Below are 144,179 nucleotides of genomic sequence, written 5' to 3'. Positions count from 1 at the left end.
AACCTGCATCGTGTTCACAGGGAAACTGCAAGAAAGGGAAAGCTGTCAAATGAAAATAAAATATTGCTTTAGGATTCAATATAGAATGTGTACTGCTTAGGCTGGTAAAAAAGAAGTACTCTTATAAGTTTGGCTACAGAGTTTAGGGCTCAATTCCACGTCTTTCTGTTAAAAAGAAAGTGCATTAAAGTATAATGCAGCTCAGCACTCTGGTCTCAGACAGGATCTGTGGTCGGACGACTCCTCCCTCTCTTATTGCTCTTATTGCATTAAGGTTCCTGGAGATAAAGCCGCGATCGATCAACCGCCCATCCTGCCATTTCCCCTTCTACCCATTTCTTTGACCTGTGCTGCTCCAGTATGCTCCCTCCCTCCTCAACTTGCCCGCAAACTCTTCAACGCATCATTTATTTGTTCCATTAGCCAACGCGGAGCTGCTGGCTCATTGTCACGAGTGCGTCTCAGGATCAGCTCCGAGCAGAACACCATGTTTTCAGATGACACAATTAGCTGCGAGGTTTCCTCAGTAGTTTTCTGATTGCTCCGGCTGCTGGGTGAACACCTCTATCTGCAGAAAGAATGAGTGACTGTCAAATGAAGTAATGAAGTAACATGCTGGGGCTGATTGTCACTTTAAGAACCATTGTGACTAATGCATCGTTTGACAGCTACATTTATTGTGCATTTTGCATTGACAAAGTAAACCCGTAAACATGTATGTACTGTATGCAAATATGCATCCATCCAGTCATGAGCGTGGATCTTTTTGTTTAGGGCTGCATCCATATTATAGCGTGGGGCTGTGGCACAGAAGGAGGGAAATACAGACAGTTTGCCAGGACTCTTAGCACTCTTCAGAAAATTATTAATTCATGTAGGTGCAGCAGTTGGCAGCGTTTTCCTTCATGGGGTGGAGGGTGGGGGCTGACTCTGGTCAGTGCAATGTATCTCTGGAGGTCTGGTGTGAGCACAAGAATAAATCCTGCTCAGCATTATTTCAGGAGAAAGCGTGATGATGAAAATGCTATATTTATATATATTTTTTTTTTCAAAGAGCGAGCCAGCAGCTTATTATAGATAAAACTGAACAGCCATCTTCTCCAGGGTTTGAGTGAATGATGACACGACTTCCCTGAGAATAAAACTTTTCTTGCGGCCTCTGCTGCAGCTCCCACAGCACGTTATTTTCCAGCGCCCATTTGAGATGCCAGCTTTTGACTTCTTTGTTGACACTGGAACATGCACTTCATTCCTGTGGTAGTCGGAGGCTCGAGTCTGCAGCGGCTCCTTTCAGATGGGTTACTTTGAACTAGGATGCCAGCGTCTGCTGGTTTACTTAGCCAAATGCTTCCTGTGCAGGCATAAATTTTCAGTGTCTGTTATGGTGGGGCATTCGAGGGACACGTCCCCCTAGTGGTCATCGATTCTCCCCCTTCCACAGGCCATGGCGTGGCCAAAAAATGATCCCTTTTAGTTATTCTAATGAATGTGCATGCATGCAGGTTAGGCTACGAGGCTGTGTGAGTGTGTAAACTGTGCATACATAGTAAGTAGAGAGAGATCATTGGCTTTCATGCATATCGATTTCCCTTATCGATACTTTTCATGCATAATCTTTACATCCCAGTCCAGTTGGAGGCGGTAATGCACCTAAAGGTTGTTTTGCCAACTGCCACAAAACAGAAGAGGAATTTTTACATCGTCATGCACATCATGTGACGACAGCACAGACTGAAGGAACTGTAGCACAACATGCTACTTATGCAGCACCGTGATTTCAAGCAAGGGCTGCGACATTTAAATATCGTTCAACAATCTCCGGTCAACGAGTGCAGCTATCGCTAAGTCCCAGCAGAGCAGAGCTAGTAAGGATCCAGTGACAAGTTTGTTTTCTCACACAACCTCTTATCTCCCATTCAGAAACTCAATAAATTTGCTGTTCTTTACACAAAACCGTGGACACCTACTTTACTCTAGACCAAAGATTCCCAGGAGGACTTGATGAGGGAATCAATAAGCAGAATCGATAATGGCATCAGTATCAATAAAATGTTATCAATGCCCATCCCTACTCATAAGTGATGTTGCAATATTTCTCAAACGGCACATTCATTCCTGAAACAGTAATCCAGGTTTTAGTTCCTTTGACTCATGAAAAATATCTGTTATTGACCTTAAGGATAAGCTGCTGTATCAGCCAACATTCATATCTGGTACCGTCCCTCAGACGCTCAGAACGTCCTCAGGCCTGTGATGAAGTCAGAGTCGCTTCTTTGAGGTTTCTCACGTTTCCATCACAAATCGCATCCAGATTTAGGGTTTGTGCAAGGAGTCATTTCTGTGGCTGTTGATTTCTGATTCTCCAAACTGTCTGTTGAGCACCTCGGGTCTGGAATCTAGAATTTCTTCCTCAGTCTCATCTCCTTGTCCCACACTTCCTGCTTCCTTAGTCAAATGCATCTGTGAAGGTTTCAGTTCCTTCTGCAAAGACATTTCAGTCCATAGTGGATATCCATATATATGTTCATAGTTACAACATTTCTGAAACTCCAGTGCTCTGCTCTGGTGTGAATTTTGTATGTCGTTGTCACTAAAATGCACGAGCTATTATTCCTTGATTTTCAGATGGTTGTGTGTCTGTGCTGACTTTCATTCTTCTTTCCTCTAGTGGATGAACATTTCATTGCTTTGGGTTGTTTAGCATTGGCGTTGATGTGCAAACTGCAACATATGAACTCTGGGGCAGCTCTCTGGGGACACTGGTCTTTCATGCATGTCTAATTTTTTCCCTACTTCAGCTCAAAGAGTGAATAACAAGTGTTTGTGATGGATTTGATTTTTTTTAATTGCCTTACAGGATTTCAGTTTGCGTTTTTTTCTGAAGCTGTAAAAAGCAGAAACAGCAGCTGTGATGAATATCGCCACATGACGCATCACCACTCTAAGTGGCTGGAACATTTCTGCCTGAAAAGCTGCTTAACATGTATGAATAATTATCAATTACAAGAAGAAAAATCGGACTATTCTGAAAGTTCTCATTCTTCTCACTTCACCGTTCTTATTGTGTCACCAGTGCTTTGGTTTCCTTTCAGACGTGTGCGTCAGTGTGAGTTTCCCCGGGTGCGGTGATGGATAGGATTCAGGTTGTGTGTCGGCGTCGGTGCTTTTCAAAGCTGAACTCCCTCATTACACCGGTTCACTAAATGATTTCGATGCGTTCAGACTTTAAACGTGCGTGGAGGATAAAAGTAAAATAAAATAAAAGGTCTCCGCTCGTCTCTTCTCACCCCCTAATGGGCTGATCTTTTGTGTTCTAAGTCGGAGCATTGTTTATCCAATTAAGGGGAGCACACAGTGATGGAAAGTGTCTCCATCACTGTAATATCAAAGGTTTCGTTGCATAATGGGAGAGGTTTCTGCATTTAATCAGAGAATGACTCATAATAAGAAAGGTGTTAAATTATTTAGCTTCCTCAACTTTGTGAGGCATGGCTGCGTTCTGGTTGTGACTTTAATTGTATCATGGATCATTCAGACTTGGCTGGGTTGGGAGGCTTCAGACTTCCCCTCGGAGCGGTTTAAGAAAAGAAACATTTAAACATTGAAACTTTCTTTGCAAAAATGTATGACTGAAACGAAATGAGGACTGATTGACTCCGACTGAAGATGTGATGGACGTTTTCCGTGCAGAAGCAACGATAGCGTAGATACTGGAGGTGCAGGACAGAAACATGGAGAAGTTTGATGTGAACCTCAGCTGCAGCATCACATCCTTGGTGTGACCTCTAACCTCTCTACCTACTGAGACACAGTCGCCTCTGTTGTCTCCCACAAGAACCAAGTCATCACAGTCATGTTCTGTCCCTTCAAGTCAGAATAAATCTCCTCTATTAGCTGCATTTAATGCAAACATCAACCAAATCTGCAGATACATCCACAATTATTATAATGGCTAATTAAAGAATACTTATTTATACACTTGCATATCCTAAATTAGAAGTATAACTAAAAAAAGAGAAATTTTTACACCTATTTTGAATTTTATTCAAATACAGAAAATGCCAGATGGTTTGCACGCCCCTCATTTGTACCAACTGCTCCACTTCTTTTTTCTTTTTCTTTGTTTTTGGTATTGTGCATTTCATTTTTGATGCATGACGTTCAGTGAGAGGAGGATTACCTCATCAAACACAGGAGGAAGAGAATTTCAAGCTCCTTCTTCTAAGGTCATGGTATTAGAACCACGTATTTCCCTGAAACAATCCTACGGATGCAAGAAAAACTGTTGTCTAGAAAGGAGGCGATGGGGTCTCCTTAGTGTAAAAAGATACTACATCTACTTTTAAACTGATAAATGTTGTTGTCATCGATGTTATATCTTTTACTGAATGAAACGTCTGTGTATTAAACGCATGGACTGAAACTCGCACAAATCCAACACACATTTTATTACTTTAACACCAAATTATTATTTTATTTTTTTTTCTGATGCTTATTTTCTCCATAATCTGAGGCGAGCTGCTTTTCGTTCAGCTGATGTGGACTTTGCTGATGTGGTGTTTGTATGTTTGATGTAGACTCTTCATTAAAAACACCTAAAGTCTCATTCCTAAGTCAGGGGTAATTTGCAGATGAGTCTACTGTTCTCTGTGTCAACAGGAAGCTAATTGTTTGTTTTTTCTCTCCTCCCTGCAGGGCCTCGCCGGTGTTGGGGTGTGTGTGATGTGGTGAGGGTTTGTTATTATTGTCTTCACTAACTGGAAATGAATTAAACCACAGCTGGACTGTACCACCGGAGGCTGAATGTAGGGGGCAGCATGCAGACAAGACGGACCCAGTTCAGTTACTATGGAAAGTTTCACTTTGAGTAAATACACACCTCGGGAAATGTGCAAAATTTGATAAGGGCCCTGTTGTTAAAGATATATTTTATGTGCGCAGCCTCTCCCAGACATACACTATGTGCCTCCTGTTCATTACAGTTGGAGAATGTGCAGTAATGCATAGAGATGTGACGGCTTGACATTTTTATACGTACAGGGTGCAAATATGTCTACAAACTGCCAATACTCCGGCACGCCGAGACATCATTACCCGGGTTGTTTTAGCTGCGAGTCTGACATTTCAGATTTTCCATATCTTCTGCATCCATTCGAGTCTGGATAGAAACTAAATGACCGCGTTTTGTTTCTTGGCTAAGAGTCGGCGCACAACAGCAGGAACACAACGTACAGAGACCCATGCATTCACAGTTAAAGAGAGAAAGTCAGGACAAGGTCAACAAGACTCAGGAACAATAACCACACATGCTTTTAGAAGAAAAATGCAAATATAATTAAGATTAACTGCACATGCATCTGGAAGTGGAACAGTTTCTGATTTGATTCATTTACTGCATCAACCAATGAGTCAAACTTAGAAGCTGCTCCATGTTTTCGTGTCTGTGTTTGCATGCAGCTCTTTGTGTTGTCGGCTCACATTCTGATATCTGTGATGAGCGCAATGAAACGATGACGGTGCAGAAAAAAAAACTAACTTGTTACCTCTTCATGAACTTTTGCACTTTTTCTCATCTGTGCTGAAAGTGTATAGTGGTTAAGGCTGCATGATGGGTAAAAGTGATGGTTATTTGACATATTTACGAGAATAAACTCTCTGTGAGCTCTGTGTGAAAATCAGGGTTTATCGTATTTACTGTTTTTTATTTAGTGATTTTTCAGGTTTTAATGGTTCGTAGTGTGATGGTGCTTCTGTACCAAAGACCTCAAGGGAAACAAGGGTGGGTTGTGCGTTTGATGCCCTCCCTCTTACCTTCCTTTGCACTAATAAGCCGCCGTGGGCTTGAGGCATCAGACAGCCGACTAAAATGCACACGTCCGTCTGCACAGATGCGATGGCGTGTACATTTCCGTGGAATGCGGAGAGTCAATCAGTCAAACAGTCGGACTGTCAGTTATGAAGGGCCCCAGTGGAATGGATATTCAATTACATGATCGAGTAGCTGTGAGGTGAGACCGATGGCTGCTGCATGCGCCGAAGGTATGTGCCATAGTTAATTTAGCTTTCATAATGAGATTGCACGGAGGAGGAGGAGGAGGAGGAAATTGTGGGGGCGCTGCGTTATAGAGGGATGAAGTGGAGTTAATATTGCAAATGTGGCTTAAGTGGACAGAGGAGTAACACAGGTATTTGCAACATTTTCTCTAAAATGCTTATTTGAATTATTAAATGTGTGAAGAGGAGAACAAATAAAGCAGCAATTTATAGGAGGAAGGAGGTGACGATGAATAACAATTTGATGCTGAAGTTCTCAAATGCTTCTCTGCTTTCCTAATGTCAGCACCAGCTTAAGAGTGAGCTGAATGTCTATTCTTCCCTGGAAAAAATAAATAAATCAACATACGGTATTTAAATCGCGTTAAGTCTCCACTTCACCTTGAAGCATTAGAAAGACTGAACCCACAGAGACAGAAGCAGAAGGAAACGCTGGCATGAAGTAAAGGCCTGTGGACTTTCTGCAGGCGCTGCTACCGTCCTCTGAATGTCAGAGACGATTCAGACGGTGGCCATATTTACTCTGCTAAAAAACAATGGAGACGAAGAGACAGAACTGTGTTTGTTCCCGAAGGCGCTCATTATCCGTTTGTGTTTCGTAGCGGTAAACTCTTCTTTGTTGACCCTGCAGGTTAACTACCTCTCACCTCTCGGCAGGTTGACATTAACCATAATCCTCTCTACCTACATGTGTTAGACTGATTATTGCAAAATAAAGCGGATGACAAAGTTTATATCAGACGTCTTTAAATTTTTCAGGCCAAGGACCCAAACTGACGGACAGATTAAGTACAGACCCCCCTACCTACTATATGTGTTCTATATTAAACCTGTTTATCAAGGTTGTAGGTTTAGGTGAGGACCCAGGTGCAGGACAATACGGATGAGGAGGCAGGGAATCCAGGGAAATTGGGTTTTTAATAATTAACAAAAAGCGGTGCGCAAGGCAGGAAAATACAAAATCCAAAAATCTAAAGAAATCAACAACATGGCATGGAAACATGGAACAAGGAAACATGGCATGAAGACATTAAAACAACACAACAAGGAACAAAGGGAAGGCAGGACTATAAATACACAAGAGGACTCAGGGAAGACAAGGCACAGGTGAGACACATGAGGGCAATCAACCAGGTGAAATCAATTAACAAATCAAGGGACACACAAGACAGGAAATCCAGAACTTAACAAAATAAAACAGGAAACACAGAACATTGACTCACAAAATAAAAGACAGATACAGACCATGACATTGTTCTATGTATAAATATATATCATTATTATCATTTTGCATTTAATATTAAGCTTATCCCTTCACTAAAATATGTTGGATTCATGTTAATGTGTATTTAAAGACATTTCAATATAAAATATATATATAAAAAAATGTCCAATCAACCAAAGTCACCCTGCACTACCTCCCTATTGAAGACCTATAGTCTAGAGAGGACACACTCACACACACACAGAAGCCTCTTCCTGTTCATCGTCTTTGTCTCGTTTAAACATAAATATTTTATCAGTGACATGAGCACGTGGAAGAAATAACTGTAGGAGTCAGTATTCATCAGTATTTACCTTCCCACCGTGGTCTTTGCTTCTGATACCCTTGACACTCGATACAGACCCACTCCACATTCAACCCGGTGCGCACACAAGTGACGCTGGAGTTTATTTTGTCGATGCATTTTTCATCTTTCTGTTTGACTTCTCCTTGTTTCCTTTTTAAACCCCACTGGGAAGTAAAGCTGAGGGTTGTGTAGTTTGACAACTAATAACTAATGCTCTTTCTCTCTTTTGGTTATCTTCAGGGAGCAAATGCTTTTTTAGGGATCAAAGAGAGACTTAGGTGTAACATCTTTATCTCGTCCGCCTCTTTCCCTCCCGCTCCCAGATCCTCTATTGTACCTGAAGCTACTGTATGAAAGCGTTTGGTTTGACATAATGTTGGCTGGCCCCTCAGGCGCGGTTATCTCGGGGGTGACTGAGCCAGGTGTGTGTAATCAATGAGTCTAATTAGGAGGTTGTTTACCAAACTGCTGATAAGCACTGGCCTTTTCACATTGTTTTTCTGGGGCAGGGCGGACCCGTATGGGGATGAAGGCAGGCTGCATAATCTCGGCTAAAAAAAAAAGGAAAGCGTATAACCTATAAGACTAGCACCACATCAAGGATAAGTAAAATGCAAAAGCTTTATAAGGAGGTTTCACATTGATTAATGAGAAGTCAAACTGTGGTCGTGCACGGCTACCTTTGAAGGGGTCTGTGGAGCCCAGGGACTCGGTAGAAGTTATAAAAATGGCGACAACTTCAAACTCAAACCCATAAAAAGGGATACTTTTGAAAAAAAAGCTCTCAAAATAAACCCTGTTGTTTATAAGGAGTTCAGTGGTAACGTCATCCTCTAGCTGAGTTTAATAGCGTTGCTGCTGTGTTGACCTATGTGACCGTGGCTCCGAGTCCTGTGTGCAGGATTCAACCAAGGAAGTGCTGATTATTATTCTCTCTATTGTTAGAAAGAAAAAACAGATGGATGACGGCAAGAGACGGACAGAAAAGAAAAAATCAATGAGAGAATCAGAGCAGACCTTCGTTCACCTTGCAGACATTGTCTTTTGTCTTTTTGTTGTAGATTTATTCAACAAGAGAAGGAGGAGGAGGAGGAGAAAAAAGAAGTAGTAGAGTAAGTGGCAAAGGAGAGGAGCACCAGGTCCCCTGGGACTGAACAAAGCTATGTTAGTTCCTCATGGTGGAAGCTGGAGGTGGCCTCGTAAGTCAGCAGAGAAGAGCAGTCTTTCTTTACAAGTGTGTGAACTATGTGCGGAGTATTGAAGTCGATCAGGCCACTGTGTGTGGAGGCGGTTAGACATGAAATATACAATACAAGATGGCACCTGATTGCGAAGCCCTGCCCCGTATCTCTGTCATTCATGCCAGTAAAGTTGATTTAATTTGACTGAGAAGCACATGGAGAGACCATTTGAACGTTCAGTGCCGCGTTTGCAGCTGAGCAAACAGAATTAGTACAGAAGTAATTGAAGTACCGCTTAATTAGTATTAGTAGCAGTAGAAGTGGTCGCAGAGGGGGAGACAGATCTGCCAGGATATCTGGGACTCCAGCTGAGTGTCTGTGTGTCTAATTAAAACTGCTCAGTCACATTTAGTGACTTCATTTCATTACTAAATGCAAGAAATGCAGCCATCTCTCAAGAATAGCGAACGTACACTCTCCGGGCCACTTTATTAGGTACACCTCGCTAGTAAAAAGTTGGACCCCCTTTTGTTTTCAGAACTGCCTTAATTCTTGGTGTCATACTTTCAACAAGGTGTTGGAAACATTCCTCAGAGGTTTTGGTCCATATTGACCTGATAGCATCACACAGTTGCTGCAGATTTGTCGGCTGCACATCTATGATGAGAATCTCCTGTTCCACCACATCCCAAAGGTTCCTCTATTGGACTGAGATCTGGTGACTGTGGAGACCATTGGAGCACAGTGAACTTATTGTCATGTTCCAGAAACCAGTGTGAGATGATATGAGCTTTGTGACATGGTGCATTATCCTGCTGGAAGTAGCCGTCAGAAGATGGTCCACTGTGGTCATAAAGGGATGCACATGGTCAGCAACAATACTCAGGGAGGCTGTGGCATTTAAACCATGACCCCCCCACCATCACCACCAGCCTGAACCGTTGAAGGCAGAATGGATCCATGCTTTCATGTTGTTTATTCCAGATTCTGACCCTGACATCTGAATGTAGCAGCTGAAATCGAGACTCGTCAGACCAGGAAACGTTTTTCCAGTCTTCTATTGTCCAGTGTTGTTGAGTCTGTGTGAACTGTAGTCTCAGTTTCCTGTTCTTAGCTGACAGGAGTGGCCCCCGGTGTGGTCTTCTGCTGCTGTAGCCCATCTTCTTCAAGGTAGGACGTGTTATGTGTTCAGAGATGGTATTCTGCATTCCTTGGTTGGAACCAGTGGTTATTTGAGTTACTGTTGCCTTTCTATCATCTCCAACCAGTCTGCCCATTCTCCTCTGACCTCTCACCTCTCAGCTGCTCATTGGATTATTTTTTTCCTTTTTCGGACCATTCTCTGTTAAACCCTAGAGATGGTTGCGAGTTAAAATCCCAGTAAATCAGCAGTTTCTGAAATACTCAGACCAACAACCAGACCACGTTCAAAGTCTCTTAAATCCCCTTTCTTCCACATTCTGATGCTCAGTTTGAACTACAGCAAGTTGTCTTGATCTTGATTTTTAGATTCACACAGGAAGTGAATAGTTGACTCAGTGAATCGTGGTCTTTAAGTAAAAGACTCTATCTATCCATCTGGTATCTACTCTGCAAGTTATCACAAATGCTATTTTCCAGTATGAATGTCTGTATCTGTATTTATAGTAGAGGAATGTGCTTATTTCTCAGTAGAACATGCAACAGTTGCTGTCTTTCTTATTATAGCTTTTAATTCTGGGGAAGATAACGGTGATCAATGCAGTGAATCATATCTGCAGAACTTGCTTGGAGCCTCATACTGTGACTTACTGGTCTATTTTGATGCTCTTTGGCTATAAGTGTGTTTTTGTAAGAAAATGTTAATGGAAAGTGCTGCTCCTTTTCTCTGCAAAAATGATTTGATGTTATTTTGCAGGAATAGTGGATAATGGAATATCTCCCCCTCTCTGATCTTTCTCTTGCTCAGTCACATTGCTACGACTACTTCCTTACTTTTTATTTGAGTTTTATTAGCTATCAAGTCAAATTCATACATATTTCCTGCTTCAGAAGAGGCAAAGAATCCATATGAAAGCGTGAGACAGGGAGGAAGATGGTGAATTCTACTGGTGGCTGCACTGAGAGAAAATGATCAAGTAAATTGCATCACAAATGATGGTGTTTTACAGATTTACCACAGAGGAGAAGTATAGAGCGGATGATAAAATCAGATGGCATTTATATACGACAGCGTGCTTTATTTGTAAGTGGTGAGACAGAGAAACACCTTAGCCTCTAAACTCTGGTCCTTCTGCACAATAGTTTTAATGTATTGTAAAATTTAGCCCAGCTGACATGTGGTATTTATGATGTACTGAGGCTTTTAATAGCCAGTATTTTTACCCTCCTGGGATGTGCACTGAAAGCATCAGAGTATGAGCCTGTGAGTTTTGAATGCAACTTGGGTTCTATGAATCAATTCGTCTCTAGTTTTCACAATCAATGAGACAAAATCTAGGAAGTGTCAAACTTTCAGACATTCAGGTAAAGATTTTGGCTTCTGTCGCTTTGTGTGCCAAAGTGTCTAACTGACTGTAGACTGTAGAAGCCTTTTCATGACGACGACAAATAGCATATGATCAGGCTTTCTACTAATTAGAGCAACACTGCAGCCTCAGTAATTAAAGAACAGTGAAACTCTCTCTGAACGACCTGAAAATGCCATAATGTAATTATCCTGCTATGCCGACAATGATAACAAATAGGTTTATTATGTCAAATGCTCATTTTAGTCCAATAAAGGGTTGTACTGTATAATTAGCAGACTGGTACAAACTATCTAATTAATACCTTAAAACTTATGGACTCAGATCTCAGACATACATCTATTACTGAAATAAATCTTTAGGAACGTAACACACTCATTCAGTTTAAATACTTATACAAGAATTGCTTGATTTTTAATCCATTTTCCTCAATGTCTCTGAAGGAAAAGTTGGAAGTTAAGAGACTGGGATCACATCAGAAAAAACGATGTTCAAATAACGACAATATCTTAAGTTCTGTGTTCCTTGGTCTGAAAGAAAGGGCTGGCTAGTGGAAAGTGTAGCCAAGGATTCACGTTTGTGTTGTCTGTGATTAGCTTTTGGAGCGCAAGTCACATTGAGTAAAAAGCTGATTCAGCGTTGTGAGTTGTACGGTTAAATTGTAGAATGGACGGTGGCTCTAGCTGACCATGGGAGGTGGTGGTTTAAAAACACATGTAATTTTAGAAGGAAGATCTTGAAGGTGATGCAGTAGTGAATGGGTAGAAAGTGAGGTGGGTTTGGAGGAGAGGTAGAGTTGGGTGTCGTCGGCATAGCATTGAAAGCTGATATTGTATTTTCTGTGGATGTGGCCAAGGATGGAAAGATGTTATATAGCAGATATTTTATAGATATAACTGTGCACACTATAGGCAAGCTACAGGGTTCAATCAGTCAATCAGACTTTATTTGTAAAGCACATTTCATACAAAAGTAGCACAAAGTGTTGTGTAAAATAATCCTGCACGTATCCCTCAACCCCTCCTCCAACACAGACACTGAGTGTGTGTCTGCCCAGATGGACACACAAAGCAGAAACGCTATCATAGGTGAGGTAACACCAGAGGCTAGTAGTACAGTAAATGAGTAAATAAATAGAAAAGATTCAATTGAAAGTCTTCACATGGAGGATTTGAATCTCTGCAGGTCTGACACAGGCAAAGCTTGACCGGTGTTTTAATTTTGATTTTACCAAGTATTTTGTACCTGGAAAGAACTCCACGCAGACACAGGCGGAACATGCAAACTTTCAATCGGAAGGATTAAGTTCAAGGTATCAACACGGCCGAGGAATCCGACATGTGGCAACAGAATGAATGAGCAAGAGTGGCTGAATACTTAAATACCAGAAGCATCTGGAGAGTAATTAAGGAGATACGGAGCAGCTGGGCCAGTTTAAAATGCATAAAACTCAGTAACACTCGGCAAGATGAAAAATCCTCCACGCTGCAGTTTCATTTGTTTCTTTCTATCCACACGACCTCTGAACTCTGGGAAAACAAGCGGCAACTGAAATGCTTCTCTCTACGCGTGATGTGAATCATCTAGATGAGCTGTGGTGACACAGCTTCTCGCTTCAGGCGGAAATCTTTCACATCTGACAAAGCAAAAAAAGAAAAAACAGATGCTCATACAGAAGATGATGAACATATGGAAATGTGATGATAGACAAAAAGCGAATACTGAATATACAAAGATCAGTTGGAAAAAGAGCAGGAAGAAATATAAACTTATTAACTCACACCCCCCTCATCAGTCTATGATTCATTGCAATATTGCAACTCCCTATTTATAATGAATGGACTTAATATGCAGAATGTAGTGATATATAATCAATCAACAGCACCGATACACAGTATACAATTACACTATATACATCATCAATCAGTCAACCTCATTATAATTCATATAATGCCAATAACTAATCATTACATATACTGTATATTAATAATCAATGGATTTAATAATAATTTGACGATGATTCAAACCCCATCAAGAGTATGCCCTCTGTGATACTCACTTCATACACTGACACTGCAACAACAGCTCCCACTGATGGACTGCAGATGGTAATAGAGGTAACGCGCTGGTCTTTTTGCTGCACACGCAGTTAAAGCAAATGTTTGAGCATACATATACACATCATTTACATATGTAACATATGCCGCAATGTGCAGAGAAGAGTGTGGAAGCCAAAGACAATACAGCCTCTTTTCTTTTTTTGATGCATTCATTGTTTTTCATCCTGCTCCTCTTGAAGCCGTATTCTGTGCCACTTTTATAGATGCATCTTTCTTATTTCAGGGGCTACACTCGCGTGATTTAAGAATTATGCCCATCAATACTGCAGAACAGAAAATGTACTGGCACTCTTGTCTGTAAATGGAGAGAGGCATCAATCACCTGGAGTCCAGAATAAAGGGCAGCAATGGGAGTAATTATCTGTGGTAAAAGACAATGATGTGTGACTCTGTGTAGAAGAAGATCCACTGTGAGCGTGCACAAAAATAAGTCCTGTCTAGTGTTAGGGAAACTTTAGTGGAAATTAAATTGCTTTTTTTTTTTTTTTTTTTTTTTTTTTAAAATCACATACAACTTGAATCTTGCCACTTTCATACAAAATACCGGCTCTATGCAACTCAAAATTAATTCAAGAAAAATGCACGTACAGGTGAATAGGGTTAAATTTTTAACCGATAGATATCACCATGAAACTTTTCCAGTTGATTACTTACATAAATACAAAATTTTTTTGTATTACAACTTTTCTGTGAATTAATATTTAAATATGCAAACAAGGAGTTATCTACTTAAATATGCGCTAATTTGCATACATTTCCAGCACAGAAATCTGAATAGTGGCTGAAGTGAGGTTCAAAATTCTCGTTTCATTTTGTTAATGTATTAGATTTCAAGCTATTTACAGAGGGAATTTTGTTTTTTTATCGCTTCATTAATCACAAAATGCTTTTGCCATATTTTTAGGGGTAAAATGTTGTATAAATCAGGCTCTGAATAACATAGGAAAAATTCCCTCTGTCACCCCCATGCTGTTGCAGCATAAACCGTATGTAGGCTTTTTTAAAATTATGCAGCGGAACTTCTTACTTCAACAGCTGGAGTCGGATGTGGAGGAGGTGAGTTGGCACGGAATAAATGGGCCACCTGCACGTTATTGTTTACACGTCCTGAAAACATGCTGCATACGTAAAGGATCTCTGATGGGAGAGTGATAGAAAAGACAGAAGGAGAGAGTGTTAAAGGCGAGCAAAGAGAGAAGACAGAGGAGAAGAGGAGGAGCTTGATGTGTGTGTGTGGCAGAAGTATTCCATGCAATTAGGTCATTTGGAATAATTTGCAGCCGGAAGTTCTCATTAAAACCATCTCATGTTGGAGGCCTTTGATCAGCAGCACGGACTGAATGTAAATAGTTCAGTGAACAGAATGCAAAGGGACGTTGACTGGAGGCATCCTCTGCTCTATGGTCTGGAGCCATGTCATTATTGACTTAACAGTCTGTTCAGAGAGGAAGAGATAAACGCTCCATAGTCGCTGCTGTCGTCACTTCAATCATTTTTAATGCAGAGTTCAGAAAGTCTTTTAGATATACTGACACTGCTGCTTTGAGCCACTCATGCCTACGTCATACGTTGTGTTTCAATCCTGCAGACCAATTTGAGAGTGTATATGGGCGGCTGCCATAGGTTTTATTATTTACTGAAAGCAAACATAGCAGGTTTTATGTTTAATGCAGCAAGGCCTACTTTATTTATTATTTTAAAAACATAACTGCTAACCACATTAAAATGAATACAGATTATTATGACTGGTGTTTCTTTAACCTCCTGAGACTCAAGCTTTTATTTGGTCTGCGTTTTTAATTTGTTTTAGGTTGTTGGGTTTTAAGGGGTTGAGTAAGGCCTTCAGCCGATGTATAACACTGGGAAAGAATTCCACTATCTCACCATATAAGGAGTTGTTTCTGCTTTGTTGCAGCTTGCTCACAGACTAGGATACATCACACCCCAATATTTCACATACTGGAAACCAGGTAAAGCCAATTGGCTACACAAAATTCAGTGACATATGAGAGGCAGCGCTCCTCCCTCCTCTAGGGGTGGAGCCTAGGTAGAACAAGGCCAGTGTGTCTGCTTGCATGGGGCTCCAGTTTTTTCTACCCGTAAGGTGAATAGGCTGAAGTCGGCGCTGAATCCATACCCATTCTCTGTGTACCAAATAAATAACATAAACGTGAGGAATTGTCGTGTGATTTGTGCATAGATGGACTATCCTTTCCAAAAGGTATAAATGTATAATGAAAATGAATCAGAATAAGCTGTAATAACAGAGAGTAAAATAAAACTGTGTTCTCCATGCTTTGTGAAACTGAAATGACCTATCTTAGCAGCACAATGGCAATGCAAGAGATTCTCCAAACATCCTCGGGTTCTCTGATCTCAAAACAACATGATACCTGTGCAAGTATTTGGAGTATTAACGAGTTGTGTTGGTATTCTGCTCTGTTAGTGCTCGATAGGAGTTATTATGACGTTATCGTGTACAGGACAACAAACTGATGGAGAGATTAAATCTGTATTAAACTCGGCCTAGTGCTATTTATAAATATACATTATTATTATCATCATTTTGCATTTAATATTAAGCTATCTCTTTACTAAAATATGTTGGATTCATGTTAATGTGTATTTAAAGACATTTAAATTTGTGGAGGAAAATTAAAAAGAATATATATAAAATGTCTAATCAACCAAAAATTACCTGCAGTACCTCTGCAAACCCATAGCGGTCGCGGACCTACGGTGTACGGTATAGATGGCCTTAACAGAAGGTCCGTATGAAAACCTTCTCTTGTACATTGATGCTGCTTTACAGTGCAGAATCCAAACTGGAAGCGCAAACAAACCCGTAAAGCTGAATTATTAAAATTTATACAGCCTGTTTATTCAGCAGTTATAAAATACAAGAACTCTCCCTGCTGAAGTTAAATCATAATCACCCTTCTTAATCTGGTCTCTAAAGCTTCATGATGGAATACATAGATTTAATCTGTTTTAATAAATACTGAAAGATGAATGGTTAAAATGTCACGTAGCCATAAACCAGACAGTTCGCTTTAATGTCTTAAAGAGGACGTAATCCTTGTTGCCTTTTCAAAATGAAATAATAAGAATAATGGCATAACTTGGAGCCGTGGATGGAGCTGTAATGTTGACAAACATCTTCACAGAAAAGAATTGTCTTGGGGTTGGGAAATTAAGTCTCATTTACTTGGTTTAGAAAATGTGTTGCCACCGACAATATTTCCTCTTTCTGTATCTCGACGTCTCTCTTATTGAGAGGAGGCACACAGAGTTGGTAGAAAGATGTTATTATATTAAAACACTAATTAATAGGCTGCTCAGAGGCCTAATTGATGGAGGAGGAACATTTTTTGTGTTTTCTTTTTTAAAGAGGCGCTGCTACTGACCTGTCTGTGTTTGTCTTCGTTTCCTACTTTGCATTCAACAAAATATCCTCTCTCCTAAATGTCGCCTGATTAACTCTTCACTTCACCAAATGTCAAAAGCTCCTTATCTGCACCTTTTTTCTCACATTTCCAGCCGTGGATGAGCATCATTCCACTGCCAACGCATATATAGAGGTGTATATATAGGACATACACCGATCAGCCACAACATTACGACCCAAGACATTACGACACAAGAAGTGAATGACATTAAAACAATTTTGTAGGAAAACTTTGGACCTGGTATTCATGCATGTGGATGTTACTTAGACATGTAGACATGTAGACATGATGCAGCCTGACACAGACACACAAAAACGCTAGGAACAACTCGAGGTGGTGACCTGGCCTCCAAATTCACTAGATCCCAAACTGATCAAGTATCTCTGAGATGATCCACAGAGGTCCCTACCTCCCCCCGCCTCCACTAACAACATTGTTTGAAGGCGCAATGCAAGGCAGCTTTATTTATATAGCACATTTCATACACAAGGCAACTCAATGTGCTTTATATTAAAAAAAGAAAATAATATGAGCAATAAAAAGACACTGGGGGAAAAGTAGGGCATTAAGTAAGAGTGCAGAATGATTCCAAATCAAAATGCTAAACTGCATTAAAATAACTCACCGATAAGCACTTGTAAAGAGAAATGTTTTAAGCCTGGATTTTTTTTTCCTTTTAAAAAACATTCACACTTGGAGCTGATTTCACTTCTGTTGGTAGTTTGTTCCATCTGTGAACTCTGGGCTCGACTATCTGACCTGTCATCATGTCAGTGATGTATTCTGGACTTAAACCATTCAGTTTGATTAGTAGACCAGTCCAAGAACTTTGAAATGAGGAGACCTACACAATATTAGGAAGGTGGTCATAATTTTATGCGTGACTGACGTGCTGTAATGAGTCCTATAATTTCCTTTACCGATTTATAACAACTAGGCTAGTTGTATAATTTCATCCTCCTCGTCTTTTCTCACAGTGGGGTGTTGTGTATGTTTTCCAAACACTGGTACCATATTCGTCTTTGGAGCTCACAGCCACCAGGTCTCCTTAGGGAACCAGTCCTTTGAAGACTGTTCTAATAAATGAAAGCTTCAGTGTGCTCGTCCTCTCCCTTCTCGCTCTTTATGCCTCCCCCTTATTTCTTTTTTTGCCTGTCTTTAAAAATGCAAAAATTGTATATAGCTACCGTAGTTTTATATATTTTTCCTTTGTATCTATAAGTTTCTTTACTTATTTCTTCATTTGGCACATTAAACGTGATTTTTGTCTTTGCCTGAGACTGGTCCCAAAGCCCCTCTGATGAAGACAACAATGACTGGGAGCAAACATCCCAAAGAGTTCAGAGTTGGTCAATAGACCAGAAAACCTTTACATCTTTATGTTCTAAGAGTTGATATGGGTAGAGGTAGGTTGGAAGCTCCGCCCCTGCCTCATCCACCTGGATTGAGTGCACCTGCGCTCGTTGCACAGCTGCAGCCGATCAGCCTGTTTGGGTTAGCAAAAGCAGACTGGGTCCAGCAGCTCAGATGTGTGTGTGATACCAGAGGGTAAACACCTTCAGTTTGCTCTCTTGGTTGTGTGTTGTGTTGTGTGTGTTGGTGTGGCATCTTTATTTTGTGAAGAAGTTTATTTTCTCCTAACATCAGAACAGAAATCCCTCCTCACAGTCACTCCTTGTTTTTGGTTTTTAGGCCTTTCTTTGTTCATCTGTCCTTTTGATAGATTTAGTGGGCGTTTGAGTTTGACTTCATCGCCTTTTACACCCAAAAGACCCAGTTCTGTTTCTTCTTAGTTTTCCCACTGCGACCTCAGTTTGTGATTTTGTTTGGGAGGAAAACGTAACGGAGTCCTTCAGATGCCATTCATTGAGTGTGGCTTCCTTTTAGTTGGACCTTCCAAAACATGTTTTCCATAGTCACAAATTACCTTACCAGGTTCTTGAACAACTCCCTGACCAGACCAAAGTCTTGCTCACGGTTTAGCCAAAGAATCCTCCTGGTTTTACCAAACGTATTCTGTTCCACAGTTTAGGAGGGCACAATGCTACATGAGCAAAGCTCAAGAACCAGAGATGGGGGCTTGAGTCACAGCGATTTGAACTTAGGTCGATTCAAGTCGCTGTTTTGATGATTTGACGCAATGACTTGATCATGTTTTCAGTATATGAAATGTAAAATAAATATCTCTAGCCTGTAATATTACCTGGTATGCGAGTGCACGTGGGGAACGGTATTGTACAACATGTCTTTGCTTTTGGCTTTAAAAATACACATGTGAAAGGAACTGCAGAATGCAAAATGTGCAAAATAAAGATTTCGGACAGTTCGTTTATAATGTCAAACTTTATCTGGCATTTGAAGAACCATTCTGCAGAGCTTAGACTTTTATCATTCAGCAAATGGAGCAGACATGCGATTTAACTAAAACACACACTAACAGAATGTTAATGCTGGAATTACTTAAAAGTAGAAGCTTGATATCAGCATGGATGCAACATTTTCAGAACTAAACATAGTTTTAAAAGGCAGTAAATTGATATGTGCTGTGGCGTTAGAGGTTGGGAAACACTGAGTTAAATATAGTTTTAAAACAAACTTGGTAATAAAACAGAATAAATTACAGAGATTTGGTTATGAGTAAGTTGCCAAAAAGAGACTTACCTGAGACTTGGATTTAGTTGACGTGATCCCATCTGCCTTAAACCTTACCACAGTTTTACTGTGGAGCTACAAATGTTATGTTCAGTTTGTCACACATGGACTCCAGTCAAATTTCATCATTAACAATCAACACAAGTTTGTAGATTATGACCACAATGGAGAAAAAGGGCAAATAATCATTACTGGAAATAAATGGTCTTTAAGAAAACTCCAGTAGCTCTTGTTTTTGGAGATCTATATATACATATTGTGTCTGCACAGAAGATGCTGAATGATGAAGGGCCTGAATGTATGTTTTACCATTTTACATGTGTTAAACTATTTCACCATTCTTGGTCTCCTTCATTTATTCGTCCACATTGAGAATAAATCACTCAACACTTGTTATGCCCTTCAACTGCAACTCCAAGTTGATCCAGAATATGCAATAGTGAAAGGCATTTATAATCACACACGTACAAATATACAGGAGAAAAACTGCTGCATGCAATTAAACGGTCAATATGTAGCGGTAAATGTTTCTCAGCTATTGAGGTTGAGGTTTTGATTTGTTTACGTTCCCTCTTTAATTACATTGCTTTTTTTTTGTCCCAAAGCAAAGATGTGGACACATTAAGCAGCTTTATTGACTGAGCAAGCGCCTGTACGACATCGATGTTTGTGTTGTCGATGATGGATGTGTAGAAAGGCCAATTACAGTTATAACAAAAGGAGCGAAAAAATAAAAACCCTTTAAATCCTCTGGCTCTAAAACCTTTTGATTATATGAAAATAACATAAACGTGGTTAAGTCGAGAGCGATGGGACTCCAGAGAGGCTGATGTCCAGCTCAAACTCGCTCCCTGAGATCTGACGTCGTAGAAACAGATGGCGTAAAGGTGCCTTGGTAACAGCTGAGGCACCAACACGTTTACCAGCCGCACTAACACCTCCTCTGTAACAAAACGTGTAAGAATATTAAGGCATGAGAAAATGCAAATGTTTCACTATGTAGATCAAAGCGTGGATTTATTTATTTTCCCATTCGCATTCTGACATTCAGTCAGTGACTGTGGAAAAGCTTTAGTTCAGTAACAATTTATTTTTAATTTTACTTGCAATTATCTTTGATTATTATAATTATTACTGAACAATTGAAATGCAGCGTAAAAGCAATTTCTTTCCCAAGCCTAGCGTAGTTAGAAGGACATTTACATGAGCATGAATCACCATGAATTCAGTAATTTGGCACCTGACGACGCTAGGTTTGGTTCAGATTTATTATCATGAAGGAAATTAATTTCCACAGACAATCGGACACAGTGGACAAAGACCGATGACATTAACAGAACACAATAACCACAATAGAAGTAATAAAAATACTATTAATAAAAACGTGACACATTATCGTTCAAGGTAGAAGTGCAAACAATGCATGAAGTGGATAGTACTGGGACATGAGAAGTAAAAATGAATAAGTGCAGAGCATGAAAGAGGTAGCATGGGGAGTGCAGACAAACCTAGCCCAGAAAGTTATCTATGGCGACAGGGATGGCACGCCATGTGTTAGGGCCACCTGTGAGGAAAAAAATAAGAGGAGGCAGATTTATTTTTCATCACGCACTTTGAGGAAAAAGTCGAAATTTCGAGAGAAAAGTAGAACTTTAAACTAGCAGTACTGAATGCGTATGGTACCACCCGTACTAATACTATTTTTGCTGATATTATATTGGACTGTAACTGAAAACAGAATCACAATAAAATTTAATATTCTTTTCAAATTCAATTAAGTCCCAATACTCTGCAGTATCAGCAGTACCATATGCATACGGTACTGCCAGTTTAAAGGTCTATATTCTACTTTTGACTCGTTCTCAAAATGTAGACTTCTCAAAGTGCATGATTTAAACAATTTAAAAAAAGTTGGGTTTGCTGCTCTCCTATCACCTTACTTGGAAACCAAACCAGGCCACACAGCAGTAGGTACGGACTGACTCAATGAAGCACTGATAACACGAAGTCATTAAAACACTGCAAACTTTAAATGAACAGTTTTCTTAAGTAAAAGCTGCTGGACCTTTTCTGTTATGGCATCAGTGTTGGAGTCAAAGCTCAGCTAGTGTTACTTCAGCAGACCGGCCGGTCTTATGTCGATACAGGGATTTCTGTGAGAGCCCAACACGGTGTCCTATGTACTGTACATGGAAGCGCATAAATCTGAGCCGTGTTGCGAGATGAATCTTAATTACTGTTTAAACTGCAGTCCTGTGTCATCACGTCTGCATTCTGGAAAACCACGTGAAGATTTTTTTTGTTAAACTTCTCCGGCTTTGCAAGAGAAGCTGAACTTTTTCTCCTGCATACGTCCATCAACGACTGACTATGAAGCTAATTAGTGACATCGCCTGGGGTAACGTGTCCTTTGAATTCAACCTCAGGTAATTACAGAGAGTGCCTTGTCAACACTTCCCCAAAGCGAGCGCTGCCCCGAGACATCGAGGGGTAAAGGAAACAATGCACGACACAGAATCCTCACAGCCGAGATATTAATTAAGCCACACCAACGTTTGTTCCACCCTTTTTCTGTCATTATACATCATGGGTTCCTACGGTTAGAATATTTCCCACAGTGAATTTTGGGGCTTTCATTCTTTTGTCTCCTGAGTGTCCATCTTGGCTCATTTCACCTTTCAACTCTGAAGCTGGGAGCTATGGAGAAGTGGTTAGATGCTGGTTTGCCACGGCTCAGGTGCCCTGCTCTGACTCAACACACTGTGAACAAATGTGTGTGTATTTAAAAAAATAAATAAATGTGGGATCAGTAATGGAATTATTATTACTAACGTCAGCTTGTGTGTATGATTTCAAATGAGATCCAGGAGCAAAATCAACCAAGAGGTTCAGAATCCAATGGGTGACGTCACGATGACATGACATCAAAAGCTACAAAAGAGCCATCACTTGATACAACCTGTCAAACTTGATTCCAATTTCCAATACATAAGGACCAAGACTAATACTAAAATGTGACTGAAACTAATGAGCATTTTCACCTAAAGGACTATGATTGATTCAAAAATGGCTGCTAAATCAACACTAATGAATGCTCATTCAACAAAATACAATGCGGTCCTTAAGCTGACGGTAATATCAGGTGAGACCCTGGAGACTTTGTAACAGCATTCTGTTTCTAACAAGTAGCAGAAGGATCAATCTGTTTCCTTGCTCGCCAATAAAGCCGTGCACACAATATAAATAAAGCACCTGCTCTCTTGGCTCCCCCTTTGGGAGCACGCTCATCAGAAATCGATGGCTCCCTACGAGGAGCTTGGCGCGAGCAGTTTGCTTCAGTTCAGTTTGTTTGAGTCTGCAGAGAGCAGCTTACACGCATCCCACAGAGATCTGCAAGGTTCCTCCCACAGCAGCTCGAATAAAGATGGAGGTTAATGAGCTGTGGGTGCGTCTCACTGACGGCTGTTTAACTCTACATTTTTGTCCTTCACCCCACCAGCAAATGTATTCACGACTAGATGGTTTGAAAAATAAACCAAAGCGAGATCGCACCATGATATCAGATCATTTCTTCTTGGTCTTCCACCTTTGCTTTCAGCCCAGTTCCCTCAAACTGTTCATCATGAAAACATTAAATCTAGCACGTCTTCATGCACACTGGTGTGTGTGTGTGTATCGTATATGTCAGCTGAATCAATGCATCCATTTAGATAAACTGTTTTACAGGATCATTTGTACTCCTGTCACTTTTTTTTTCTCATTTAATTACCTAATTTTGTATTAACATAATTATTCCACACGTTCTGCTGTAAATATCCCTACAGTATACTGAACTCCCGACTAATGATGTTTCCTTTTTCATTTTAATTGTTTTGGTGAATAAGGGAACGGCATATCTGAGGATAATTTGTTAACCATGTGGCTTTTCCGAACGGAGAGGGGCTTTTGTGCAAATCTTGGCAGAGCTCGTACTCTTCCACCCCTGAGAATAATTCTGCAGAGGCAATCGAGTGTTCCTTTGTAGATAATCTTTCTTTTCAGCTTTGAGCTATCTCCATTAACCAAGTGTTTTGACTCAACCACCGTCTTTCACTTGCCGATGAACCAGTCGCTCGTGTGAAAATCCGACCATTTCCACAAATTTAATTCCCTGTCACATCAGTGACATGACAAAGAGTCAAACGGTGTGATTGTGTATGTGGTTGGAACATGCCTCATATTCAGCAATAAATTAATTTTTTAAGCTCCTGAGACCCATAATTCAATAGGCCCTCAAACTTTATTATGAATAATTGTCATACAGGGATTCATAATTTACCCAATTTGCCAAATTGACCGTGAAGCACAATCCACACACTGTGGTCAGTTTCTAGCCCCGACCCATCTGTCACGCAAACCTGTCAATACACAACCCAATTGAAGCAGTGAGGGGAAAGACAGCTGTTTTTTGGACAGTCCAGTTAAATGGTGAATAAATCACCTGGCTACTCAGCTGATCAGGTCAGGAGGTTGTTCACCCCTGAAAAATCCATATGCATCTACATTTTAAGTTGAAGTTTTTAAGTTTCACCAGGATAGCGGTGACCAAGGGACAGAAAGTTGCAGAGAATCCGTCTAGACGCACTCACGATCAATGGATATCGATTTTCAGTGGCTGGTCAGAGCTGCAACATGTACAACATACATGCTCCCATCACATTTGCATTTTAGATTGACTTGTACTCTATTTCATTCCTATACTTGTACATCTTGATGTCACCTCTCAATTGGACCCAGAAAACCTGGACGGGGTCAAGTCCGGGAGGAATCTTGATCAGACTGTTGAACCAAACCAACAGGGTCCTTCTCATAGGACTGGACAAATGATTAATCAAACACTCTTTCAAACTTACAAAAGCACATTGGAGGAAAGAAGTTTTGCATTTGGAAATTTCATTAAGAATCATCCTTAAGTATCGTCCTCAAGTGCAATTTCTTTTATTCCAGTCACAGACAAAACACTAAACAAATTCTAAAAGCAGCCACTAAAAACTTCAAATTGATCGGAACCAAAATGACCCAATACTCAAACTTTCTTATGGAACCGGTGATCCAGTAATGAAGGTCGTGCTTTTTATTGAAAGACTCAATTTTCTGTTGCTTTGACCCTATATAAAGTCAGTACATTTAAAAGTTCTTCAGATACAAAAATGGCTAAAACAAAGAACCAAGTCTGAAGATACAGATTCTCAGTCAGGAAGGGTTCAGCTGCCTCCAGATCACTAGGAAGTGCAGATATAGTCCTTCATCAATTGGATCCACTCTGCAGAAATACAGACAAACCAACAGCTTGGAAGACAAACCAAGATCTGGGCGTCCAAGAAATTACCTCATCCCTGATCCACATGTGCAGGGAAAACCACTGAATGACATCACAGCAGCTCTAACAGCCGTGGTTGGGCACAAGAACACAACAACTGGACAGTCAGGAACTGGAAGAAGATTCTGTTTCCAGCTTTATCTCCCTCCTGCTAATGTGAGGCTACACAGAAAACCAGGCCAACCATTATCTCTAGCATGTAGCATGTGGAGGCAGCATCATGGTTTGGATGCATGAGTCTCTGCTGGTGTTGGTCATCTCACTGTTGAACTTGAACCAAATGTTGGGCCATTCTCCAAACCCACATGCTCCCTTCTGCACATGCTCTGTTCCATCAAGGTCCAAACTGGATGTTTCAGCCAGATAATGCCCCTCACCAGTGTCGCCACACATCCAGAGCCTTTAGAATTTGGCTGCAGGAGCACAGTATCCAGGTCTGAGAGTGGCCCCTCAATCCACATGGGCCCCTTTGAAAATCTGTGGTGGATTATCTAAAGGTCTAATATTCATTTGATGTGATGGTTTATTTAGTTTTTGTTCAGTTTTAGACACATTATTTGTTGAAGATGATGCCGACCACATTGACTGGACAAAGGATTAATCAAACACTCTTTAACATTTACAAAAGTAGATGAGTGTAAAATGCTAGTGAGGTTCTCCCAATTCGGAAGACGCCGTTTTATCATTGCCTCACAGTTAGTTGTACTGCCCCTCGGTGCTGCCACTGTGCAATCATCAGCATGCGGCGTTCATACCTGCAGGACCACAGCGTCAGCAAAGCGTTGTGAAGTCACAAAATGCTGAGGAGAGGACAAACTGCAGCCCCTTGGTGGTGCCTGGAGAATCTGTGCTTTTTAGGGAAAAAAAAAATCACCAACACATCCAGTAACAAGATTTAAGTCTTCACACATTCAGAGCCAAGCTGTACAGAGACAATCAGACAAAACTGTGAGATTTTAAGTCTTTTCATGATGACAGACACAACAGCACGCTGTCGTTCCTTCTTTCCTGAGTCATCTTATCCGTGGCCTCTTCGACATGCTCTCCTCTAATCCCACAAAATCTGTAGTCTCTCCACTTTGCTGGATCCTGAGCCATGTATCAGACAAACCTTTTTTTTTTTTTTTTTGGCAAAAGAGGCTTTACGATGGGCCCACTTGGCTGTTGCATTTAGGCGTATACCACTGCAAATCTCACCATTTTATTTCAGGACACATAGATCCTTTCAGAGGCGATGAAGAAATCCTCAGCTATACCGTATTATATCCTAAATAGAATTTTATAGTCCTCTTTATCCAGCCATCCGGATATACTTTTTAATTAGGTTGAATAAATCACTCTCTGGGGTGATTGTGGAGGCAGACTAAAGGCGTGTGAAAAATGGGAGACTGAACTCGGAAAGCACCACAACACAATCAGCCATCTCACTCCAAGCCACGCGGTTCCTCTCAAACAGGATCAATTTATACCCTCCAGTGTGACCCCTATCAAATTGTGTCTTCAGGGTGGATACCTCCCTCTTTGCAGTCCTTAATGCTGAGTGATACCTAAATGACCATTACCGAGACATTCATCTCAATTCAATTGCCTCCCAGGGAGTGTAGCTCAGTAATAAGTTTGGGGAAATGACCACTTTTACCAGCTAATGGTAATTCACTGTGTATGCAGGCTGTTCAAATACATGGGTTGGGGGGTATTTGATCAAAGCATATGAAAGGTTTGAGTTTAGCAAAGATAAATGGAGGAGAATGTAATAGATGTTTAGAGTGAGATGAAGGTCAGAGGATGGAGAGGATCATATAGATACAGATTAGTTTCCAGAGATGCATAAAATACCAAAGTGCCAAACAGAATATTTAAATTTCTAATTTCTTCCTTAAGAAACATAGTTAAACTTCAATATTCTGTACAAACGAAGTGACGAGACTTGAGGGCAGAGGGGAAGAAGTTCATATCTAGATGAGGAAAATTATGCACTTTAAAATGTGCCAGAGTTGCTTAATTAACACCTAACTCTGGACCCCCCAGGTAAGACCAGAATCAGAATTACTGATCCCAAGGGGAACTTACTTTTCCTTACAGCAGCTCCTACTCAAAGTGTACAGATGTTCAGAAGAAATGTAGTTAATAAAAATGTATAGAAAAAGTAGGAAATTATAATTAGAATACACGCATCAATGTAAAAAATGTATACAAAAATATATGTACAAATGAATACGTGTTCTGATCGAATATGGGTTATTGCACAGCAGGAAATTATTGCACATGGTGAGTCCAGAGTCCAACAAATATATAAAATACTGGTGTATTTATACGAGTGAACTAGAACAGAATCAACAAAATTTCTAGGAATGTACATACTGACGAATTAACAAAGACATAATCTAAATACATTCGCTTATTTTTTTAAATTACAATATTTCTGTCCTCTAGTTGCTCTCCTATACTTGTATCAGTCTCTATTGTGATGTTATATGGTGTAATACATATCGTAGTTATCTCCAGAAATTACAGATTTTACAAAAGACAGAGTCGAATGCGCCCTCTGATTCTCTCTTCTATACATACAAACTGATTTTTCATAATACCTGTGTAACATATAATGTAGTTATTTAGACTCAATGACAGACTGTCATTTCATCCCAATCCTTCACCCACTCATGAACACAACACCACGGGGAAACAACTTCTAAAGGGAAAGAAACAGAAAGAGGTCCACAGACTTGGAACGAGTTGAATGAGAAAAAAATAAAAGCGTCTGCATCCCTGACTATTTTTAAAAATAAATTAAAACAAAAATCACTATTGAAATATGTTTGATCCGAATTTGGGTCGAGGTATTTTTATTTATTGTATTAAAAGTACTATACTGTGTATCTATGGAATTACCTTAGATTGTTTTAGGGTTGGGTTTGAATTGAGGTAGAATGGACTGAGTGATGTGTTGGGAACGAGAAGACGCCAGGTTGTTGGATGGAAAAGGAAATTATGAACCTACACTGGTCTGAATTCAAACAGCTCGGCCCCTTTATCTGAATTTTCATTGTTGCCCCTCTAGTGCACCTGTTAATTTAACACCAAAGCAACTGGAGCTGATTAACTACCCCCTCTGCTACTTAACCGAGCAGATCAATATCCCAGAGGTTTAATAGACTTCATACTATACTCTAATTAAAAAAAGTGGTCCTTGAAATCTAGAAAACAGGTGGTTTTGTGCTTATATCTCTAAAATTATTATAATTATCAGCCACCATCACTGAACATGAGAAAAATAGAATAGAAAAATACTTGGGGGAATTTTGAGTTTGTACAAAAACATAACGTAACATAGCACAGTATAATGTAACATATTTTAACATAGCATAAGATAGATGCTTTATTAATCCCAAACCGGGGAATTTCACTGTTGCAGCAGAAAAGTACAGGCACTCAACACCACACATACTATATAACAGGAAAGACACAATCTACTATATACACATTATTTACAGAATTATAAAAATAAATGAATTGAAACAAATGGTGTATACAAGGAGAGAAAGAAATAATGTAGAGTCTTATCTGTTGCAGATGAGGAGTTAAACACAGCAAAGATTTCCTGTAGCGTTCTTTGTCTGAGTCTCTTGGAGAAGGAGCTCTGATGTCTATCGTCTGGTGGAGAGAGAGGTCAGGATTATCCATGATTGATAACAGTGTCTTAAGTGTCCTCCTCTCCACCACCACCTCTAAAGTTTCCAGCCGATGACAGAGCCAACCTTCCTGATCAGTTTATTCAGTGTGTTGCTGCAGACCACAGCAGAGAAAAGGGTTCTGGCCACAACAGGCTGGTAGAAGATCTCCAGCATCTTACTGCCCACGCTGAAGGATCTCAGCTTCCTCAGGAAGTAGAGTCTCTGCAGGCCTTCTTGTACGTATAACATAACACAGCATAGAATAACATGACATAGCATAGCTTAACATAATATAGCCTAACATAACAAAGCATAACGTAGCACAGCAAAGCATGGCATAGTATAACATAGCATACCCCTGCAGAGCCTGTAGCCTGACGTGCACCTCCCCAGAAATGTAATTACATGTCACAGCGAAGCGAAGAGCTGTGATTGGTCCCCTCTGTAGTAACGTGTTTCCGCTGTAGGATTTCCAGTTGCTTGTTCAATTATGCAACTTTTGAATTTATTGTTTTATATCAATGAAGATGTAACACAGGAACAGTTTGAAGATGCAAACATTTGCATGACTCGTCTTCAGTCGCCATGGTTGAAAGTGAAACAGGAAGTGGAAAAAAAATTAACCTGAGTGGCAAAAAAGACACAGCACTGACTAGTGTTCGGGTGGTGTGGTTACAGAGGGAGCAGGAAGTATAAATGGCTCACGCCAGTGTAGGTTACTCCATCTATGTCCTGCAGAGGCATAAACCACATTGAAGGTTTAATTAGTGCCCTGTAACCTAACCCCTGAAAAGCACATGAGTTTGGACCTGTCAGCATGTCAAGATGAACGTCATCACTGTGTCACATGCAGGAAATTCTGTTTGCACAAATCTGTTCCTCCTCAACCCCCTGTATAAAAAAAACAAAATACTTAGACAATAATGTTGACAGTGAAAGCTGTTGCCTCCCCCCCTTCCTGCTCCAAGTTTTCTGCTGCAGTGAAGAAGAAAATCTATAAATATAATCTCCAAGGCCGTACAGCACAATTAACAGTCTGACAACAGAGCTGTCTGAACTCCTGCAGGTCTCAGCCTCTTTTCCTCTGCACGTCCATTTCACGTTGACAACTCGATACTCTGACTGCAATATTTAAATGCAGCGACCCCTGGATTATTTGTCTTGTGGCTTCTTTCCACTGCACCATAAATACTGTTCATCTAAAGATAACATTTCTAGAGCTGCGCTGCACCACGTAGTCCCCATTTGACTGCACTGCAGGGCCTTTGGTATCAGGTTTGAAGCTTGTTTATTTGTGTCTGCAGTTGAAAATCTGACTCATTTTTCCGTTTCTGAAAGTCTTATTAGATTTAATCCTATTTTAAGAATGTTGGAAGGTCATGTGATACAGAAGACACCTACGGTTTTAAAAACATGCAACACGCCAAAAGAACACATTGCTGGTCGGTTTAGTTCGTTTTGGTGCATTCATGGTTATTTGCCTCCAGTACGCCTGTAGCATTTGCATGTGGTGTTTGTTTGTTTTTTGGAGTGACTTCTTCTCTTTAGTGCCATACGAAGCAGCTGACAGGAAATGACTCAGATGTGACGCATCTGATTCTTGGTGGATTTTTGTGCTTTGCATACTCTTGTTTTGGATTTCAGGATGGAGCAGAAGCTTGTTTAAAGTCCACTGGTTTTCTACAGACACTGAAACCAGCCCTGTGCCTCACCGTCCAAAGAAACTTATTGATGCATCTAGAACAGCTGCTTGCATTTTAAATGTGTTAGCGTTCCCTCTTTGTATTTCTAAAGGTTAACAGGGTTGACGCATCACCCAGATACTATTTACCATCTCCAGGAGAAAAACTGAACGTATAAGTATTTCATATCCCCACTGGCAAAATTCAGTGTCACAGAAGCTACTGTGATACTGCATGCTCACAAAATCATGAGAACATGTGATGGGGAGATAATTTAATAAGATGGACAGCACCGTGATGGATTGTTAGAGTAAGGTTATTTGACAGTTTTTAAGAAGGGCATCGTCCATGAACCAAAAAAAGTAAGACAGAGTAGAGTAAAACAGAGGGACATCTGGCTCAGGAAATTAATCAACACAGGAAATGGAAAACAAAGCGAGAAGGCCTCCAGTGGTCAAATTAATGAGGGCTGTGAGAGGTCAAGTAAACAGCATTTGGGCTCCACACCTCTCCAAATGGTAATTAGGGGGTCCTGGGCACAGTTTTAGTTATTTTGCCTTCACATGGAATATTTTACAAGGGAAAAAAGCAGGAAAAATACAACAGTTGTGTTTGGTTTTCCAAATCTGTAGACAAATAAATTCATTAACATTATTAGGTACAGCTTGCTAGTAAAAGGTTGGACCCCCTTTTGCCTTCAGAACTGCCTTAATTCTTGGTGTCACACTTTCAACAAGGAGATTTTGCTCCATATTGAGATAATGGCATCACACAGTTGCTGCAGATTTGTCGGCTGCACATCTGTGATGAGAATATAGCAGCTGAAATCGAGACTCGTCAGACCAGGCAACGTTTTTCCAATCTTCTATTGTCCAGTGTTGGTGAGCCTGTGTGAACTGTAGTTGTGCGTTCAGAGACGGTATTCTGCATTCCTTGGTTGGAACCAGTGGTTATTTCTGGTCTAGGTGGGTGCTACATGTCGACATGAAGGTCCAAAAAGTTTCCCATCAGAACATTGAATTGTCACAAGATGGCCAATTTTATTTATTTCTCCAATCATAATGTTGTGGCTGATCGGTGTATATACACAATTATTCAGCAGCCACGGCACAATTACTCTAAAAGTGAACTTTCCTGTGTTGCTTTTCTCAATGTCAATGTCCCAAGAAGAACAGACCACGGTGACGCGCCATGACTCTATCACATCATGAAGTATTCAATAACAACTCCTGGAGGAGACTATTAAATACTGTATTTGTGCTGCTGGTTCAGGTACTCTCAGGATAAAATGTAATAACGAATAATTTAATCTCAATTTATTCTCTCCGTGAAATTCCATTCTCCAGTCATATTAAATGAACCTGGTCACATCCACCAGAATTAAAGACTAAGTATATGAGGCCTTGAGTTATTATAGAACCTTCTGCGTCCCAATCAAGGAGGAATGAATTCCAAAAAGGGATAATCATATGTGAAAATAATTCCTGAACTTTCTGATTCTGCTGCAGGTGAAATTCTAATGATTTTCTTTTTCTTTAAGACTTTTCTTCTGCAAAACGATGTCGTTTCAAACTGCAGAGCAGCTTAAATCTGTGGTGAGTCGAGAACATTGCATTCATATCTTTGACATCAGTGACACCAGTGAACGATGCCAACAATAACTGACCCCCAGTGACATGTCTACGCTGCATTTCTTGCTTAATATTATAAATATATATGCAAAATTCCTCAGGGATGGAAACCCTGAGTTGCTCCGTCAACCTTTTTGATCCACACTAAAATATTCACTAGCTGTTGGACAGGTTGCCATTTAATCCTGCAAAGACTATCATGGTGGTATCATGGTATCATGTTGACTTAACTTTAACCACAGACAGACACATGCCTGCAATGATCCTCAGTCATCATCCAGGTCATGGTATGTTATTTAAAAAAAAAAACAAGGCAGGTGGACTAGGTTTCTTGAAGATGTTTCATTCATTCATCCATGCAGCTTCTTCAGTTCTAAATTACTGGTGGGGAGTTGGGGTTTATATTCTCTTAATCAGGCATGAAGAATTGAAGGTATTTCAGTGGCCAGACATCTTCAAGAAACCCAACAGGTCCAGTTGCCTTTGATTCAGCTTTGTTTGCCGTATGTTACCCCCTGACCTTTCCTCTCCTGACTCATGCATTCATCACTTAGGCTGTAACTCAACTACATGTCAACATCAACCAGCAACTTCCAGGTCCAAGTGCAAAAAGCTGCAGTACATCGAGTGGCCACTAGAGGCTTTACAGAACTTCAGTCAATGGTCAATATGTATCAGCTAGTACGGCTTAGGTTTGTAGTCTTGACCTGCACAATAAAGTCCAGTTGTGTTTTGGCTAATGCTAATCAAGCTGCAGCTGCACACTCATAACCTTAGAAGTTTTAATGACTTTACTTTTTATAACATGTGCTCACCTTGAATTCTCAGCAGATGTTGAATAGATCTTTCTTTTGCAGCTGAATGTGCAGGAATATTGAGGTGAATGTGATTTACATTTGGCACAATGCAGCTCTTACAGGAAGATAGACAGACTGCATGGTTCCCTTGAGCAGGACACCAGTGGAAGACATCTATTGGATATAAAATGTTGTCTTGTAGTGTCTCACATTATTTAAGATACACTTCATAGACGGATGGATAAATATATATTATGGAGCGATACAATCTCTCAAACACCTAATGTATACTTGGTGCCGCTTCCACTGGAGCCTTTGTTCTACAATAAGCAACACAAACTTGCATATTTTCTCTTCTCTGTGTGTGTGTCTCTCTCCTGAGAGTGTCAGCGTTGACTTTGGCAGATCACTTTCTCCTGACGAAAAAATAATGGATTTACAGGGAGATGGAAATAAACAGAGTTGTTTTTATTTCCCTCAGTGGAGTGGATCTGTAAGTGATATTTCAGAAGACTGGAGAAAGTTTAAGCAGGGTGAGAACGACTGGGCCAAAAGTGATTAATCTAATCATTCACGGTGGAAGGTTATTAAGATTCAGACTAATCATGACATGATCCTAGCGCTGCCAGGATTCAAAAATAACACTGGGAGGAAAGGATGAGAAACTAGATCAGTAACTCCACAAGAGACAAAGTGCTTATTCATGCCGGCCTGGTCACATATCTGGGGTGACTTTGGACAATTTATGCAGACGACACAAAAGGACATTATAATCCAGGTCACAACACGGTTACACTTTCACTCTGTTTCCACAAAGTGCTTTCTGGCTCTGAGTCACAGCTAACTCGACTAATCAAAGGAGGCACGGAAGTGTCGCTCCTTTTGAACCGCAGTCATTAGCAGCAGAAACCTCGGGGGACTTCTTGCTATAGCTAACGGTGGCCTGCCTCATCACAGGGATAACGGCTTTGCACAAATCAACACAAGTCTGGAAGAAGTCGTGTGAACTTTTACACTGAAGTTTCGGCGCGCGGCTCTGCGCGTTGGAAAATTCAGCCTTTTACACTTCAGCTACGGTGACAAGAGTGTGGGGATGAGTTTCAAGGCTGCCAGACGGATTAAAACAACAGGCCTTTGTTCTTCTGGTTCATATGTGAACAAGTTTAAAACGTAGGGTGTGTGAAATTAAGACCCGAAATATAATTATCTGAAGTTTAGATTCACTTTTAAGGAGACAGCTGGCATTGAACTCCCATATGTTGTATATCTGAATATTTAATGAAAAATTATAATAATCATGTATTTAGTTTAATATAGGAAAAATATAAATTGATGGCAAGTTCAGTTCAGTTATTAATTAGTGATCAGTAATTTCATAATTGCATTTAAAAAATATGAATGTCCTACATGATTAGAATTTAACGTTTGTAATATTTATTATTTACACAGTATTCATAGTATTTTAGAAAACCGTGGATCCTTTCACATGTATTTTTTTAAGCATCTCTTTATTGTATTTTCAAGATACACTGACAAACATAATGGACAAGACAATAATAAATAATGGGTAAAAGGGAAAAAACACAAACAGCCATTTGCACTCAGTTCAGTTCGTCGTTCCAAGCATCAGTTTGTATCTTATTCTGTTCCAAATCCACCTTAAATCCGTGTTTAATTGTGACTCCTGTCCAGTTAGTTACTAACGATGTCTGTGTGTTTCGCTTTTATTATCAGTCCTTGAGATGGAAATGAAATGATCTCCTGGCTGTGAGATGTGATGACACATCATTTTCACCAGGTCACATGAGTTCCTGTAATTATGTAAATGACTGTGGTAGAGAGTGGGAGTTCACGGTGGTCAGGAGGGTTGAGAGGGGGATCACAGGGACCGCTGAGGTTCAAGGTGCTGTCATTGGCAAAGGATACACTCCATTATCCTGCTGTAAGTGATGCAGTACAGTAGTAGTAAAACATCTGTCTTAGATCAGCGGTGGTCGGCCACTAAATCTCAAGTTTGAGGCAACGACCTCATGTGCAATAACCAAACGTTGTTGCCACCAACCTGACCATGGGGACAGCATCATCAGAGAGCAAAGAATGCAATAAGAGCCAGTTCATGGCGATCCATTATGTATGATATGAAAAAACTTGTGTGAACTAAGAGAAAAGTGTGTTAACTATCACTGTTGAAGAGTCGGGTAGCTCTGTACTAGGGCTGTCACGATATCAGATTTTCAAAAAATGTCACTATGTTATCACAAGATCATCTAAAATGTAAATAATAATAAAATCCAGGGTATGCATCTTTAACCTGATGGATAGATAGTTCCCAAACTGGGAAATCACACCCAGTCATTTTTAATCTCTTTTGGGGGATGAGTTACACTCAAAATAACAGTAGAATGGAGGAAAACAGGGACATATGTAAAACACACACTCATTTACACCCAGGTGCCCAGATTCTTCCCATGGAGGATCAAAACTGAAAGCAGGGGAGGGTCATGAGTCAATAAGTTAAATATGGGAATATTGTAGCATGCCTGTGCAAAATAAACATTATCACAAATTAATTTTGAAAAATGAATGACACTGGGTTATTGTGCTTCACATTTATGTTCAAAAAAATGACTGAACATCTATTTGACTTCTTTAAATAAGAAAAATAAATGAAGAATAAGTGAAGACAGACATGGATCATTACTAGGCCTTGGTCCTACATCTTCAAATACAAAGACATTAAGTGCAATAGGTACTAACGTGAGACAAAACATGCATTAAATGAAATCAGTGCTGTAATTAGCCGACTAGTGCAATAAACAGACAAAACATGCCCCAATTAATGAGAGAGAGAGAGAGACTTCAGTCATACAACATTCACTGTGGTGGAATCAACGTCAGTAAAAGGATAATGGAGCCAAAGGATACGTCAGGACTGAAATCATGGGGTGGAACTAAGAAGTCTACTGCAAAGTGTTTTTTGCATTTTTCATAATTTAAGTTCATTTTGATGAAACACTTTTGCAGGATGAAAATACCATTGAGGTGGCTCTTAAAAGCCCAAACACCGCTGCAGCATGAGATGTAAGGATAGAACATGGTGCAATGAAGATTGACGAGGATTTTCCTTGATGAGAGATGTCGTACTCTGATAACGCCAATATTTTTTTTGCAATATGATTTTTCCAAGTGATATTTTCATCAATGAGAATGCCTAGAAATGTAATTACTGTAAACGTTTCCAGAATGTTACGAATGTTACGAAACATTCATAGCTTGTTTATGAATATGTTTCTATATGTTAATATCATGTATGAACTTTTATGAATATTAAGAGATAACTTAATGACTATATTTCACTTTCTTTTTGTGGCATTTACAGTAAAAGTCTGGAACCTTGTCATTTGTCTGATTAAACCTCCGTCTTTTACCACTTTACGAGAGTTTCCCGCTGACTTCCAACATCCCACGCCACCAAAAAAAGTCTGAGGGTAATGAAGATAACTTAAACTTGCTTCACACCCAAACAATCCCGTCCCCATTCCTCTGATAAGGGTCATTACAATGAAGTGTGAAGCTGCAGCGGCGTGAGCAAGAAAGCGTATTTTTAAACCAGAGCAGCTGTAGTTTAAGCCTCACTTAAGAGTGGGATATGAAATAAATATTGCAGCGGATGGGGACTTGCTGACCTTTTCTTCACCCTGCAATAATGCTGAAGGTTCCCCGAAGGAAAGCCCCTGTCTAAATGTCAGAGGATGTATGAGATCTATTTTTAATGTATGCTGTAATTTTCATGGTATTTGGCTTTTAGAAAGTGCTTTACATCTCACTCCACCAGTCATGGTTTAAATGTATTTATATATAGACGTGTGTGTATTTAAAATAACAACTATGTGCCATTTAATAGGTCTGGTTGCTCGAAATATGAAATACTGTGATTTTTGTCGACCCTTGAAACAAAAGCCTTCACACATTTTACCCTGTGGCGCTGACCCAGAAAAATATTCTCTCAGTGATGTGTTTTACCCTTTATTATAGGGTTATGGATCAGTGACCAATTCACCGCTATTCAAGATTATAGGAAATTATAAGGTTCTCCTCCTTGCAGCACAACTATTAGCCATCCATTGTGTTGTTCCCATCTGTATCCCCGCAGAGAATAAAGGACAGCCGGTGTTTTCCTCCCCCTCTACCTGTCGCACACATGTTCTTCTGCATGTTTCTTTTAACAATGAATTTCCTGCATTTTGCTTTCCAGCTTCGAGGAAACTGTAATTATTTCTGGTGCACCTGCACATGGGTTGGCCATTTTCCCTCCTCCTAATCATCCCGTTCTCGGCAGAGAATGACAGATGAGATCTCATAAACCGGAGGTAATGTGGGAGCAGCATTATAGATACCTCTGTAACTAAAACATAAAGAAGGCAGTAGGTTAGAGACTGGGCCCATTAACTTCATACCAGGTTTTAAATATCTGAGGTGGTAATAATTCTCAAGGAAAAAAAAAAGAGTAATGACTGAATTTAGCATTGACAGGTAGAGAAAATGGAGGGAAGGAAAGAAAAACTATAAGGAGAACGAGGGACAGACGGGAGCAGTGATTGATGGAATGAATGAGATAGGGAGGGAGGGAGGTGTCCAACTGAATGTTAGTATGGATTCCTCTATGTAACAGAATACCTTGTCATGTCTTGCCTGTCCAAGGGCTAAAATCAATTAGATCTATAATCTATCATCAGCTGCAAAAATGACAGTCAGTACTCCTGCAGCTGGTGGCAGTGGCTTAATTAAAACTCCTTGTGTTGTTGTCGGTTGAATGCCACATCGAATCAAAACTAAAATTGTGCGGAACCATCGTGTATTAGTCTCTTTACGTGATGCACGGCTGAAAACGGCAACGTGCAAAGCTGAATTCTGCAGACTCATGAGTCATATCGACCATTCACATCCATTAACGTTCTCTATCATCTGTTCCAAAAACGGTTGCGATCTCTCATCCCAAACATAACCTGGACTCCACTGTGATCCAAGGTGTGAAAGACGGAGGTGTCTGTGTCAGGGCGATATGACCAGCCTCTTAAAGGACCTAATTAGAGCTGAGATAAATGGCCAGTGGGGAACGAACCAAGGTTAGACCCCATCTGGACGTTTTTCACACTGATTTCAACTGCAATAGGCCTTTGGTCTCACCCAAAGATAGCTATGACCTACGTATGTCCTCAAAATCTAGTCTTTACCCCTCGTCACACACACACACAAAATAACATTTCTTTGCTTTGTGGTGGTGATGCATTGCTTGCTTCTTTGTTACCAGGTTGTATAAGAGCCACCGTGGCTATAGTTCTTCTGGCTCCAACCTAAGACAACAGTAGTTAACCATATATTGTACATTAAACGTCAGTAAAAAGAATGAGGCAAAGCCTCTGAAATAAAAGCTGCATGCTCTCGTTTTTTAGTTTGAGGAGACAGAGAAGCTTCATGATCTGCTTGGACAATTGCACAATTCCAGGCACTACTTTCTCCTCTGAATTTAAATATCCCCGGTTAAACAAAGACCTTCCACTTTCGAAACAGCAGAGACGTTGCTTTTTATCTGAAAATTACAGTGGTTTCCTATAAAGGCTTGTTGATGAGTATCCAGAGCGGCTATTTGACTGACTGACTGGCAGCTGGAATAAAGGCGCACACAAACTCACTGAGACCGTCTCTAAGTGACCATGACAAATAGACAATCTGTAAAACAAGGAGTGTGGAGGTTTTTACTGTGGGTGTTTGAGCGGGGAGGGTGAAAAACACATTTGTGTTTCTGCCAGCAGAGACTGGAGTTCTTTCCCAGCCAGATGGCCGGTGCTGGTGCTGTCTTGATTCGCCTATCTGGGGCAGCTAAAATAGATAATTACACACCTTGGTGCCAGAAACTGACTGCTTCACGTCACTTGAAGTGGATGAGTGTGACTGCTGCACGCCAGCAGCCCTCTAAATGAGATATCCAGCAGAATGTGGTTAGCAACACTCAGCTAAGTGTTTTCTAAAGCCCTTTTCACACATGCACTGCAGTACTGATGTTTTCCAGACATCACCCAGAGGAGCTGTATGTGAGAACACGAATGTCCGACTTAGTCAGTCTGGACATCGACCTGATTTGGTTCTCTGTAGTACAAAGTCTGTGTAATGTCTATTGATGCTGTGAATAGAGCAGGTAATTGTCAGTGGTCTTGTTGAATTGACAGAGTGTACATGCTTCTTAGCATATACGCTCTAACCTCCAACCAACACAAATATTAACACTCTGTTCTTCGTGGGCTGTGACTCCAGGAGACAGGTCAGTAAAATGACACCAAAAAACTGGCTGCTGTTGGTGTTACCAACGAACATACCGAGACGTTCTGCCCTTACCAACACGACTAAAGGCCAGAGAGATTCATCCACCGCTCCATGAAATTTAACAGCGCTCCTTAAAGTGGCAGATTTGTAATGGAGTACCATGAGTGTGACTGGAAATCACACGGGTAATAATGGAGTTCATTGCAAAAGATAAAATGGTATGTCTCAGCACGGTGACCAAAGGTCACAAATGTTTGGCAATTTAATAAAAATACCTTTTAATCTAATTCCAATACATAGGCCCAGCCTATGGGAAAGAAGATTCTATGATATACATGTGTCTAATTTTGTGTTATTATATTATATTTTGAAATCATTCATTAGAATTTGGTAGAAAAGAGGATAAAATATTTTTTAATCTTAAAAAACATAATAAGAATAAACATAAGTTATTTCCAGTAGATGAGGATACATCAAGACAAAGACGACTTTATTTCAGTAGTGGGGGAAAAAAAAAAAGAACAATACTGTACCTTCAATACAGCATATTCATATGGAAACCATTTCCACTGCATTGCCTCAGGCTGAGCTGTCAGACAGCACATTATGGCACGTACACTATACCAGTGATAAACATGGCTATTAGAGGAAAGCTCTTATTTTGTCTTCCAACAACAAAGGATTTGAGCTGTTTTCCATATTAAGCATGTTTACTTGAGCTCCATATTTCTTCCACCGCTACGCTGTTGGTGGCCCATATGTATACTGGTATGCTCCACTATACTAAGCTAGGCTGCAGGTCAGAGAGTTTTCTCTAGGTCTCACTATTGAGACAACAGAGACTAATAAATGGGCCGCCAGCTATGCTCACCATCTCGTTTAAGGCTCTTTGCATCCTTGGCTCCTTTTCAGAGCAGAGAACCCATTGAGTCAAAATGAGGCGCAGGTCAGGAGATGCTGAGCGTGCTTTCCCAATGGGAGACAACACAGAACTTAATAAAGGGCTTGTTAACGGAGGAGGGAGAACGGTGAGAGAAAAAAGCCCAGGAGTTTACCAGAGAATCGGTACAAACATCAGCAGGTCTGACGGCTAACATTTCCTGTGTGGACGGCTAATAAATGAGCAGCCTGTGAACAAATAGGCTGGCTGTATTTTGGCAATTTTATTATCCAAAAAGCTCTTAGTCTGTTGCTGGGCATAAAAACAGGGGATTTAAACCCTAATGCTGCATACAAAAATAAAATAAAAATGAATGCGCATTGAATGGAGTTGAACCAATCATCTTTTCCATTTCAGGAAGTATTTTACCAAGAGAAGCTAAAACAAACACGCCTTTCACATCAAAAATACTGGGTTGACACAGGATTGACCCTCCTGTGGTGCGCTTTCACTTTGCCAGCAGTTTGTTGTCAGAGCTGCATGCCTATTTTTTTCCTGCCTCTCATATGTCATCATTGTGCACCGAATCTCCTCTTCTCCATGGATGCAGAGCAGCTTTTGGATCTCACGGCCGAGTCGAGGGGTTGTTTGACCCGGCTCGAAACTGACCCTTTCGCATCAACCCAGGTTTTTTGTTCGATGTGAAAGAGAATGCATCAGTCTTCAGCTCGACAGTATGCAAAGGTTGAAATTGGAAATTGGAAATTTCCGAGTTCTGAGTTGGAAAGTTGTCAGTATTTTTCCACATATATACGTTAAAATGGTGTTATGGTGTATATCTAATATGGGAACTACAAGCCCATGTCGTGCTAACAACGGTAATTTCATTCTGCACTCAAAAAAAAAAATAATGTAAATATTGAACACACAAAGTTATATTTGAACTATGCACGAGCTTTCAAGGATGCGGCCATCTAGTTTTTCTGAATTCTGTAACTGGAACGCCGATATTTCCGGTGTGATGTCATTCCCAGCTCTGACTTCCCCACTCTGAGCTAAGTGGAAAGCACCATAACGTTCCCGTCTCTCAGTGTTTCAAAATAGTGACCAATCACTAGCCAACCCCACCGCTCCGTCTCCATAATGTCTGTGAGGTCAGGTTACCAGAAGGAAGCCAGAGCCACACATCTGTTGGGCCAGGTGTGACTCTTAATACCTCTTTAATTTGAGGCTCAGAGGAAATAACAGCTAATTGATAAGGCCTTGGAGTTCAAGCACTTCTTATATCTCACTGGGCTTATGTATGAGTATAGAAGCATTTTACCTGTTAGAAGAGTGGGCAAGCATTGCAAGCACGCTATTAATTAAAGCCCCGAGTCAGTGAATGTACAGATGATGTATTACTGCGTACGCTTGACCACAGGCTGTGAGTTACATTTTGATTAATAATCTTCCAGAGACGCATAATTATAACTTCATACTGCATCTGAATTGCAGTTTTGTGCCAGTACTTAACTGGGAACTCAGCTTTGAGTTGCAGTGCTTATGGATAATATAAATTATAAAAGGTAATTTCATTGGAGCTGGAATTTCCAGTCTCCCATAAAACTGATCTACTTCCATTTCACAGGAACCTTTTCTCTGGTTCTTATGTGACAAAACAATGCTACTTCCAAGTCTGTAGTTGAGACAACACTAATCTACACTCGCTAGTAAACACCTTGCTAGTAAAAGGTTGTGCCCCCTTTCACCTTCAGAACTGCCTTAATTCTTGGTGTCATACTTTCAACAAGGTGTTGGAAACATTCCTCAGAGATTTTGGTCCATATTGACATGATAACATCACACAGTTGCTGCAGATTTGTCGGCTGCACATCTATGATGAGAATCTCCCATTCCACCACATCCCAAAGGTTCCTCTATTGGACTGAGATCTGGTGACTGTGGAGGCCATTGGAGCACAGTGAACTCATTGTCATGTTCCAGAAACCAGTTTGAGATGATATGAGCTTTGTGACATGGTGCATTATCCTGCTGGAAGTAGCCGTCAGGAGATGGTCCACTGTGGTCATAAAGGGATGAACATGGTCAGCAACAATACTCAGGGAGGCTGTGGCATTTAAACCATGGCCCCCCCCACCATTACACCACCACCACCAGCCTGAACCATTGATACAAGGCAGGATGAATCCATGCTTTCATGTTGTTTACTCCAGATTCTGACCCTGACATCTGAATGTAGCAGCTGAAATCGAGACTCGTCAGACCAGGCAACGTTTTTTCAGTCTTCTATTGTCCAGTGTTGGTGAGTCTGTGTGAACTGTAGTCTCAGTTTCCTGGTCTTAGCTGACAGGAGTGGCCCCCGGTGTGGTCTTCTGCTGCTGTAGCCCATCTTCTTCAAGGTTGGACGTGTTGTGCGTTCAGAGATGGTATTCTGCATTCCTTGGTTGGAACCAGTGGTTGTTTGAGTTACTGTTGCCTTTCTATCATCTCCAACCAGTCTGCCCATTCTCCTCTGACCTTTCACCTCTCCACTGGTCATTGGATATTTTCTCTTTTTCAGACCATTCTCTGTAAACCCTAGAGATGGTTGTGAATGAAAAACCCAGTAGATCAGCAGTTTCTGAAATACTCAGACCAACAACCATACCACATTCAAAGTCTCTAAATCTAAATCTTTCTTCCTCATTCTGATGCTTAGTTTGAACTTCAGCAAGTTGTCTTGATCACCTCAACATGAATAAATGCATTGAACTGCAGCCATGTGATTGGCTGATTAGCTATTTGTGTTAAAAAGAAATTGAACAGGTGTCCCTAATAAAGTGGCAAGTGAGTGTATTTTCTATACAAAACAAAAACATATTCTAGCACAAGCCCTTGCTTTCTATAAGAGGGGTGTCCTAGTATTGCTCTTGATGGATGGTTATCCAGCTGTTTTCATTACACATGACACAAGTCCAGTCAATGATGTTAAATCCCTCAGGGCAACATTTCTTTTTACGCAGGAATGAATTGAGGAGCACGCTGCAGCAGACCCCGCTCTGCTTTTTCCTTTTCTTTTTTCCATTTTCCAAAACTTATCGGTGACATTTCTAATTCATGTTCCTCACCGACGTCTCCCTCAGGACATCTCTCTTTCTCTCTGTTATTGATATTTATGGTGTGACACTGTGTCTCAGTGTGGGGACTGTGACAGCTCACTCTCCGAAGCAGCACTTGGATTGTTTGCTGCTGCGTGCGAAGCAATAATGTATTTGTCACCCACTGCCAAGCACCATACACTCCACCGTTCATCTTTCCGTGTTCCATTTTCTGTACAACAAAGCAAAAAATATGTCCCACTTTGCTGTGGCAGGTGAGGAAATATATGATCTGGGATTGGAAATATTTGGTAAAACTGCAACCCATTATTACAGGAATGATGGGCTCAGAGTTTCCATTCATTTTAGGAATTGAAAGCACATTATGGTTTCAATATTACATGAGACGCTTGGAAAAAAAAAGGGGGAACAGTGCGCTTTCCATCTGCACATACTTTAATGCCTGCTTATTTTCATTGTTTTTGGCTGTCACAGGCCATTTTTGTGGGTAATAATACAGTTAGAATTTAACATGCTGTTTAAATCAAACCCATGTTTAGCCAGTGCTATTGTGTCAAGCTTGACAAAAACGAGAGCCAAGGATTAATAAAAATGTAGAAAGTATTTATCAGGCTGAATTCATATTTATCATTGCTCCTCCTATACCTAACCACCGAGGAGATGTGGACCTCTGAAACTGTCTGAATTCATTCACTGTGAGTGCGCTGCCTTTCACAGCCTTTTTATTGTATTCTATCTGGTCTGAAGCAGATCTTTCTGGGCGAAATCTATGAAATCTGGGATAGATTAAGTGGAAGGCTATTTATAGAGAGCTCTATTAGAGGGACCTATTCTCTGCGTGGCATGGTGCATTGGTCTCTAACAAAAGTTAAATGGAGTGCATTTGCTGGAGCAGAAAGACCGGGACTTCCTCTTTGATGGCTTGAAATGGAATCAGAGCCGGGGTGGGGATTGGTCGAGATTGGTGGGGTTGAGCCTTGTTAGCATGTTTCGCTGGTAAAAGTGAAGCCTTGCCAACGGAAATGTCTGTTCCATTCGTTCTTGTCACTTTAGGGTATGGGCTTAATCACTGAATTTATTAAACGTGATTGGCTGGAGTTTGTGAAGATGCATCGGACCTATGGCACTAATGACTGAGACAGTTTAATTGGATAGATTGGAAAATAGAAGCAATGCTACAGTGTCCTATTAATAGTTAGCTCTATTATGGCTGACGCCAAAAGTATATAGACTGGTGTTGTTTGAAAGCTGAGGCAGCATGACACTGTAATCTCTAATCACTCAGTGGAAGAAGCTTAATTGGTGAGGCTGAGGGCTTAATTTAATTTTCAGATGGAAAGTTATTTTTTAACTTTTTGAAAGGACTCAGGAAACACTTATAGTAGTTTCCATGTTTTGTTTTTGTTTTGTTTTGTTTCCATTTTTTTTTTTAAATTATTTAGATTGTGGTAAAAAATTAGTGCCCCAACAACAATGTTTTTCCTTCCACCTGATACCAGAAAGTTTTTCCATTTTCAGTTCCATTTGTTTCTTTCTTTTCAGTTTTGTGATTTCATGGGGCTTTTTACAGACAGGATGTTGAATGGAGAGTGCCTCTTTGCCATTCTGCTGTGGCGTTGTTGCCTGGTAATACTTTCCAGGTGCTGAAAGGATTTGACTGACATCTTCAAGTAATCCTACTGCAGCACTCTGTCCTGTAAGAACAAAAGCACAGGAGAAGATACATGCGTCTTGTTTGTTTGAAATATAAGGCCTGCAGAATTATATGCAGACCATAAATGGTCAGTTACATTTAATCACATTCATGTTTTCATTTTTAAGTTGTTCGGCTTCATTCGTTCTTTATTTATTTGCCTTAACGGTTTCCTATGGTATATAGAAACACTTAGTGCCATATGTCCCAGACACTAACGTATAATTCAAGCCCATTTCAAAGCCATATTCTGGATTTTATGATGAATGGATTTTTTTTACAGTGTAATGCACACAATATAGCATGTGAATTAGGGACGCATTTGACAGTTTACGATTCCATTTCCATTTTTATTTCAAACCATAAAAAAAAATATGTTTTCAAATTCACAATATTTAAAGTTGAGGCAAAGGGGAAATGAAGGCAGAAGCCAAATGCATAAATTAAGAAATGCTATTGTGGGAGCCATGCTGAAATGTCCAGACCGAGATTATCTGAAAGACCGATCTGTAAGGTCGGGACGACATTTATTTTGAAAGGGAGAGTGTGGGACCCATGCTGAAACCACTGACTGTATATGCTACGGATAAACCCATTGTGATGTCACTCCCTGGATTCTGAACCTCGAAAATGAAGTCCGAAGTAGGCGAAACCATGAGCCATGTTGGATAAGCTATACTCCAACCACACCCGGATCCTCCAGATATGGGGCTCGTGTCGGACAGTGGGTGGGGAAGCCTTTAATTAGTGTCCCAATATGTTAATCATTGTCCTGTCCTTTGTTCTCCACTGTGTATATTGTGCTGCAACCTGTAAATCTGAAGTAAATAATAAAAAAACAATTGGATACATATCCTTGGTCAGGTTGGCTTGTAGAAGTTTAATCAACTTTAAAGTTATTAAAATCGTTGCATTTCTTTTGTGATCTAAGTGCAGAGCCTGCACTGTGAATTTATGACTAAAGGGAGGAAATTACTGGTCTATTTTTATAATATTAATGTTGTATCTCCAAGAGAGTTTTACAGTAGTTCAGGAACGATTAGCATTTCAATCACTGTCACTAACTGATTCAAATATATTTTAGTCGAGTATTTCCTCTCAACGTACGTCTGTAACTTGCTGAAAAGGATTAAAGTAGATTTGTCAGAAACATCACATTACATTCCTGAGCTACAAGGCAGCGAAGTGATTTCCAGAATGGAAATATCATTTTGTACTGTATTAGATATGCTAAACAGTGCATGGTGAGTTGGAAAAAAGATAAAGCCCTTGAATATTCTATAGTTGTGCGTGCGTGTGTGTGTATATGTGTGTATGTGTATATATATATATATATATATATATATATATATATATATATACACACACACACACATAATGGTTCCTACTGGTCCCTTTAAAGTCTTTGATTTAAATCATATGGTAGAGAAAGTGCACTCATTCTGCGAATACAATTTGTAAGGACATAATTTTGCATTTCATACCATATTACAGGTTAGCAAACCAGCTTGACTAATGAGCTCTATGCATGAAAAACCAACTCATTTGTCTGCTCGCACCTGTCTGCCCTGAGCTGCTGACCCTGGTTTGATGCTTAGGGAGTTGAGCCTCTCTTAATCTCAACAGCGCTCACCTTGCCAACCTTACACAGACCCCACATGATCTCCACAGAGCCACACTTGGCTTTCAGGATTTATACATGATGATATCTGGGCTGCAGTGTTGGCAGGCTCTAGTGTTCTCCACCATCAAACTCACTTGTGGCCTCGTTGGCAGCAGTTAACAGGTATCCATACGAAGAACATGCTGTTTCCAGGATACTCTAGTCAGACTCTCTATACCGCTGCTTTATTTTTTTTGTTGTGAATGCGAGGTTTGCACAGGTTTGTAAGGGGTTTGTAATTTATCAGTAAGACCTCTGGCCAGAGCTTTTTAATTCTTTTGTTGCATTCTCTACAACTGGAAGCTGTGCAAACTGTGCAAGCCTAAAGTTGGATCCTACAATGAAAACAATTTTTATGTTGACACTTATTATTTTCACAGACAGAAAATGTGGATTCAAACCAAATATAAACATTTGCATTTCTAACCAACAGGCTATCAAATTTCCAGTTGAGAAGCGAAGCCTTCCTTCTAGTGTGTCCAACACACCGTTACACAAAATATATCTGTATTATTAGCTAGGTCACTATGAGACTTTTCACACCGACCAAGAGGACACAGTACGATGGGGGAGCTGTGTTTTTGCGCTCGTTGATTATGGGACGATGCAAAACAAGATGCACTGCGTATTGCGTTGCTTCCTGATTTTGGTCCGGTGTGTTCTCCGTTGAGCATTCACGCTGCCTACAAACCACACCAGAGTTCAGTTGAGTTTTCACACCTACCCAAACAAAGCAGACTATCAGAGGAACAAACTCTGACCTTTTTAAAGCAGCCAAACAGCTCTAGTAGAAAAGTAACCTTAGTTAGACTGCATGACAATAACATATATTGTTCTTATTCTATTACCTAAAGTTTTCTGCATACTTCCAGTGAGATGTATAATTTTATGTGGGTACGACATCTCCCAACGATTGGATAAAATCTTGGATTTGACTCATAGTGATTAAGCAGTTTAAATCATATCTACAAGAAAAGGCTCAGTCCGGCCATATGCAGATGACAAAGTCCTTTATTACTCAGTGAAAATTACCGAGTGGTGTCAGAAGAAGAGGGAATGGCTTTGTCTTGGTCAAGAGTTAACGATATTTTACCAAAATACTTAAAAATCCTGGAGTTTTCTTAAACTCTTTCAGGTATATTGAGTCAGTATAACTGAATGTGGGCTGTTTAAGCATGTAGACGACTCTTTGTCTTTACTAATCTCCATCACAGCAGGGTATCCTGAATCCATGCACTATTTAAATGCAACAAAATGGAGCTAGAACTGATTCAGCAAGTGAAACAGCCAGTAGTGGATATCCACTACGATAAGGGCTGTATCTCAACATTGGTTTGATGTTAGTCACGTGTGTAACGGCTGCATTTAAACTAAGTCACCACACTGTTTCTCTGCCAGACACATCTACAAGGAAACACATTACTCTGCAGGATTATGAATGTAAACTTCATTGCGTTGCTTTCGAGGTGTGATTAAATGCGTTTTGAAGGGAAACAGGACCACCAGAAATTAAAAGTAAACACCGGTGAACCTGTGACAGTACAGATCTAACATGATTTGTTTCGCAAGACTACCCTTAATTTGTGTGTTTCTGTATTTGTGTTCCAGCCATGCCATGCATAGCACAATTTAATTACAGTGCTTGTATTAATGAACATCCTCTATTAATCCAACAAAGGGTTGCAGAAATAGCCGCAGCCCCGTAGCGTAGCTAATGGGGTCCGATCTCAACGTATAAAACAAACACTAAATTTATCATACAATAATGCGCACACACATGACTGGAAGTATGCACAGACCTTGATGAATTGTAGATGAAGCATGCTAGATTATGTTCCCACAGGGCATTTTAATTAATGTGTTAAATATTACAACATGTTGCAATATTAAAGACTCACACGTAATGCTGCCCCCCCTCTATCCTGTTTCTTAGTGCATGCAAAAAGACCAGGACAGTGTGTGTTTATATGCATAAAATATATCTATCTATATGTAGGTTCAGACTGTGCAAAGATGCCCCTGAGACATTCCAGCACATATTAGCAGGGTGTAAGATGCTAGCCGGGTCAGCGTACATGGAGAGGCACAACCAAGTGGCTGGAATAGTGTACAGGAACATCTGTACCCAGTATGGAACAGAAGAACCCAAGTCCCAATGGGCCACACCACAGAAGATGATTGAAAACAACAGAGCCAAGGTTCTCTCAAAAAATACGATAACAAAACAATTAAAAGCAATTCAGAAAAATACAAAGAGAAGATTATCCACGACACTCACACACACAGTCAGATAGTGATTACGGGGCTGAGAAGCTTTCAGCAGGTTTTTTTTTTTAGGTTGGATTAGAAAGTGCTAAGAGAGGTGCAGCTCCTCACATCGTCAGTCAGGGTGTTCCATTGATTAGTAGCTTTTACAGAAAAAGCAGATTGCCCAGTTACAGTGCAGCGGGTACAGTCTCTTGTAGATGACAATCTCAGGGACCAAATAGAATTTGAGCAAGTACACACAAAATCATACAACGCAGGAGGGGCCAAGCCATTTAAAATTTTATAAACAACACATAAATTAGGAGATAGAAGATATTTTTCCTATATCCTACAGTGATGGTAATGTGCTGGCTTTTTGTCCAGGGTTTTTAAGACTTTGTTTGTACAGGGTCTTAAAACAGTAAAATCATGGCATGCATAAATGCCTTGCATCCAGTGAGACATAATAGCCCTATTTGTGCGGGATTAGTTTTACCTGGGGACGTCCTGTGATTCAAATATTACCTCCTACGTCTGTGTTTCATGCGTTTCATTCACACGGGATAAACAAATTCTGTGTTTTACTTAAATGTATGATCTGCTGTTGTGGCTCTGCTACTTTCCATCTCACTCCACTTTGTGTCAGAGACGGTTAATTACTTTGCAAATTATAACTGATAACGAAAACACATTTTGATACTACTTATCCCAGGGAAGTAATTACCCACGACCTGTCAGTATTTAAATCAGACCCACCTTTGCCTATGAACACATTAATGATTGATTTAGTGGTTTCAGCCGTCTATTAACGGGCAAATTCAGTTCAGTGACACCTCAACTTTGCACTCTAACATCTGTCGAAACTTTGAATTATAGCACATCCTTCATGACTCTTAAGAGACAAGGGACAGAAAAACACTGCAAATCAAACAAAAGCCTAAAAAAAAAAGTAAAAACTCACCCCTAAATCATAGAGATGTCAATTTGCACTGATTAGTTTTATCAGAGGACCTCTGTGTTGCAAGAATTATGGTTCAGGTAAATTGGGGTGTAATTTTTACTTTACAAATCACAGGCATGGACCATTCACACAGGATTAAGATCACAGACGACCTCCGTGATTACCAGAGGTCCCCAGGTCAAACTAATTCCATGTGAATAGAGCTATAGTCTAATGTGTTCAAGGTTGTATTTTATGACTCTAAACATATCTTTAATATATTTCTTAAAATGCAATTTCAGATCCAGCATCACGTCAAGATATTTAAATTCAGTGACCATATCAATCCTTTTACCTTTAATTTGAACATCAGTATTAGAAGACTGTACCATAGTTTTGGGTAAAAAAAACAAAACAAACAAAAAATACCTTTTTTCCTCTTTACATTTAAATTCATACATTGTTGACCAAATCAATAGTTCTTTTCATAGTTTTAATCTCCAGAAAACTGCCAAAAAAGCAGTGTAGAAATAGCAGTAGATTTTTGCTTTTTTAATTTTGTTTTGACACTTGTGAAACTTGGGATTCTGTGTTGGGGCTCAGTGTTAGATGCTCTTGGAACACATTCTACAGTCCAATATCCAAGACCTTCAAACCGCTCTAATTGAGCCGTCGTAAGCAGATTGGTTTCATTGCTCTTGTATCAGCCACAAAGACATGCAAGCTGTCAACGACAAAGGCAGCCAAATATTATGAGTCAACATATCTAAAAATATATCAGGTCATCACTGAGATAAAAAATAGGCTGGAATAAGAGCCCCTTGTTTCTCTGTATCCTTGATAAACACATTTATTTAGTGTTTACAATTTAAACACTACCATTCTGAGTACTATTACTTTCTCCACTAATAGCAACAGAGGCTCAGAATATCCTACATAATACAGAACACAACCAGCTTTCCATGTGCTGGCAGATACACATGGCCTCTCTGAACACTTGTGTTCTTGTGCTTAATTTGAAAGTGGTAATGAATGTCATTAAGCAAATTAACTCAAGTGCTATAATTAAGGCTGCACTGTATTTTAAAGTTACATGTGCAGTTCAGAGAAAAATTGAACTTTTTTTTTTACTTTGCTTAGTGCTTCATTTATTTATTGGTTAATGTATAAAGATTTAACATACACAAGATATGATCAGCCACAACATTATGGCCACTGACAGGAGAAGTGAATAACATTTAACCCATCTTGTAACAATTCAGTGTTCTGCAAGGAAACTTTTGGACCTGGCATTCATTCATGTGGATGTTACTTAGACATGTAGCCCCCACCTAGACCAGACCAGACACCCCCACCCCACAGCAGTGACACTCCTTGACGGCAGCAGCCATCCCCAGCAGGATGCAACAAAAACACTTTAGGAACTCAAAAAAACATTAAGAACAGAACAAGGTGTTGACCTGGCCTCCAAATTCACTAGATCCCAAACCAATCAAGTACCTGTGGGATGACCCACAGAGGCCCCTCCCCTCAAAGACCCCCCCCTCATGTGGATGTTACTTAGACATGTAGCCCCCACCTAGACCAGACCAGACACCCCCACCCCACAGCAGTGACACTCCTTGACGGCAGCAGCCATCCCCAGCAGGATGCAACAAAAACACTTTAGGAACTCAAAAAAACATTAAGAACAGAACAAGGTGTTGACCTGGCCTCCAAATTCACTAGATCCCAAACCGATCAAGTACCTGTGGGATGACCCACAGAGGCCCCTCCCCTCAAAGACCCCCCCCTCATGTGGATGTTACTTAGACATGTAGCCCCCACCTAGACCAGACCAGACACCCCCACCCCACAGCAGTGACACTCCTTGACGGCAGCAGCCATCCCCAGCAGGATGCAACAAAAACACTTTAGGAACTCAAAAAAACATTAAGAACAGAACAAGGTGTTGACCTGGCCTCCAAATTCACTAGATCCCAAACCGATCAAGTACCTGTGGGATGACCCACAGAGGCCCCTCCCCTCAAAGACCCCCCCCCCCCCCCCCCCCCCCCCCCCCACACTAACAACATACTCAGTACGTTTACATGCAAGTGCCTTAATCCAACTTTAACTGGACAGCTCAAGAGCATGTAAACACGTTAGTCTGACTAAAATTGAGAGTTCTCACCTAGATGATGCAACTTGAAATCGATTTTCTCCAGCATGTAAACGCCTTAATTTAACTAGACAACGCGTGTGCACATGCTCCACAACCGCTGGTGTAAAACCCCGAAAACATCCAAGAAAGCCGGTCACAAAAGAAGAAGTTAGACGGAGCAGGAAGAAGAACCACCAGAGGGATAGTGGCATCTTATCTGCACCATAAGTAGCATGAATTTTACATACATACATATTTACAAGAATATATAAAATAGTTTAAAGAAGATTAATTTTGAACAACTGCAACAGTAAAATGCTGCCTTGACATTAAGTCATCAGGAGTAATAATAAAATAGTAGAACCCAGAGGAGCAATAATAAAAAAGATGTTCTACGTTAATGTCGCAGTGCAGAACTTTGCTTTTACTTTTAGGTGACTTTATAAAGAGTTTATTTATTCATTCGAGTATTTTGTAACACAATAAATAATGAATGATGTCAGTTAGCAGCAGGGAAGAAAAGTGATGGTGTGTCTGAAGCTAGAGGACTAAGTTCCAGTGACTTTCAGTAGAGCTAGGGATGAATAGTACACGATACATAATTAATCAGTGGATGCACCACCAATCGAGCATGACACAAATCAGTGATTATGTGCGACCAAGAGCCATGCTGCAATGCTTGTTGTGGACATGGTGCGTGCAAATTTACCTAATAACTAACAATTATATGGGTCTAAACTGATTGTTGTTGCAGCTAGTGACGCTGTTAATCTGATCATTCTCTGTAGGTGTAGCTGTGGATATTTATCGCTGCATGAACCAGATAAAGACATCCATCTATTAAAGGAACGGCCCATTACAGATGTTAAGTTCATGAGGGAATCATGTGTCATTAGCCCAGTGACCTCATCAAAGAAATGTTTGTCCAAAACAAATGGATCCAGCTACAAACCCAAAATGCAGCAGTTCATACTGTTATTATGAAAAACATTTTGCCAAATTAATTTTCTGTGTTGATATCAGCTTTTATATCCAGGAGGTCAAAGGTCAGCGTCACTTTGAGCTGCGCAAGCACGTCTGTAAAGTTCTGTCAGAGTAAAACAGGATTAAATGAATGTGAACAGATGTAAACTTGAATGGGTGGAGAGATGATGAAGAGAAGCTTTGTCTCTCAGCGTTCACTATAGAAGAGACAACAACACCAAAAAAAAATTAAAAAAAACAACATTTTCTCATTTACACAACCATAATAATAGTAATAATAATACTGCAGGTACATTTAACAGTCAGGCGCTTCGCCCTATAATTTGCACATCGGTCTGAATAACAGCGGGCTAATGGACTGAGGTTGTGACTCTAATGGTAATAGCATTCTCTTCATTTGCACCAGCATGATATGCAAACAGTTACGACAACCATTAACCAAGTATTGACCATTTAAAGGCAAATCATTAAAAATACTTTGGATTAATTGATTAGTCACATCAGTAAATGAAGATACGAGCACTGATCTCAAATCTCTAAATGTAGGTTTCAAGATTTTATGTCTGAGTATGGAACATGCCAGTAGAATAAAATATTTTGATAGTTTATGTATCTTGTATTAAACGACCAGGCAAAGCTTAATGACTTTTAAATTACTTCCTTAATATTTATACTTTCAATTAATTTAAAGATGTGTGTTTAAAGAGTCTGGCCAAATCAAATCATGGCGCCATGTTTGCTACATCAGAGGTTAGATTCTACAGTGTAACTCTATGGGGAGGATGTGCTACATTGAAATAAATGTCTTATTTCCACCATTAACGTTCCTATAAATGTTATTAATATGTAAAAGGTCCTCACTTAAATATCCCAGCATCTACTTACTTTAAATATCTTAAATGAGCTGTAAAATGCTTTGTAGCCCAATCACCTCATCAGTCATGGAGTCTCCTCAGACTCAAGGTTGAGATTATTCAGAAAAATTAGAAATACTATTAAACTTGTCTCACTGTTATTTAGTATTATCATTGGGTAACAGCGCGTCCAGTGTTTAGACGAGGTGTAGCACCAGTAATACATAGCATAATAAACTACGTCCCAACAGCAACCATTAAATTCTAACAAAGATTACTTACCTCATAGATTTGTGGCTTTACTAAATATTCAAAAACATACTTGGTATACTGTTTGTTTGCTACCCAGCCTCCAAGGTACCATAAGCATTTTTCTCTGGTTTAAGTTTGACTGTTCAGTCACGAACGCAAGGAACTCCTCAATGCATCAGTCCATCCATCAATTCTTTATCTGTCTCGTGCCTTATCCTAGCGAGTGTCATAGAGGGCCGAAGCCTATCCCAGCCGACAGCGGGTGTGAGGCGACCGGTCGTCTTTATATCTGCCATCAGAAGGAGACATATGTTGTCCCTCTGGCAACTGTCTGTCTTTTAGTTTGTGACCATTAATTTACAACAGGACACTGACCTCACTGCTTAAATGGGATTACATGGAAAACTAATACTTTATATACCTACAGTGGATGAGAAGAATGCAGATTTTATTTATTTATTTCAAGTTTGAGGACACAAGCTGTGATTTTCTGGGCAGAAAAATATCATGCAGTTTAATACCAGTTTCACTAAACATAAAAAGAAACGGCAGATAAATAACTCGGCAGGTCTTGCTGATCCCTCTGTGTTGTAATTGCTGCTGTTAGCCCTTCAATGCCATGCCGGCTCCACTCTGCTTTATATTAGCTTTCTGTACCTATTGTGTGACAAGAAATGTTTAGCTTCGCTTCACAGAGGAAAAAGCGATAAGGCATTAAATGTCCTTTTACTAATCTTGTCAATGTGATTGTGGCTCCGGGACACAGCTGAAACTGGATCAGCCTTTTGTGCACGGAGGCTTGTACCATTGTTTGCTCCACAATCCCTGGCAGCGTGCATCATTCAGCTGTGTTGCTGAGAAAATCATCCCGGCTAGTGGCAACAATGGCGATACACGCGGCTGATCTGATTGCAGTGCAGGAGCAGCCGCTTTCATCTGCAACGCTGGGAAACAGATCATGTAGCTGGAGCTCTTATCTTGGAGATGGATGTTGACAGCTAACGCAGGCTCTGTGCTCTTTCTCCTGTTCTTTTTTTTTTTCTTTTCTGCTGCCTCTTGATCTTTGATTTGCTCTTATGCACCTCCCTTCTCTTCTTTAATTTCCTCTTCCACATGTTGTCTTTATTCCCTTTCTCCCCATACTTTCCTTATTCACATTTTCCTGACTTTTATTTTTGCTTCTCATATTTTCCATCCTCGATACCTGTTCTTCTTTCATCACTTTTTGCCACCTTTGCCTACGCACCACTCCTTACTTTATCTGTCTCTTCATCGCGGCTCTAAAGAAGTCGCATGCAGACCACATTCCCTGATCTTGAGAAGATAGCTGATCCCACTGATGCTATTTTAAGGCCGCCATGCATACTCTCCCTCCTTCTCCCTACCGCGAAGAGCTGGCAGTCACAAAGGGAGACATGAAACATGCATTCTTCCCTCACAACCAGACTTTCTCTTCCAGATTTTGACTTTGAAATCTGTATAATTAGCCGTATTGTCCGGGGACGAGCTCGTCTGGCAGATTTCTCTCCATATGCCGTCGCAAAATAGACGATTTAATTGTGTTGAAGTTTTGTCAGAGGGCTTGGAGTAGGTAGAAGGAGAGCTTTTTATAGCTCATGTGTTGTTGTTCTTTTTCCAACTCTGTGCATCTGCGTCATTCCTTTTGTGGAAAAAGACCATTGTGATGCATGCTTCACTCTCATCCCCTATAACTGATTTATCCCCCGGTCCCACTGGTGACGTGAAGGACTGAATCTTCACAGATGGGTACAGACATCATCTATATGATCAGTCAAAGTGCCCAAAGTGGAATAGGTTACTTTATGAAGGTTGGGACATTGTCCATAGCAATTATTTATCTAGGAAAGTGACTCATAGTTCATAGTGTTTTGCTCTGTAATACTGTCACACATACTATCTACTGGACCTTACCCCAGCCAAGTGTGAATTTCTGCAGCATTGCAGACTAACACATCACATGTGGGAAAAAAAAGCTCTGAAATACAATAAAAACTGATGATTTTCGAGTTCTGATCCTATTTGGACTTAGGAACATTGGACAGGCCCTCTGTGTACTATCCCACCTGACACACAGAAACCTATTTGAATTTGTGAATAGATATTTTATAAAATTGCTCCATGCCTTTGCTTTCTCATTGTACACTAACCCCTGTTTAATCGCCATCCGTTGGCTGGATTTCCTGTTAGTAAATAACTACAGAAGCTGCTTTGGGTTTTAATAGGTGCACTGTGAGCTTTGAAGTATAAGAACACAGAGCTTCAAATCCTACCCTGTTCGCCTGCCCAGCACTCGGCATTGTCCAGTTTCCTTCATCCGTTCACCTGCGCAGCCGTATCCTCATTAGCCTCATACAGTGGAGCCGTTTACCTCTGTTGTCTGTCAAGCGTGCCTCTACTACTTCAGCTCCTCACTGATTACCTGATCTTACCTTAGCTTCTACGATACCATCTGTCAGCCTTTGATTTGTTTGTTCTTCTTTACCGTCAAACCTGGATGCACCTGACCTTTAGGCTCAGAGCCGTGTTGAGACAACAGTTTGTTTCAACTTTTGCTGCAATTTGTGCCAAATCAGAGCTCTGTGATAAATACTGTCATTTATAAAGAAGCTCCTGATCGACCAATATTGAATCCATCACTGCTCACCAGAGAGTGCCTTACTCTACAGTAAAGATTTGTGCATCATCGTTGGATCTAAGGCCATGGTCGCTAGGGTTGGTTGGAGAAAGACAGTGATTATATGTACAAGGTGCACTGCACCGCCTGCAAGTCTATAGACCATCTCAATAATGAAACGTCTTGCTCTTAAATAGTCTTTTAAAACCGTGACAGCTGCTCCTGGGTTCAAATCCCTGTGGTGGAGTTATAGGCTACCCCAAGGCTCAGCTATGAAAATGTGCTGCAGTTTTTTTTTTGCACAGAAATGAAAGAAAATCACACTTTTTAAAACTACATCATTTTGTCTATTGTATGTGTTTTGCCAGTGCAGCCATGTGCCTCTTTGCATAAGAATCCAATAATTCTAGGCATCTACGTAAAGTAAAAAAGGTGGCTAAAGACAAGGTAGGCTACAATGAAAGAAAATCACACTTTTTAAAATGATATTTTGTTCATTGCCAGTGTTCTGCCAATGCAGCTCAGATAATCCAAGACAAAGACATGACTAAAAGAAAAGATTGGAGTGAGACATCATCATCAACAACACTTGTAGCGCATATTTGAAATCAAGTAAGAATAATATCTAGTACATAATCAGTTTCAGCCTGGATAATGTTATGGGTTAGGCTAAAGTGTGACTGAAATAACATTAAGTTAATCATTATTTGGAGGATTCTTGTTACATGCTAATGCTAGGTAACACAACATTAGTTGTATGTTTCAGGGTTGTCCAAGCAGAAGTTGTATTTACTACGTTACCCGCCACAGTGGATCCACTTTCTTCTTGTAATATCTTTGTTGGAGAGACTTCACTTGATAAAGACAGACCAAACTTTGTCCCCCTTCGTCCCAGCAGACAGAGTCAACTTTTCACAATAACAATCACAGTCTAAGGGAGTGAGTGTATTAGTATGTTCTCTAAAATTCTCTAAAATATGTGTTTCACATATTCTGTCCATCATTGTCAAAAACAGTCAGTTGAAATATGCTAGCTTCACAGGCTATAGTGTTTAAGATGTTTTGCCTCCAGTTAAGCCCCGCCCCTCAAAAAATGTCTCACTTTTTCCAAACTGTGAAGGGGTCTATAGCCTACTATTGAATGTGCTTTTCCTTGTGCAGTAACTTGATAGTTTTATTTCTCATTCCACCATGCAGATTTTTGAAACAAAAACACAGAAAAACCCTGATACGTGCAGAGGTTTGTTCAAATGCAAAAGTTTGCTGTAACTCTATCTGCAAACATAGAACAGGAGACCACCACTGACATCTGTAATTGGACAAGAATAATTAATATGGTATATTAGAGCATTACTGATGTTTTTGATAATGTGTGTCTGTCAAAATGAGCCGAGAATAAATGCAACTCGTGGGTCGCCGTACAGAATGTCTTTTTATTGGTTGTACTCATACATTTTCAAAAATTACTATATGCTTCGTACCTAAAGACTCTCAGATGAATTGCACTGTCTCTAAAGGCAGACACTGTAACAAGACATCACGCCTAGAATACAGAGCAACTCTCACCACAGATGTTTGACAATCCACATTTGACTCAATGAGCGCTGCAAGTAAATCTATGTATACTTTAAAGACCAGAGAAAAAAAAAAAGGAAATAAAACTATGGCAGGCAGGCTTTCATAATTCCACAGCTACCAAAACAGCGTAAAGTATTTCCTGGATGGTTTGTGGAGAAACACATATTCCACGAGAGGCACGCTCTCTTGATGAGAATTGCTCTGTTTTGCAGGAGCTCGGTTTTACTGCAGAGTTGACATTTGATTTGATAATGTTATACACCTGTGGAGAAACAGCAGACATTATCAACACATTTGTGCTTCTCTCTTTTTTTTTTCATTTTTCAGCTTTTTTTCTGTCAAATACTAGTTTTTAACATAATCTTTTTCACAAGAACAGACTAAGATAGATCTGTTATTAGTTTGTATACCAACATGCTCACAATGTTTCTGAACCATATCTCTTGTCTATTTTTATTTTTTATTTTTTTATTCTTTTTTTTTCTGTGTGTGTGTGTGTGATAGAACGACATAGATCAAAACCAGACGCCCCCTTCCTTCGTTTCAAACAGTTTTGTGCCGGGTCTGCTGTGGTGGAGTCAGAGTTATGATTTTCTTTGTCGTTAGCAGGCTCATCAAAGGCAGGAGGAAAATAATGAGGACTTCAGTTGTGTACACAGGACTTCAGATCACAAACTGTTGTCGGGGTTTGTCCAACAATAACATAAATCAACATACTTAATGATAGTTCAGTCACTCTTTTCACACATCACATCTTTACCGATAAGATTTACAGACTCTGTTGTTCGTTTTAGCCCCGAGGAACTGAAAATCTTCTCATGTGCTTTTAAGGTGATAACTTATTTGTGGCTGTGCATTTAAGGTGATAGACATCTCTCTTTTTTTTTTCTTCAAATACTTTCTTGTTTCTTAGCTTTATACATTGTGCAAAAAACAGCTGTATTCTATTCTAGAAGGCCACCAGGTGTCTTGGTATTTAACTTCCCTCTGGATCTTTTTTTGTTTTTTAAATCACAGCTCGTAACAAATCTGAATTTGAAAATGCTCTGAGAATTTTTTTATTTTTTTCCAACAAATGATTAACCTTATTGCTGTGGAACTATCCCAGTACCTTTTCTTAGACGGTAGGCAGAGTCAAGAAAACACCATCCCAAAAATGTCAAGTTACTTTCTCAGTTAGACCGGACTGAATGTGAACGGAGCAAAGCTATCTACTGCAAATGTCAAAAATAAATTTTTACAGAAAAATATGCTAAAAGCGAAAACACAAAGACCTTCACATTTCACATTTATTCGTGTTTGCCCCAGTGTTTTCGCCAGATAATTATTCGTTATCTCCAACTGAGAACAAACCGTGTGTGGGTTAAAGGAGAATTCCCTTGTGCAAAGAATTCTGAGTGTAAGCAAGTAGAGCTCCCCCTGGTGACTGACTGCAGTATAGGTCATAAGCTCCACCCCCTCCATGTTAGCAGGTAGGACTTGAACCAAACTAAAACACTAAAATACAGGTCAAATTTGGATGCTTTCTGTTGTTTTAGGTAGTTAATAAAATGCTGATGCATGGTCAAGTGTCAAATGTTTGACAAATTTTAGTTTTTGACGCTATACAGAGAGCAGATATACAGATAGCAGAACGTAGTATTAATTAATTGAAAATGTGGTTGGTTCATTTATACTGGGGCTCCATGTTGCTCCGCTCTCGGACCGTTCTGATTGGACTCTGGCTCTAAAGTCGCAAGATGGTGTTGCTTTTTATCCTCGGGAAAATAGCTTGAGTTTGACCGATGACAGGAAGTGGAGATGTGGTGTCCATATTTATATACAGTTCATGCCACAGACCGTGATCATGAGGGTGTTTGCATCCAGCTGAGATGTACTGGGTGTCAGAAGAGTTTCATGGAAATTTAAATATTTGGTTGCAATTAATGTTGCTGCATTGCTAGACCTTTACTGCAGTAGTCATCATCAGCTGGAATGAGGACAATAATGTATTTGATCAATCAAAAACATTCACGTTAGGTCAAATAACTCCTCAGCGACTATCTGACCTTATTCTGACATTCAAACTACGTGGTTTACATCGTTAATGACGATCCATTAATCAAGGTTGCATGCAGCTGTGCACGCTCCCATTAACAGAGCTGTGTGTTGTTGTTTTTTGCGTCTTTGTGTCAAATGTTTTTCCATAGTCGCCCATTTTTGAACATGCAAAAAAAAAAAAATCTTTACAACTTCTGAAACAGTTTGCAATATTTGCACTCATTCAAAAACTTTGTTGATATCCAACTCCTCTTTCTTTCTCAGTCTCCCGTCCAGTTAAAGTTAACAAGCAAGTTAATATGTCAACATATTCCACGACTCATGTCAGAAAACGGCCTAATTTGGATTTTTCTAGTCTACCAGCTGCCCTCTGACTGCTGGAGGTTAAAGGATCAGTACGGACTGTCAATTGACTCAGTCGAAATGTGAAGGAAACCCTTATAACCCTTAACCTAACACTGCACTGAATGGTAACTAAAGCTCCACAATTACAGTCAAGCAATTTGTATTTTTTCAAATCTTTTTGCAGGACTTTGAGACAGATGTGCTGACAGTCCATTTAACAAGTCCATTGTCATAACTGTAAATATGTAATATGTTGCAGGTGTGTGTTAGTGTTAGTCTCATTCATCCCCGATGGCCCAGTGCTAAATGATAAAACAAGAATGGCTGCATTACATTAGCGTCACTCTACTGCACCACTAACAACAGAGTAGCAGCAACGCGTCATGGATTTGCATGTTATATACAAAGAGTATAATACATTATCCTGGTTAGGTGTGATTTATGGTGTTTATTTACATTTGATGTGTCATCTGTATTAATGCATTTCAACCGATAAGATTAAAGACTTTAAATGAAAATGTAATGTCCCAGTAACATAGAAAAATAAGTCATATTCATGGTATTGACATGAGGAGAATGGTCGGTTTGTATCTAGCACCTATTACAACCATTTCACCGTCTGCTGCTGTGAACCATAGCAGACACATGGGCACCACTGAATAGAACTGATAGAACATCTTTTACTGCCTATGAACTTCTCTCACAGGGAATACATTAGAATGAACATAAGGGCTTCTGATAATATATGAAATGAAATGCTTTTAGATAGAAAAATAAGTATAATAAAACATTTTAATTATCGCTTTTATTAACATATCGAGCATATTTTATTTAAATAAACTGTATGGATCTTTGAATACATATATATTTATATATTATGCATATATTATTTTATTTGACTGTGCTTTTAATTTTGCCTTTTAGTAAAAAGCTGTGATTGTAAGACGTGCATCGCTGCACGTTTCTCAGTGAAAACGCTCTCTGCTGCCTCCTCTGGTTTTAATATTCCTCTACAACCCGAGAAAGTCACTTGGAGCTTTCACCAGTGTCATTATAATCATTAACATTTATAACTTCCTCATGCCTATCAAACAGTTCATGAATTATTTCTTTTACCTGATGCTGTGATCAAAATAGACGATCCTTTACCGCTATCGTATTACAATTCGTCCTTTACAAGTGATCTAATTTTCAAAAAGAAAATAAATAAAACACTAAAGGGAATCTGTTGTGCTAATTTCCAGCTCTATATTTGTATTCATGGCCTTCTCTAGAATGGTTTTGCATGATTTGTGGCTGGCAAAAAATAAATAAAATCCTTATTTATCTTATTCTTATTATTACAGACTGTAAATAGTTTGTATGACGTTATATATACAGTCTGAAACGAGCACTTTTATAAGGCTGCTCCTCCTAAACATCCACTTCCTTATTGTTGGGGCAGACTTAGCAGAAGCTTTTGTGGAGAAAAAAAAAAAAAAGGAGGATATTCATAACACTGGTGTTGGAATTTCCTAAAGCAAAGTGAAAATCTACATAATCCCTCGTTGTTGATTGGAAAAGGGAGTTTTGTAAAACCAACAAATAGCTGGTTTGTTTCATTTTATCTGTTTACCTTATTACTTGATTAAATTATGATTAAAATAATTTGTTAATAATTTGTTTCCTTTAACTTATCTTGATCATGTGCATGAGAATCTTAAGAGAACGGTCTTCTAACATCATCATCAGCGAGCACCTTCGTGGGCGATAATTTCATTTGGAGCCAGAAATAATTTATAAATGATTGTTACATATTTCCCAGCAAGCGAGTTAAATAAATACCAATCAACCTACCGGGGTAATTAAATTGTCCGCTGATATGAAATAGCTGTCTGCCATCTTTGTTTGTGTAATCAAATCGCAGTCGATGCCTCTGACAAAGCCAGGAGTGCTGTACATGAATTAATATGTGAATAATTGCTCATTTTCGCTGAATACATGAGCAGCTTGTCTTTGTCAGTAACCCTAGAGCTTCATCAGTAAGTGTAAACAAGAATCCCCGCCATCAGCTCTATCACCGGACCCTATCATCAATAACTATTGATTAGCCTGTCAACAGTCAGTGTGGGAAACATCCGTCTGTGTTGACAGGGTTAGCGAATGCAGCAAATCCAGTCTCATTCCTGCTTTTTTTTTTTTGTCATATTGAACATGGAGTAATTGATCGCTCTGTGTCTGTGTGATGGGGCCGAATGTTTGGGGGAATGTCTCTGGAAAGGTGCATGCATACGTGTTTAATTTTTTTATTGAACTTCAAATCCAATGCCCCGACTCTTTCACTCATCCCTCGCGTAGTAACCGGACTATCGCTCCACATATGGTCGAGAGTTGGTGGCAAAAAAATCTCACTTGGAAATTTGAGGAAGGAAATGAGATGCAGATGAAACGGTCGTGCCTCCTGCCTCAGAAGTCCCAAAAATGTTGCCTAAAAGTGAAGTAATCAACCCAGCTGTTTGTGCCACGGATCTGTGGGTGTATTTATAGCGAGAGCGCTGTCGGAATGGCATGAATTATTAATGGATCCGGATGCAGATTTAGCTGTGACCTCCAGGCCACCTGAGGAAATACATGGATATATACACACACATTCATTAATGTTTGTTTTTGGGACTAAAACTGTGGTTCGTGTGACGAGTTTTCAATGAAACTGGAATAAAAAGTAAGCGCCGTCCATCGGTTATCCCAAACGCAGCCACCTTCCGTCGGTGGTTCGGTTCGTAGGCGGCATCTGTAGCCCGCTTGTTTTGGTCCTCTGGGATAAATTACTCAAAGCTCTGAAGCATTCGGCAAGTTACAGCACATGCCTACAGTGAGTACAGTAGGCCTAAACTACACACACACACACACACATACATACGTCAATAAGGATCTGTTTATCAGGATTCTTTCTAGCTCCTGTGCAGATGTTCAGCCCATTGGCATAAAGGCGAGGTGTCTCTCAGAAGCTTGATTTGAATATGTCACAAGCCAAAAAAAAAAAAAAATACAACAACACGTAAACTGATCCTTGGCCTCGTGTGCTTGCGTCCTCTGCCTCGACTCCCGACTCAGAGGCGGTACTTTCTCAGCAAGTCGGCCTGCCACATGTACTTCCTCTCGGGGAACCTCTCCGGGATCTTGATCTTGTGGAAGTCTTGAATGCACTTTTCCAGCTCCTCCTCCACCGTTAGCTTTTCTTTCGCGGGCCTTTTCTTGCAGGTGCTGGTGTCGCGGGAGCTGGCCGTGAGAGTGCGCAGCAAGTCGCTCTTCCTCCGCTGCTCCGACTGCTGGACCATGACCACGGGGCCCTTTTTCAGCGGCCTGTCCAAGGTTTGGACGTTGGCGTGGGGGTGCGACTGGCGGCTGACCGGCCCACAGATGACCGTCTCCTGCGGGGAGCTGGCCTCGGATTGGCTCTCGGAGCTGGAGGTGGAGAGCTCGTTGAAGGAGGTGCCGCTCTCGCCCTCGCCGTCACCTTTGTGGTTCTTGCAGCAGCAGTCGCACGGAGGGGAGGACCAACGGGATGGACCACCTGCAAAGACACAGAGCAGAATATTAGAGCCACTGTTTCCACCTTTTCTTTCCTTCCAGACGAATCATTGTGAACTAAAAAAAAACCTTGACAGTGACACAAAGAGACGCACAAATTAGTCGGACGGGAGAAGAAAGGCAAAGTAGAAGCACTAAAGATAAAGACACTAAAGACAAAGAATAAAAGCCGACTTGCGCCAAATGGCGATCACCTAGAACAAAGTGACGTGACATCGGGGACAAGTGGCTCGCCTCCAGTCTAGTCACTGGAGTGAGTTGGCTCCTTCTGTGACAAGCCTGTATTGTTGAGAACTACTCTCACAGATCCATTCTGTCACATGAAACAAGTGGAAGAGCAAAAGCCATTTGAGAGCAGACAATGAATGCCCAGATGTAGCTGTTGTAGATACAGTAAGAGACTGGACGGAGGAAAAGCCACAAAAGTATTGAGGAAAACTGTAGATAGATTTATCTGAAGCCTGCTGTCATTTTCTCCTCCCAGCATCGTATCAATCTAATTAACTGCAGTTCTTTGCAAGGCCTATAAAACTTAATAACAATCCACAATTGGGTCAGTTACACGTTTGTGAGAGCCTAATCATGCCGGATGAGGATTTGTGGGACAAGAAGAGTGAATCTCTGGGTTCCTTTGTTTTAGGTCGGTATTTTTTGGCCTAGTGCTGTTTGTGAATATACATTATAATTATCATTTTGCAATCAGTATTAAGCTATTCAAATAATACACAGGTTCAGATATTCAGTTTTTATTTCAAACATGTGCAACATGCACGTAGGAAAATTGTGGCAGGAAATTAAAAGAAAAATGTATAAAAAATGTCCAATCAACCAAAGATTTTGCGACCACCCCTGCAGGACCTCCACGGACCCCCTGTTGAAGACTTAAGCTCTAGATGTGCTGGTCAGCTGCTGTTTCTTTCATCACTTGTGTGATCGTATTGGAAGTATTGCAGTCCGATCAGCCACAACATTATGACCACGGACAGGAAAGTAAATAACATTCACACCATCTTGTGACAATTCGAACTTTTGGACCTGGCATTCATTCATGTGGATGTTATTTAGCCATGTAGCACCCACCTAGACCAGACCAGACCCCCCACACCCATAGCAATGGCACTCCTTGATGACAGCAGCCATCCCCAGCAGGATGCAACAAAAACGCTTTAGGAACAACTAACATTCAACACCCTCAGAAGTCCCGTATCCATTCTCTGATGAGTCACCTAGTAGTACACAGTACTAGGAAGGTGGTCATAATGTGATGCCTGATGGGTGTATGTGTCATATGGTTATTGTACTAATCCCAAATATATAAAGATCTTAATCATATCCCAAAGAAATTAAGATGCATTCCAAACAAATGCTTGCGTCTCAGGAGGTTAAGTTGGGTCTTGGAGAATCTCACCTCAGTGATGCAGCAGGTGCTGGAGGGAAACTATGATATGAGATGTTCTGCAGAAAACTTTAGAAAACTGCCACCGTGTTGACCTAGAAAACCTCCCTTGTTGCTATACAAGTGCAGCATGTACATGGTATTTATCTCAACAATGTACCGTATCGCAATTACTGTTTTCTGCACAGTGCTATCAACTGAAGCAGCGCAGGTCAATCTAAAGGAGAGTTTCTCCTTAGCTGCTTTCAATCAAACATGCAGTCCACTGTTATCAGTATACTTGAACCTGGAGCTTTACACCAATCAGCAGAAAGTGTCAAGAAAGTTGCACATCCTCCCTGTTGATGGAGTGGAGGCAGGCGTCCAGCGGTTGCGGTCTCGTCGTCTATTAACGAGACAAAAGCAGTGATCCACAATAATTGCTGAAAGGAAGCAATTGCCCGGCCTATCCTCCGTGTGTGCAGCTGAAAACACTCAGGAACCAGAGCGGCACCACCCCGCTCGCTGCAGGAAGCAGCCATTTATTTTTCATGCTAACCTGCTGAATAATTGAAAGGGTATCTGTTGCTGATGGACTCTTCTCTGTTTAGTTGAGGAGAGAGATCAAAACCTCCGGAGGCAAACAAACACATGCCCCCCCATCCGCTTTCTGATTTCGAGCCCCACCCCACGGCAGCTACATTTCCACGAGCGCCGTCAGTCTTCCGCCTTCTCCGTGCATCTTCTATTCATGAAGTCCAATTGTGCCATTGTTTCTTTTCATGTGCCGCTGAGCATTTCACTTCAAACGAGATTGCAGCTCGAGACTATAAATAACTGTGCTTAAAATAAATGCCCCCCTCGCTTTTAATTCCGTTTGTTCGCGGCGTAGTTGGCAGAATAACGGTAACACTCATAAACAGCCTTCAAAACTACGTTTATGTGAGTATGAATACAACATACAGTATATTATCCACCTGGACCACCACCATTCACATCTTCCAACTTTCACTTTCAAAGAGAATAGAAAATCTTATTACAGAAGTCTTGTTTTGTGCATTTACTCATAGTCGTCTCATTAAAAGACATAACAGTTGCAGCTGCGGGACAGAGATTTTGAGATGCAATTGTGTCTCAGTGCAGCCCTTTTAAGGGACACATGAGTTAATTTGTGTCAATGTGAGTGAATAGGGGGGTCCGCCGATCGATGCGATGCGCGCTCGTAATTGGTGGTTTGAAAAATGGCCCCAGACTCTGGAGAATTGTCAAATCGGCTGGAAGCCAATCTGCCTGTCCAAATGAAATCACCACGATGGGCGATGCTGTTATAACAAATGCTTTAAAGAGCCTTACAGTGTGTGTGTGTGTGTGTGTGTGTGTGTGCGCGTGCGCTGATTGTGCTGCTGAGCTCTGCATCAGTGTATTTGATGTATGACATTCTGATTGCATTTTGGCAGTTAGTAATTACACCCACCTCCATTTAGCGCTTCATCCTGCAAGTCCCTGACACTGACGCGCTGCTTTAATTTACAGGTATTGTGAGTGGCCATTAGCCTTGCTAACATTAAAGACTTCCGGGGAGAGATTTATCACGTCGACCAGTTGCATTTCTTGTCAGACCTTTAGCTTCGTGACAAATTGGCTGTCCAAAAACTAAACTGAGGGACTGAATTGAACACTGATAACTGAGACTTGCAAAATAAGTGAATGGAGTCCCCCTCATCATCACAGTGATACTGTAATTATGTTCCCAAACGGATCAGTATGCGGTGCTGATGATTCGTAGCACATCGAGTTAGCAGTAAAACCAATTTTCTCTGTTAATTGAAGTGAAAAGAAAATGTGTAAATTCGCAGACCTGCGTTTTCTCATTAGTATTTACACTGAACGGTTATAATGCGGTGCTAACTGAGGTGAGAATTACACTGATGTTTACATTTAGTTTAGTTTTTCCTTCATGTCACTGTTGTCAGTGTTACTTTGCACCACAGAAAAACGTCTTCCCATTAGAAGAATCCAGGAAGGAAGTTGATGCGATGTGATGTGACGTGTGAATGAAGTGTTAGGGCCCTAAAGGTCGGGCGTTTTTCCATTTATATCTCAGATAATGTTGCAGTAACACCACTAATTTGATTCAGTAATCAACAATCCACTGTTTCCTGCAGTTGTTCCTATAAGCAATTAAGCGTCATCACATTTGCTTCAAACTCGATATCTCAGACACCCTGAGGTCCGGTTTTGTCTAAACACAGATGAATGATGCATCCTGGCAGTGTACTCTGGAGCCTCAATGTTTCCACTGATGGAAGTGTCATAATTAAAGGTCAGGACTGAGAACTTCAATGGCTGTAGCTGCTACGCGAACTGTCCGATTTTAATTATGCTGTTGAGGAATGATGTACCCTGTTCTGAAATGTCCCAGAGGATCGGGGCTAGCGTCCGGCGCTCGGGTGGAGATTTGTAACTGAACGCTAGCTCGTTGTTTGTCACCTTAGCTCATGTGGACAGCAGAAACTGTGATAAGTGCTGCAACGTTATGCCTGACCAATCTATTTAAAGGGACAATGACCATGTGTTCTGTAAGTCAGTGGTCGGACATAGTATTATTCATGTTGTTACAAAGAGTCTGGAAAACAATGTGTGCTGCAGCATTCTGCAGGCTAACATGTTCTAAGATGGAACCTAAATGATACTAATCTCTCTCTCTCTCTCTCTATAGATAGATAGATAGATAGATAGATAGATAGATAGATAGATAGATAGATAGATAGATAGATAGATAGATAGATAGATAGATAGATAGATAGATAGATAGATAGATAGATAGATAGATAGATAGATAGATTAGTCAGTCATTGGTGTTGGTTTTAATCAATGGAAGAGTGAAAGAACTAAAGGTTGCAGATATGGAAGAGTATTAGGGCCACCCATGAGGAAAAAGTAGAGGAGGTAAATTTTTTTCATCATGCACTTTTTCTCAAATTTTGAGAAAAAAGGGAAACTTTTGAGAAAAAAAGTCAAATATAATTTCAAGCAAAAAGTCAAAACTTCCAGCAAAAAGTCAAGATTTCAAGAAAAAAAGTCAAAATACAATAAAATACAATTTTGACTTTTTTGCTAGTGAAAAAAGTAAAAATTGAGTTAAAATTTCAAGGAAAAAGTCAAAACACAATTTCCAGCAGAAAGTCAACAGAGTTAAAAAAAGTAAGTGGAAAAAAAAAAAAAGCTGGGCACAGACGCACACAGTTCATCCATCCTGCCAAAGACCTCATGGTGTGTAACAATATCCAGGCCACTGTCGATATGCAACAGTCCAATATAATATATCAGAAATATAACTGAAAAAATAATCATAATACAAATTTAAATTCTTAATATTAATTATTAATTAAGCCCCTATAGTCTTCAGTGGAAACTGTACTGACCTTCAAACTGCAGGTTTGAGGTCTATTTATGACAATGTATTTCAACTTTTTTTTCTCAAAATTTCAACTTTTTTTCTCCTCAGATTTTCTACTTTTTTCTCAAAGTGCATGATGGAAAAAAAAAAAACTCTACCTCCCATAATACTCTTTCGTACCGATACGGGCTGGTGACTGGGAGTCACAGTTTTCAAACACAGGCCCACAAATAAGTTTCGACCAAGACATTTAATCCCTCAGCAGCTCAGAGCAGAACCAACAGAAAGGAAAGAAATATTCAGCTCCACTGAGCATTTCCTCTGTTGAGACTGTGTTAAACTTTAAAAAAAATCTGAGCCAAGGACAATTACCCCTTTTTGCTCAGCAAACCTGTGCTACCTTTGGGGAAGAAAAGTAATTTATTTGCTTATATGGACTGAAAATATTTTTATTTAAAGTATGCGCTGCCTATGCATCAGCATACGTGTGTTATCCTCTGCTCTGGTGTGTGATTAAGGTCATGCTTTCCTTCAGGGCTGAGGGCATGGAGTGCATACGTATGTGTACATGCCGGATGAAGGTCAGGTTATCTGTTTCACTTAGCCTGCTTTCTCCCCTTACACATTATCATCTGTGTGTGTGTGTGTGTGTGTGTGTGTGTGTGTGTGTGTGTGTGTGTGTGTGTGTGTGTGTGTGTGTGTGTGTGCCTTTAGCCATCCCTCAGTGTGTAAGTGACATTGGCCTTGGAACTATTATCTGTATGCTGTTGGGCAGAGAAAGGGATTCTGGTGTCAGGTGGGGTTCCCATTCATGTCATCAGAGGTGTCAGACTGTCGGCCATGCTTCTGGCCAGTGTCACTCAACACACACACACACACACACACACACACACACACACACACACACACACACACACACACACACACACACACACACACACACACACACACACACACACACACACACACACCGTCGCTTTCTCTGTGTGTGCGTGATGCATTATATGTGCAGTTGTTTTCGGATTCGTTTGATCCCACGTTGTGTCTTTGCCGAGCAGGTGGGCCGGAGGTCTGAGTGAAGTCTGTCACATGCTATTACACACGCACACAAACGCACATTCAAACGCAAAGTGCTCCAGATTCAGGTGCATTGATCTCAGCAGGATCCTCCAACAAGGTGTGTTAGCTCGGACCAGTAAAGCTTATTTTCGTCACACTCACAATATAATAGAATTCATTTTTTCTATTATTTCTTCACCTCCGCTGCTATTCAAACGTTTCTTTTCTTGATAAGGCCTACTGCCTCTGACTGTAGACTTAAAGACTAGGTATGTGTACCAATACCGATATGTGCACCATAATATTATAATCAACTAACTAAAGGCAAAGTTACAAAGTTAGTGGTCATGACATTTCAAGTAAAAAAGTATTGGTATCGGCGATACTAGCCCTGTATTTACTTGGTATCGGATCGATACCAAAGTTCCCAGTATCACCCACCCCTGGTAAACAGATCGATCCCCTTAGCTCTATGTTTCACATGCATGGACTCCACTGAAGTACGTGCCACAGTTGTGTCCGGTGCAAAATTTGGGGTAAAGCAAAACGATCAAGTTTGTCTGGATTTCACCTTAGAAGATGCAGACTGCAACATGCAACAAAGGAGTTAACACCTGGAATTAGATTAACTCTCAGTACAGATTGGATGGGCAACTGCTGCACTCACTGTGACATATCTATTAAACTAAACAGAGCTATAGTTCACAGCCAGAAGGAACTGGATGAAAAATTTAGTGCATTTATGCATATCTGAATCTTTAATTCTTTCATTGCTTCTAATTTTTAGTTGAAACTCCATGTTTGCAAACTCAAATAGAGGAGCAGTCGCAGAAAAGCTCTTAAACTTGCTTTCAGATGTCTCCACACAACCCACGAAGCATGACACACAACTCTGCTGCTCCCATAACGCTGCATGAGTAGCCCAAACAGACTCAGTTATTTACCTCATTATCTTGATTTGTTCTGGGAGGAAGAAAAATTATGTTTTATTCGTGAGCAGAGCTGCAGCCGCTGGAAGATGCTTGGTGGTCATGTGAACATGACTCCTAATGACTCATGGGCAAAATTTATTTTGCAAGGAGAACAAATATTTTATTTTCTTGTGCCATCTCCTTTTGTCATCTGCACTTTTCACCTTCCCCCTCCCGCGCCTCCCTCCTCCGCCATGCTCCTCCTAATGCCTGTATCGATGGGTTGCCGCATCAGTGGAAGTGTATGGACGATTGCCCTCTGATTGATTTCTGTCATACAGCCTCTCAGCACTGGGAGGCTGTTCACTGGAGATAAATGATGTTGGCACAACAAAAGCAAATAAACCTCTTCTATCTATCACTCCCTCTCCGTCAGGTTTTCTACCTCCCACCTCGACTCTGTCTGTCTACATCTCTCACCTTCCCTCTTTGTCTTCTTCCTGTCCCATCTTTAACCCCGTCATCTCATTCGATCTGTCTCACATTAAGGGTTTTGCTCTCTCCATGTATATTTTGTCCAACATTTTTTTTTTCCTGCACAGCTCCCCAAAGCTTTCAAAAGCAGCTACTACTGCTGGAGAAAAACAGACTGTGTTGCATCCTCTCATTTGTGATGGAGTGTTTTAGTTAATACTTTCACACTGTTTAAATGAAAAGCCAAAACTCAAACATTTAAGGCAACTGTCTGCAATAGACTTTGACAGGTTATTATGTTGTGTTCAGATAACTTGATTTTCTTGTAAATTGGAACTTAAAATGTTGAGTTTTACATACTAATATTTTGAGTTGTAATTATATTTTGCCCAGTTAACTTCATTTTCTTGTAAGGATCCCTAATTAACCTAACAAGCATGTTTTTTGAAGGTGGGAGGAAGCCTGAGTGCCCAGAGAGACCTCATCCCCCCTCTGTGGTGTACCACAGGGTTCTGTGCCGGCTCCCCTCATTTTTGCAATTTATATTCTTCCCCATGGCCTCCTCATCATCTCTTATCACTGCTATGTGGACGATATTCAGCTCTACTTCCCCTTCAACCTGAACAACCTGGAGATAGTTATAGTTGGATGGGCAGCAATTTCCTTCAACTAAACTCTACCAAAACAGAGATCTTAGGGGCAGAGAGGATTGCCTCCAGAGTAATTTCCCACATGGGCTCTCTCAAAGACAATGTACGTCATCACCTGAGAAACCTGGGCGTAGTTTTTGATCAGCCACTGGAGAAACACCTGCTTTCTCCACCTCAGAAATATTGCAAAACCCCAGTTCATCATATCCCGCTCTGAATTAGAAATGTGTGTTCATGCATTCATCTCCTCCACATTAGACTATTGTAACTCACTATTCACCTGCTTAAACAAGTCATCCATAGATCAGCCCCAGATCGTTAATACATAATGCTGCAGCCAGGCTGCTCACCAGGCCTAAGAAGTCTTGCAACGTCACCCCCATCCTAGCCTCCCTGCATTAGTTCTCGGTCCAATTCAGGATTCAATTTAAAGTCCTCACCCTCCACCTACAGAGCCCTCCATGGACAGAGCCTTCAAGGTTGTAGCTCTGAGGCTCTGGAACGCCCTCCCCCTGCACCTGAGAACTAACTTAAGAGAGATCTTTTTAGATTTGCACAGATTGTCTTTAATTTCTCTGATTAAAGAGAAGTCTGATGTTTGGCAGCTTGTTTCATTCTTTTACAGAGGTATAAAATACATTTTTCATAATTACACCCACAAATGTTCATTGTAAAAATCATAATTTTCTTATATTGAAGTAAAAATTTAAAAGTATCAGTATTGGGTAATGGACCAAAAGGAAAAATAGCGGCATTGCACATCCTACTGGCAGGCTTGGCAAGTAAATGAAGGAAGCTGAAGCCTCCTCTCATTATGCAGAGAGCTGCATCGAGCCACCACCAGACTTAAAACTTAAAATATCAAGTTTAGCAAACATATATTATGTAGTGAGATCAACTTTACACAATAAACTTGAAAAAAATAGTTTAAGCTGATACCTTATCATATATCCAAAACACGTAACAATTTTAGTTGAGTTAATGTAAAGTTAAGACCAGGGTGAACTAATTCAAGTTATTGTTTTTACAGTGTGGCTCCTACCTCTCATACAGATCTCATACCGCTCTCTTCTGCTAAAGCTTCAGAAATACTGTTTCATGAATGCTAACTTCCCTTGAAAGAGAGAAAGTCTGATTCAAAAGGTCTCACTGCTGAATCCATTACTCTTTTATGATGGATGTCCTTACATGAAAGTTTAACACCGGTGCAGAAAGGAAGCAGAGACTGACAGTGGCTCGTTATGACTCTCATGGAGTAGCACAGAAACTGGACCATGTTTGAGACTGTTTGCATTGTTGAAGGTGGCAAATAATCTACCTTATACATACATATATATTACCTGTCTTTCTTAACACCTACTACATGATTCTGAATGGATATTAAAGTGGTCATGTTATGATCACTGGGCTTCCTGACTCGTGAGCTCCCAGGTGCAGCAGATTTTCTCCTGGAGTACTGCCAACACTCTGGGACAACTCTAAACTAGTGATTTTTGATACCATCGATTTAATTTCTGATACCGATACTGAGTAAAAGACAGCCTCGTACCGGCGATACCAATACGATACTTTGTGTAAATACACCCTAATGTGTCTGGTAAACCTACAAAAAGTAGAGTATTTCAAATCATACTTCATAAAGAATACAAGACATCAGAGTAATTTATTTATTTATTTTAAACTCAGAAATATATTGAGGTAGTGACCTCATTTATTATATAGCTGAGCTCAGGGGTCTTCAATGATTTTCAGGCCAATATTAAACTTTTATATTAAACTTGGCCTTGTGCTATTTATAAATATACATCATTATCATCATTTTGTATTCAATATTTAGCTATCCCTTATCCCTTTACTAAAATATGTGAGATCCATATTTAAAGAAGTTTAAATTTGTGAAAAATGTTTGAAAAATATATAAAAATGTCTAATCAACCCAAGATTTTTGCAACCCCCCTTGCAGTTTCTCCATCGACCCCATAGGGGTCACGGACCCCCTATCGAAGACCTAATAATCATAATCATACAAAACATGTGAAACATTTCAAACACTAAAAAAGAGTAAGTAAAATAACAAGACCATTAAAATTAACTGCTATGTGACTCTGTGTTCTCCTCTTCTGTCCTCGTCATAATAAGTGTCTCGTATTCTGTGTTGTAGGTTAACCTGAGGTGTTTCACAAGGTTTGTTGTGTTGTTACAACTCAGTAGTTTAGTTATTTTCTGCTGTGTTCCTACATTACCTCCAATGACTGAAGCATCGAAGAGCATAAAGACCTGGTATCGGAAGTATCGATCCCCTGCAGTTTGCCCGAGAACCAAATCTGTGCTTTCTGTTCAAGTTACTTGTTAAGAGTGTGTTTACCTATTCAGTGCTAGTTTTGCCTAAGACCTGAATCGTGCATTTCGATTCTATTTTGGTCACACAGACTAGATTCTCTTTGTATGGAAACACTTAGGTTTGGCTGTTGTTTATTAGTGTGTTTTGCTTTGGTTAATCTAAATCTGAAGCTATTTCATCTGGTTTTAATGTTGTTTCCTTACTGTTAACAGAGTTGGGTTGTTACAGGCCATATTATGCTGTTTGTCTTTATATTTGTTGTTCAGACTGGTACAGCATAACTGACACCGCTGACAACTGTAGACATGGCGGATGAACAGCTGATCAGGAACACCTCTGAAGCTGAACTGTGCTTTGATCAACAATGAAAGCAGACAGGGAGCTCATACACTGTTTCAGACAGACAGTAGAAATAGGCGTCAGTGTGTCGTAGAGAATGAGAGAGAATGAAATATTGTGTCTTTTGAAAAGCACAAATATAAACTAATAAATGAACTATTGAGGCAGTCCATACATTAAATACACCAAAAAATGCATTATTGTAGTCTTTGTTTAGGATGCAGCACTTCAAATGAGTCCATAACAACATAATGCCTAAAAAATAAATGCATTAAACTTATGTGTCTACATCAAATAAGGCCCAAATCCTAAGTAATGTTTATACCTTATATAGCTGACAGTGGTGAACAACTTCTAATCAAATAACTAATGTATCTCAGACATCATATGCCTTTGCAGTAATCCCCCAGAAAAGACTGAGGCTATGAGAGTGTTCAGACTACCCAACCAGAAACAAAGGGTGAGAAAGAAAGAGTTTGTTGCTCGTTTGTACGTCAGACCGATCTGCGCCACCGCGGAGAATCAATCAGAAAAGATGGAAAATGAGACTCTGGCTGTAGTCTGTGTGATTTTCTGGGAATCTCAGTCTATTTGCTGGATCAGGGTTAGTATCATCACAGTTATCGCTGTTATGAAATGGATTTTACTTCAGTTCAAATCAGTTCAAATTCAGAGACAAACACTCTCCGGGTGGCACAACTTGATGCCTGCATGAGGAACCCTGGCTTCTAGAAATGAGGTTTATATCTTTCATTATTGGTTGTTTTCTCAATTACTTTTAGTTGAGAAACCAAATTACTGGGTGGTTTATATTCAAAGGCTCTAAGATGACTAAAGAAATGGTGGCAGTTGTGCCAAGCATAGGACTTTCACACCAAAGACCGAACTGCACACTCAGACTCCTGAACAAAATCCTTAAGGTTAAGGATCTGAAAATGTTGTGGTTTTCTTTAAGTGTTAAACACGTTGTAGCTGAATTTTGAACTTTTTATTTAGTATGTTAAACCTAACCAGTGCATATTCTGCCTTATAACCAACAACAACTTTAATTGTGGATATTGTTCTGCAAGACTGACATTTTACTCACACCGTTCCACCTCTAAATACATTAACTGGGCATGTTTCCTCGTAATATTACCTAGAACGCTGTTCAGTTGGTTAAATTATGATAAATAGACTCCAGAATTTCGTTGGGATGTCTGGTTCAATCTTTAAATGGTTTTCTTCCCACCTTTCCGATAGAACTTTTCATATGTCTGAACCATATCTTGTCTGAATTTGCTGAGCTAGTTTTGTGGAGTCCCACAAGACTCTGTCCTTGGTCCCTTCCTGTTCCTTATTTATCTTCTCCCCCTCAAACGTATCATCAGAAAGTTTCATATCATCTCTATGCCGATGACATACAGTTGTATTGCTCATTCAAGAACAATGAATTCCATAAATTCTCACTACTATCAATCAGTGGCTAAGTTCTGTCTGTCAACAGATTACAAACCTACGTGTTATTTTTGACCCAGCTACATCACTGGGTCACCATTCCCTTGAACTTGCCAAAAATTGCTTTTTCTAGCGCAGGAACATTTCAAAAACAAGAACATTAGTGTTAAAATCCAACCTGGAAATCATTATCCATGCGTTTATCTTGTCTTGTTTAGATTACTGAAATAGTCTTTTTGATTGTTTTATTAAAAAAAAAAAAAGATTGACCGTCTCCAAGGCATCCAGAATGCTGCTGCAAGGGTTTAAACTCCCACAAACAACAGATCTCATATCAACGGTTAACTGTAATTTTACGTCTGTTTTTAATCTGGGTTTCATTCTTCTATGTTAACTGTCTTCATTGCATCGAATCTACTTTTTTTTTTTTTTTTTACTTTTGTTTATTCTTTTGTTCAGAATTATGTCTTTTTACTATTTGATTGTGAAGCACTTTATGGTTTATTACCTGTGAAAGATGCTATATAAATAAAGTTTACTTGCTTTACTTGCTTAGATAAATGGAAACAAAAGGAGTTATTATGTCCCTCACACATATGCAGTAGGTGCGTAATTGTTCTGCAAATGTTTCAGAGGCATTATGTGATAATACCCCCTGCAACAATATTTGTTTTTCTCACGCCTTCCTCTCCGAAGAGGTCAATAGAACATCAACTACGGCTGGCAGTGATTCAGCATCTTGCCCAAGGACGGCTCAGCGTGACGGGTGCTGGTCAAGTCAGAAGTCTGAACCTGCAGGGGGCTGCTTTACATCTCAGCTGTCTGGGTTTTAGATGTGGGATGAAGCCTGTTTGGTCAGATATTGATTAAACTGTCCATGGGCCTGGGAATGAATTCTGGGCAAAGATGTCAGCTGTCACATGAAAATTCAACACGCTCAAAATGCAAGAGGCGTTCATTCCCAAGCAGATTGTTGGTCCAGGCTGTATGTGCAAGGTCGGCACAACAGATAACAGGAATGAGGTTTCTCCTCCACTCTTCCTCTGCCTCTCGTCCTCCTAATGCTGCACTATTAGTCCCTGCTAGACGCTAGATGGTGACAGGATGGGCCATGTCTTGCAGCATTTAACTCATTTTTTCTATGTCTCTCATTCAGGCAGTTGCTTCCTTTCCCTGTGTTAAGACACAGGCTTAGTTTTACCAGGAAAGCTCCAGTATTTTCTAATAATCAAAGAGGACGTCTATTATTTTAATCCTGTGCATCGTCCATATCCGTGATTTGTAAAATACAAAATATACCGCAAATCACCTCAACCATAATACTCAGTAACACAGATCCTCTGATAAAACTAATCCAGTGTGAATCAACATCTCTGTGATTTAGGGGTCAGTTTATCTTTTTTCAAAACTTTTGTTGTCACTTTAGAATCATGAAGGATGTGCTATAATTCAAAGTTTGGACAGATCTTAGGGTGCAAACTCGAGATGTCGCTGAACTATTCATCCGTTTGGACCAGGGATGAAATCATTAAATCAAACATCAATGTGTAAATCTGTAAAGGTGGAGTTGATTTAAATACCACCAGGTTGTTGGTAATTTCTTCCACGGGATAAATAGCATCAAAAATATATTATTTATCATCCATTATAATTTGCAAAGTAATTAAGACTGTCTCTGAAATGCAATGGAGTGAGACGGAAAGTAGCAGAGCCGTAGCAATGGAATTTTAAATTTTAAGGAACACCATATGTAACAGGTGCACAGTAGCAGCCTTTTCCTGTCAGATTACAGGATTATTTCTCTTTTTCAGCCTTGAAGAAAGTATTTCTAGTGGTACAGAAGGTGGAGAACATGCATGAAGAATTTTCTAATTTATCAACATTGTTGCATGAATGTATGGATGTTTGATGTAAACCAGTAGTCCTTACACCCACTATAAGCAATTGTAACAATGTGGACATGGATTCTCTGAGACTCCTCAGAGTGGCTGTGATGCAGCATGCACATTAAAAGGTTTCCTCTTGAAGACCAGTTCTACTGATTACTAATCAAGCCTCCTCTCCAAATGCTAAGAAAGTTTCCATTTTGGAGTTTCTTTCAGTGGACGCCAGCCTCCTTCAGCATTCATGAGTAGTACTTAGATGATCACTTTCAGAAGCACCGTATCAAGACTGCTCTCTTAAAGATTCATCGCGATGCAAATTAATGAAACCAACTCTGTCTCTCCCAGCCCACGCTGAACATCGGCCCGGAGCTCAGTGTTCATATTATTTTAAAAATGTACCGCTTTAATTAGCCTGGTGATTTTATGAATGTTAGAGAAGAAAGTGTCAAAAAATATGAATCTTCATTGCTTTTCAACTCTGTGTACACGTCTTTGGGGGGAGGGTTCTCCATGTCTGGTCTGGAGCTACATGTCTAATAAAATCCACATGAATGAATTCCAGGTTCCAAAGGTTTCCCAGCAGAACAATGAATTGTCACAAGATGGTCAACGTAATTTATTTCTCCTGGATTTAAAGTTGTGGTGAACAGGTAAGAATGCGTGTAAGACTTTATGCCCAGGAACACACCAAACCCAAAATCAACTGGCAGCAATGAACGTAGGGTGTGCACTTGAATACACCTCAACGACTGCATCTAACATCCCGGTAGAGCTCATATTAAGTCTGTTTGAGGGGAAATAAACCTCCATGCCAGCAGGTGGCAGTAGTCTGTGCTACTCTTTCAAAAGGGAAAACCTGAAAACTAAATTGGAAGAGACATAATTATCACAGATTCTATGCGCTGCCAGAGTGGTGTTGGACTATTTCCTGTACTACTTTAGAGTATTTACTTGTGTTCGTGTAGTAGTTGATCAGTAATACTATCTCCAGGGCCCTTCACAGCCTTCCATCAATGCACAGACTTATCAATCAATCGTGCATCTACGGTTCCTCCGTAACTAACGCTGACCCATCCATTGATTAGTCATTCATCCATCCATCATCGTGCCATCTTTGTCATTTGTGCTCTGCATCGTTGGGAATATTAAAAATAGAAGCGGATAATAACTAGTATCAAATAAATCTAAATGACAGTGACACAAGCAGCGTTTCATGAACAAATGATTATAAATATCCACATGTAAATCTGGCTATAATTCTCCCTGAGGGCTCCAATAATTAAACCCAATCTGTACGTGAAGCAGCCTGAAGCAGAACATGTTGGCACCTTACGGTCAAGAAGTAAAGAGACATCTAGACCACAAACTAGGGGCTTTGAGGACGAGGTTTGTAGCAAAAATGAAACTCAGTAGCGTAAAACCAAAGCTAAGTCCTTCTGAAAGGTTGTGCATTCCTGTGATTGTATGCGCTTGTATAATGCGTGAGACATGTGTACACACAACAGTTATGAAAACGGACATGTTTGTAGTAATAAAAGTGTGCACTGCGTATTGCTGCTGACAAACAGAAGCTGTGGCGCGGCGTCCGGAGGTGAATTATCTGCAGATGATTGCAGGACAAACAAACCGGCTGTAATCGGCAAACAATTGCACCAACGTTATCACTGTCCAGCAGAACTCTCAGCGGCGCACTACTGTCGCTGTGTCTCCATCGCACACACACACACACACACACACTAGCCATCCATTACACACACACACAGGTTGGAAAGGTTATTTAAAAAAAAAATTGCCTCTAGATTACTCATAGTCTCTTTATGACTGTAGTAATCTGGAACTCCCGGATGGTTTCAGTTGTATGTGGATGACTCTGCCTGTGAACTCCAGGTTAAATGGCACTTCATGTCATTTTAATTCCACCATTATCATCATTTGCAAGGATGCTCCTTCATTTTTCATCTTTAAAAAGACGATTCTTAATTTAATTTCCTCATTAGCAGCATCGAGCCTTGCCGCCTTTCATTTTTTGCTGCATCTCACACTCGTCCTTGAGCCTCTCTTCTCGACACTGTTCCCTCTTTCCCATTCAGTCGGGCTCATTCTTTGACCTGGCCTTAGTAGATTTAACCATCCATTAGGGAGTGGTGATAGTGCTTCTGCTGAGATGCTCCATGCTGCACCGTAGCTGCTCTTTTTTTTTCGTGTCCATAATCCAGCTCGGCTCGCTTCCTGACACCACTGAGTAAGTATCTAATAAATTCCGTACATGTGTATGGGGCATGTGCTACATACTAACCCACCTAAACTTATAAAACATTCATGCCTTTACTCAGTGACCCGTGTATCAGTTACACCTACTTAGTCTCAGATAGGACCCTTCTTCCTGCCTGCAGGCCCTCCTGAAGGCTTCGATTTGACGTCGTAAGAGAAAATGTTCGCTTCCTCGTGTGACATGGCTCATTCTTTAGATGTTTTCATCTAAAGCACTGACACTGACAGCTGCTGTTTTGGTTTATTGCCGTTCCCAGGAGGCGAAAGCCACTGAGGTGCTGGAATATTCCAGGAGGCTGGCTGGTTTCTGAGCAGTAATAATGACACAATGTTCAGCAAATTAAGTGGCACACTCTGTCTGCTGCAGCTGAATCTTGACACTGTGAGATGATGTTACAACGATGCTTGCTTCAACCTATTCAATTTACCTCCTCACGTGCGTGTTGACTTGCAACAATGATGCAAAGCATTCGCCTGAAAATATTTTGAGGTCTTGCGTTTTGCAGGGGAAGGCATGCCGCGTATTAAAATAACAAACCCATTATTGCTAAAACCTTGGCCTCGTGTGACCATTTGAATTTAACAATTCATGAAAGTGGCAGTGATTTCCCCGAGGAGGCTGTTGCCAGACATCTCGAGTGTTTGGACAGTGAATGTGTTGCACATTTTGTGACTTGGACAAGTGCATGTGCGCGAGTAACGGCGAGGAGAAGGAGTGGTGGACCGTCGGGAACAATCGCGGCTCACATTTAGAGACTTACACAAAGACCAAAAGAAATCAGTTCAGGAAACACATTTCACATGGGCTTTTGTGTCACATCTCTGAACTGCAACTTTAATAAAAGAGGAGTGATCCTGGAGTCAAACTAATTCAGTGTGGATGTGAAATCAAAAGATTAAGAAAGGCTGTTGTTGGCTCTGAAGAATAAACAGAGTGAAAGGAGCCTGATCGATACAGACGTGGTGTTAAATCCTCTCACGTCCTGGCGGCGCTCACTGTATCTGGCTTCGTCACCTCCGATTCCATCAGGCTTTCTCTTTTTTTGCTCAATCTGTTTTACTCTTTTTAAGCAGGTGGCCACATTGTCTCTACAGAGAGACGACGGAGAGATTCAGCCTGAGGTCAACAGGGATAATTTTCAATTTAGGCGTCTAGAGAAGGATTTTACTACCAACGTTCTCTTTTTTTGTGCTGTCGCTCCTCACAGGTGGCTGTGAGAGCGGATGCCTTTCAGAGTTTAACATCGCATCCCCATGAACTCAAAAAAAAAAAAAAAAAAAAACACAACATGAACCTGAGAATTGCTTCTCCCTCTTCACACTCCACTCCAAGCCTCTAGACTCATCTGTAAATGGCTCGTCGCTGTCGTCCCATTTCACCTGGAGTATTCCCAGCGGGGAGGAGTTAAAGAAAACAGCACAGGACAAGATGTGCAAAAAATAAATAAATAAATAAATAAAATAAAATAAGCTTGGTTGGATTTTCCCTGAGGGGAAGTGACATTCTTCAGCGTAACCTACTGTAACTCTCTACACGTTGACGTTGGCTCATTTTGCACCTTCTCTTTCATTTCCCAGTTTTTTCCTCCCTCCCTGTCAGTCATCTATCCTTGAGCCCACTTGCACTCATTTTGTTAAAGCTGGAGACATTATTATTTTTCTCTGTGTGACTGGAGACCAGATAAAATGACAGTGACACAGCTTGGAGATAAAAACCTTTCGTACGTCATGGAATTTGGCTGTTAATACTAAATCTGACCACAAGCTTCTTTGCCTTTCAGGGCAGGTTCTCATTTTCCCGCTGTGTGTTCAAACAAATGTGTGTACGACATTATTTCAAATATCATTTGAGTGTGTAGGTCAAATCCGGCGGTGTTAATGTCACCGGGAACCGGGACAAAGCCGGACAGCTGGTTACCAAACACGGCAGTTCAAAGGCTGCGCAGCCTTGAAAGCAGCCGCTTTGAAATGGATTTGGAACTGGAACGGGTTTTTTGGAGACCCACAAACTCTGGACAGCTTCCCAGGGGCCTCATTAGGGACTCGATGCAGGAAGTAGGCCACAGCTCCCAAACACACAGACACAGCACAAAATCACACACATGCACCGCGTCTGTCTCTTAACCGCACGCGTTCGCGCACGAGACGGCGCAAAAAGTAACTGGCAGTAAAGCGACGCGTCAGGTGCACAGAAACAAGTTGAGACAGACGAGGAAATACGGGTGTCACTTGAAATGTCTTTGCTGCAAAAGCCAGAGGAGCTAATTGAAACTGCAGCGTTTAGAGTTCTGATGTTGTTTTGTCAGTTTAGTTAATTAATTTCACACAGGCGCGTGTGTTCCTGGGGTTTTGCATCATATGCATCCGTCTGCGCGTCTCCCCGTGTGTCTCGGGTCATTAGCTGCAACAGCTTTGGCTCATTGTGGCTGTTTGAGCGTCTCCAGAGTTGATCTCACGCTAAGTGTCATTAACCACTCGTCTTTCCACGCAGCTGGCGTGCGCGTGCGCCTCAACGCGTGTCTGAGCGCGCGCACGTTTGCGAGCTGCGTCGGGGAGAATGTGTGTGAATATACTGGGAGCAGGCTGTGTTCCGACACCCTACATTTAGCTCCTCTTCAGCTCGCTGACAGAGCTCCATATGGCGCCGCTCAGTTTCTACCTCATGCACCCGTCACAACGTGTGACTTATGCTTTTTTAATAGGCGGATCCCTTCATGCACGCACATGGACGGGACCAGGATTCTCCTAAAAACTCATTATTTCCCTGAGGAAAGACACACCTGTAAAAGGAAGAAGAAGAAGAAGAATTAAAGTGTATTTTGGGAGTTCTTTTGGCTCCCACCAAGTGGAAGGATGAGTGTACCACTTGCTCACGGTGTCATAGATTAAATCCAGCCCACATAATCGTCTGTCATCCCTTCATATAATCCCTGTCACTGTTCACTTTTAGCTGCTCTAACCACGAAAACAGCAGATAGAAATATTACGTGTAATTCTCATCAAATCTGAAACCATACACCATAGTTTCAATATGTTTTACACTTATTACAGAGATAAGTATAATAAGACACCACAGGACACGCTCAGAAGGACAACACTGCAAAAAAAAAGGATTAAATACAACACTAGATTGAATATGAGAATATTTTGCTTCTTTCTAGTGATGCTGTTTTTATGATGAGTCACAGAACTTTATATCTATTTAATATCTATTCCCGGTCTATGATTTGCTGTTATTTGTCTAACCACACTACGCATGTGCATTTACTCTTCATGGGACTAAACTGAGACAAAGGCAGCACAGTTTAGTTTTTTTGTTTTTTTGCCTTGAAGCTCCGTGTGCAGCCTCCAATCATGCACCGTCCCGGGAGATGAGCAGCATAAAAATAAACACATGTATTGTGTATGCAAATGCATGCTAATTCATATATTCTGTACGTACCCTGTTGTTTCTGTCAGACAGGTTTACCTACAGATCGTTTGCCTTGTGTCTCCTCGGTAAACCGCTGCTGTTCGATAACATTCAGAAAGTGTCGCGTAATGAGCCCAGATGGCGCAATAGGAGGGTCCTCCTCTCCTCCCCACCAGGACTTTAAGCATTCGCCATAGATCACGCTATCGCGGGTATGCTGGCAGCAGCAGTGCACTCTGAGGGGGGTAGACAAGTGAAACAGCTTTCCTGAGCTGTTGTGGAAAGGAAAATAATTCATATTCACTGAAGGCGTTTTTACTTAATGACACATGACAGTGGTTCATATTTTCTGAAAGGTGCTTTTTAAATTGCATCATTTAGTTCCTCTGCAAAGATGTAACGTCGCCGCACAGAGGCACCTGCTGTTTATGTCAACTCCTAATATTTACATTATAATGGAAAGGAGAATTTTTTTTTTATCTTTAATAGTTAATATAAATGTCACATGGAAAGTTGGCTGCTGTTCATGGCTTAATGCAGCGCTGAGTCAACCACTTCTGTCTAGTTTCTGTTTTTCATTCTCTTTCCATGAAAAGCTGCTGGAGTTTTTCATCCTCCAGACTTGAGACTGTGTCTGTGGTTCAGACAAACAGAATCCAATGAGGAGTCATGGGAGTGTTTCTGATAAAATTATCTGTAAATGTGTTGATTTTTTCCTCCTCAGTTAAATAAGAATGACTTCATTTATTTATTTATTTTATTTATTCTTTTTTTTTTTTTTTACTTCACAGTGAAGCTGAACATTAAAATTGACGAACATAGACATAATTATTTCTTCCTCCTCAGATCTAATAAAAAATATATTTTACATTTAACGTGGAAAACCAAACTTTCCGGTGACTTCTAGTTATTTCCAAACGGAGCAGATTTCTAATCCTTTCTTTTAATGACTTGTGCAGTAAGAGAGAGTCAGTCAACATTACCCACACTCTAAAAAAATGATATGCTGGCTCAACGGATATTTTTCATTTCACTCAGCTAGTGTTGAGTACGTGCCACAGGACTTTTCTAGTTTGGCCAAGTCAGTTACTTTAGTACAAGGAACAGGTTTGTCTTGTCTTCTACGAGCAATAATGCATGTGTTTTATACAGCGCTTAGTCAAAGACACTTTACACTGGATACGTTACCCTGGTGGCGCGGCTGCTCATCCATCCAGGCTTAGGACAGAATCAAACCACCAACCTTTCAGTTATTGGACAACTCCTCTATCTCCTGACCTGCTGCTGCTGCTTTTCATCAGAGAAACCAGCAGATTCTAGTTACTCTAACTTATTTCTTTACATTTCATTCGACTGGGTTAATGTGCATCGTCCCAGTTCAATAAACTAAAATAATAATAATATTTATAAATGCAATGTGTTAAATTATTAAGTCATTGTAATGTATGCACAACAAAAAACTTTTTTTTTCTTTTGTGCAGAAAAAGTTCTAGATTTACTGACCCCATGAAAAAAACTGTCCAAATCCAAGACTCATCAAAATAAAAGAATAAAAAGGAGGGGCGCTGCTGTTGGAGCCAGGTGCTGGTGGATTTATTGGCATGTATGCTAAAAGGATTTCCGGTGCCAGTCAGATGCAGCTCCCCGAGCAATATTTGGGATTCAGCAAGACGACGCAGGGAATAGATTATCTTTCTGTTTCACTTCTCTTTCACTGCCACACTCTGTTAACCGTGCGTTTCTTCACAAGTACGACCGGACTTAAAGGACTTTCTGAGCTCTCGCTCCGTCCCATCACTGCCCGTCCGACCAGCTGTCCCCGTGTGATACACCGCGTCCCTAATCTCCTAATAGCTAGGCAGCCTCGGCCGTTACGGGGTTGAATCGATAAAAGGCACGACGCTAAACGATGTGTCCCGCCGTGTCTCTCTGTTCCTCTCTGCCTCCGCGTGGTGTTCTCCGTCTCTCTGTCACCCTCTCTGTTTAAATTCACGGTATCCAAGGCAACAGCCATCCAATCTCAACGATGAAATAAACGCTCCTTTAATTTGTCTTTATCACGGCCCCGTTGTTCGTTTCTCTGCACAGGCAGACGGACAGTATGAAAGAGCGAGCCCTTTTTTTATTTATTTATTTTTGCAAAATGTCTTTCCATGCTCCATCAGCTTAGAGGTAATCAATGAAAACCTGGTTCTCAATCAATGCCTCTAATTTACCCCCACCAGCCCCCATCAAATGTCTCAAATGTTGCATTATTCACTGGCTGACACGGCGCGGCCTTGTCTGATGAACAGACCTTTAATGGACTCTGATGACCGATATAAATGGAGCGAATATCACGCTCTAGAAGAGGAAAAGAAAGGAGGCGGATAATATATGGCTATTTAGAAGAATAAAGACGGTTCTATTCATTTATTGCCACCACAGTGACAGAGAAAAAAGACTAAAACAAAAAAAATAAATAAAAAAGTAAAAAGGGGACAACAGAGTGGCTTATCATTTCCTTTTCCAGGCCAGGCTTTGTTTCAGTGTGTACAAGGAAATGAGCATCGTCATTATCATCGAAATCATTGTCATCATCAGACGGTTTAGTGGTTTTCATTTAGAGGCTCCTCTCTTCGCTTCGCTGTAAACATTTCTCCGTCCTCCGCTCGGTTCAGCTCTTTAACCAGACCAAATGAATGCAAGGCACCTTCATTCAAAGCTCTGTGAACAGAATGCACTTCTTCTTGTCGCGCCTGAGCTTCTCGAATATGTGCACAGAGAGAGAGAGGGAGCAGAAAATGAATAAATTCCCTGGAGAGAATTATGTAGGGTTGGAAATCTTATTTGAAGCCTGCAGTCAGCGGTCCCACCAGATTATTCTCCTAAGCGGAGCCAGAAAATGGTAACAATCAGTGATTTCTAGCGCAGGGCAGAACTTCATAAAGCTCTGTCATGGTCGACCAAATACCAGTAAACAAAAAAAAAAAAAAAAAACATGATGGATGTTCTCTTTCATGGTGGAAAATGAAAAACCCGCAGAGAGAGAGAAAAACTGAGGATGATAGTGAAAGTGAAATTCAGTTTCTAAAATGCTTTTATCATATGGTCAATATATGTCAATGTCTGTGGCCTGTGACTTCTAATTTACAGCACACACCCTTCAATATATAATTATACACAAAAAACACTGTGCTTGGCTAAATGTGAGATCCTTCAGTAGAGAAGAAAAAACAGTGTCTTACTACTAGAATAAGATTTAAAGCTAAGGATAGTAGCTCTTTATTTGGAACAGGCTGAGGAAACTCCTGCTTGTATGTTGTCTTTTAATTAGGACATTTTCAGCCTGGTAATCTGCACGAATATTCCTGAAAAGCTCCTTACTCTTCTCTAGACCAATTAAAATGCTGCGTTAAAGAAAGGGCCTCAAAGGGCCCCTTAGGTAGTCTAGTCTCGCCTCGTGCTCGACAGCCTCTCTGACAAAAACTTGTCTGGTGAAATGTATTTGCATATTGAAACAGATATCATTATACCGATACTGAGCCCGTACTAAGGAGGGGGGACGGCGGATTAATTACTACAGCTGGATCCCGGCCCAGCCTCGCTGTACCACTTGTAACCTGCAAAAGCCCTTATCCATTTTTAAAGCGGTGTCACTTTTGAACAGCTGTCCCACAGGGAGATTTTTTTGCAGCAGAGGCATTTCAGATTTTAAGTGTTAAGGACGCACTGACAGACTGTGATGATCAGTCATTTAAGCTTAACTGAACTCTAATCACCGTGTCACAGCTTATAAACGATGGATGAATGTCGAGCTTGGAGGCGAGCTGTCATGTACAAGATCCACTAACATGGAGGGGGCGGGGCTTACGGCCTGTACCGCAGGCAGACACAAGGGGGAGCTCTACTTGCTTAGATTGATAGATGGATAGATGGATATTTCATTCATCCCAAGGGACAAATATAAGTAGGTTTCTCAACACCTCAAGTAACTGAAAATACTTTTTGGTGAACGGCATCACAAGAGGTTGTTGAATCTGGTAAAATTGGGCCACACTTCACAGTATTCCAGCTAGGTATCATTAAGGTTTCATCTGATACTGGTGCCAAACTGATACTTCTGAAAATGAAGCCCCCAGATCTTTTAGGGGCTGTCATACAGACCACTGTGACAAAAACCTCCTAGAAGAACGATGAGGAGCCCAGTGGTTGTTGCAGCAAACTAGCAGCAGCAGCAGTTCATCAAATGTGTTTAATAACTAAAGATAAATTCGATGCTACCACGACATGTCAGTCCTGAAATACAACTAAAGACCTGTGTTACCCACTCATCTGACACTGAAAGACATCCGCTAACACCAGCAGAGGAACGGGCGAAGTCCTCTCGACAGCAGTCGATTAACGACTTCACCAAACGTCCTGCGGTAACAGAGAGAAGGACGCGGCACGTCAACGATTTGTCAAAGTTATTAGACCTTTAGCTGCAGTACATGGAGAAGACTTCAGAGAAGTCTAACTACACACTACAGAGTACTGGAAAATGAGATTAAAGGTGCAACCTGTTTTAATACAGGCTATACATATCTGCAGCTCGGAGCATGTAGCAAATATCCTCTGTTCTCAGGACACGCATTAAGGTCGAGAATATAGATTTCATTACTTCCTACTGAGTTTTTATTAGCGATGACATCAGAAACAACCACAGCCTTGTGATTGGCTCATCAGCGATAGGGGGCGGGGCCTAATGTGCACAGGAAGCTCGAGCTTCTGTCTTTCTTAAAAACCTATATACCTAAATGTATTTTGGGATGTTTTTACTGCAATATCATGACTTTGCTTTTATTATTTTATTGCACCAGTTTACCTCCAGGTGAACATTAATGTTACCAGACCATCGCTGAATAAATGTCAGCAAAAGAAAAGAAGAAGGGCTTAGTTTTAGGGTCGAGGAGATTTGGAAGAGTCACAACTTCTGTAAAAAAAAATATATATATATATATATATATAAATAAATAAATCACAGTATTCATTATTCACTTTAACTCTTTGTCTTTTGAGAGTCTGCAGATAAATATCCCTCGTATATGTCATGCTGTTAAACCCAGAGGAGGTCACTATGAAGAAAGAAAAACTCAAATACTTGATAATTATAGTAAAAAATTCTCCTGATAAGTTATACTTTATATAATAATCATGTTTATTTTGATCTTTCATGTGCAAATTTGCTCATGTTTGCAAATGTTTGGCCTGTAGTGTCCATCTATGAGTAACACTAGTTTAACATAGAACACATATAGTAGGTGGAGGGTCCTCGGCTGTAAGTTTTGTTCTAGATGATTATTTAATGTGTGATTGTTTCCTCTACCTTTCTAAGGACTGGCACGTGCAGCATGATTCCAGGGAGGCCTGGCTCTGCAGGAAGGGATTTGAGTATCACAATGTAGAACAGGTAAACAGGCTACAAGTGCCTTCATCACACAATCAGGCCTTCCATGCTGACGGATGAAATGGCTTACAGAGGACACGAGCTCCGTGACATTGATGGACAGTCTGATATTGCCTCCCTAATCTTGTCTCCACTCAGTCACACAAAACACACACAGACACACACACTTCTTTGTGTCCCTCTCGTTCCTCCATTTCACTTTCTTCCAAGTTTTCTCAGTTCTGGCCTGGCTCACACTTTTCATCGCTGCCCTCTCTCTCGTTTATTCTTTTATTATCTCCCGCTTGCTCATCCCTCATTACTGCCTCACTTCTCTGTTTTTCTTTCTGGCTGTTCTGCACCTCTGTCACACTCTCTTGCTCTTGCCTCCCTTCAGCTGCTGCTGCTGCTGCTCTGTCTGTCCTTGTTTGTGAACGCCAGAGAGCAGATTCCTATAATCACCTCACAAAATCAAACAAGCAGCGCTTTGTGTGAAGGACACACGGGACAGACATTTGATGGCAAACTTCAAATCCAGAGACAGTCACACAGACGGACGCATTATTTGGCACAATTTATAAGCTCGTGTCATGTGTCTTTGAGGGGGGGGGGCTCTGTGGATCATCCCACTGATACTTGATCAGTTTAGGATCTAGTGAATCTGGAGGCCAGGTCAGCACCTTGTGCCGTCTTTTCCTGAGTGGTTCCTAAAGCGTTTTTGTGTCTGTGCATAATCAACCAAATCAACTGGTGTACAACATTTCTGAAAATATATTATTAGCACAGAGTCTACAGGTAGAGGCCCTGACATCATGGTCCCTGTCAATCATTTGTTCCAGGACTGGGTAGTATAATGGTTCATACCGAATACTAGTATTTTTCCCGTTATGATATGAATTTTTAATATACCGTCATATTGGTATTTGATCACACAACATTCAGAACGCTGCACTGTGAGACTCCGTTTCAGACTGGACCATTTTTAATGTAGCGCTTCTAAACACACACGGTGTGTGTCAGAACACAACGACCAAATAAAAGGTGCTGAAAGTCCTTTTCTATGAATGAAAAAACTGTTGCGCGCAGACTACAGGTATTACGGTAGCCAGTTGTGCTTCTATTGACATCACAGACAAAGCAGTTTAAATATGTTTAAATATGAATAAATATGTTTCTTCTGTTTCTTCATTTCATCTTGATGACATCTTTTATGTCTGAGCTGTAAATGTCTCCAGATTTCCACAGGGACATGCAAACCGGTTTTACTACTAGTGTGGGATTATTCTACAATATTTACTCATCATCACAGTAAAATGGTCCATCCTTAGTCAATCTGCTGCATTAATTCCTCTCTCAACCAGTAGAAGATGTTGGTGCTTATGTCTATGTCTGGTCACATTTATGTTCTCTGTTATCTTGAGACTCTTGGACAAAACAATTTCCCTGCGAGGACCAATAAGGTGCTCTTGAATCTTGAAAACACGTGATTATGCATGAAAAACCATAAGAATTCTATAAAATACTTTGCTATAACAGACAATGTGTAGAGAGGAGGAAGGAGTACGAAGGGTCAACGCTCAGTTTTCAGCTTCCTCTATTTAACCCTGACCCACTCTAGATCCATCCAGTTTGCTTTTGTGCCGAGACCAAACCGATGCTCAATGTCTTCAGGCCAATTTAGTGACAAATGTTTGCAATTACACTAGGTACTCATAACGCAGACGTTATGTGACCAATTTATACAGAATGTAACGGTCTGGTGTTTGCATGTGCTGGTGCATTTAATCGTAAAAAGTTGTTTCATGTGGAAAAGTGATGAATACATCATGCGTTCATCATCCTTTGTCCTCATTTGCTCTTGTTATTTCTCATTTTTCTTCTGTGCAGTCAACCACTGATGGTTTGAGGAAGTTACACGGAGCACTTTTATTCTTTTTAGGCTTAGAGCTTAGAACTTTAAGCTCATCTTTACAATTCTTTTGTAAGTGAACAATAGATGCTGAGTTGAAGAGCTTGTTCCTGTTCTGTGTGTGTGCAGCACAGCGCTGCCATCTGCTACTGTGCTTTTCCTCAGAAATACTTTCATCACGTTATATAAGACTTTGCTCCAGTCTAGTGCAGGAAGCGTCAATAATTCTAATTCATTAAGCTTTTTTTTCTTCTGAATTTTACTGACATAAAACAGGTGGACCGGAAACTCACTCACAGCACACACCATTAAGTGTGAAGAGCACAACAAGTGATGTGTGAAGTTTTGACTCATGCCTCGTGTACTTGCCCGTTTGTCTTCCAACTCTGTCCGCTATGAGCCTGAAGGGCTGCAGGGCCGGATGTAGGAGCTTCTTATCTGCTGCCTGTCTGCCAGCTCGTCTCTCTGCCAGACCATTAACCTGCATGCACTCGCTGTCGTTTGTCTCTCTTCTCACACCGAGAAGGAATATTTTGTTTTACAAAGAAGATGCAACACTGCATTATGCGTTGGAATAAAACGAAAACACAGCAAGGCCAAATCACTGGCCAAATCACTGTCCAAATCCCTGCAGTCTGAAGGAAATGGTGTTTTTATTTTTCCTCTCTGTTGTGTTTGCCTTTGTGTTCCGTTTTAACCCGTGACCTCTCCTGCTTTGTGACCTGCTTGTGCAAGAAATGGGTCTTTTCCCATATTCGCGTGGCGTGTGGAAGTGGAAACTAGCGCGGCGCTCTTATGCGGCGTGACTACAGCGCACTGTTTGATTACAGCAATCAATGGAGAGGGAGAGAGCGCCTATGTCCGTGTAGTGGACCCGGGAGACAGCGGGTCAGACGAAGCAGAACAGAGGACTCTCAAGCACACTCTACCTCACCCTCGCACTCATCTGAAGAACGTGTGGGACGAATATCAAATAGAACGGCGGATTCTCCTGAAGGGCAGATAAAAGAACAACAAGAACACTTTCTATTCCTGCAGGACCGCAGCTCGTTTCCCCGGCTCTCTGCTCCGCTTTGTGTAGGGTCGGCGAGCGTGGGTGGTTTCGGTTTGACGTTAACATGCTTCGGTGCTTTCTGTTGACATGACTTTGGGTCCCGGTGATGCATTACTGCCCCTCTCCAATAACAACTCCAATGTGAAACACAGGTCAGGTTAACCTTTTTGGAATAGAAATCAGACCCGGTCTCCTACTTCTTATGCTGCCTTACCTTCCCACCCGCAGTCTGGGGTCATCTGATCACTGGCTACTTGTTGTCCCACCCACACATTTTAAGACCAGAGGTGGTAGAGATTTTTTTTTAAAAAGCACTTAACGACTCTTTTATTTAAACAGACCTAAATTGTAATTTTTACAACCGTTTCATTCTTCTTATGTTTCTTGTCTTAACTGCATTGAATGTACTTTGTTTTACTTTTGTTTTATTCTTTTGTGCAACATTCTTTCCTTTTACTATTTTATCGTGAAGCACTTTGTGGTTTATTACCTGTGAAAGGAGCTATATAAGTAAACTTTACTTACTTCCAGTATTGTTGCCAGGGAGTACAGTAGTGATGTTTGATACCACCGATACTGATCTGATACTTTGTGTAAATACATCCTAATGTGTCTGAGTATTTCAAGTCATAGCTTCAACAAGAATACAAGAGATCAGAGTATTTTATTTATTTATTTTAAACTCAGGAGTATTTTGAGGTAGTGGCCTCATTTGAAGTATCAAATGTATCGATATTTTAATTTGAGATCCGATTTTTGTGCATAAATACCTGGTATCGGAAGTATCGGTATTCCAGTATCGATCTGCACATCACTGGAGTACAGTGTGTGTGTGTTTTATTAAGGAGAAAATCTAAATAAATGAACAGCTTATGTGCACTGTAGCAACTGAGATGTTTTCTGAATAAGTCAGAAAACATCCTAAAGTCCCGTTAACAGTGCTGCATATTCATTAGGACCTTACATAACACTTTCCTCAGAGGCTGTCCTTGGACATACTCGCAGCTCGTCTGAAACAAAATCAAATGACTCGTTTGAAGCGCACACATTTCTCCGAATGACTTTGTAAAGAGCAATGATCCAACCCAAGTTTTAGAGGTGAGGTGCGTTACACACATCCGTTAGAAAAATAGTCTTTTCTGGAAGCGGCACCAGAGTCCGAATGACCGGATAACGATCTCAGAGACAAAGAGATTGATCCCGTCCTCCGTCACTGTAATGAGAGACTATAAGACACACTCTGATTGGGCTCCCAGTAGAACTGGCAGCAAACACTGGACAATTTCACGGCTGAGGTTTTTAAGACCGCAGCAGAAGACGAGTAACATTAAACAACAAGCTGTCACCACATGTCTGCGCTTCTCGTGAGGAGCGGTTCACGCAACAAGTTCTTCAAATCAAACCGTAGAATCAGCAGAGATGCAGGTCAAGCTTTTAACGGCAAACGTTTTCCAAGGAGATCATGTGTAGATTTACAGATGTGCTAAGATGCATCAGGAGGCAAATTTACCTAATTATAGTAAAATGATGACAAGCTGGAAATATTCAAATAACTCGACAACGCTTCTTTGTAATCGATCACCCCACCTAGAACAACACAGAGTTTCCAGTAGCTTGTACACAAACATACACAGACATCAACATAACACACCAACAAAATCAACAGAATCAACTGTGCAAATAATTGTGCTAAACTGTCATCACACATGCAGCTGATGTTTTACAGAAGATTCTTTGTAAATTGCGAGGAATGACAATAACCATGTGGTTAATATCATCAGAAGATCAGTGTCCATTTTTCATTTTTCTAGTCATTAAAACATTTATTTATTTATTTATTTACTTTTACTTCACGCTTTAAACGTTGTGAACATTATCGGCTACCTTTCTAAAACTGCCTTACTCTTATACCTTTTACCTAATTCTTAGATGTATAGAAAGATTCCATTCAAACTGTACGATGAATAATTCAACCGCTATCTTATTTCTAACCGTTCCGTTTTCGTGCATGGCTTTTGGGGATATAAAACTGGAAAAGATGTGCCTTTCACTTTTCTATAAGAAATATGATGAAGTTAGAGATGAGGTTCCGCATGGATGCCTGCAATTTGTCAGACTGTATGGTTCAGCCGTCGACTGCAGCCTGAATGAATTACTCCTGACTGAAGCAGTGATTTGCATGAACATGTGCAGCAGACTCTTCATCCCAGTCTGTGCTTTGTTTGGTCATGAGCCACGATGCATGGTGTCTTATCTACAATTACGTTGGCTTTATTTGCAATGCAAATGACTGTCGAGTTCAAGAGCTCAATTTCACATCAAAGGCATGTCCAAAGTGCTCACTTCAGAGAGGTCGGTGTGGCATGTGGCATTGCAACCTTTTCATTACATACTTACCTTCAACAAAAGTAAGTGGCCTTGTATCATCCGGTGCTCACTGCTGCAGCATCTGCTACCACCACCTTTGCTACCTTGCTACCTAGACGTTCAAATACCTTAATAACATGCATAATTAATGCATAAACATATGATATGTGCGAGCACCATTTGCACTTGTAAGTATATTCGCCATATAGCTTACGGGTAACGTGTGTGAAACGAAAGATTGTGTGTATCTGTTTGGCTGACTGGGTCTGCACAAGCTCCAAGGTTGTGCATCAGCTTGATGCAACTTCAAGCTTTATAGAGTAAGAATTACATTTGCAGAACTCAACTATTTTGGTGCAGACATGGATGCACACATCTGTTTAACCTACAGACCTTTAAGACATGCATAAAGTGTCCCAGATTACAGAAAGTTTACTGATGCTGAGGATTCCTGATTCCTGTGCAACCCAAGCTAAAGTTAAAATACTGACAGTAAAAATATGTTGAAAACATACAAAAATGATAAAATATGTATTGTTTCTTAATAGTAGCAGTGGTAACAGACAGGATAGACATAATGGCAGCATCAAAGTAGAATTTAAAACAAAATTGCAGTCTATTTACACACTCACTGCATTCACTACAGGAAGATATTTTATGCATATTTTTACTGAAAATTATTCTAGCGAATTATTCTGTGTTTAGTTTAGATTGCGGACCTAAACTATTGAGTGTGTTTGCATTAAATACATTTGTGCTCAGGGGAGTAATGCTGAAAGCCTGTTCAAATAGCTACTATAGCAGTTTCACCATCTTTTGTTGGTTTAATGTACATGATTTATGGGCTGTGAAGGAAAACCAATATAAAAGCAATTTAAAGCAATGCATTACACTAAAATTTAATGCATAAGTAACAACTGGAAAGACTGCTCTCAAAAACTGAAGACATTCTTATTGAACCTCTCTCTTCACTCTTTTCTATTAACCTTCACCCCTCCCTTCTTCTCTATCTCCTCATTCCATCTTCCATAGCATTCCATATCTACTCCTCTCCATCATTCCAGTAAGCCTATGCATCACCAACTCTCGATTCCCGACTACTGCGAACGGATTATTTATTCAGAGGGAAGTCCATGAATCATGTCAACCTGACCAATGCGTGACGTCTGCAGAAGGAGAACATGAGAGAGAATGTGCTCCCTCTAGAGCACTGTCACACACGGTCTGTTAGCATCAGTGCTCAGCTAGCCTCTTACTTTTGCAGAAAACTCCAAATGCTGAAAAGTATAAGAAGCTGTAAGATGACGGCTGCACGGAGCACATGCAGTGTTATAATACAGCAGTGGGCGCGGACGTGCATCGGAATACGTATAGAGGTTTAAAATATTTATTGTAATGAAGTCGATTATTGAAAAGTGGGGAGACGAAGATTAAGACGGATGGAGAAGTGGGCAAAAATAAATTCTGACTAGTAAATGTGGATGCAAACAATGTGGAAGTATATCAAATGTCAGTGTATGCCGATCAGCCACAACATTATGACCACTGACAGGAAGTGAATAACAGCATGTCGCAAATTACTGTTTTGCTGGGAAATATTTGGACCTGGGATTCATTCGTATGGATGTTACTTAGACAGGTAGCACCCACCTACACCAGACCAGGCACCCCCAGCCCATAACAATGCCACTCCTTGATGGCAGCAGTTTGACACAGACACACACACACAGAAACGTTCAAAAAAACATGAAGAACAGCACAAGGTGTTGACCTGGCCCCTTCTCTCAAAGGCCCCCACTAACAACATTCAACACCCTCAGAAGGTCCATGTCCATTCTCTCATGAGTCACCACAAGGGAGAGCTACACAATATTAAGAAGGCGGTCACAATGTTGTGCCTGATCGCTGGAACTAAGCATTAAACCGATGTGCTTTTCTTAAACCTTTGAACGAGCAGCAATAAAGATGTGAAACGGGAAGTCAGCCGGTGGTGGATGACGGTGCAGCTCCATCTGATTGGTGTCACGCACTCTGAGATTTTTGTCATTGCGACGGCGGAGTCGACGCGGCTATAGATAGGTAAGCGCAATGGAGATAACATGGCCCTCTCTCCTCACCTGTCTGCCCAGGCAGAGGCGGTAAAAACGGACTAAGAGAGATGTAGAGAAAGTGAGAAATGGAAAAAAAAAGCTGGTAGAGGCAGAGATAAGGCAGCTGTCTTTTAAAGTGAGTTAAAGATAAAAAAGACACAAGCAGGCAGAGAGAGATGGATAAGGGACTGGCTTCGCGAGCCAAATGAGAACATGGCCATATATATAATTGCAGCCATTATCGTCATTAGTCTTGTACTCAGATTCACTTGGCTCACACTCTGCCCGCACTCTTGCCAGCCTGCACAATGCCCCTAAAATAGCCTTGCGTTTTAAATTATGCATGGTGATAGAAATAGACAAACTGCAGTAGGACGATCCCCTTCCCTGTCACTGGTTCATCGCTGATAAACTAAAGCAATACGTTGAATGTTCTAAACTCATTTAGCCATGCTTCCCTCTTGATCCTTTGACTCTAAATCATTGCAAAAGATAAACAGTAGTAGCTGTAAATTGACCACATTGTCACAATACTGCGGATTACAGATGGGGTTTACGTCTCTTTAGCAGCAGCCAGATCTTGTGGATCTGTTATTTTCAAGGAGCTGTTCAAAAGACTGGCTCATTTTTACATTTTTTTTTTAGTTTTAAGAAGCCAGCCTGAGGGTAACTTGGTTTATCTGTGAAATAATCACTGGGGGGAATGATAGGGTAAGATTTGTCTCAGAATCATTCATACTTAGACATCCCACCAGTATATATTCTATCGGTGAGCTACCTAGTGTTACATTATTCTGAAATATTGGTTCAAGATGGATAGATAGACACTTTATTGTTTTATTTTATCCCTTGGGAAATTATGTAAAGATATTTATATATATCTAGATAATAAACGCAATGCACGGCTCATGGTGTGAACGGCGCACACCCAATACACAGCAATCAATATACAAAGTCACCACACACATTTCAGCACCACAGACAGGCGGACAGCTCCATGAAGTTGTGTCATCCACACATTCCATTATAATTTAAACATTATGTAAACTACATTGTCAATTCCATTTAGATTATAAATAAATTACTTACCAAGGGCCTTTTTGACAAGTTCCTTGTAAACCAAGTTTTCCACTTGGTTGAATCTCCTAGTTTTGCCTTTTTCTGCTTGAGACCTGTGCATTCCCCACCAATGAGAATCCTCTGGGTCCTGAACTTCAGGCTGCCCAAAATGAAGTGTGTGCTGTACATGCGAATTTTATGTGCAGAAATTCACTAGTCCACAGCACCCACCAAGGGGAAACAGAAACAGGGCATCACAACAAACTATTCACACACAACTACACAGTGTCTGCAGAGGGAATTGCGTTCATCAAGTGGACATTTCATTGGGGACAAAGTTTGTTATTTATTAGCTTATGCTTTTTGATACAGGGAAATTCATAAAAGCTTATAATGCTCCCCTGCACAGCAGCGCCTTCTGGTGGGGCCATGTCCCATCGGCCATTAATGCAAAGATGCCACTGATCTAGATATATAGAAAGCAGCTTTGCTCACCACTGTGCCACCAATGTGATAATATTAAAGCATATTTGTTCATATGCTATAAAAAACAACATGTACCATACTTGCTTATTGCACTTCTGGTTAGATGCTAAACTGCATTCTGTTGCTGTGTACCTGCACATCTGTAATGACAATAACAGTGAATCTAATTTAATCATATAATATTCTGAATGCAGTGGATCCAGATGCTGCTGTGCTTTCTTTGACTCATTTTGTCTGTTTGAGCTGCATGCCAATGTTTCAAATGAAGCGTGTCCATCCCCTTCTTGAGTCCACTGCATACTGAAGCCCTCATGTGAAGGCACCGCAGATTAATACACGGCTTGTAACTGCGACTCGGTTCCTGTCATTCGTTTTAAAGAGCCGGTCAATAGATTCAGTTCGTCTGCAAACGTCACATCTCTAGTACAGATATGGCACATGTACACATACAAACTGTGTTGCAGCACATGCATATATGTACCTGTTTTCACTATTTCTATTGTGAAATTTCTCCACACATTACAGTTTAGTTTTGCAGTTTTATTTTTCTTTATGCAATATATATGATTCATAGTTTTTGTTTGAAGGGAAATTTCTCAACAAAATCGCTGAAGGTACATAGTTAACTTGTATCGTATCAGATCGTGATGTACCGTATGCATTCCTTTTTTTTTCACTTGGGAGCTAAACTGAAATCTTGAAATATTGTTCAACCCGCAGTGCAGTGTATGTTGCCCTTTATGACTCACAGTTTTCTTTGCTAAGACTCTCAGTCCCAAGACAATGTGAACATTTTTCGTCTGTATGCTCATCATATCATTCCTTGGTAGTTTTGCAGTCAAATTAGACGCCTGAAGAATACTGGCGATCACTCTCTACGTTCTGTTGTTTGAAAACCAGTGGGAGTGAATTTGCGAAGCCGCAGTTTAAATCTGCAACAAAACTAAATGTCAAACTTGTAGGAATCCAGATTCTAACTGCAGGCGGCCTTTAACAAACCAGCCAACAGACATGTTGGCAAAGCATCATTTGAGCATGCGTAGGAGTTAGTCAGAGTGAAACGGCAACATGTATCCACAAGAACAGTTGTGATCTTCATCAACAGATGGAGGTTGCTCAGTTGTGTGTGAGATGTGTTTCAAAGCTCTGGAGGAAGTTGTTCAAGGTCAAGAAAGAACTTTCATGCACAGAATCGGTTTTTCATCCAATTTCCACTAAAATTATCTGGATAAAGGGAGAACAGAACAGACAGAAAGACTGAAAGACTGTCATCTGTCTGATTTTCCACGCCTGCCTGAACCGCTAAATGAACGCTGTACTCAACAAATGTTTTTACTCCAAACAAGTTCAGTCACTCATAAAGCTGTGTTTGATGGATCTGCGTGTGGATATATCCCAACAGCTGACTAAAAAGCACTTTGAAAATATGAAACAGATGCTTGGGTTAGCATATTGCTTTTCAAGTTATCTACCTCCACAGGTGAGGACATGATGGACCCTCAAATTCTTCAAATAGGCCGACAAGCACCAATTTTGGGAGTTAAGCTTTTAATGAAAGTTCAAGCAGTAAATGAATTGTTGTTCTAATTTTCCAGTCACATCTCAGTCACTGTGTACCGTACTCAATGTGTAATGTGTCTACATCATCCAAGTTAACAGATGTTCTAATTGGAGAAAGGCGAGACACTAATTCATATATTTAGTTAATAAGGATGCTTAGCTAATAAGACAGCCATCACTGGGTGCACTTATTTGGAAGTGTGCACATTAAAGCCTGAGGCCATTTATCCGAAAGTGGTCAACACCCAGATCAATGGCGAGAACATTTAGGAAATTGAAAGAGCTATTCCTTCACTGGCTTTAGTGAGGAAATTGATTGCAGTTATAATGATGCCTTTAACTGCAGTAAAGACATGAAGGGATTGTGTATGAGTGAGGCAGCGCTCGCCTTCATAAGACTGAGTAAACTTGCCACTCTGATCTCGCCTCCTCTGAGTTGCCTTTTTGCTTACCCCTCCACAGCCCCAAGGCGCATCTCTACCCCAACACACCTGAACTATGTCTATAGATGAAGCCTCCAACGGCTGATACAACATCCTCCTTGACCCCAATATGTTGCCCTCAAGGAGCTATCAGCGGACCTGGAGAAGCGAGGTTGCAGTGATAATGGTAAGTGTTCAGATGTCACACCTGCAGGTTTGCTGGAGGCAACTTGATGAGCCATGCAGCTCTTTTAGTCCATCTGTGTCTCCCTTTGTCTTTTCTACCAGTCTCACTTTTATCCTCGTTTTAGCTCACTGTCTGTGTCTTATTTTCTCTCTGCTTTCTTCTGCCACTTGTTCCTTTTCTTTACTCTTTTTCTTTTGGCCTTGACATATACCCTTAACAATAACTCACTAATGAGAGAGTCACAATCTTAAGGCTCGTTTTAGAAAAGCACCCGACCTTCTTAATTTCCTGTTTTATGGGGCGTACAATTAGTGAGGAGAGGAATGAAGAAACATCTAATGATAGCAAAAACACCATTCAACCAGGTGCCACTGCTGAGCTAGATATCATGTGTTTATGTAACTGGAACAGTGCTCTTTTGTAATTGGCTTGCTTTTCTCAGAATGTTGTGGGGAAATGGAAAAACTGACAGAAACACAAAATGAAAGCAATTCATAGTTCATAGTCATTATCTGTGTAATGCATACACAAACTGCATTCGAAGGCTTCGAAGGTGGATGAATAGGTGCCAGTGAGTTTTCCAGCCTGAATGGTGATTCGTGCCTGCACTATATGGAGATACACTACATCACAGACAAATTGTTAAAAGGCGTGGGGTGATATAGCGGTGGTTTGGTTAACACAGAAACAATAAGCAAATTCATTGTGCATCAGAGAACAAGCTGTGGTACTAAAATGACGTGGGCTAAAAGCTGCACACATTTAAAGACTAGAAAGTAGGTTCTGCACTATAATTCTTAAAACCAGCAAGTTATTCTGATTTTGTCTCTCAAATGTAGAAATCATAAGAGCTAGGAAGAACTACAAACCTCTGTGCCAACTTTGCCTTCAGGCCTCGCATGACTCATGCTGCTGTACGTTTTTTGTTTTTGTTGTGGAAATATTCACGTACTGGAAGGTTAAGGTGAGATGAAGTATGAGAAATGAGCAGGGACCTTTCTTTGCTTTTGTCACATCTGTTTGTTTTCTTGTGCTTTGGTTTACAAAGTTAAACAGACGGTCAAGCTCCACCTTGATTCAACATGGCCACGTAACCAGAAAGTTGTAGACGGGTCAGACTAGTGCCAGTTGTGCAGAACCAATAAGAACCAATGACCAAACATTAACTGATGCTTGACTGTCAGCTTGGTAGCTGTTGCCATCTTTGTTATAAAGTGAACATGCAGTTATATAGTGGAAAATCATTTAAACGATTGGAACAATGTTGAATATTATTTTTGAAGCGGGAACAGTGTTGAAGTCCATGTTTTCTCGACCCACACATCCACCCCAACAGCTTTTATTTGCTGTGCATTTTTAATTTCTCCAAGGTATTTATTTGGGATCAGTAGGACCTAAGATGTATAAATACTAAGCATCATCTTTGAACAGGAAGTAGTACTTTTTGGAAAAAAAATGACCTCCTCATATGTGGAATATGTATATAATAATGTCTTGCAGCTTAAAGTGTCCACTACTAAGAACAACAGGTTTAAATGAAGCAGAATAAGCTGCAATAAAACCTAAAACCTAATGTGCTCATATGAGAGCGCGGGGTATGAGGGACCAACTCTGCCATAATTAAAAATGCATAAATAAATTAATAAATAAATAAAAACTACATACAGATATATGCCATGAATAAATCACGTAACACCTGAATATATATTCCATAAATAATTAAATAAATAAATAAATGCGATGCTGTTTATTTATTTATTCATTTATTTATTCATGGCATAAATATATAGGCATTTTTATTTTATTTTATTTAAATATGGCAGACTTGGTCCTCCATAGAGAGGTCTCAGAACCATCTATAGAACATAACATAAGTACATCTCTTCATCTCACGCCACTAGATTTTACTTAGTGGACAAATTTTAACTACTGGTTAATAGTCTACTAACCGCAAAGATGTTATATTTATATTTAACACTGACTGAATTTGAATGCATTTAGCATCTGCGCATAAAAATCCACCAGCCAACTTAAATGGGTCAACAAACAGTTGAAATGTTGAAATAAACAACACCACCTGAAGTCTTCGCCCTGTGTTGTACCAGGTGCCTGAGCTTCGTCTCCTGAGCTTCATCCCTCCTCTCCATAGATGAAAGCAGATGCTGACTCCTTTGGAAAAGCATTAGCATTCAAACAGCCACCTTCCACCTTATCTCCTGTCAAAACAGCCACCTCTAACTTCCACAGAGAAACACTTTGACCGCACATCAATGACAAGTCTTCTTATCAGTGGCCTAAACAAGCTTGGTGCACGTCAAAATCACGGACCGCGGGAGCTGGGGAAAAGGAAAAAAGAAACGGGGTTTGTGCCTCTGCAGTAAGAGCCAGACAAACACACAGAGAGTCAGAGGGAGCATTGAGCGTGTCTGACATTTCTAGTGCTGGTATTTTCCCGTTTGAGACCCGGAGGGAGCGGAATTGAAGGAGCCTCCCCACCTCCTCAATGCATCAACGCATCTCGCTATAACATTTGTTTGGAGGCATCTTTGCAACGACTTGCCTGGACCAATAAAGCACACGAGGAGGGTGAGGAGCTGTCATGGTGTGGCTCTGAAACACGGAGCAAGCGAAACAGAGGGGAAAGAGCGAGAGGCGTAAAAAGAATAAAGAGGACGGCAGAACAGTTTTAAGGGTCTAAGGGCTTGTCACGATGATTTGCATGACGGCCATTGGTAGACAGTGCACGCTTATGTTGGGGAAAAGTCAGAAAAGTAAGTTTGGACGCAGTGTCACTACAAGGCATGCAGTGTAACACAGTGCATTTATTTAAGAGTAAGTGGGTCACTGTATTGCAGCTTCTACTTTTTGGAAATACATCTTTTCATTCTTCAACCGAAACAGAATTCAGTGAATTTAAGTGAAATATATGAACAAATAGACACTAGTGTTCTGAAGTTCTCCAGTGCAGAGTATCACGCTTGACAAGCTCGAGAGACTCATTTAAGACTGACTTTGAAAAATAGCATGGAAAAGCTCAGACTTCCTAATAGATAAAGGAGCTTGTGATGCTCGAGTATCACAAGCTCCTTTATCATAAGTGCAAGAGCCGTAATTTATGTTTGAGTCCTAGAGCACAGGATCAGAAAAACATGGAGGAAACTCCACCGTTTCCCCAGTGAACAAAAACAGAGAAAGTTATGGAGCAGAAGATTAAAAGGAATAACTGGATGTCAGCTGATTTCTCTCTATTATGTGATGAGGTAAATGTCGATGTGTCTCTGACATTTGTTAAGATTTTATATAGAAAAATAAAGTGATACCATCGTTAATGTGAACCTTGTATGAATGAAGTTTGAAGTTAGCCTAGCCTTATGCTAGCTAGTTATCTAGACTAAAGGCTTAGAAAGATAGCAGCTAGCGTCATATACACTGTAGAATCTAACCTCTGATGTAGCAAACATGGCGCCATGATTAGAGTTGGACAGACTCTCTCTAATATACGACTGTGGTTTGCACTGGAGGCTGAGGGTTGACAGGTTTTTAAGTTGATTGATTGATTGATTGTGTCAAGGTCGCTGATGGGGAAGAAAAATAGTTTTTGACTGTGCCCGAATGGACGTTGCTTTTGGTGTTTTATGTTATTTTTGGCAAATTTATTGGAAGTAAGTTATTATTTAAAGTGCAGCATGAGATAAAGCACATTGTAATGTGGAAAAATAGAAAGATTGGATTAATTTGTTCGCTATACGTCCAAACAATAGGCCCATTATCAGCCAGTAGTGGCTCAGTGTAGGACTCCATCCACTCCTAACTAAATGGTGTATGCTGTTGTTCCAACACTGTGAGGTAGAAGAAATGACAAAAGAAGACAATGTTTTAAATCAGCTAACACCAAGCTACATATGCTAATAACCCTGTGCTTGAAACACTGTTTTTTGACAGTGATTAATGTGCGGATCATAACGTTGCCCAGGCTAATAAACCTTTGTCCCTAACGTAACAGCCCTCTCTTCATTTTTACCCGTCTTTCCATGTGCTTGTATATGCAGTTTATATGTTGTATCAGCAGAGTGAACGTGCCGGCGGTGATTGAGAGTTGAAAGGTTGTCTAGGGTCCTTGCAGTGACAGGTTCAGGGGGTGGGGGTGGGGGTGGGGGGTGTGAGCTTGATGTTCGTGGGCATGTGGTGCCTTGGTCTTACAGCTGGGAGGGGGCATGGCCGGGGGGGGGGGGGGCACAAGGTCTGATGAAAACAAATCCATCACTTTTCTGCCCAGGTAACAGGCCAGAGAGCGAGGAGGTGGGGGGGTCAGGAGAGCCTTAGGTTTACGGAGGCCCAGGGAGAGTTCGATGGAAATGAAAGGAAGTTTGAGTTGAGCAATGTTGAGCAAATGCTGAGTTGGCTGAAGAAGACAGCAGGGTGGTTAAAGTCGGGGATTATGAGGGATGGAGAATGTTGCAGTCTCCTCTGCTTGTGATAACTCGCATGCATAATTTGAAGAATCAAACAAACAAAAAGGAAATGGGGTGACACTATTAAAATGCACGCACACTGTTAAAGCTGCAGAAAACTTTACTTTTACAAATTAATATTCAACCTGTCAAGTCTTTTTAGTCCTCCAGGGCTCTCAGCCAACATTTTTATAACTTGCTCTCCATGTGAAATGAAAAATTCAGCACAGTGAGATATAGGCATGTAACTGATTTTTTTTTTTTCCTCGTCTTTCCAACAACCTTGAGATATACATGTTGGTTTAAATGCTCATAAAACAGAATGTACAATCTTTGTAACTGATCCTGGAAAGCCTCAGGATACTTCCAGAGGAATTACATGCTTAGTGTGATGCCACCAAGACCGGACCTCAGAGAATTTATTAAATCATTTATTGAAGTAATTTAGAAAATCAAACTTGTAGCCAATAGTAACAAGTTACAAACCATAGTATCAGCTTAGGAAACATCGAACAGCTCAGGTTTACTGAAAATCCTGACTTTGACGCTGCTACAACTTTTAATGACGTCCCACTTGCCACAGTAAAAAACGACAGTGTACCAGTGTAATCCTGTTCCTCCTGTGATTTTTGTCTAGAACAGATCTATTTACATGTTACCCAACATGGCACTAACCTCTTTTCAGTGCACACTATAAGTCGCACCTGTCATGATTGGGTAGTCTATTAGCGCTGACCTTGCCAGAGTAGACTGCTGAATCGCCCTATAGTCATCATTAAGGTGTCACATTATGAAAGAATATGACTCATTCAGTATGATTCAATTTACATCTCTTTGTCCATCCTACCGGCTCTCTTGATATTCACTGCAGTAAGAAAAAGGCTTCCATTCATGCATATATTTGTTATAGCTGCTTCTTCTTTTTTACAGAGCTGGCCCTCCGGCAGTTAACCCAGAGCCACTGACCAATACCGCTTTCACACTGAAAATAGTGCGTTGCTGTGGGATTTTCTGGCCCAGGTCAACTCACCTTGGTGGGCGCTAATGGGCTTTCAGACTGCCAGCCGTCCTGGGTCTGACCTCCCGCTGTGAGAGCCTGTTTTTTTTTTTACTCCTTCTCTAAACCACGGACAGCATGGACGTCAGCAGGTCCAATGCTAGCGTTGTTCTTTCGTGCATTGCAATTTCATCCCTTTTGCAAAGTATACAAACTTAGCACAGAATGGAAAATGTCTGAGTGGTTGAGCTGAGTGGGTCGTTTATCATGCAGTCTTGCCTGTGCGCTGCCATGATCGATGAAAAAGGTGCGCCATATCACTGTACACTACATACTGGATATAAACACATTCACATCAGGATTCAGGAGCATGATGTAAGGCTGATTCACGTATGCGCTTCCATTAAAGATCATGCAGCTAGACATTTGATTTGTTTGACTGAAAAAAAGTGGGGAAAAAAATCTCTGGCCTTCAGAGATCAGCCTCAGGGAGGTCAACAGGAAGACTGATCTTATGGGAGTGGACCAAAACTTTGCTCTGTTTGGAGATCTGAGTCAGCAGCTCTTGCAGCCCTGGAGCTTCTACAATGACCCCTGACAGGCTGCACAATGCAGAGGCAGTTTTATAAAACAGTGTTTTACTAAATACTCCAAATACTTCATCACTGAACTGAACTGAACTGAAAGAAGAGTGTTTTTATTTAATGTCAACTACAGTCTGATAAATGAAGAGAGAGGAAGTGCGGCTTCCCTTGGCCTGCAGGAGAAAACGCCACTGATCATCGGGTAATTTTGCAGGAGGATGCAGCAGCAACCCTTTGCCAAAAAGACCTGGGACGACCTGGGACAATGCAGGATTTTTGTGCAGTGCGAAAGGGGCTCTAAAAAGAAAGACCAGAAAGAAAATCTCGTTTGATTGTTGGAGGAAACTGGAGAAACCACAGAATATTTAAACCTGCATAATTCAAGTGCCGAACTCTGGGGAAGTCCTCACGGGGCCCTCCCACTGCAGCACACATCACATGCACTAAGCATCACAGGAGATGCAGGAGATGGACGATGAGAGGCACTTTTCTTATTATTTATGGATATCGACCAGCCGTCAGATCACGTTGTTCATTCAGCACGCACCCACATGATCTTTACCCTGAGAGATTAGTGGTCACACTGCAAATATTAGCATCTGGAAGCTCACAGAGTGGCTGCCAATATTTCCGCTTTTCTGAATTAACTACATCCACTCCAATTTTTTTGGTGTGTTGAGAAAACAAAGTTCAACATTTCTATCATCTTATCCTGGTTGGAGTTAGGGATGTCCCGATCAAGTCTTCTTTTGACCCCTGATTCCAATACCAATCATTAAATACTCGTCATTCCAAGCCCTGATCCGAGCTTAAATAAATTCTGAATTACTCCAGACTGAATTATAATCTCCTATTACCACCTCACATAGGTTACAAACTGTTGTCTGACTGAGTTTATTTTCAACAGTAGAGTCACGTTATACTGGTTCCTCTTCTTCTGCTTTTTCGTTTTTTGTCAGGTTTGACGCCAGCCAGCGAAAAGGGAGAAGGTGTTTTAATGCTGCATGGAAGTGGTTGAGATTTATGGCACACCTAAAATAAATAGCCACAAAAGATTGGGCTTGGCTGGAGCCCAGTACCAATCCAATCTGATCATTTTAAAAATGCCTGGATTGGCCCTGATGCTGACTGACTGGGACATCCCTAGATAGAATATACGGGTTCAGGTTCAAACCCAATAACACCCACCATCGAATGCTCAGTCACTCTGAGGTTGGAAACTGCTTAATTCAGATATTTGACAGACCAAAGAATGCTGACTCCATCAAGTCAGAAGAAGTTAAACCAGACAGTGTAATTGCCAATAGTTCCGACTTGAGACACACCTAACAAGGCGCGCCAGGCTCCTCGCCTTGAGTGCACGTCACTCTCTGTGGCTTTCTGACTATAATGAAAGCGATACGAGGTCCCACGGGATCGGAGAGTAATGTACATCTTGCTGCGGCTTCTAAAACGCTAATGGGGTGAGTGTGGAGGAGAAGGGAGAACAGTCTCCACCGTGACTGCAGAGAAACGTAGGCGGTGATGGGGAAATAAAGCAAAACTGAAGACTGGGAGAAAGTTTAAGATACAAATGAACGGAGCAAGAGCTCAAAGCAGCGCCAGATGAAGTGACAAGGGCAAGAAATTGAAAGGGTGAAAAAGAAGAAGCGAGACGTGGAGCTGTATTAGAGACAGCAGGCTAGTACTAAAATAGGGATCTATGGAGATAAGAGAAAGGCGAACAGTAATTATAAAGATAGAAAATGGGTGAGGCAGATAGAGAGGAAAAAAAAAGAAAGATGGTGAAAGGAGCTAAGATATGGTGTTGAGGGAGCGAGAACCTGTTAAAGCTCTAAGAGGTTGAGCGGAAAAGCAATTTAGAGCTCTAATCAGATTGCTATTGAATGTGCACGAATTAGACTTCGGCCCCAGAGCCTTCACGGCTCCAACCGGACACATTCAGCATCTAGTGCCGGAGTACAGCTCTTGTGTCTGGTGTGCAAGTCTGAAATCTGGAGGAATTTAGTCTATTTTGTAGATTTAAGAGAACGCTGCCGGGGTTTAGATTATTGAATTATAGAAATTAGTTAAGCGTATTTGTCATGCTTGTGTTGAAAGAGAGATAAGATGCTAGATGCTGAGTGCATTGTTTCATAAATGTGCAGTAAGAAAACTACAGTGACGAGGGATTTATTTCATTTATTCATCACTCTGTTTTGGGGCTGGGTGGTACGATCAGAAATGTAAAAATGCACACTCACTTGCCATTTTATTAGGTACAAATAGCTAATCAGCCGAATTGGCTGCAATTCAATGCATTTATTCATGTAGAGGAGATCAGAACTTACTGAAGTTCAAACCGAGCATCAGAATGAGCAAGAAAGGGGATTTAAGTGACTTTAGGAGTGTTTCAGAAACTGCTGATCTACTGGGATTTTAACTCACAACCATCTCTAGGGTTTAACAGAGAATGGTCTGAAAAAGAGAAATTATCCAGTGAGCAGCAGTTGTTGATGTGAGAGGTCAGAGGAGAATGGGCAGACTGGTTGGAGATGATAGAAAGGCAACAATAACTCAAATAACCACTGGTTCCAACCAAGGAATGCAGAACACCATCTCTGAACACACAACACGTCCAACCTCGAAGAAGATGGGCTACAGCAGCAGAAGACCACACCGGGGGCCACTCCTGTCAGCTAAGAACAGGAAACTGAGACTACAGTTCACACAGGCTCACCAACACTGGACAATAGAAGACTGGAAAAACGTTGACTGGTCTGACGAGTCTCGATTTCAGCTGCTACATTCAGACGTCAGGGTCAGAATCTGGAGTAAACAACATGAAAGCATGGATCCATCCTGCCTTGTATCAACGGTTCAGGCTGGTGGTGGTGGTGTAATGGTGGGGGGGTCATGGTTTAAATGCCACAGCCTCCCTGAGTATTGTTGCTGACCATGTCCATCCCTTTATGACCACAGTGGACCATCTTCTGACGGCTACTTCCAGCAGGATAATGCACCATGTCACAAAGCTCATATCATCTCTAACTGGTTTCTGGAACATGACGATGAGTTCACTGTGCTCCAATGGCCTCCACAGTCACCAGATCTCAGTCCAATATTTCACCTTTGGGATGTGGTGGAACGGGAGATTCTCATCATAGATGTGCAGCCGACAAATCTGCAGCAACTGTGTGATGTTATCATGTCAATATGGACCAAAATATCTGAGGAATGTTTCCAACACCTTGTTGAAAGTGTGACACCAAGAATTAAGGCAGTTCTGAAGGTAAAAGGGGTCCAACTTTTTACTAGCAAGGTGTACCTAATAAAGTGGCTGGTGAGTGGATATATAAATTCTTACAGTTTCGCACTGAGTAACCAAAAACACCGGTATGCTTGTATATTTAAAATTCATATCGTGAAGGAAAAATAATTCCGGTATTCGGTGTGAACCGGTACATCACACAACTCTACTCTGTGTCATTAATATTGCACAAGGGACTCACGAAAAGCAATATCACTGAATGAAAAAGCCAGCACAAATATATCATACATTTCCATGGGTGCACATTTAATAACAGTTATGTCGCTTGGTAAAATTTATATGAAAAGTTCCTTGTTTTATTGTTTTAGTCAGTTGTGCTGTCTCAGTGGTGGCGTCGTATTTCCCAGTGGTCATACAGTTTCTGGGCTGACAGTCCCTCACATCATGTCCTGTCTGCGTCAACCCTGGTTCAGGACAGGCCGCTTAGCAAAGGGAATTATTTTCGACACAATTCACTGTCAGGGCAAATTGGTGCAGTGGGCTGAACTCGAGCATTGTGGGTGATAGAGAAGGAGAAAGTATAATGAGGAAAGAGACGCAGAGGAAAAAGCCAGGCGGAGGGAGACAGACAGAAAGGATGATGGGGTAATGGGCAACTGGGAAAGGAGTGTCGCAACCCAGTGTAGACGAGGACGCGTAAACTTCAAGAGAAGAACGGCCAAAGGATGGGACGGGCAGCGGAGAGGGGCAGAGGCAGATGGATGGAATGAAAATTTAAGAAAAAGCGTGAAAATAATAAAGCCACAAGTGAGTTTGAGGCTTTGAGTCGCATTAGGATCAATTTATTAGTCCTGAATCGCTGGAGGCAGTTGGAGATGCTGCTTCTCAGCTACTCCACGTTCTCTCCACTCTGCCTCTGATGAAGTGACATTCTTTTATGCATTTGTGCTATTGTGTATAGGTGCAAATGTGTGTGTGTGTGTGTGTGTGTGTGTGTGTGTGTGTGTGTGTGTGTGTGTGTGTGTGTGCGGAGGAGTGGATGGTGTGGAGTGAAGAGGCGGTGTGCCATTCCTCAGCATGCGAGTGAATGTGGAAACAGAAATAAATCCAACTGATGAGGCCTACAGTACATTCTCTCCCCGTCTTCTTCCTCCTTCACTCTCATTTTCTCCGTGGTCTCTCCCTCTGTCTCTAACTTCGTGTTCTGTGTGTAACCTGACTTCTTTGATGTGTGTAAGAAAAAAAAACACCAAAAAAAAGAAACTTCAGCTTCTTCCAAAGGCTCCAAACTGGGGAAGAAACGTTTGAAGAGAGAAGGCAAACTCGCCTAATGGTGCGTGGGTGGGTAGAAGGCACAGATCCTGGCTACAAAAGCTAAATGATTCTTATTCTTTAATATAAAAGCAAATGAAATCCAGGACTGAAGCGCGTTCATTGGCTGAGGAATATTTCAACACAATAATTGAAGCTCAGGAGGTTTAAACGTAGCCTCATAATAACACACGTGTACGTCCGTGGTCTCACACTCTCAGTGTGACACACAAAGAGGCAACGAGGAGAGACTTCATGTGAATGTTTCAGCACCACGGAGAGAGAGAGAGAGGCTGTTTGAATATTTCAGCACTGTGAGGAAAGACAGAGAGAAAGATAAAGGAGCTCTGCCCCAGTTCCTCTAAATCATTTCGAACGTGGGCTTTAGAGCGCGCCGCTGAATCCACACCGGTAAACAATGATGATGTGATGTCAGTGATGTCATCTAACACAGACCCACTTCTCCCCGGCGGGCGGACCCCGGTGAGAACCACTATTTTAAGATCTGGAGAAAATCTGAAACTGGGTTAAAAAGCAAAACTGACTTTGCAAAATGTGCTACCGATGTCTCATGAATGAAATCAGAGCTGGACAAGGCCCAAGCATGTTGTTCACTTTCCTTAGATTTAGTGTTAATATTTGAACAAGCGCTCTGCACTGCTCACGCTCATAAAGTAGCTCAGACAGATGCAGCAATCAGCCATAACATTATGACCGTACGTCTCCCTTGTGCCTCTAAAACAGTTGTGACTCATCAGAGAATGGACATGGGTCTTCTGAGGGTGTTGAATGTTGTTAGTGGGGAGGGAGGGTCTTTGAGGGGAGGGGCCTCTGTGGATCATCCTACAGATACTTGATCAGTTTGGGATGTAATGAATCTGGAGGCCAGGTCAACACCTCGTGCTGTTCTTCATGACTTTTTGAGTCATTCCTAAAGAGTTTTGTGTGTCTGTGTCAGGCTGGGGGGGGCTTGGTCTGGTCTAGGTGGGTGCCAGTGTTGCCACAGTTACCCTGAAAAAGTAATCCGAGTACTGGTTACTCCTTAATTTAGTTACTTGATTAAAATAGCTAAATTAGATTAAAAGTTACTTGCTCCAAAGTCTTGACTTAGAGACTTTTAAGTGAAGTTTCTTTTCAAATCAGTGTAACAAGCTTGACACTGCCACTCTTTAATCATGGCGTACACTTTGAGAACCTCTGGATTAGAGTTACCGGCATCACTGGTGGGTGCTACATGTCTAAGTAACATCAACACATGAATGCCAAAGGTTTTCCAGCAGAACACTGAATTGTCTCAAGATGGTTTAAAAGCTATTTAGTTCTACTGTCAGTGGTCATAATGTTGTGGCTGATCAGTGTATATATGTGAAGTCTACAACAACAACCATTCATTCATCTAAAGAATCTCTGAAGCACTGACGTCTTGTTCTCTGTCATGAAAAGGAACACACATTAGAAAGGATCAGACTCTTTTCAGATAAGTTTCCTGTGCACACCTCAGAGTTTCCCTTCTGAACACCCACCAGCACCTGGATCGCATGCTATATTTTCTACCTTCACATCCTGCACATGAAACAAGTAAAGGCCTCGGTGGGGAATGACTCAGCGTGGTGTTTTCTATGTTGTCATCCTGTCCCCTTTGCCTTAGTGGACATGTGCTTGGAGGCCGTGCCCCCGGAGAGCATTACGCTCTCCTTGGGGAATTCTCTGCATAATCTGCACCCCTGTCCATCAACATGGGACTCTGAGCCCAATAAAAGCCTCTCTGGTGAATTACTTTAGCAACTCACCATGGCAACATCCTCCAGAAGCTACCTATGGCTTGAGCGAGGCTAGCATCCACCTACCTGCCTGGTTCATAAACATGACATACAGAGCATGGCAGGAAGCCCTTTTTTTGTCTTATATTCTGTGGAAACTTCAAATAACAAGAAAGGATGAAATACTAAGAAACACACACAGAAAAAAACCCTTTGATGTATATTAGATAACGCATCAACCATTAAACTTCAACAAGCTGAGTTCTAAGAAGCGACTCAATTTAACTCACAGTCAATAATAGAGATAAAAGTAAAACCACCAGTGGAAACAACAAAAATAAATCATCTGCTTTCATGTCTGTGTGTATTTCTTGAGACTTTTAACATCCAGCCCTAATATTGATTTTTTTAACATTCAGACATTTATCTGAAAGCCACATTAGTTTCAGGTTCAGACTGTACATGAGATAAAGTGATATAAACCAGGGCTAACAGCTGTTTTCCTTTGTTTCCTTTGCATTTACTAAGACAGTGATGCGAGACATATCCAGAACTATTACTTAAGTATTAATGCCAAAATTTGAAAATACTACATTTTTCACCTTGCCGCCGTCTCAAGGAAACATTCAGTGTTTAATATTTCAGTGCAGCCTTTGCCTGAGTGGACAACTGAATTATGATCTGCTACTAACTCGCATAATTTACAAACTGACTTCATTTTCCAGAGTAAAGTATTTCCATACAGCAGACAAGTTTAATGAAGTCATTCTTGTTGTTCTTCTTATACTATTGGCAGCTTTGATGCATACAGCCTTTAAAACAGAACAGGAAGAAGAGCATAGACTGTATAAATATAGATGGCAGAACTGGAAACACAAATTATGAAATGGAAATACTTAACAAGAAGATACCAGCTAACTAGCCTAGCCAGCAGCAGTAGGCTAACTACACTGCCTACTGCTGTTGGCTAGGCTAGTTAGCGGACTGCTAGCCTCGGATCTTGGCACAAGCTACTGTTACATCTTATCCTGTGTAACAATGAATGAAAGTAAAGTACAAATAAAACTGTACAGTACTGAAGCAGATATATTCAGTTACTACCCACGACTGGATTCTGCTATTACTTAAAATTTCCAGAACCAGGGTTGATGATTCTATTACACTTATACCACTGTTCCAATATTTTTGTATATTCTCAATATTTTTTTAGTATTAGTATTTAAACTTTACCTTGTAAATCTCTGTAAATAATACATTCTTTGCACTATTTTGTATATACTTGTATACTATGTTTTTTTTGCACTGAAAAGGAGAAGCTCTCCAATGTCACTGTACACTGCATGATAACAAATAATCAGGATACAAAAAACAGGTTCTACAGGTTCTTCTGGTCTGTGTTCAACTAAAACAACATTTCCTGGGGTGTAAAAGGAGATTTTATATGTTTCTCTAATAAATACACTGAGCTGATGACATATCTTCTGGACACTTAACTTAAAGCAGGTACATTCATTTTATATTGTGATACTTATTTACTGATAAGCTCTGACTGAGCCACATATTTGTTGGGATGATGGTTTTACAGAAGCTCTTTCTCAGGACATTGCTCACTGGCTGCTGTCATTGTCCGTAGACAAATGCTCACAAAGCTCAGCAGCTAAAGGGGGGAGGACATAAAGTAGAAGCTTGTTCATTTGCATAATAATCTAGCAAATGTTAGACTTTACGTGCGTTAAGTACAAAGCAAACACAGACCAGCTATAAATCAAATTAAGCCTCAAAGCCTCTCGCAGTGTTTCAAGTCCACGTCTTTCATAATTCTGAGTTTGCGATGAGTTGAAATAAAAAAAAAAAGGAGCGAAGCTGGGAGAGACTGGTCGTAGCCCACAGGACATAACCTGGACATCAGTCAAGATTAACATGAAAATGACTGATTAGCGCCATGCATTTTTAATATAACATTGCTTTGTTTAACCTTTTGTTCTAGCGTAACGACACCCGTCCATTAAATGTGGTATTTAGAATGTGTTTTACCTGAAGTAGCCTAAAGGTTGGATGGGCGGTTACGTGCAGGATGCCCTTGAGAACCACTCGTTGGCCTCCATTTGCTTCATCGGGGGCTGCTCAGTAGCGAGTTGTTGTTCTGGAAAGCTCCCCGAGGTGGTGATGTGAATACAAATTGTGTCGCGATAAAGAGCGTGCTCGAGGAGGAAAATTAAGATTAATTTCCTGGATAAATGAAGGTTGGTGATTATAAAATGACAACAACCTCACGCAGCTTTCAGTCGCCGTTCTTAGAGAGAAGATTCGCCCTCCAGTCACAAAGGCTATCAGTTGCATTCAGCCCTAAAAAAAAAAGAAAAATCCAGACTTCTCATTGAGAGCAGTCTCTAATTAATTAATAGCATGCGACTGTAAAATTGCTTCCACCCAGAGTTCTCCATTATGTGCACAGCCAAGTCTCTGCAGCAATTATATTTTCTCTGTTATTGTTAGACAAATGATTCAGCATTAGAGACAAAATTCTTACATTACTATCTTTTATGTGTATTAAGACTTGCTAAAATTTTTTGTTCATATTGTTCATTATATTCAGTCACTGTATCTGCATATGTAAATTTCAGGAAATTACATTTGCAAACACAATCTTGGTGAAGCTGATATGTTGCATATGTGACGTTAGTCTTCAGTCAGAGTTGACTCAGTTAATGTAAGTTCAGTGTCGGCTCTTCCCTTAGGTCTGTTTTGGTCTCCACCGCCTCCTTGGGGAAATAACCCTCCAAGCAGCTAAATGCTTGAGCTGTTCACAAGTCAGTGGTTAAATCTGAAGCTCTGACTCTAATGCTGCATTCAAATGCCGTTGTATTTATCACGTCAAGGAGAAAATTGCTCATGAAAGGCACGTGCATGGGTGACATTTGCAGTATTCACGAGCTTATATATGCATATAAAATAAGCCCCTCACCTACACATTTGACCAGTCGTGGTGGGACCAGGAAAAGGACCGATCCAGTGTAAGGCCACCTTTACACAAATCTAATTTTTGGGAGAAACTGCATAGGTCTTGCAAAGTTCTGCCTGCTGCCAATGGTGGATCTGGCTCTTTCTGTGACTTGGACTGCCCCCTTTTGAGTGCAGGTTAAAGGGTTTAAAATACAGAGCTTGTGCAGCACAGAGATATTGACCCTTGTTGATTGGCTAGGTCCAATATACTGTTGAATTAAAAAAGATTACGGATGTAATCTGGACTGTATGTTTGTGTACACCGTGCAGCGCCACGCATAGGCCTGGGACATGTTCTACAGCCTTTCTATAACTAGATGCGGTTTCACAATGGATCGACATCGTTTTCATACTCAGTACATTTACGTGCTCTGTTGAAATATCATTGCTTTAATCCGACTTTAACTGGACAACTTAAGTGTATGAAATCATGTTATTCTGACTGAAATCAGAGCTCGCTCTTCTTATCTGACTAAGACGCCCAGATAATGAGACTGGAAATTGATTTTCTCCAACATGTATACGCTTAATCGGACATGCATGCAACACAACAACTGCACTGGTGTATGACCCTGGGACAAAAACATCCAACAAAACCGGTCGCAGTGTCAGCGTGGGATGGGTTTCGGGCTGAGGACCCAGACGCAGGACTAATGATGAGGCAGGAAGTTCGAACAAAAGAAATATTTAACAATCTAACAAAAGGTGCTGCAAGGCAGGAAAAACCAAAATCCAAAAAAACAAGGAATCATGACGTGGCATGGAAAAGGAACATGGCAAGGAAAAACAAGAACATCAAGAACATGACAAGGAACATAGGCATGGAGACATGAAGCTAACATTAACAAAGCGACCAGGAACAAAGGGAAAGGCAGGGCTTTAAATACGCATGAGGGCAGAGAAATGACAAGACACAGGTGAGACACATGAGGACAATCAACACAGGTGAGACCAATAAACAATCAAGAGACAGGGAGGCACAAGACAGGAAATCCACAACTTAACAAAATAAAACTGGATATACATATACATATATATATATACTGGACAACTTAATATATATATATATATTTTATTTTGTTAAGTTCTGGATTTCCTGTCTTGTGCTTCCTTGTGTGTCACTTGATTGTTAATTGGTTTCACCTGCTGTGATTGTCCTCATGAGTTTCACCTGTGCCTTGTCATCCCTGAGCTCTCTTGTGTATTTATAGCTCTGCCTTCGCTTTGTCACTTTTGTCATTTATGTTACCTCTCTGTGTTACCCACGTTCCTTGTTTCCACATCATGTTCTCTTGTCTCTATGCCATGATTCTTAACATTTTTGTATTTTTGTATTTTCCTGCCATGTGTAGCGCTTTTTGTTAAAAATCAAATACCTCTTGTTTGAAACCCGGCCTCATCTGTAGTCCCACATCTGGGTCCTCATCTTAACACCTCCTTCCTACCTGACATGTTTATTATATGATGTAATAGATTAACCAGAAAGGGGATGTTTTCATTTTTTCTATGTTCTAATTTAGTTGTAAATAAAACATTTATATCTCTGGCATCATCCTGTCATCGTGCCTTTGTATTTTCTACATTGACTTAGCCAACCATTAGCATGCTAAACTGTTTGTCTCAGAGGCTCGTAGACGGCAACATTTGCAGAGCAGCGATGTTTTCACAACACACAATTTAGACCCACCAATTACCTTAACAAACGTGTCTTTCGATGGTGGAAGGCAGTCGGCGCACCCAGACAGGTATCAGTGCCAAAATTAGCTCTTAAATTCCAGTGACAAGTTCTGTGATGAGGCAGCAGCCGCTCTTTTTATTGCCTCTTTATTGCTCAGAATTGGATGAAGTCATATGGGTATTTTTATGATCGCTGATTTGTGTTACGGGTCTGACAGTGACAATTTGCTGCTGTCTGTGATCTTTTCTTCAGCTTGTCAGTGCATGACAGTCTGGTAACGCTTCCCAGGAATTTCCAGGGCAGAGCCGTGAATAGCCATGGAAGAGGAAAGGGAAAGAAAGCCGGAAAAGCGAATGATGGTCTTTCTTTGTGTGCGTGTAACAGTGACTGATAAAAGCTCAGTTAACAGTGAAGTGAGTTTCAGATTTAAGACATGAAAGACAAACCCACAAATAGCCTGAATGCCCTGATGAAGTCTACTGGTAGAATGCTAGATATAAGATGTTATTTGTTTGTTTGTTTTTTATTAAAAAATTGCAGAGACAAGGTGACAGCAAGATTAGATAGAACTTAGAGTCATTTCTAATTTTACTATCCTTTACCAAGTGTAAAGTGTGAAAATGAAGACTAACTCTTAAGAAAACACTCGGGGAAAAGATGGTCAAGCAACTGAACAAAATGTCTCGGCTGTGTCTTTTTTTTGTTTGCAGTCGACATAAACTGGACTACGTTACATCAAATGTGAACACCCAATCACTTATCGATGTTCGTTCTTATCCAGTAGTGCACTTAACGCAAAGTAGAATCGGCTGTTGATTTTAATGAGCGCTTTTATGCAAATCTAGTTTGCACTTCATAAATTGAACCACATCTTGTTTTAGACGTTGTGCAATCAATAGAAAGGTGAAGGAGCGGTTGTTATAGCTCACAGTTTTCTTGATGGCATAAATTGACTGTAGCCCAGAGCTGCAGCTTAACCACATTAAGGCGGCACCAACAACAAATACAGACCCCTTAAAGGACCTATGGGTAAGATTTAAGCTCTGCCCTGGAAACTCCTGGAAAGTGTGACCAGATTGTCATTCACTGATTTTCAGTGTGGAGTCAGTGTCTGGTTTGTCCTTCTGGGCTACGATAGAAACAGCACAGATCTGCTTGGGGAGCATCTGGGGGATAAAGTGAAGTAATAAAATGACAAAGTAATTCGAGTTAAATCCATTCATTTGTAGAGAAGGCACGAAAGATTTCATAAGGTTTATTCTTAAAAATATGAAATAATAATACAGCTTTTATCAGTTTATCCAAAGACTAAAACGACAACAAAACCGCTAATCGTTAAAACTGCTAACCTCTATTCCGATGCTCCCTGAGTCGATCTGGTACCTACAGCTGCACAACAATCCTGGTTTCACGGGAAGAGGCCCCGCTCCCTACACTGATACGAAGGGCTAACAAAAACAAAACAATTCACAGGTGCAAGTGACTAAACACTAATGAAATGTAATTATGAATACTATATTCCACTAATAGATCCAGATTAATGTTTATACTCTGGACCTTAAATTCATGAGAAGAGCTGTGAAATAAATGGCCTGCTTAATTACTTCACTTAAATCTTTATGTGTGTTTGCATGCACGATAGCATTACATTTAACCCTTAACAGTTATCACGGCTGTACAGTGTGTTATATGGTTAAGTGTTACACTATTTTCCACAGGACAACACAATATGCACGCGCTGTCTAACATTTGACCTTTGAACCTGCCCTCCCTTACAGCGCACCTTGCAATTAATAACACAAAACCTCAGGTCAGAACAGTTCACTGAATTAATTAGAACGGAAACAGCATTTTCCATTAAAATTAATAATAAATTAACTCGTATGTCTAAGGTCATAGTTCTGTCATTATTACGAATGATTTTTGCGAAAAGGAAAATATAATATTAAAAAAAGATGTGTTGGAAAAATAAGTAGTCTGAAGAGTTTAAAATGGCTGCTGCGTCTCAAAATTAATGTGCAATATCACTGAAAGGTTATTTACCGGTGATAGATCGTTTCCAAGCTTCAAAGGAATATGCAGCTTTGCTGACACTTGATTTATCAACTATCAGCAGGAAACCCGGCTGTTACCCTCCTGCAGCAGATGTTTCATATTGAGCTTAGGAATTAGTTAACTTTGAATGTGCTTCCACTTTGTTTCTGTAGTGACAATATGACATGTTGCATTTTAATACTGCACTCAGCTTCACATCACACGAAGCTGATTTAAGGATGCATCGTTTAAAAAATCACCACAATCATCCCCCAGTGCATTTACATGCACATCTTAATGGAACTATTCTCGATATTCGGCTTTCTGAATGTGGTCTTTGTTCATGTTTACATGAAAAAATCAGATAACGTTATATAGTAAACCGGCATTTCAAACAACAACCAGATGGATGGTAGTTCAGCTACCGGCTCTGTTTGCCTTTTTCTTCTGCGACCGGCTGCCTTGGATGTTTTAGTTCTGGGGTTATACACCAGTGCAGCGGTTGCACACATGTGTCGTCCAGTTAAAGTCTGATTAAGGCGTAAACAAGCTGGAGAAAATCAATTTCCAATCCCATTATCTGTGTGTCTTAATTGGATAAGGAGAACTAGGAGTTTAGTCAGAGTAACATGTTTACATGCACTAAAGTTGTCCAGTTAAAGTCCGATTAAGGCAATAATTCTATTTAGTTTTGTTTTTTTTTTTTTCACGTGCATGTAAACGTAATGACTGAGGGGAATTAAAGTTGTGAAAAAAAAAATGTGAAAACTCCATCAGCACCTGTGTAACGAGGCGACCGTCCTTTCTGTTCATTCTGATTCTGGGCCCTGAGCTGTGCGCTGAAAAATTAGGATGAAACACCCGCGCCATATATCTTTTTCACTGCACGCTGTGAAACTATGGTCCCTAGAGCACGTTGAGATGCACATAAATTCAATTCAACAGGGAATTCCATTTGGGACCAGACATTTCCTGGAGCCATCAGCACTAGTATCCTAATGTTATAAAAGACGCCCTGTACATTTCAGCCTGCACAATCAAGACTTCAAAGGCCACCCATCCTCAATCCTGAATGTGAATGTGAAAAAAAAAAAAAAAAAAAACACATTTTGAAGCAACCTCAAGGTCATGTCTCTCTGAGAGGCTCTGTAATAAAGTTTCTTTTTGGTGCTTTCAAAAATGAACACTGGTGAAAACAAGGCTCATCATTTACTCTTTCATCTTTTCAAAACGTCCCTCTGGATCGCTGATCATGTGATTGCACTCTTTGAGGTAATTGGTAATTTTCAGACTTGGTGAGCCTGTCTTTTTCTGTAGATCTGGGGGTTTATGATGAGAAAGGTTGTGTCTGTTGGGTTGCCAGAGAGAATCTATTCCCCAGTTTGCAAACAAAGGGTATGATTATTTACAACATAGATTAATAGTTTGAATTATTTTGGCTACAAGTGGGAAAAAAAAGGTTCACAGACAATCCAAATCTAATAATACGATACAAAATCCAAAATCACCGGAGAAGCTAGACACTGCAAATGTTTATCTTTTTGCTTAAAACTTTATCATTTACTCTGTCTCACCATTTCACACATCGGTGGCTGTGAGCTATGCATGGTGTCACCAACCGGGGTTCAGTATTTTGATCAAGGACACATGGAAAGTGGAAGCAAGAGATCAATCGATTTGCCTTATAATTAATGTATGACCTTTCTCTATCTACCGAAGCGAAGCCACGCAAATTGTAAACTGTATGTCCATAATATAGAACATTTAAAAAAATGTTTGATGTGTAATCTGAGCATTTGATGAATGTTGTGTCTGAGCAGCCTGTGGTGTGTGTGTTGCCATTGCCACTGGCACCGTGAACTGTGGAGTCTCCAGAGGCTCTGCCAGCCGATAGCTTCACTGTCAGACCGCGGCCTTATCTGATGATCCACGAGCGTGTGAAGCAGCACTGAAAGCGTGTCCATAGAGTGGAAATATCACTTGATAATGCCAGATCAGATACCCTCTTTCATAACACATGACCTTAAAATTTATGGCGCATATAATGCTGGGGATGCACCGGGGAAACTTCCTGGGGAGACGGAGATTACACTGGCTTGGATGGACATTTGTAACAGCTGTAAAAAATAAATAAATAAAGAAATGGGTAGAAGTGAATCCTTCCTCTACTGTTGGGGCACCTTTGAGAAATGCTTTTAATGTATACAGTTGATGCAAATGGGAGAAGATTGTTTGTTCCCAAGAGCTGATCCTAAAACAATGTTTTTTTTCCATAAATAAAAGATTAAATTATTCAAACAGGGAAAAAAAAGACAATACAACATCGCATTCTTGTTTGAATTGAATTATTCATCTTGTCAGGGCCACTGTGAGTGTGTGGCGCTCGGCATATTCAACTAACCACTTCTCCAGTAATCTGTCTGCAGGCCCCATGGCATTATTCAGAAGAAATGTGCAGCGACATCATGTACTTTCAGCAGCGTTGGTATGTTCATTCATGTTCTGTAACTGTTTGTCCTGTGGTGGGTCGTGAGGGGGCCGGAGCCTATCCTAGATGACATTGGGTGAGAGGCGGGGTACACCCTGGACAGGCCTCCAGCCTATCTCACGGCTAACGCAGGGAGACACTCACGCCTACGGCCATTTTAGAATCACCAATGAACCTGGCATGTCTTTTAATGGTGGGTGAAAGCCAGAGTACCCAGAGAAAACCCATACATTGTGTAAGAGCTGAGGAAATCCTGTCCAACCCACTGTCTCTTGTCTAAAGGTGTTCCTCAGGGGTCCATGCTTGGCCCAACCCTGTTCAAAATCTACATGAATAACACTGCTTGTGCTGCGGGTAGTTCTCATATCCATTTATATGCTGACAACACCATCTTGTACACCTTCACTCCCTCCTTGGACACGACCCTGACTTCCTAACTTACAAATTAGCTTAATTGACAACCAACACACTTAACACCAATAAAACAAAATGCATGATATTCAATCAGAATCTACCACTTATCACCTTCCCTCTCAAAATCTCATCTTTGGACGGTTCAGACCTCCAATTTTTTAATTCTTGCAATTCTTTTGTTAATTATTAAGTAGTTTGACTTTGTGTGTGGGTGTGCAGGTCATGGTCCAGTCTTGTATCCTAAATCTCCATCACCTACCCTACTGGCTTCTATCTTCATCTCACCCTTCACTTTTTAGCAAGAGAGGTAACTTGGAAAAACTTTTGTGTTGGTGGATAGCAGTAAAAAAAAAAGAGCTAATCTCTCAGTGGTTGAAAGTCAAGCAGTCGTGTGGACGCTGGAAGTCACCTAACTTAACGAAACATGGGCAAAAGGAGGTGCCGGCTTGAAAATCCCAAAGATGTGCAGTTGGCTAGGCTAGTTAGCTGGTGTCTTCTTGTTGGTTGCTAGCTGGCTGCTAGCCTGCTGGTCGGTTTTCAGTTGGACTGGGCTTCTAAATGTGTTTTGCCTCTGATCTTGGCACAAGGGAGTGTAACATCTCATCCTGTGTAATAATGAATGCAAATATCTGGATACTTGGTTTGACAACTTCACTCTCCTCTGATGTGCACGTTAACACTCTGCTCTCCAAAGTCAGATCTAGAATTGGTTTCCTGTTCCATAACAAGACTTTTTTTCACAATTCTCCCAAACCTCGATTAACGAGGACATAATATATATAAATCTGCCTCCAAAATTATTCTCAACAAACTGGACGTCATCTACCACACTGCCATCCGCTTTGTTACAGGTGCTACTTTTAATACCCATCACTGTTACTTGTACTCACTTGTCATCCAGCCATCACTGCACTCTCGTAGATGGATCCACTGTAACCTACTCCGTATCATTAACCTGGTTATCCCATGAGCCTGCACGTCCCATGGCCGTCAGTCATTTCAGTTTTCTGCTGCGAGCGACTGGAATCATCTGCAGCAAAGGCTCAAATTCTCCTCTTTCCAAAACACACTCCACTCACACACTCCAACAGTAATTTATGATGGTTGCACCTGTTTTTAACTTCTTCCATCCATTGCTTTTAGCTCGCACTTTTCTTATGTGTTTTTATATATTGTGTCTGTACTCTGTACCGCCACATGCCCAGGGCATCAACTGACTCACCTGTTTAAATAAAGGTACAATCACAATAAGAACATTTTTTTCAACCAGTTTTTCTTTTTACAAATTACTTATAGTTTCATATATGACATAAAAACATTTAAATGGTCCTTTGGTAGAACTGCGCTCTGCATTTTTGTAGAATTTTTACGTTGATAACAGATCTGGAACCTGTTTTTGGACCTCTCAGTTTTTCATACTAGTAAAAACTGGTGTGCAACTGTTATTAACACACACCTACAGTATTTGAGCTCTATTCAGCTCACAACAAAGACTCAAAAGCTGAACAATTCAAAAGCTCAACATCTTTGCGTTTTTATAATTCATAGAAAACCGCTGCCTTGATTTTGACAACCATTTGGGAATAGAAGACATTTCTATTGGCATGACAATGATTTTATTTACACGTTGCAGCCACTCCTGATCTGTGCATGCCAACTCTAAAGGCAAAATAAGTTAACACAAGTGTGTGCGTGGGTGTAAACAAAGGTGTGAAGTGCATAATATTTCTATGCTGCTGGTATGTGAGTGTCACTATTTGTACAGATTGCTTTCCCATACATTTTCAGAATTGAATTACACTTCTTATAAGCTGAAATTAACGCAGAGGCAAAGATCCTGTAGCTTAGTGAGCACCAGACTCAAATGAACCAAGCTTTTACCTCTCAGCTATGGTAATTTCAAAATCATAACCTGCTGCAGAAGCTCTGAGCACCTCCCCAAAACGAAGTCAGACTCGCATTCATCACTCCATAACCAAGCTGATCACAGGAAGTCCTCCGCTCAGCGTGAATGCACAAACTCATCACTTCAGTTCTGACTGGTAGCTGCATGCAATATATGAGAGGCATCCATTCACATTAGCAGCCCACCCACTCTCACCACATCCCTCCCTCACAGACTCTCTCTCTGGGCTACTCTAGACTGATAATGGATCCCTGTCTTACCGTAAGCATTAGCGTATGTGTGTGTGCATGTTGTGCGTCTTTTTATTTATTTTTTTTTAGAATAGAAGGCAGCATTTTGTTTTCGAAATGTGTCTCTATGGCTCCACATGAGTTCATCTGACTCATAAGAGCACACGCGTGGAAAAATATGCAAGCACAAGAGAATAGAGTGGAGAACAGAAACAAACAAGCTTCAAACACTGACTGACACAACCTCCTTTCAGATATTTAGTTCCTGGTTGTAACCATCAGGCTGAAGGTTACAGTGTGATGGCATTCATGTCTGTGTTAGCGGGGAGGACAGGAAGAAATCACCAACACAGGGACAAAAATGAATAAACTGGAGGAAGAGTTGTTGAGAGCATGCATTAACGAAGTGAAATTCTGCTTTGGCTGTCCATTCAAATGCCTGAAACATGACCAAGAACCTCATAGAAGAATTACTTTAGTCCTAGTTAGTTGGTTGCTTGCTTGTGAAGGTATTCTGAACACATCCACCAGATTGGATACGAGACCGCGGAACAAACCTAAAACAAGGTCACGATCTGCAGGAGGAGCTGGAGGACGTGGATGAGGAAAAGGGCTTGTAGGCTGTGTGGATAGTTTGCTTCAGCTACACTGGATGGGTGAGATAAATCCATTTGTGTTGCCTCAAAGGTTCACCTAATAACCTAAAAGCTGCTAGAAAATCAGCATGATGTAGGTCTTCGTCACCTCTGCCAGGTCAAAGGCAGGAACTTTTCTCCAGGGTCTGATATAATTGCTCTCTATAGTAGGAATTCCACTGGGGGAACTTGTTTTCTTTCTTTCTATTTTTTTTTTCTTTTTTTAATTACTTTCCTGTGTTGTCATGTAGAAAGATATTGGATAAAGGAGTCACAGAGATCACACTGGGGTCACTGGCTCATAAGGTCAGATTTGACTCGACCAAACTAACTTGATGTAGCAGAAACCAAAGCTGATGAGGCCATTTTGCAGTGGAAGGTGCCTTTAGGGTGCAAAAAAACGTTTCTGGGGAAACATGAGAGTTGTTCAGAATTTGACCCTTTTCCCCAAACGTTTTCCTTTTCACACTTTGACTTCACAGCTTCCGAACTGCTCTTACTTACAGTAGACTCCTGGTTAACAAGCTATATGTAAGTGGCTCAACAAATCTTCTTATGAAGACCCACACATCACACAGTTGGCTCGTTGCATTTATTCTGCTCCAATTCTGAATACATCCCCAAGAAGAAACTGGAAAAAGTGGGACTTTAAGGTAAGAATTAAGTTAAAGTTGGTTAATTACTGCAGTCTTTCAGGTATTATATTGTTGCAGAAATGAATAAGTAAAAAAACTGGAGTCTCTTGATGTAATATGGAATTAACGTTAACAAGTTGTTTTAAAATACTTGATTAAAATTTAACTTCAGGTCAACGTTTGCAAATGACTGTAATTTAAAGTGAGCAGAGATGTTTTTTTTCCTTTACTTAACGTTAGCTTATGCCGGTTAGCTGTTAGCTAAACTGTAAGCAAGGGGTTTTAGCTGTAAGTTGACCATGCACTGATAAATATACGGTGCTCCATCTACTTAAAAAACGTAAGGCAACTTTTTGCATCATTTTGTCTTTGTTGGTACAACATTAATTCACTTGTAAAAAATAAGCTGACATCATCTGCAAAAGTCAGTTGACTTTACTTACAGAATTAATGTTGTATCAAAAAAGACTACTCATGTTTGATCCACAAGATAAAATGGTAAAAAAGTTACGTTTTTTAAGTGTATTTTTATCAGTGAATGCACGGCCGGTGAGGCCTTCTTTCTTCCTGGTAGCAGTAACCCCTGGAGAAGATCTAGTGAGGAAACAAGAGACAAAACTAAGCAGAAGCTGTGAGAGACTGAGAGACGAGTAGAACATAAAACAGCAGAGCAGAAAGAAAAAGACCAGCAGGACTGTTGTTTTGGCTGGTGCTGATTTTACTCCTCAGGCACTTGGAGGGAGAAAGTGGAACAAAAGCATCGAGCATCGAAAAACAAGACAAAAAAAAAAAAGAAATCTCACAGAGAAGGAGCGCGAAATCACAGCTAAGCTCAACTCTTACAGGATGATGAAGGCATAAGAGATGCAAACACAGACAGAAGGACTCCAGCTGTCAGTGGGGACACTCAGGGAAAGAAAGAGGGTTAATAAAAGAACTGACGACAGAGTGAGGCAGAAGCTCGGAGAAGTATGCGCAGCGAAAGAAGCGCCGATTAAAAAAGAAACATCTGCCGGCAGCTCCAGCGCTGACAGCTCTGCCACTCCGAGTGTGATGTTAGGAACCAGTAAAACGAAGATTGTTTAGAGAAGACAGAAGGCTGCGCTCTCAGCACAACAACTCTGATACCTTAAAAGCTCAGGAGGAAACTGAACGCGGTGCATCTGATCTGAAGGACTGGCTCGGAATCAAGTGCTCGAAGCAGCAGCAGCAGATACAGAACAGGAAGGTGAGGCTCAAGAACAAAAACAAAAAGCAGGAAGAAATATGCTGGTGGCACAGATACTTGACGCCCACTTGTAGATTTCAATCCAGCATGTGTTTCTGCCAAGTCTAAGCACCTATTGGTATTTTTACAAACCTGCCAGCTTTAAAAACGGTAAAAACTTTAATAGCAAACACGCTAGGAAGGATGTCTGTGTCATTCTGCAGTTAGCACCGTGCTTCAGGGTGCTTCTTTTAATTTGTCCGAGGACATCGGGTGTCATTTTGCTTTCATATAATGTTTTATTCTGATTTTGAGGAGAATTGTGTGTTTTAACTTGCTATTGTGTTTTAATTTATCCTTATTTTATTTATTGTAGCATCACATGGGCAGCGACTACTTTTCTCAACAAGATTCTGTTCATCCAGAGGAAATTTTTGAGAATGTTTAGTGTTGCAGAAAAGAATGATTCTTCCACTCCTCCTTTTAGAAAATTTATCAATTTCAAATGTTAATATATTCCACACCTGTGTGTTTATGCTTATGTTTGTATATTATTTTAAGTTTTAAGACTTTTATTTAACATATTGTCAGACTTGTCTTAATCATTACATCCTAAAATACAGATAACCTTTCTTATGGAATAATTTATCTGCATCTCTAACAGCAAAAACAATTGAAAATCTCATTCTACAGTCAAGATTTGTAGCTTTTTAAATCACCTGTTAACACCTACATTTTGCATTTAATATATATTTTTTTATGTATACTGACATTTTGTACTTCAATTTTCTATTTATTTTTTTCTTCCTGATTTTGCACACAATACACTTCCATTCTTTTTAATTTCTTCTAAATTTATAGACAACAATTTGTACCTTTATATTTTTTCTCTCTTTTTCTTATTTGTAGTTTAATGTTACTTTACGTTTTTGCCTTATGTAGGGGAGGTATTTCATAACTCTTTCTTGGCTTCCATCTCTCCTACACCTCAATTAACCATTTTTATACCATTTTAATGTTCTGAACCTTGTAGTAAAGCTAGAACACAACCACCTGACCATATACAATGAGCTGGGAGTCAAAAACCAAACAAGACAAAGTCCCCTAATGCCTTTGAGAAAGTGTAAACATTCGAGCCAGCCTGGATATTTATATTTGAATCTCCAGTTCTGGCTCGTTGCTTGACTAACTCAATATGCATATTTCTCTATGACTTTGTTTGGTTTTTTTTAAGCCTATTTTTGGGGGTCGTTTGTTTGTGTGCACAATCTGGCACGTCTCTTTTCATGAGAGAAGCGAGTCTAGACGAAGTTGAGAGGAAGGAGAGTGGATACGAGCTGTTCCAAAGACTGAGTGACGTCCGAGGACGGAAAGCTGAGTGACATTTGTCGTCGGGTGCTGCATTAAGACGAGGAGAGTGAAATCTGACAAGGCCAGCGTCCTCTGTTCCACCTCGCACACACACGAGACCGTGACACACATGCACGCAGACCTAATCAAGATGAATGGGATGCTCCCTCCAACGAGGACGTGCCTTTATATTATGAGACGACTACATCATTGAATGGGTCGCGCCATTGAATCGCTTTAAAATGCTGCATGTGTGTTCGTGAAAGGCTGAATGAATGATTAAAGTGGGATCGTTGCACCTAAATGTCAGCCTTTAACAGCTTTAATTGGCTAGATGAGTTCCTGAGGTGATGGATGTTGATAATTGTCTTGCTCCATTTGCTTGTTTCTCATCCCAGCGCACACGAACGTGTTCGTGTTCAAATGAGCTGCAGAAATCAGATCTGGACTTTTGATTCACGCTGGATCCTGCACGGAGGCGCACACACGGGTTGGCTTGTGCAACTGAATCTGTTGTGTTGACTTAGAAGAACACACACTGTTTACTAATCCCTCTAAAGCTTCGACCAGGTTAATTTTGTAGTAAACAATGTGTCCCTGGGCACCTGGACTGCTGGCTGATATTATCTATAATGTGTGCATATGCGCGGCCCCATGTTTACACCCTTGCGGTTCTCCTGTAAACGCAATTTTGCCGACAGACTTCCTGTCTGCGGATAAAAATCAGTCAGGAAATCATTCTCTGCACACACCAAAGACCAAAGACTGACTTGTGTGGTGAGGAGACCAGTGCACAGGGAGCATGTGTATGTGGGACCTTCGGTTGAAGCCTCCCATTCCCTTAGCAAACAAACAGCAGGTCATCTTTTAGGCTGCGCAGTGCTTTGTGAATGGCACTCAATAATTCATCACAGCAGGAATAGTAAACAGTAGCAGAACAGAGCTTGTTTTTTATATGTATGTATATATAAATCCTCCTTACTCTGAGAAGGAAAACACAGACAAACACAAACTCTTTGAAAGCGCCGAACACACAAAACCAGTGTGAGGCTCATGTTTCTTTCTAAATTTGTTGTAATCCCTGTAACTGTAATTCATTTCCACTCTTCTGTTAAATCAGTTGCAAAAACAATGTGTATTAGACATTCTCTGTGCTTCAGTGTCATGATGTGAATAACCTTTATGAGACAGAAGCAGGTATGAATCATAACTAACTTCCAGAGACTTTTACATTCAGGAGACACCCTCCCAAGACCTGTGCTTTAGTTTGCTGTGCATTTTTAATTTCTCCAAGATATTTGGGATTAGTAGGATCTAAGAGTGACCCCATGTGTGGAAAAGTCACAATACGTAAAACTTATTATTATTTTAATACCTGAACATTGCTGTGCAAAGACAGAGCTGCAAACAATGAAATTCCAATGTCCTCAAACGAGTACTTGCTAATTAGCGACATTGTAGCTCGTTACTATTGACAGAATTTGTTAAATTTATGCGTCATATCAAACTAGAAAAGTTAAAAAGTATAAATAAACAAGAATCTGATGAAGTTTTTTTCATTTTCGTCCTGTGATTGACTGAAGAATGATTCAACCCGCTATCATGTTTTGACACCAACTTGCGCATGGACCCTTTGCTGCCACTAGATGTCAGACTGGAGCTGATCTAAATGAAAACTTAATGTCCACATATGGGGACACAGGGTCTCAGGACGTTAAATTACATTAGGGCTGCATGATTCTGGAAATAATGTGATTTTTTTTTTCTTAGAATTGAGGTCATGATTCTTTGGCACGATTTTTTTTTGCAAAATGTTTATTGCATTGATGAACTTAAACAAAACCAAAATGCGAATGCGAACCTGTTTTGGGCACGAGTTCAGTTCGAGTCTGTGGGTGACTCTCGCCACCACCACCTGGGGTTTCTTCGCCATCTATTTAACTCTCTTTACCGCTGATTTCTTTCTGCTTCTCTACGTCACTGTTTCTACCCACTCAACTGCAGACAGACTTCCTCCACTGATGGAATCACGTGTTGTAAAGATGCTTTACCAAAGGTCAAGGTAGGAGTCAACGGCAGTGCTTGAAAAAATCCAGGAAGAAATTCAATTCAATTCAGTTTTATTTATATAGCGGCAATAAAAATACAAATTGTCTCAAGATGCTTCACAAAAACCGGCCTGCAACCTCCAGAGCAGCCTGAGGGCGACGGTGGCAGGAAAAACTCCCTTTTAACAGGAAGAAACCTTGAGCAGAACCAGCTCATATGGAGGAACCATCTGCCGAAGGCCAGAAACAGAGAAGATAGAGAGAGAAGAAGAACAAGAGAAACAAGATAAACTAAGTTCTGTCATAGATACAAACATAAAGCTGAAGGAAACATGTAGGATCTAGAAATATAACACATAGCTGATGATCTGTGAGACAGTTTGTGAGTATAACAGAAAATAATGGGCAGGTTGGTGAATTGTTCATCTAATGGGAGCATTTGTTTGTGACGCCGCTTTTGAAATAAAATGCTTAAGAATCTTTGTGTTTCAAAATGAGATCACGTGTATGTGTGAATCGAGCTCGTGATTCTTGAAGGATTTATCGTGCAGCCCTGAATCACATCATCAAATCATCTCGTTTGGAAGTTTTTAGGATCAAACGTATTTTCATATGTTTAAACTAGAGGTAAATTAAAGATTTACTAGTCAAAATGTACCACTTTAAACTTATAAAAAACAGATGTGATAACAAAGACGAGATCTAGTGACAGTTGTGAGAGTCTTAACTTTTGCAACACCCTGCAAAGCGCTCGCTCAGCCAGCTGAGAGTGAGCTGTGATGCAACTTTTGTCTGTGCATGGAGGCTGCAGACGCATGGCAAGAAGAACCAAAAGTTTGGTTTGAAGTGCACGTCAGAGCTCTGTGCTGCAATGGAAGAAAAGTAGAAAATACGATGTTACCAATTCATCTGAGGTTGTTGTCATTCTATCATGAGCTGAGATGTACATTTGTTTTTCTTATTGAAAACAATAAATAAAACAATATTAAATTTGTAACAGTTCCGGACTACACTTCATTCTAGTAGCATTTGAGTTATATAGGAGAATTCTTTGCTCTAATTAGATTTAATTATTTAATTTAATTTTATTTTGCCTGCTGATTTTATTTGACTTTTTATCTGGTTTTATCACGGAGCCGTGTTGAACTTTATCTGCACTTTTCTAAGTTTCACTTTCCAGGGAACGGAGCCGGTTGAACTCATGGGTTCAGGTGAGAACTCCGATCTGATATATTTGCCTCGTAAATCCCTTTCAGTCTTAAAGAGGCGCTGCAGATGAAAGCGAAAGGAAACAGATTAAAGCAGAAATTTCAGGCCGTGGGGGGATCTGGTCGGGCAGCTCAATAACATCATAGTGTGTGTTGTATCTTTGTGTGCGTGTGTGTCTCGTTGTCATGAGTCCAGACGCATTAAACTCAATCCATCCCGCTTCACATTAGCAGACTGAAGGAACGCAGCATGGCGGTGAAGAGATTGCGGATATCTGTGGACACAGTAAGTGTGTTTAAGTGAGCGGTCTGATTTTTAATCTTCCCTTTAATGAGAACCATTTTTCATCAGTGAGCTGTTTGTACAAGTTAACCTCCAAGTGTGCGTGTGGGGGAGGGAGGGTCATGTGTGCATGCGTGCATATACCTACAATATATATATATATGTGTGTGTGTGTGTGTGTGTGTGTTTTAATGGACAGGGAGCTTCACAGCTACTTAGGAATGAAATGGTGATGACAGTATGCTCTAGCAAGCAGCCGAATGCTCTGAACTGACACTGAGGGATTGCTAATGAGGCACAGTTAGGAATAATCCTCTGCAGTGGCATAATGTCAGTCACTGCCTGAAGACTGATAAACTATTTTAACACGATATACACATAAATGTTGCGTATTGTTTAGACCCCTTCATGTCCTACGTCACTGTGACGTCACAATGTTAGCTGGAGGCAAAAACAGAGGGAAGCTTGAGGCGAACACTGTCACTGTCAACCGGAAAAATGTCAAAAGCCAAAACAAAAAAAAAATCAAAAACACTAACTGGTAGACGACATTGGTTGAAGGTGATTAAAAGTGAGGATTGGAGTGTTTGCAGCGCACATTTTATATCAGGTCAGATTAATATCTAATACATCATCAGTTTCAGCCTGATTAACGTTATGGTTTAGACTAAATTGTGACTGGAATAATGCTGATACATGCTAATGCTAACCGCAAGCTAATGGGTGTTTCAGGACTTTCAGGGTTGTCCAAGCAGAAGTCGCATTTACAGGTGGTTCCACTAACTTCTTGTAATATCTTTGTTGGAGACACTTCACTTGATAAAGACAGACCAGACTTCATCCCCTCTGTGTCCTTTGGTCAAATCGTCCATCCAGTGAGTGAGAGTGTAGGGGTTGGTGAATATAGTCCCATCAGTCAGAGTCAGCTTTTTAAAATAACACTCACAAACTCAGAGAGTGAGTGTATTAGCATATTCTCTAAATTATATGTTTTCCTCGTCCATTCTTGCCAAAACAGTCTGTTGAAATACGCTAACCACCGTTTACAAGCTGCAGTGTTTGGGGATGTTTTGCCTCCAGCTAAGCCCCGCCCCTCAAAAAAACATCACTGTTTAAAAAATGAGAAGGTATCTGGTATCTGTTATCACTAGAACTCTCAGGTGTCTGTTTTAAATGTAAAGTAACTTTCCTTTGAAGGTAAATTTATTTGCATTTTACCATTTTCTTTTATTTTTATCATGGACAACTAAAACTAATTTTACCGTTCACTTTGATATATTCGTGTTAAAGATCATGTCTCAGATCACAAGCCACCGCTGCAATTTCTGCCGGAGTAAATTTCCTGTAGAGTTACCGCTGCCTCTAGCTTCATTAATGGACAGAAAGAGTTCATTGCCTCAAGTACCCGCCACACTCTGCACTAGGAGGAGATGAAGCGCTGCTGGAGGAAATTACAGCCGTGTGACCATATGCTCGATGAAGCTGTGGACCGCCGCCGCACAGGCAACAATGTCTGACTCTAATGAGTCACAGAAAGACAGGAAATGATCCTCAACGTGTTCACACTGAAGTTCTGTTATTAAGTTTTAATCTAAATATTGGCTGACTATATCATTAGCTGCACATATTCAGATGGAAGTTCACAAACGATGAGCTTTTCTAGAAGAGAGAATAATACACCAACGAAGCTCGAGCCCGAGTTAAAAATGTTTAAATGTCTATTCTGTGTCTTTGCTGGGTGTCGCTAATAGGATTCAGGGTTTAGTTGTGGGTTAGTAGTGCAAGAACATTTCAGTGCAAAGAGGAAACATGAGTTTAAAACTTGATTTTCGACCACTGACCCGATCAAAAGCATTCATCCAAAAAGAAACTCAACAGCAGCCTTTTGCTCAGTGCCACTGTTTTAACACTGATACTGTTTTACAGTAATACTGCAGTGCACTACATGGTTACAGACTTTTACCTGGTTACAGGTAAAACTTCAGACCACACCCCTCAGTTCTGCTGTCTGTGGTGAATAGTGAACCACATTTAGATTCCTTTTGACCAGGACACTAAAAGGCTGCTTTTCAGTTTGGAGTTAAATTAGACTTATCGACATTGGAAATGATAGGCTGGCGACTTGTCCAGGGTGTATCCTGCCTCTCGCTCGATCCCAGCTGGGATAGGCTCCAGTAACCCCCGCGGCCCTAGTGCAGGATTAAGCGGTACGGAAGATGAGATGAGATGCTAGAAATGCATGTCATCATTAAGAGACACAACCAACATAAACAATTTAAAGAAAAACTTCCTTTGGGAAACGGGAAATAATTGATTGACTGGGAGTCAGAAAGTCACCAAAACACGTCACCGAGCAATCTCTAGGAACTGATAATGAGAGGGTGTGTGTGTCTGTGCCATTAAGGAGTGTCATTGCTATGGGGTGTGTGGGGTGGGGGGATGCTGGTCTGGTCTAGGTGGGGGCTACATGTCTGAGTAACATCAATGAATACCAGGTCCATAAGTTTCCCAGTCGAACACTGATCAATTGTCACAAGATGATTATTCACTTCTCAGTCAGTGGTCATAATGTTGTGGCTGATCGGTGCATGTGAACTAGTATTACTTGAATATCACAAAAAAAAAAATGTATTTTAGTTTTTGTACCGCACTTGAGAAACTTTAATAACGACATGAAGTCCCACAGTGGGAGCAGATGTTGGCGTGATTACGCGACGCAACAGAAATTCTTTTACATTGTGTTTTCCAGTCAATCTGGACTCGCGCCTACCGTGGCCATTAAAGCACTGATGCATTGCAGCAGCCAGCCGGTGGGCTGAGAGAGTGAAGAGCCTCTCCAGCTGCAGTTTCTGTCATTATGGTGGCGCTCCACACCTCGTCGCACCGCGGAGCACTTATTCCAACACAACGGGAGAAGAGCATCAACATTATATCAACTGTGCCACCGCAGAGAAAATAGAGTGTCAGGAGTCACAGAGGAATGGACTGACACACTGCACGGATAGGAAGGACTCACAGAGGACTTAGGGGAGGCTTGTTTTTTGATGCCCCGGCGTTTGTTTTCTTTTTTCTCTTTCTCCTGCTCTCACTCTCTCTCACTCGTTTCCCATATCCTCCAGGGAACGGGGATTATGTGCGTCTACCGTATGTAGCTACATTAAGCTTCCAGGGGAGAAGGTCAAGGGGAGGCTACACAAACAACAAAGTCTGTCTTTTTTTCCATGTGACCCTGTTTTATCCATTATTTCTTCAATGCTGCAATGTATGCAAAATAAAAAATGGGAGTAAACTCTATTTCAAAAGAAAATTGAGTTCATTCTTTTGTTTACCTTCAGCTACGTTCAGGACTTTGCTTTCAATCACTCTCCTTTTTCCTTATTTAACAAACCAGATTTAACAGTCGCTGTGTTCAGTTGTGTTTCTTCTAACTCTAAAAATATTCCGAGTGTAAAACACTTTTTTTTTGTTTTTTTGGAAGCGTTTTGGAAAGAAAAGGGTCATCCTTGCTTTCATGTCCTCACAGCTCTTTCTCTGTGTTCTTGCCTCAGTGAGAACTGTGTCTCTGTCTCTCGCCTGCAGCTTGTACACAATACAGCAGCTCCAGTTCTTACTTGAGGGGGGGCAAAAAACAGCCTCCTGCCAGTTTTGTGCAGTTGTTCTAACTCTACAAAGCAATGCACCACTATGAAAGCCTGCAACGAGAAGCACAATATTCAGACATAGAGTAAATATTCCAGAGCAATGCACCTCTTCAGGTTATCATCTTGATGGGATACACCACCTCTATGTGAAATGTAGTCACTCACCGTATTCCCCAGAGTTGGATAAGTGAGAAAAAAAAGTGTTTTTAAATCGGTCCAGACATCGTCCTTATCTGGGAGCACAGCTGTTAGCTTTAGTTTAGCATAGGCGCTATAATGTAGTGTTGCCAATTAGCTGTTGGTCGTTCACAAAACTGGCAAAGGACACCTTGCAGCACCTGAAAACCTTCTGTCGACACACCGGCGTGACTGGTTTTCAGGTGCTGCAAGGTGTCTTGAATATAGTCCCAACTCGTTGTGAATGTACAGGTCAGAAGAAGTAAATAGGAAAAATTCTTGGGTTTATTTATTACTTTTGTGAATGACTGGCTAATTGGCAACACTACATTACAGCGCCTGTGCTAAGCTAAAGCTAACAGCTGCATGGCCGGTGTAGGTACCAGATTGTGAGTATCTGGCGCTTCCAGATGGCGTCAACTGTATAAACTCGATAAAGTTTTTATTTATAATTTTTAATTTTCCACAAAACACAAAAAATATGAAGACAGCACGTAATATATAGAAATAATTCAAAAGAATAAAAGGACCAAATAAAAGCGATACGTTGCTAAGCTAACTGCTAAAACTGCTAACCTCTCCCCGCTTCTGCTTCTTCCTGTTGCCAATTATAAAATGTGATGCCTAGAAGCTACCTACACCGATTTAAAAACACTTTTTCTCACTTGCCCCAGCTCCGGGGAATACGGCGAGTGACTAAATTCACATTTTTAGGAAGCCTTCACGTAAATTTTGTATGATTTGTGTGACTTGTACCAATTGAATGGTTGTTGTGATGAGGAAATGCTGCAACTTGCAGTGAGGTCAGTAGGTCCTCGAGCAGTTTTGATGGTGGTGGTCAAAGCTGCAGCTACGACAGTAAAGGAGACGCATTAGTGGGAGGAACAGCCGTATTTGTGTAGTTGTTCTAACTCTGCAAAGCAATGCATCACTATGAAAGACTGCAAGGAGAAGCAATACACACACATACAGTATACAGTGTATCCCACAGCTCTGCACCTTAAACACCTCTGCAGGATATTATCTTAAAAAGGATAAATGTGTGTCATCTTTTCAAATTCACATTTTTATGAAGTCTTCATATAAAGTTTGCATGATTCTGGCCTTGCTGACCAAACTAGTCTATGCTAATTCTGTGTGGCACTACTTGTACCAGTCAAGTGGTAGTGCAGTTCTGGTAGTGGTGGTAAAAGCTGCAGCATTAGGGAGAAGAATAGCCGCGTTTGTCTGTACTGTCTATGTTCTCCACCTGCTTCCTCTCCTATTCCGTTCTGTCTCCGTCTAAATAATGCAGAGTTGGGGTGTGTGATGGTGGACTTCCCTGTGGAGCAGAAGGCCAGGGTAGCAGCTGTCCCTATCAAGACTCTCCTCGGAGCTGTCATGGCCTGTCTGCTCCTCGGCTAATCACTTCCTACAGGCCTGCAGCATGGGGCCTCTGCTGCTAATGTTGTCACTGCCTGGTATGGGAGAAGCTCACAGGATGAGCGTGATGTAGTTTCATGTGGTGATGAGTGCTTGCATCTGCAATTCCATGTGTGTGTGTGAGACAGGGAGAGGGGTTTGCTGGAGTGCAGGTGTGTTTAGCTAGCGGCTCAACGGGTGTGAAAATGCCTAAGGTTGTGCAACACGGGTCACACACTGAGACGCACAAAAGCCACTGTCGCTGCCACCTGCCAAAACACATTTGCCACCCAAGCTAATGGCCCAGTCTCACACGCCAACATACGTGGTAGCATGAAAGTGGCCGTTTGTGATGGCATGCTACCCTGAGCACAAAGTCTCCGACTTCTCAATCTTCTCCACAGACTTTAGGAATGTTTCCTTATTTAGCCGCGTGCAGGATGCCCTGCTGTCTGATAGCTGTGTTGTGGTCAGCTCTGTCAGTGAATTCACCGAGGCAACTGTCAGCAGAGATGATTAATCATCAGTCACTCCAGCCATGCATCAAATTGCTAAATTATCATTATTATTATTATTATTTTATTTTTTTCCTGCCTTCACATGCTATGCAGAATGTGAATAGCCACAAACAGAAAAGGCTTAAAGGTGCAGTCGGTTTAATTCTGAGCAGTGGATGGAGATGAAGGAGCTACGTCCAGTCTTCTGGCTAGAAAAACACGAAGCCTGTAAGTGAAAGCTGCAAAATGGGAAAACAAGTTCACTCTGCACCTATTGCTGTAACCCTATTAGCTAAAGCCCTTTACTTCAAATATGAGCAGTTGTGTGAAAATATATCTATTATAAACTGGTCACGTGGGGTAAAACAGTTAAGTATGCCACTACATTTATAATAACACCCTCCAATCTAAAAGTGGCACGGATTCAAAATCTCACTGAATTATGCAGGAGTAGCCATCCCAGCAGATTCAGCCCAAGAGGAAAGCGTTTGAATAAATAGAAGTCTTCAGCAACCCCAAAGTTTCATCACAGGATCTGCAGGTACGGCTGCTGGAGTCCAAGTGCATGAATCAGCAAGAGACTGCAACAAACTGCCAGGAAAAAAAAAGCCAGCTAGATTGAACCTAAAGACAAAGCCCATGTCTTCTGGAATGATTTGTTCTGACATATCAAAGATTGACAGGGGTTTGTAGATGTGTTTGTGGACTCTGGGCAGCTTGCAGCTACTTATTCAACTATTCAACTTAAAGGGAGGTTAAGACTTTGAACAATTTAATGGCAGAGACAGATGGAGAATTATGCAAAATACCTAAAAGGTTATTTCTGCTAAACAGCGTAATGTTAGCTTCTGCTGCCAAGACTGTGCTTACGTTTTCTAGCTATTGACATTTATATTGTGATTAAAACCTCCAATTTCTGTTTTAAATCATACTTTAGCCAAACAAACTTACTGTTCATGTGTCACTGTGGCCGAATGAACACCTGGACATCAGACACATACTAGGTGATTGCTTTCATTACAAAACAAAAGCCTCCACTCATGTGGGATGATTTTCCACTGAGACTGTGAAACCAGCCTGTAGAGATTTGGACAGATCGAGTTTCAAAAAACATTAATGAGGTAACGTGGTGAAATTGGAAAGACCTGCATGGTCCAGAGCTGATGTTGCATGTTCAATAAGGTTGCCCCCGAGCTTGAAAAATCATTGACTTGACCTCGGTTAGTGCACAGAGGCTCTGCCGTATTAAAACTAGAAAGACCTTCTCTAACCTGCCTGCCAGCGTACTACTATTTACTAGCATTATCTGAGACCTTAGTATCTCCTGTGGGGCCTGCATAGGGTGGAAAAACAAGAGGTGCAAATAGAAAGTGGCAGAAAAATATCTAAAATGTGCAACGAGGCGGCTGAAAATAAGAATAAACAAACCATGATGGAGATGGACGGACAAACAGAGATATGAATAAGAAGCGAGACAGGAGGCGTGACGGTGCAGCGAGGCTTGTAAAGGCGACTGGTGACGCCACTGTGCTCCTTGCCCCTGCGGCGCATAACGCAAAATGAAGCTGGGCAGAACGAAGGCAGGAATCGAGACGAGAGAGAAAGGCTGGGCATGATTGACTAGAGGAAAAAGAGGAGACGTGAAAGAAGGAGAGAGACGGAGAGAGGAGAGAGGAAGGGCGGGTGGGAATGAGCACGCCTGGCAGGTAAACAAGAGACTGTCAGTGAAAGCGTTTAAACCACTGGTGACTGCAGCATTAAATGAACTCCCTACATTATTCTGTGTTTGCACACCACATGCTTGCCTTGTCTCCTTGTGTGCAGACCTGCCTCTGTGATTATGCTTACAAGCGTTTGTGTGCCCACTCTTGCCTGTGTGTGACCGTGTGCGTTGAGGTGCAGGCCCCAACACATCTACCTGCAGTCTGTGTCGCGCGGCCTCTAACACGCCGAGCGTTTGCCAACAAAACCAGGAAGCAGTTGTTGTTTCTCAGCGGGCAGGATGAGGTCTGCAGAGGCAGCACACACACACACAGTGTGTGAGGTAGTGCATGAGCAAGGGGCTGTGACACATGTGTGTTCAGTGTGTCTGTGTGTGTTGCATGTGTTCCTTGCCACGACTTGATTTAGCTTGTTAGTGCCACTTCTGGGGTTTATAAGAGCCAAGAGCCATCCAGTCATTGTGCTTAATGCAGCCTATTAATGCAGAGCTCATTTAGTCTGCACCCAGCCCCGTGGGCTCGGCTCTCATTTTTTTTTTTTTTTTTTTTTTACTTATTTTGCTCTGTGACTATGTGACCATTTGACTTATGTGATGTATGAGGAAAAGCAGTGGGTTTTCTCTAAGCTGGTAGTGACACACAAGTCTGTGGTTTTAACCAGCAGGGGTCCTGGCTCCTATCTCAGACATTACAAGGAATCCTTGGAACTACAATAAATGAAATATATATATATTCAGGATGTGTGTGAATCTAACAGATGAGATAAGGTAATCCTTTAATTTATCCCTCAATGGGGGAGGAAGTAAAACAAAATGAAGCAAATGTTTGCCAAACATCTGGACGAGACAACAGAGCCAACCGTTCCTGAACATTTTAGATATAAAGCTGCATCCACTGCTGCACAACAGTTGCCAGAACTGTCATTTGTAATTACAAATGACTTGGAAATGAGACTAGTTTAGAACCGATGCGGCTCTTGCTAAAAGAAAAAAGGAAAAACTGACTTGTATGACTCGTCTGTTTTGAGGTTTGATGAGATGATATAGAACCACAGGGGAAATTACAAGTCTATACAGTGTTCACGAACCAGGAATCTATTCGGTACTAAGAAAAAAGAGAGAAATTCACTATTACAAGTGTTACCAGAGAGACGAGTGAGCTCTTTATTTCTATTTTTTTCATTGAAAGCTCTGTAAGAACCCAGCAACACTCTGCATCATTAGTGAATATTATGAGAGCTGCCTTGACACAGTGATTTTAAAACCATTCGGTGCATTGTTGTGTCTCACTTATGTAACAAGTTACCATATAATCAAGTATCTATGGTAGCTGCTTTATAACCGAAAAGGTTAACACAGTTTTTACAAATACACATAAGGCCATGACTCGCTGCAGTAGCACACTAGGGCTCTACTGGAGGGTTATTAGTTTATCTGCACAGTCCAGTGTCATATCACAAGATAATATGAGGTTATTCTGCTTTTTGTGCTATAGAATAACGTGTCTTTGCCGTCAGACACTATTAATCAGTCAAGTTCAAGCCTCTTTTTCAGAATCTTTCTCAGGAATGACCCCTGCTACCAATTTGCAGCGAAAGCTTCACACAGTTCAAATATTTGCTGAGAGCTTAAGCACATTCACCGAACCCCCACGGAGCCTAAGAGTAAATTATACCCACACACATCAAAGAATATGGATTATTTTGTTGCATCGTAAAATCTTATGGGAGCCAAGTATAAAAGCCATCTGGACGTCTTCCTCGCTGCCACTCTGTCATGAGACACGGAAGGAAACCAATAGCGAAGCCAGAAGGAAGGGCGAGAAGTTGAAAGGAATGGGCTGGATGGAAGCAGGGAGGAGGCGGAGCAGCAAATTGCACCGTGATGAAAAATGGCAAGCGCTGGTGAATCACAGCCGTGGTTCAGATGCGAGTGAAGTGATTAAAATCTGGTTAAAATCTTATGAAACGTGAACTCCCTTCGCTGAATGCTGCAACATGCTGTAATAGGTTTGAACGCGCCGAGATCAAAAAGTGAACTAGGCTGTCAGTTATGTGTTTGCCGCAAAGGTTTCATTGCTTCCAGGGAGAGAGAACAACACCGTGGCTTAACCCCAATTATGAGAAGTTATCTGTAATTGGTTTTGAACCACAGGGCTCAGGCAAAACTTCAGACTCCAACCGCACATGTAAGTTTGCCCCTGTGCCTTTCATTTTAACCACACAGATGCCAGATAGATTCTGCAGGCCATGGACAATGTTTGATATGCACTATGCTGATTGACATTTTCTTATGTCTGTGTGTGTGTTTGTCTCTGTCCAAGTAAACCAAAATGACAATAAGAGCGATGTAGATCACAGAAACGACAGGAGGAACTCTGATCTGTCCATCTGAACACACTGTAATAATAATAATACATAAGGCTGCAGACAGCCGCGAAGGCCCACCCATACTCACAACCAGATGTTTCTCTCACGCAAGCTGACAAACCATGTGCGCCTTCTAGCGGCGGTCCAGGTGTGCGTGCGTGCGTGTGTGCGTGCGTGCATTGAGTGTGCGTAAACGTTGACCTCATGCAGCCAAAACAAACGTGCGACTTACGGTAGAAAACGTATTCTGTGTAGCTGGACCAGATCTTGTCCTCCGTGTTCTGGTTGACAAACGACGCAGTGACTGACGAGTTGCAGGCCACCATTTGGAAACCACACTCCGACAGCATGTCAAAAGCCCTCTCCAGGTGCTTGAACTTGAGGTAAAACCTGGAGGTGTACCGTTCCGGGGTCCTGTCCGGGTCCCGGCTCTCATTCAGAGTCTCCCCGAACACTTCTTTAGCGAGGGCCACCCTGCCGCAAATTAGTATCCGAGGTACCCTCCTGAACTTGGCGTCAGTCTGACTCTCTCGGCCCATAGTGCACGACCCCCGGTACCCCACGGTGATGAAGCCGCTCTTTCTATCCGCGGGGACGAGGGATGGGGGCGGGCACTGCCGGTGGTCGCTGCCCTGGGACCCATCTTCATAGTCGCTGTGGAAGTAGTCGTCCGGGCTGTGCTTGATGTCCTCAGGGGTCAGGAGCTTCACTAAGTCGGGCAGCTGGAAGTATTCCGCCTCTTTCCTGAGCCTCCCTTTCTCGGGGAAGTGGTCTGGGAGGACAACTTGTTTGTCTCGGAGGTAGTCCAACACATACCGGAATAAAAACCCGTCTCTGTCGATGAAATAGCGACCTTTGGGGTCTCTCGCCAAGTCATTGGATGCGTCTTTTTTGGAGGAGAATATCTTGCCAAGCAGTGAATTCGGGGTGCTCACCAAAGTTGAGTGACGCGTGTAATAAACCTGCCCCCCTACGTTTAATTCAACCACATCTGGGAAACTGTTCTGGACGGACGCCTGCTCTTTGGGGTTAGTCCTACAGTTTCCACTCAGCGCCATCGTTTCCGTCATGTACGGCTACAAGCAGGCAAAACACCTCTCCACAGCTAGACTTTAAAAAAAAAAAAAAAAAAAAAAAAGACAGATCAGTGTCAAAAGTTGCCCGAGCTGGTAATTTGACGCAGGGTCTCCACAACCATCTGGATACGCATCTTTCATCGATCCACGGTCATTATCAAAAACCAGTATTTGTAGCCGATGTGGGGGTGGGAGGTTGCAGTCCCTCTGTAAAAACGAAGCAGACTGAGATGGGAAACTTGGAGGAGGAAAGAATCAGTGTTGTGAGAGATGAAAAATGTATCCGTGCGCATCAAAGGCTCACATTAGTGGATGTGGGATTCCCATCGCCCCCGGGAAAAGAGCAACACAGGGAACCGATGGAGACGGAAAGAGCCGCCTACAGCTCCGAATGAATAAAGAAACTTGCCTCGCTTACCTTGCTTTTCTTTTTTTCCCCCCTACTTCTGAGAGTGTTATCCAACAAACAAATAAAAATCCTCTTCCACTTACGCACACGAACGAGGGGCGCGAAAAAAGTAGAACAACTTATTTTAGGATGGAGTCCAAACAGAGGAAGGTGCTGATGCGATGTTGTCACTTTTCTCTTCAACTTCCCTTGGACAGCAGAATTTTTTTTATTATATATTTTTATTATTTTCCGTTTCTCTGTTGAGACTCACAGGATGAAGCAAAAATGTCTTTCAGTGACGAGAAACTTGGCAGAGATTGCGCACACAGTCCTCTAATGGTTTTGCAAGCGCGGACATGTTCCCCGGTCCGGACTGAATTAAATTAAAAACAGAGGCGGTAAAATCCCAGTTCAGATTCTTTTCTCCTTTTTTATTGCATTATTTTATTTCTTTTTTGTTGAAAGCAGCAGAGAGGACCGACCCGCTGCTGCTGGCTGCTTTTACCGGGAGCTTTCCGTGGTTCTGAAATGAGCATCTCAACCCCCCACCCTCCCCTCACCCTCCTTCTCCTCACCCTCCCTTGCACACTCTCGTACCGCCTCCCCTCCCCTACAGAGTTGGGTGGTGTCTTCACGGCTGCCCGCCAACCCCCTCCAACACACAAACACACACACACACTTACAACACACACACACACTGGCTTCTATGCGGGGGAAAAAAAGTGAATGAACATTTTTTTTGTCACTATTTTCCATCAGATTCTAGTTTAGTATTTATTTAATCTATAGTGACACACGTGCTACACATCTGTATGAGATATTGATTTTTAGGATATCAGTGCTGCATTCACATTTGTGCCAATATTACAACAATGCTATAGTTTAACCCCACACCGTGAACATATCTACATTTACTCAACACAGGACACGTTTAGCTGTATTTGTTTTATCATTGCAACACATTTTAATTTCATTTTTGAACAATTTTATGAATTAAAATCATGCAACAACATATATCTATCTAAGATACAGATGAATGAGTGGAACTGGAACTGTGTAGCAGTGTGTACATTTCGGACTTTGCTTTGTAAAACGAGCAACAGCGCCTCCTTCTGTTTGTTCCCCTTCGATGCTTCTTCTTTCAGAACCATGGACAGATCCCCTCGAAGAAAAGTCAGGGAAATAGGGAAAGTTGTTTCGTTTTGACATTTGACCTTTGACCTTTTCTCTCCAGGGAAATGTGACTGTAAAATAGGTTTCGTGGAGTAAAACACAAATTGAAACCATGTGTCAAAGTAACCAACACTAACACTGACATTATTCTACAGGATTCAGTGGGGAAAATGTGGTGTGATGTAAAAAAAAAAAAACTGAGTCAAATCAGGAATTCTGTTTTTGAAAAAGTGAAACAAAAGACAA

The 144,179-nt window shown here is 40.9% G+C and overlaps 1 protein-coding gene across 1 annotated transcript; it reads right to left on the bottom strand.

The window, feature by feature from the left end:
- Positions 1-57,800: 57,800 nt before the first annotated feature.
- On the bottom strand, positions 57,801-143,272 carry kctd16b (potassium channel tetramerization domain containing 16b). The gene is made up of 2 exons (XM_047607977.1): positions 141,526-143,272; positions 57,801-63,903 (listed from the first exon to the last, which is right to left on the bottom strand). Exons 1-2 carry the CDS (start codon positions 142,361-142,363, stop codon positions 63,440-63,442), a joined length of 1,302 nt encoding a protein of 433 aa, XP_047463933.1. The 5' UTR covers positions 142,364-143,272; the 3' UTR covers positions 57,801-63,439.
- Positions 143,273-144,179: the final 907 nt, after the last annotated feature.

The sequence above is a fragment of the Mugil cephalus genome, chromosome 15, assembly GCF_022458985.1.
Source record: "Mugil cephalus isolate CIBA_MC_2020 chromosome 15, CIBA_Mcephalus_1.1, whole genome shotgun sequence".
In the NCBI taxonomy this organism is placed as follows: domain Eukaryota; kingdom Metazoa; phylum Chordata; class Actinopteri; order Mugiliformes; family Mugilidae; genus Mugil; species Mugil cephalus.
This window is presented reverse-complemented; position numbering and strand designations above follow the sequence as displayed.

What these genes read in the sequence shown, in the direction of transcription:
- kctd16b (XM_047607977.1), bottom strand. Translation starts at nt 142,363, where the DNA reads ATGACGGAAACGATGGCGCTGAGTGGAAACTGTAGGACTAACCCCAAA. An exon ending in CACAGAATACGTTTTCTACC is followed by an intron (nt 63,904 to 141,525) that starts GTAAGTCGCACG and finishes GTGTCTTTGCAG; the next exon opens with GTGGTCCATCCCGTTGGTCC.